Source organism: Thermobia domestica, chromosome 18 (genome assembly GCF_964235325.1).
Source record: "Thermobia domestica chromosome 18, izTheDome1.hap1.1, whole genome shotgun sequence".
Lineage (NCBI taxonomy): Eukaryota > Metazoa > Arthropoda > Insecta > Zygentoma > Lepismatidae > Thermobia > Thermobia domestica.
Genome location: NC_137471.1, coordinates 166,835,764 through 166,979,942, shown reverse-complemented (window position 1 = coordinate 166,979,942; position 144,179 = coordinate 166,835,764). Strand labels below are relative to the sequence as shown.

The window sequence follows — 144,179 nt, the reverse complement described above, 5'->3', positions numbered from 1 at the left end:
CTATAGCTTATTTACTGTAAGTAACAAAGACATGTGTGGGTCTAATTGTTTTTTTTACTCTATATGATATACTGTATTATGTGCACACGCGCATCAAAGTATGTGAGTACTGGCGTGTCGGTCTTCTGTCCCCATGGAATCGGTGTTTTGTTCCCTTACGTTTCCATTTTACATGAATCTTGTAGCTGTCATAAAAAAAATCTTGAAATCCTACCATATTTCACCGTGAACACACAGTCTTGAAAGGGTCATAGAACATTTTTTCCATCTTGCAACGAGTCGAACAGTGTCCAACTTTCTGGGACGTCTTGCTTGCTACCTGCTATCGCCCTGCCGTTGACATAAAGAAAAAAACAGTTTCGCCGCTTCCGAAACAACAGATTCTTTTGGACAGGGAGGGGGAGTGCGCCAAAATACACGTTTTTAATGAGGAGGTTAACTGTTTGTTCACTAGACTGCAGTGCTGCATGGGTGGTGATACCTTTCTTGCTTACAAGAAGTTGTAAAATCTAAACAGCAGATAGAAAGATCGGGTAGCAAGGTCTTTTATTATGACAGCTACAAGATTCATGTAAAGTGGAAACTTGGTCTTAGAATTGGCTGTTTGCCACTCCTTAGAAGTGTCCTTTCTACCTTCTTGGAACTTGTCGTCCCCTCCCTCGGAAAAGATCATATTGGCACCCCCTGTCTACGTGTGTGATTATTTTTTTAAAATTTACATCTGTTTTTATTACCTGCAAATCTAATTTAGGAAGTATAATAAAATTGGAAAATTCACAAAGAAATAAATAATAGCTGAAATTGCTTTTTACCTGAATCCACTTTCTTCTCTCTCCTCTCTGACCACCTACATCAAACATCCAAAACGGTTTTTTGCCTCCGCCGAATTTCTTCGGAATTTCAACTGTGAATTCGATCTTCTGTATACTAGTTGTGGTTCTTCGACATCGGAGAATGTCCTGAAACAGTTTTTCATTGTATTACGTTTAGCGAAGGAATTACTATGGGAAAAAGAGAAGGAAATTACTCTCTCTAGTACAGTATGCCACCAGGTTTTTACGTTCTGTTCTTTGGTATTACGAAAGCATCAGTTTTAAAATTGGTTTGGTTAAAGGATTTCCTTAGATATAATAGAGGGTCATTCGGGTTTTCGAACTACTTTTTTTTACTCGAAGTCTCTTTTTTATTTTTTAAATAAAGTGTATAGCAACCATTATTTTCAAATTTAAGCACAAATTCCTGGAATATTCTAGTTGAATAGAATTAGGTGAACCCTTTAATTTCTTTCTTTTTTTTTAAAAAAAAAATGCCGTATTTAAGAGTGTAGATAAAACTTTTTCAGTTAAGGGTAAATTATTTACTGTTACAAAGAATGTACGCTGTAAATGTGAGAAAGTGTATAATGCAAATATACTTTTTTTTTTTTTTTTGATGCTACACATTACTAATTCGCATACTGATCTCTGTTTCTTCCACATATAGAAAATACTTTGACAAGGTCTTTCTCCTTTAGAGTTTGGTGACTGATTCCTAGAACTAAGCTAAATTACTTTGTGATTACACATCACTCTTGTGCAGCAATACGTATACGCAGTGGCGTATTTACGATTTTGTTTCGGGAGGGACTTTGCTAACTTTATTCTGGAAGTGTGAAAATTCTTCAAGACATTTCATAATATTTTAAAAGAGTAAATAAAATTTCGGGGGGCTTAAGCCCAAAAGCCCCCTCCTTAAATACGGCACTGTGTATACGTATGTAATATACGGAAGAATGTTAGATGTCACCTCCTGTAACGACATGATGTAGCATCTAAGTAGGAGAAAGGGCAGTGCGTATGTATCATATGGATAATGTATGCTCTGTACAGATTTCCGTTGTAAACATACGGATTCTGTATATTCGTACAATATACCGTTGTCCGAATCACAGATTTTTCTCAGTGTACTAAACATTTACACCAAGAATCATTGCGATTAATTCTTTCTTCTATTCTTCGCGATTGATTACCAGCAATTTGAAACTTTTTTGAATTACACTTTCGGTTATTTGAACAATAACTAAAATTCAACGTTATGGATTGTTTTAAATTTCGTTACAAAAAAAAATCACACATCTATTCTTCTTGCTTCAAAAGATATTAAGAGAGGATTAAAGTCTATGTTGCCTGACTTCTCGTACAAACTGTGGAAAGGCTCTGAGAAATGGGTCTCATCAACTGTTTTTGTCAACACAAGAGTCAAAATTTCTTTTATAAAAATTAAATGTACTCCTTTTCATTCAGCACAGGTATGGCTTCATATTTATTGAAATTCTGTACAGACAGGAAATTCAGCGATACATTCAGCATACACTCTGGTCACCTTTATTCCACAAGTACCATTTTCAGAGAATCGCTAAACATCTATATCAAGAATGAAATGAGAAATATTTTCCGCCTGTATCGGAGATCGAACCTGGACCGAGTGGTTGATAGGTAGAGGCGTTACCGACCATCCCACGCAGCTCAAAATAAATTTAAAGTAGTAAATTTAATTCAGAACAATGTGCTAATTGAAATACACCATAGAAACACGGAAGAATAGTCTGGGCCTCAGAAACGCAGAACGCTTCGCCAATGTGTTTTTCGCTTTAGCATAGAGTCAAAGGTTTCGGAAGCGCTACAAGCTTTCTCTTATTCTACCAGAGGCGCTAGTAAAACAAATAATTATAAAATAATAGCATCTACTAGTCGAAAGGAATATTATGTTAGCTAATTAAGAAAACTTACAAGATACATTCGTGAAGTGTTCCTCGGGATTCGTGAAAGATTGATTCGAAAGCAAACTTCTCCGCGGCAAATGTGTATTGTCCAAATGTATTCTCCAAATGTGTATTGTACTAATTTTAGTGGCCCATACCGGTAATGTACATATTTATGGGCCTTCCTATATCCGGAATTCAATCATACACTACAATAACGCTCGGACAGAAAATTACTTTTAGTTTCTTTAGAAGTAAGTGGACATGAATATCGTCATATGCAAAACAAATTAGATTAGGTACTACTTCTATGACACATTTTACCCACCCCAGCCGTCATCTTAAATTCGCCATATTGGATTAAACTTTTGGTTTTTCAAATTAACATAGGTGCAAGTGATACATCAAATTCATGTACCACTTTCTTGTGAATTCATTTGTGTAGTGAATTTTATCGTAGGTTGTAACGTTTGGAAGATATTACATATTAAATCCTTCCAGGCACTTCGCGAAAGATATTAAATAGTTGCAGACATAGTTGCAGAGTAAATCAGTCACGCTTACATTTTTTATGTTTACAAATCAAACAATTTCTAACTGGAAAAATACTGTAGGTATAAACAAACTCTTTACAACATTAATGTCATAATCTTATTACATTTCTGTGAGTGATTATCATTACTTCAATGTTATACTATTGCAAGGAAGTATTGTATTACAGTCAAAATGCCTAATGTAAATCCAGATAGACCAGATTGGGTGAAGACCTACCATTTCCGTATTGACGTTTGTGTGTCTGTATGTACGTTCAGAGAATATTTCGTCTACGATAAATCACGTAAAAGATTATACGTATATACACACGGGGCAGTGCAAAACTTACTGTTTGGTTCAATATTCGTGAAGTGTCTGATATTCAACATGCAATACATTGCAAACTGTATAAGCTACGGTAAAACTCACTACACGAATGAATTTCCGAGTAAACTGTACAAGAATTTGATGTATCACTCGCACCCATTCCCATTTGAAAAACGACAGTTGAATCCAAGATGGCAGCGGGGTGGGTCACATGTGCCAGAAAAGCAGCACTTAATCCAATTTGTTCTGCGTATGCCGGCATTTATGTTCAGTTACATTTAAAGGAACTAAAAGCGATTTTGTGTCCGAATATTATAGTAATGTATGATTGAATTCTGGATATATGAAGGGCCACAAATATGCAAATTACCGGTATGGGTCTCTAAAATTAGTACAATACACACTTGCTTTAGAATCAATTTTACATGAATCCCGAGGGGATACTTCGCGAATGTACCTTGTTAGACATAAGGAACCTTAAGCTTATATTGAAAACTAACCTGATCTGAGGGCACGTAGTTAGGCTTTCGGATTTCATCCAGTCTGTCTAGGAAGCTGGAAAGACAACAAAATATACACGTTAAATAGAATCTCCTTACACATTTCTCCTTATACAGTAATATGTAAAAATATATCTGAAATACACAGAGGCGAACTGGGTATATTAGGGCCTAGGCGGCTGTTACCATGGAGGACCTTCAGACTATAACACCAATTCCTAAAATAGCGTACAACCAGTTTCGCAACCAGCAATGAGCTCGGGCGGCCCAGGCCCTTCCCAAAACAAACCTGGCCTATTTTATACAGCAGCGTTGCGGACAAATTTTGGTGAAATTTCAAAACAGACAGGGGTGTAGCCAGCAGGTTTGTGTAGGGGGGCCCGTCGTTTTTTAGGGGGGGGGGGCAGCTACAATGTACAAAGTAAAAAAAAAGTGTTGCTGTTAATGTTTTGGGGGCCTGAAAGAAAGGAAAATTTTGGTTTTCTTCTGGAAAACTATAAACACTATTTTAGCTTCTTCTTCTTCTTCTTCTTCTTATTATTATTATTATTATTATTATTATTATTATTATTATTATTATTAGTAGTAGTAGTAGTAGTAGTAGTAGTAGTAGTAGTACTATTATCCATAAATTATATTCAAGATAGTTTTTATTATGCATAATCAAGAACTACTGCCCGGGACCAAACGCTATACTTTTGTGCATAACTATAAAGGTAACCAAGAAAGTTCTGTCCCTTTTCGTGGAGGTCTGTGTTCAATTGGACCTCACACCTTGAGTTGAATGTGAGTGGAGATAAGCCGAACGTCAGTTGTTGGTGTGGGTATATCCAACATACTACCTGGTTGTGGCAATTCAGACACACCATGAACTTGCGTAAAGACAGAGGGAACATGGGACATCCACAGAGCGTCATAAGAGCATGTATGCTGAACGAGTTCAAATGGTGGTCAAACGCTGCTGTAGCGGGACAGAAGATATGCCAGGCCTTTGGTGAGGGTGTCGTGAGGACGCGGACATTGCAGCGATGGTTTAACAAGTTTAAGGACGATGACGAAACTCCCGAAAACACCACGTGCCAGAAGACCAACACATGTACAGAGAGGAACTGGGGCTACAATTCAGTATGTGGTGAAACCATTCGGCAGCACATCCATCAACTTGTGAAGCACTGCAAGTTGGGTCGATGGGTCTCACATATTTTGACTCCGGGACAGAAGGCAACGCGGCAGCCGACTGTCTTTATTTACTGTTTCGGAGCCATTTCTGGACAGGGCGTTGACATGTGATAAAAAGTGTGTCTTATTCGAAGCTCCACAGCGCCGTCATCATTGGTTAGCATCCCATGAACCGATTTCAAAACAGCCGAAACCAGCACTGTACCAGAATAAGGCCCTTCTGTCTGTTTGGTGTATCGTGCATCGGGAACTGCTACCAGCTGGTCAGAGTATCAATGCAACTGTGTAGTGTCAGCAGTTGAGCTGTGCTCAACAAAAACTCAAAACTCTGGAGCCATCACTTCTGAATTGCAAATGTGTCCTCGTTTACAGGACAACGCTAAGTACCACGTGGCTAGGATGACTCAGGACACCATTCTTCGCCTTGGATGGGAAACAATATTGCAACCACTATATTCACCGGGGATTGCACCGTCCGATTATTACCTGTTCCATTCTTTGGACAATCACCTTAGAGGACGCCAGTTCAAATCCCTAGTAAAAGTCCAAAATGCATCTGATACTTTCTTCGTTTCACGGCCCACCAAGTTCTACCGCGATGGATTCTATGGTCTTCCAGAATGTTTTCAGAAGGTCGTCAATACTGATGGGGACTATTTTTAAACTTCCAGGTTAGGTGACATATGATGTTCAAAGGTGGTGGGTGAAAAAAGCAACAAAACTTTTCTTGGTTACTTTTATATATAAATTTTAAGACCTTGTATACAGAACCTATCTACATCAGATTGATTTTCTTTGAAATTTCACTTAATTTCTTTACGGTTTCCTGACAAAAATATTTATTTATTATTCGTGACTAAGAAAAACATAATTATTTTATTACACTGAGTAGAAATAAAAGAGAGAGCAAATGAAATTCAAATTGAATAAAATCATTGTTTCTCACCAAATTTTCCATCCTCTATGTCTTTTAAAACACTTGTTAAAGCATATAAAAATAGTACCTTTGTTTTATGGTTGTATTTGTAGTACCTTGTTAAAATGTTTGTCTTCAAACTGTCAAATATAAATCGCAGTAAATTGTATAATCTGCTGTCACAAAAAAGTATCCTATTTTTCGATCGGTATAAGGAAGAAATACTATACTATTTTTCGATGGGTATGGAAAAAGCAATATTTCTCCATACTATTTTACCATAAATTATTAATTGTCAATAAACTTCGTTACTTTTAAATGAATGAAGCGAGATAATTTTACTGTGATGTTTTAAAAGCTGGTCATTTGGAGGGCCAGGAAACCATTTGGGGGGCCTGGCCCCGATGGGCCCTTCCTTGGCTACACCCCTGAAAACAGATGAATACATAAATGAATATTGAATTAAGTTAAAGCACTGTACAAAAGGAGAAATAGTCAGTGGAAACTCTACATTAATATCTTAGAGTAATAAATGTTAGTAAAGAGTACGCCATTTTATGCAAAAAATAAAGATGTACAAAATAATAATTATAGTGCAAGTTTTAAAACTTGTATCCGTTAATAATTGAGAATTTGTCAATTTGAATTTTCATTTTAAGGTCTTTTAGGATGTTAATAATAAGGATAACTAAATTGCTTGCGATGAGGAAAATTCAAACTTTCAATTTTGTTCATAATAGATGGTGCAGCACGTCGTTTGCAGACTACTGTACTAGGTATTCTTGTCCCCTCCCGAAATAAAATCCTGGTTACGCCACTGCGTACAATGAACATCTGCGACGAGCCATCGCGTTATGCAGTTGTAAATTCGTTGTTACTTGATGTTTTTGCAAGCTATGAGTTATCATTGGTCATTGGAAATTTGATGTCACAGCAAGTTTTAATCAAACGGCAAATCACAGGATTTCCAGAAACAAACTCTAGTAGTTTACAGTTATTATTGTACTCCCATACGAGGTGATTCAAAAGTTCCCTAACATCAGAATTACAACAAAATGTAAGAGAAGAGACCGTCTCCGAATATGTTTTTTTAATGAGGAATTTTTTAAAATTAGGCCAGCCATTTGGCCTGTACACTCTTTATGTACCCAATGTTAAACGAAAATGCAATGTTGCCATTTACCTAGAGCCAGAGCGTAAGTGAATGAAGTTACTGTCTTTTATGGTAACATGTCGATGGCCAGCCCCCATTTCAAAGAGTAACTTCAATCATTTATGCTGTGGGTCCAGGTAAATGGCAACGTTGCATTTTCATGTAACATTGGGCGCATAAAGAGTGTACAACCCAAACGACTTGTCCGATTTGAAAAATTCTTCCACTTTAGATTGAAAACATCATATTTGGAGACGGTTTCCCTTCTTACGTTTTGTTGTAACTCTGATAATAAGAGAGTTACCCTATGTCATGGAACTTTTGAGACGTTCCGTATAGTAGCTGAAACACTAAACAAATAATAGTCAATAACTTTTTACTATGGAATGAACAGGACAGCTTACTGAAAATGGAAACACTAACCAACTAATAATAACTTTTGACTGGAATGAACACGACAATTTTACAAAAAAAAAAAAAAAAAAAAAAAAAAAAAATGGATAACACTGCTGAAACACTAAACAACTAATAATATTTTAAAAAGTTAAGATTCTTTGCACTTCAGATGATGAATTGCAGAGTTCCTGAATAACTTTGTCCACGGACATTAAATATAACATGTCTCTTTCCATACTCATTAGTAAAAATGTGTCCAAAATGTCTTCACACTAACTAGCTCTGAGATTTGTTTACTCTCTAACTTTAACTTTGAGAAGCACCTTCCACATGTTACTTGTGTGCATGGTAGAGACAACGCATGTTTGTATACAATGTATAAATTATTAAAACAACTAGACTGACAGAAATTGGTACAAAATTTTCCCTGCACATGACAAACAATTTTTACACAAGGTGTTCGCAGTATCATTATCACTCTTGCCGTGAATCCCGTCCAAAGATGTTCCATCCAGCATAGCATGCTCAGATGCATCTTCTACGGATTCAGGGGCATCATTCCCTTTAGGATCATCAAAAAGCATAACGTTTTGTGACAGAGTGTCATTCACAACAGAGAACTGCTAGAGCTCTTGGCATATTTCCTCCTGTTTTATATTTAGCTTTTTCGCAAGAACTCTGAGAGATCCTGCAGACACACCATTCTTCTTGATTTCCGAAAAGTGCTTGGGATCCAGCATTTGAAGTTCTTTTGGCTGCTGAAATCTATCACTGAAACATGTAGCAGCTGTATTCAGAATTTCGTTGAAGTTTTTTATTCTGAATAAATCATTTTCATTAGCATTTCACTTCTTGCGGCAAACTCTCCTGACATTTTCTTCTTTAAGATTCTTCTGGGTTGAAAGTCTTTTTTTTTTTTTTTTTTCCATTTCTATCTTCTCTACACCAGATTACGCAAGCTGTTGATTTTTTTCACAAAATGTTTTTGTATTTTCATAAAGTATTAAACATTCATCTTTTGCCTTTATTTTCTTCTGAAGCTGGTGCTGCAAATTATCTACAAGTCTCCAGGTTGTAAGATAGTCCAATCCGTGAGACTGCAGGTATTTTGAAACAGGTTCCGTTTCTGTAAACAAGTCCTGAAACATAGAAGTCCTCGCTACAGTGTTAAATTCTGTCCATTTATTCAGCAAATTCTCTGCCTGAAATTCTGATTTCTCCATTATAATACCTTTCCTGTACAACATCATTGAGGAACAATAAAAATGAAAAAAGTCTTGATGATGATGGACAGTCGTTCTCGTCTTGGCTTCCTGTTTCGTAGCGAAACTCAGTGTCGATTACTGCATTCAGTGCCTTGTTTTTGCTTCACCATCGTGCTGCACCAACTTGTTGAATTTTTCAGTCTATCATGTCCCTCGTGCCTTGCATCTATCATTTTCTTCAAAATATCTTTTCTTTTGCAGGATTCAGACAGAACACAGCACTGGTTTGAACCACACTAAATAACTTTGCAGCTTTAGGGATATGCTCAGTCAAATTTATCATAACCAAATTAAGAGCATGAGCCATGCATTGGGTGTAACTGATTTCAGGGTTATCCTTCTCCAGCAATGCTTTAACTCCTTTGTATCATCACTCAAGTTAGCAGTTCCATCAAAAGGGCAGCTTACAATATCAAACATCAAAACACTGTTGGCACAAAGTACTCTTTTGATTTCATTATCAGTTCCTTGTTCTCTAATGTCACTGTTTACAACAACTGCTAACAGCCTCTCAAATACTTGACCATTTATAACGTAGCGAATTACTATAGCCAGCTGATTGAGCACTGAAACGTATTGGTAGAATAAACCATTACGTTGAAAATGCCTGCTTTTTTGACGGCTTCCATTATTTTCTTCTGCAATTTTATAAACGTTTTTGATAGAAAATATTTTTTTTAAAATGCGCTGTTTTTTCATTTTTGAGCTATCAAATATAGACTTACAACCTGAATTAACATCCATAAATGACCAATCAGCCTGTGGTTAAATATGGGCCCAGCTACAAACCAGGCCCCAGTCTTCAATGATGAAAGGGTCCCAACTGCCCAACATAATGAAAGACTGCCCAACGTAATGAAAAACTGTCCAACATAATGATAAAAGGGCCCAGATCCCAACTGCCCAACATGATGAAAAGGGCCCAGGGCTCCAACTGCTCAGTGTTATGAAATAAGGGCCCCAACTGGCCAATATATTAAATGAAGGGCCCAAGGCCCCAGGCACAAACTAAATCACAGTTTATAATAATAAAAGACCATAGTGAAAGATGGACCTAGCCACAAATCCAGTAACAAAAGGGCCCTATTGAAAAGATTAACTTACTGATTGAAGGTTGAAAGAGTGGTGTATGTTAGCAGCATAATAACAGTGATCTACCTAATTATTTAGCTTTCTTCTGTTTTAGCTTTTCTCCCTTTGTCTTTCTTTCTTTATTGTTTTATTAATAAAGGCGCCCCTGGAAATACAATGGCGTTCGCAGAATATTATTATCTGCAAATCCGGGACGGGGAGATAATCTCATTTGTTTATCTAACATATGTTTATGACTTGTGTTTCACAAAATCAATACTTCTCCAAATATCACTCCAATCTAGCCTCATGTTCATGATCAAAGATCATAAAATTCTCTCTCGAACAGAATTTTAAAAAAGATGGATAATAAAGAGCGTTTATTCCCATTGTATTCCATTATCCTGTACATCTCTTACCGAGTCGAAGATGTAACCCTTGAGAGGGCCAGCGTACGCTGGCACAAAAATGCCCTTTCAGTAGCAGCTAATGCATCCACCCCCTGCAATGGGTAAGGCGAACCCCCGCAACGATGAGTCATGCTAAAGAAAACCATAAATATAAAACACGTCATTTTGCCACAATAACGTCAGTATGCTGTGATCCGACGTCAATTTTGTAATCTGTATGCTGTGCCACAATAACGTCAATTTTGTAATCAGTATGCTGTGATCCGACAATAGAAACTGGAAGGAGAGTCCATAGCGGAAGGGGAAGACGATGATGAAATAGTAACAGCAGGACAATAACCAGAGAAGATGAAACTCACCAAGGAGAAGGAAGACACTTCAGGAGAAATCGCCCTCCCGGATCTAGCAGCTAAGAAGGTCCCGCCTATCTTCATATCTGGTATTAAGAACACACATGTACAAACGTTGGTAGCCACCTATACCAAACTTCCTGGTATGTTTCTCAACCACGAGCTAGTCAAAATTCATTGGGCCAATATGCAGGACCAACGGTGCCGACTTTCCAAAATTTATGTGGGTACATATCAATGACGGGACGTGTTAGCCTATATGTTTTCAGGGAAGTCTCGATATTTGATTGATTTATTTTTAGTTAAAAATCTGTTATGAACACTGTCATAAAGGCTGTGCTGTGATAAAGTAAAATATACCGTTACTATAAGGATAAGTTAGGGCTGCCCTAGCCTAGTCGGTAACACGGCTGAGTTAAACTCAAAAGAAAGTTTCAAACCCGACTCCAAATTAAAAGTCTTGTGGGTGCAGCGCACTCACAAGATTATTTGTGTGGGTGCTGGAGCCCCGGAGCACTCACGTAGTCGGCGCGTATGTACAGGACAACCAGAGAATTGAAGCTTACTGCATTCAAACCCAAGCTTCGTATTAATTGGATCTCCCCAATTAAGCCCGACCCTTAAAAGTGGTGAGTAAACATTTACTAAGTGTTACAGTAGCAAAATATATCCACAAAGCGCTGGAAAAGCTGAAACACACTCAATCAGCGTAATCACAGCTCAAAGGTCGTCCAGACGGAAAGGGAACAAGACTAGACTTCCCCTGTCTTTTATGTCACTCTTTCAAAAACAACAAACTAGCAGACTTACAATCTTCGTCTTCTGCTGCACTTCAAGGTCGAGATTGAACCATGTAAAGGCGTAGACATTCGTACAATGTTACAGGTGCCAGAGGACAGGACATTTCCAACTGGCCTGCTAGTTCAGTACTTAGCGTGTAGAGTAACGGGCATCATTAGAATCACCGTTAGCTTTTAAAATGTTAACGAATTGACTACATTAACGAACTCAGCCGAGATAATCATTTTTGCTATCTACTGCAGAAAAAAAAATAATTTGAAAGTTCGCTTTGGTTCAAGAGTTATTGTGTGGAGTAAACGGACGGGCTTAAATCAATGTTACCCATTAAACGGTTAAGGGATTAATTCACACATAGCACACGAACATTCACGGGACGTCCGAAACTGATCCGGAATGGACAGCGGGACATCCCGGGATAATCCGAATTTGCCCCGGGACATCCATAGGACCTCCGCGGAATATCCAGATGTTCGCTAATATTCCGGAAAACGGGATATTCAACGGGACCTCAAAGGGATGTCCACTGGTAAATCATGGGATAATGTGGTCCTAGGTATGTTCGGCGTGGGATTTTGCCTGGGATCTCCTGTTAATCCGGAACGTCCCATGGACATCCTACGTAGGAATCCTTTAGGACGTTCCATGCAGGACGTCCATTGGATGTCTACTCATTTTCTTGATAATCCCGGGAACTATATGAGATAATTTGGATCAAAATGAGACATCCTGAAAACATCGTGTGTTGTGTGGGTTCTGTTAAGGACTGCCAATATAGTAGATCTAATTATCTGGTGCAAAAAATAAAAAATAAAATAGATAAAATAAAAAGCAAAAAATTGCTTCCGTTCTAGTTATAGTGTGGAGTAACGTAGTACGTAAACATTACAATATTAAATGTCCTACTTGCGTATTCGTAAAAATAAGTAAACAGAAATCCCCATCCATATGTTGCATAATTCTTATCTGTTAGCGAACAAAGCACAGACACGTTGCAAGACAAAAGAAAATAAATTTGCATTTTTTAAGTCTTCATACTGCATACTATAATATATGAAGTGCATATAATGTTGGTACATTTGGTATGATTACATAATTGTTATGTAGATAGTAAATTATTAAAGGAAGGACAGTAAATACTTACTATTTTGCACTGTCAATCAGTTGAAACTCATTCGACTTTTTAAAACAATTTCGAACACCCTCGTCAGCCCATAATTGTTTGGCGTGCACGTAGAACTCCTGAAACAATTTATATTTAAATTAAATTAAATTAAAACAACTTCCTGTCTAGCAATAAAGTAGCCTACGTATATTTTATCTCAAGAATTATATCTGTTTAGTGTCATGTCATAAAAAGTATATACTGTATACGTATGTATATAAAAACAACTATGAAATTCTTTACGAATCAAATATTAATAAAGAAGAAATCGTTTGACATATTCTGCAGTACCACCACATTAACACTGTTGCCAACACAACATGTAAATTTTTATTTCACTGTTTCAGACAAGTATATATTTCAAAATCTATATGCTCAACGAAAATTTACATTACCAAATTTATTATTCTATTTTGGAGGCCTACGACATTATACTACGCCATTCTGGAGACCTACAACATTATCCTACGCGACTCTGGAGGCATACGGCACTATTCTACGCTATTCTGGAGATCTACGACATTATTCTACGCTATTTTGGAGACCTTTATTATTCTACGCTATTTCCGGGACTCACGACATTATACCATGCTATTCTGAAGGCCTACAACATTATCCTACGCTATTCTGGATACCTACGATACTATCCTATGGTATTCTGGAGGTCTACGTTATTATTCTGTACTATTTTGGAGGCCTACGACATTATCGTACGCTATTTTGAGGGCCTACGACATTATCCTACGCTTTCTGGAGACCTACAACATTATCCTACGCTATTCTGAGGGTCTAGGACATTATTTTACGCTATTCTGGAGACCTACGACATTATCCTATGCTATTCTGGAGGCCTACAACATTATCCTGCGCTATTCTGGAGGCATCTACAATAGTAATAAACTCCTGTAACGACCATAGAGAAGTCCACGTGGAATATTTGCATATATGAGATACGGATAGACACCGTTATCCGTTAAGAAGTTCGATTTACTTCATTACGGAACTCGGCGGAGATAATCGTTCTAGCTATCTGATGCAAGAAACAGAATTCAAAAATTCGCTTGCATGTACGGAATATGCGATAGAGGTACCCACCGTTACAGTCAGCGATATTCGTTAATACGTTAAAGGATTAATTCCATTAACGAACTTGAATGAGATAATTGCTCTAGCTATCTATTGCAGAAAATATAATTTAAAAAATCCGTTACAATAATTGTATATGGAGTATGGAAAGCCATCGTTGAAGTTGCCGTTATCCGTTAATCCTTTAACGGATTTGCTCCATTAACGAGCTCGGGCGAGGTAACCTCTTGAGCAATAAATGGACAAACGGAAAGATGGTCGGACGTATTAAAAACACAATAAGTCTCACTAAGTAATACTAATAAGGGAAATGAAATTGACTAGTCAACACCAATGCAAAGAACCTTCGTAGAAAATGAAATGAAATGAAATATTTATGTCCCACGAATATGCCAACCAGGCTAATGGAGAGGGTGATGAAAAATGAATGAAATGATGGAATGAAAAACTGGGAGGAAATGTGAGAATCTCGAGAAAACCCACACATATGGTGTTTGTCAACCACAAAGTTCACTTCGCGCGAGCTGGGATCGAACCAAGGATTTCATACACCAGAGGTGAATGCTGTACTACTGAGCCACCGCGGCTGCAGGAACCTTCGTGTCGAATACTTTGATCATACGATGTATCTCGAATCTATATATTAAAATGCTAGGTTTATGTGTTTATTGCCACGGAAAGTTTTCACGTTTGTGGACAATAATTTCGACAATGAAATCTCGAACAGCAGAAATGATCGAAACGTGTGGTTTTCGCTGGTCGATTTCAAATTTTCGATAGATTGTTCAGCTCTAACTGAATATTTAAAAAAAAAAATGGCCGCGCTAAATGAGGGCAAAACTTTTCAGGTAATTTCAATTGCAGATCAAGAAGACAATTACATAAAATATACACTAAATTCAGTGTGAAAAACTTTCAAAATTTTAGTTACAGAGATATTCTTATGCTAAAATATTTAAGAAGAGTGCTACTTATGAAGGCATTACCTGCGAATAGTGTCTGGGCGTTTCTATTACGTGAGAGCCTCTTTGTTGGAATGTATCGAGGGATAGAATTTGTACAGGTGGCGGCAGCGACAATATGAAATCTACACTCTTCTCATTTTCCGCTTTCTCTAACTCAATCGGTGGATTAAATTTTCTCATGTTGTTAATAATACTGTAAATAGCTTCGTGTACATTTTGCCTTATGTCAGGAATCTTCTCTATTCTTTCTCTGGAAAGAAATGCACATATAGACAGACAATAATTAGAACAGCGTAAGACAATTATACCTTCTAATGAGCAAGAAATTAGGATGTTAGATGATAAAGACTTAACCCTTGGACTACCAACGAGAGGGTACTTTGTGCCCACCACAGCATATTTTTTGTAATTACTCTTCTAATTATTTCTTTAAAATTGTAAGAAAATATGTTATTTGCTCAACATGTTTAGCTAAAGCGAATACCTTATGGTGGTTGAAATTTAACGTTAGCGTGTCTCATAAAATTTGTTATTTTAAGTTCGTGGACACAAAGTTGGTAGGAGATGTGACTGACATTTAGAAGCGTCACTCCTAGATGGCAGAACAATAAATAACTGTTAGTGTTATTCTGTATATTCTACTGTTCGCTTCAGTCACTGTAGATTTTTGTGAGAGTTTCTGATGTGTTTATTTTCCGAGATATATTTAATCTAGGGATGGGCAAAACTGATTTTTATAAAAACCGAAACCTGAAAAACCGACATTTCGGTTTTCTCTAAAACCCGGTTCGGTTTTCTCCTTTTCGAAAACACATAAAACTATTTCTGTGGAAATGAATTCGGTTTCCGGAGAACAACGAAACACCATTCTGGTCAGAAATAGAACAAATTTTGAAAAAAAAAAAAAAAAAAAAAACGGAATCGGTTTTTCCAAAAACCGAAAAACCGGTTTTTGTGCCCACCACTAATTTAGTCTTAATAGGTGAGCACAATATGACCTCCCTTGATAGTTTGCGTTACGAAAAGATACCTAGGTAGTGCGAGGGTTAACGACTGTTCATATGTTAAATATTACAAAGAAACAATCGGATCATTGCCGGTGCCTTCGAAGCCCAATCAGATCTCACTCCCTTCTTAATTTTCGATATTCTTTTTACTACAATACAATGTAACGCAATATTTTAAATAAAAAATGAAATGAAATCTTTAGTTTTACGTCCCACGATTATGCCGGTTAGGCTAAAGGAGACGGTGATGATGAGAGATGAGTGAAATGGTGGAATGAAGAAAGTGGGAGGAAACACCACAAAGTTCACTTGGCGGGGGCTTGGATCGAACACGGGACCCTAGGCAGCAGAGGTGAACGCTCTACCACTGAGCCACATATTTTAAATAAGTATGTTCAGGAAGCTTAATATATAAAATAATTTACTCGGGCAAATTGACATTCTAGGAGAAAAGAAAATGTTCCTAAGTCCTTGCCACTTCCCAATCATAACAGCATCAGTGCGGCACGTAACATGTTGACGTCATTGAATTTTATTTCACAGCAACTACATAGTATATATACATTCATGAAGATCTTGTAAAGTCTCATTACCATTTCAATCAGAGCTCCGACACTTCAATGTTGTGTTAACAGTTCTTTTCTGTTTAGATTTGATGTTAATGACAACGACAGCATTATCAGGCAAAAAAAAAAAAAACCTTGTTGTGCGTGGTGCTACACCGAGATTAAGACACACATTACTGTTCAATTATAATTCCGGTAGGAATATGTGTAAGCTTCATCCTCCAAATCTGGTATAATGAGATAAACGAGTAAGTTCCAAGAGGTTGGAAGCGGTTACAACTTGGAAATGAAAAATGAAATGAAATCTTTAAGTTTTACGTCCCACGGTTATGCCGGTTAGGCTAAAGGAGACGGTGATTATGAGAGATGAGTGAAATGGTGGAATGAAGAAAGTGGGAGGAAACGGGAGAACCCCGAGAAAACCCACGAGCACGGTGTTTGTCCACCACAAAGTTCACTTGGCGGGGGCTGGGATCGAACCCGAGACCCCAAGCACCAGAGGTGAACGCTCTACCACTGAGCCACCGCGCCCCCCTCGGTTACAACTTGGGTCGAAATGGATGGTCAAATGTGAGTCAACAAAATGTGGATCGGAGAATTGTCAGAGGTGTCTCTATGATAGCTGGATGTCTATTGAATTCAGTAGGGAGCCTGGTGGACGACGTATATCTTTATATGAACTACACATTGATGTATGTGGAATGTTGGAAAACTTATCATGTAATTCTCAGCTCAAAATACCGTGACCCAAACTTTTACCGCTTTGGTTTCATAGTATTGCGTTGGTCCATAAGTCCTAGCGATTTATTTAGTGAAATTTTTGGGTGAAAAACAAAATGTTTTGCAACGCATTTTATGTTATCCGGTAGAGAATTATGTGCTCTACAAAACAGTGTGTTCAGTTCTTTTTTTTTTTTTTTTTTTTAATGTTGAAATACTTTTTTCTTTTCAGGTCATTAAAATGAGTGTCAACTCAACAAAATAGATAATTTTCGACACCTTCTGCTTTTTGCGTTTAATGAAGGTACCAAAGCCACAGAAGCAGCTCGAGAGATTTCTGAAGTGTATGGCGAAGAAGCGATGCCTCTTAGGACATCTCAAAATTGGTTTAAGCAATTCAAAGACGGCAACTTCGACCTCAAAGACATGCATCGCACCGGATTGGCATAGATAATGGAATGCTCCCACAGTATCGTAGAGCGTCACCGTCACGCGATGGGAAAAGTTGAAAAAGTGCCTGAACTTATGGGCCAATCCAATACTTCATATACTATAAACTGCTATATTGTCCTTATCTAAGATTGACTTTTTTGACACTTGTTTCGCAAATTCTGTGGAGGAAGGATTTTGAACTTTACACGTGAGGGAATTGTGCAAACGCTTCTGCCAAGCATACACAGTGTGGCAATAAAGTTCCTGATTTGTTTGTTTGTTTGTTTGTTTTACAAGCAGAGGGAGAAGCTTATCACAGGAATGACAATATGGACGCGAGCACACATGTTTACAAGGTAACTTGAACAAGTTTCAACTTAGCCGACCAGCAGAGCATGAAGTGGAGTTTACCAGTGGTACAAGCTGCACAGCAATCGTGCTTTTAGAATATAGCAGAGGGCTGGAATCAAGTTTTGTGAAGTAAAACTGGGAAAGTCAGACATGGGAACCAATTACTTTTATATAATACCTACGCAAATGAAACATTGCGTAGAACAAGCATTTTTGAGTAATATGGGTGGTCTTCACCTGCGGATACTGTTCTCAACAATCATAATTTCATTCTCCCCACACTGATACAAACTGTCTGTGGAAATTTGATTCAAGCGTATTTTATCGAGATCATTGAATTTAATTTTACTGTCATTCCTAACCCGTATGCAACTGTGTGCAGTTCTTTATGCAACTGTGATATATACCTTGCTCTGGATTTAACCCTCCCAAATTTCTCTGTCCTTAATAAAGGAACCATAGTAATGCTCGTGGCACAAGTCAAGATAAAGCTCTCACCTTTCACTAAAGCCCTGGATATGTAGTATCTTCATTTGCTTCAATATTGTGGTCTTCCCAGCTTCTCCCGCTCCTGAAAAAATCAATTTGCTTTTTAAAATCTGATTTATTAGTTCTAATGTTTAAAAATTAAATAAATAAAGAGTGAAATATTATTTTTTGTTTGGATCACAATATCTAGTAGTAGACCACAAAAATGAAAAGATAATATCAGCACTAAAGAATAAATACGTAGTTATTCTCAAAATGCTTTGATGGAAGATATCATATTTAAGAACTTCCGCAAGAGTTCATGGATCTGGACCAAAGTCAGTAGGCTATAAGAAGATGCACGTAGGTAGTAGTAATCCCAACATGGCGCCTGTGAGATATCTCAGACTTATTACAAAGACTGTTCAGAAACGCAAAGTACTCACTTCAGCAGAACGTCTAAGAACCTTGAGCGGGCACCAAAGCAGCTTTTCAGGTAGGAAATGTTTATATGGATGTTATATGAATAGCCTGTCGTTTTTGTAGATCCTGGCGCAGGTGGGCACTAGTTCTCAGCCGGTCAGGCGCTGTCCTACCATGTCCTAAGATGCTCGAAAGAACTTAAGTCTGGGCAGGGTAGAAAGCACATACTAAATAGTGAGTAAAGTGCGTTGGATTGTCCTGGTGGTATGCAGACGCGCGTTCGTGCTGTATGGCAAATGCGAACCTAAAATGACTTATTCCATTCACTTGTACGTCTACGTGCACTGTGCAGACATCACTGTGTCCAAGATGACTTCTGTTGCAAGGTAGCAACGCCCTCCACTCGCGTTGCCATTGTAGTCTCTCCAGACGCAACCCAAGATTTCTTGGTGTGTGCACTAGGGGCGTGACTAGTGATGGGCAGTGGGAATATTCCCGGTGGGAAAGAAAATAAAAAATGGGAATATTCCCGGTTTTTTTCCCTGGCATATAAATTCCCGGGAAGGAGTTTATCTCCATTTCTTTACTTTATCTTCCAAATTATAAGAACCGTATGACTAATTATTTTCATTTATCATTTACTTCAAGGTTTTAACAAATTTGAAGGTTAAAAAAATTGAAATTCACTGACTGTGCTTTATATAACTAACTAGCATAAATTACCCTCTTCGCTGTGTTAAACAAATAATTTAAATGCACACTGATATTGCTCATTTTCGATCATTATAATGTATGCCAACCCTCCTCACCTCCCAAGTGTCGGGCTGAAAATGGATTTAAACAACATCAGAAGTGTCACTGTTCATCTCGGCGACACAAGAACTATAGATTCAAAAGTAGTATCTGTCATTTTTTACCATTTATATATATACATATATTTCCCCCTCCTCCATATTGCGGGCCATGCCATCGGAAGTGTCACCGTTCATCTCAGCGACCACAAAAAATGTGAATTCAGCACGAATATCGCAAACTTTCGCTGATTTTTAAATATCTCTTCCTCCCCTTCCCGTAAGTTGCGGGTTTGAATTTAGATTTAAACGAGATCGAAAGTACCAGTCCAGTGTTCATCTAAGGGATCCAGAAAACTATAAATTCGACACTGATAGTGGTCATTTATATATATCCCCCCTCCCTGATTTTGGATTTAAACCGGATCGGAAATGTCACTGTTCATCTGAATGATCCTGAAAACTATGGATTAGACACTAATATTGGTCATTTCCGATCATTATTATATATAGCTCCCATCCTCCGTGCTGCAACACACGGCATCAGAATTGTCACTGTTAATCTCAGCTACTCCTAAAAGTATGGACTCGACGCTAATATTAGTCATTTTCCATCATTTTTAAATGTTTATCCTCTTCTGCTACGTTGTACCCTCCCTCTTCCCAACTATCAGGGCTGAACTTGGATTGAAACAGGATCAGAAGTGTCACTGTTTCTCTCATCGACCCCGAAAACTATGGATTCAACACTAATATCGGTCATTTTTGATCATTTTTTAAATTTCTCTCCCCTCCCCCTCCCCTACGTTGCATCGTCAAAGTGAATAGCCTAAAGTAATCCCTACCTCTAAACTCATGTATGTTAAAATTTGATTGAGATCGGTCTTGTGGTTCAAGAGTGATGAAGTCACAAAGGCAGTCATTTTTATTTAATTTTTTTTCATATATCTCCCCCTCTCCCCTCCCCTACGTTGACTCGTCAAAGTGAAACGATTAAAAAAAAGGCCCGACCCTCATATATGTTGAAAATTTGATCGATATTGGTTGGGTGGTTCAAAAGTTATTAGGTTTTATTAGTTTTTATTTATACGTCCCCCTCACCTCCCCCTCCCATAGGATATACCATTAAAGTGAAATTACAAAAATGTTTCCAGATTCGAACCTCATGTATCTTGAAAATTTGAGATCGGTCGGATAGTTCAAGAGTTAAGTTACAAAAATAGTCACTTTCAGTCTTATATATATTGATTTTTATATCTCCTCCTCCTTCTCCACCCTACGTTGCTCCGTCAAATTTAAATCATAAAAACGATCCCAGGTCTGAACCTCATCTATGTTGAAAATTTGATCAACATCGGTCTAGTGGTTCAGGAGTAAGTTTTATTTATTTATATTTATCCCCGTCGCAGGCTCTTCAAAAGCCATGAGGTTACGAAGGTAGCATTAATATAGATGTCGTTTTCACTATCCAAACGTGCAGAAATCCATTAGGGTGACGTGCTTTTTTTCTTTCTTTCTTTTCTTTTCTTTTTTTTTTTTTTAAAGGAATAACATGAATTCCTGTTTCCAGCTCCACGTTATGATAAGCCAGAAGGATGATTTGGAGTATGACTAGGCGCTTTCTTCATGTGAATCTGTAGTTGATTCTTGGTCCTTACGAGTGATAGACGTCTTTCAAATAGATTCGAATCATGATGGATTTTTCGAAGTAGGAAGCATTTACCTTTACGTTTTTGTCCACCTTATGTAACTCCATTATGTAGTTTCTGTCGCAATCGTATCTTGCGACAATCATAATTCTCTGTGGGAAACTCTCGGCGCTGGCGGTGAGACCAGATACATCCGTTGCGAGAAGTGTTGCTATGCGTAATTATATAAATGTTACAATTACCTTGGGGGTAAAGGTAATCCTAATATGACGACTGTTTTCGATTTTTACTGCGTCAAAATTCCTTTTGCACACTTTGGAGCAGTTTGCCTTGCGCTCAGTAATACGGCGCGGAAAAAGTTGTAAACTAGCGTCCTATTTACAAATCACAAGATGGACGCCAAGCGTATGCTAAGCTAATAATTATGATCGTGTATGTCTGTAACCAATGGTCCTATGAAGATTTTGATTGGCACTTAATTTAAAATGTTGTGGTCTTCAGTTTTGAGGAGACGAAAGATTTGTGTAAAACGCACCATTCTGTTGGAAATCTCCCTTTTTTATTGCCAAAAATTACATACGACAAATTTGATGCAAATTCCAGCATTTTCACTTATTTAAACTTTGGTAATGCTCATTCTAGCATTTTGTTAAGCAAATAACAATAACAAAGAGTAAAACTACTTATGAACTTTTAAGGATTGTGCTTGCTGTGGCTCAGTGGTAGAGGGTTCACCTCCGGGATGCATGGTATCCTTGGTTCGACTTCAGATTCCGCCAAGTGAACTTTGTGGTGGACAAACAGCGTGTGCGTGGGTTTTCTAGGGGTTGTCCTGTTTCCTCCCAGTTTCTTCATTCCACCATTTCATTCATTTCTCATCATCACCGTCTCTTTAAACCAAGCCGGTATACCCGTGGGATGTAACTTAAAGATTTCATTTTACTTTTAAGGATTACGTATACAGCGTTGAGCTGATGTGTTTATTCTTGGTCTCTGCTGTAAATTTAGAGATACTGGATGTGAAAACATGTTGATGACATTTTCTGCAGGAAAAACAAAAAGACGAGAAGTATATATCAATGTTGTAACTCATAAACTCGGATGTAGTCTGTGTGAAATTCTTCCAAGATTACATAGTCTGACCGGATGTGATACATCCCACAAAACTGGAATAAAAGAAAGTGCTCTAAAAATCATTCCAGGATCTCTAGTTAAAAAAAAAAACTTTGATATCCTTCTCTGGTCCTAACATACTGTTTAGTGAATCTATCAAGCAAGCAAATTGACAAACTCTTTCCATCAATCCTCAGAAAGAAAGGTGACTCTTGTGATGAAAGCATATACGACGAATTTGTGTGAAGGCTACATATACTGTCAAACCTATCTCAACTGCTAGGGCATCTCATTCCTTTCCACTTCATATTTTAAGATATATACCAAAGACGTACACTCAGTGGCGTATTTAGGGGGGGGGGGCTTCCGGGCTTAAGCCCCCCCGAAATCTTACTTACTATAGTAAAGTATATGAAATATCTTGCAGAATTTTCACATTTTCAGGCAAAGCCCCCCCGAAATTTAGCAAAGCCCCTCCCGAAACAAAATCGTAAATACGCCACTGCGTACACTTAAGGACAAACTATAAATCCAATTATGGACAATCTGAATCCATTCTCCTACGGCTTTTCAAAAACTGAAACGCTGCTGGTTCTCCAATTCATGACCCAAACTACAATTTAAACTTACCTGCTTCAGCCTACCAATTGCACAAAATGCATAACACCACAACTGCTCGAGTGAGTCATGTGTTGGGTAATAATCAATTAAAATCAGTCGCAATCAATCAATCAAAAGTAATTACTCTGAAAATTAATTTCAATTGACTTCAATTTGTCTTTTACAATTAATACCAATTGCCATTGAATTCAATCACAAAATTTGCAACTTATAATGGTAACCAAGAAAGTTCTGTCGCTTTTTCGACCACCACCTTCGAACATTGATACGTCACCTAAGACATACATGGAAGATCTAAAATAGTCCCCATTAGCATTGACGATTTCCTGCCAATGTTCTGGAAGGCCATGGATTCCATTGCAGCAGAACTTGGTGGGCCCTGAAGCGAAGAAAGTATCAAGTGAATTTTGCACATCTACTAGGGATTTGAACTGGCGTCCTCTAAGGCGATTGTCCAAGGAATGGAACAGGTGATAATCGGCCACGTGGAGCTTAGCGTTCTCCTGTAACAGGAGAACTCTTTTGCGATGCAGAAGTGCTTTCTCCAGAGTTTTAAGTTTTTCTTGAACACGGCTCAACTGCTGACAGTACACAGTTGCATTGATGCTCTGACCAGCTGGTAGTAGTTCCCGATACACGATGCCACGAGCAGTCCACCAGACACAGAGGAGGACCTTCTTCTGGTACAGTGCTGTTATCGGCTGTTTTGAAACCAATGATGACCAATGATGACAGCGCCGTGGAGCTTTGTACAGGACCTCCTCTCATCACATGTCAACACCCTGTCCAAAAATAGCTCCTTCCTCAGACGAGACAGAAAAGAAACACAGGTGTCTTCTCGCATTGCCTTCTGGGCCGGAGTCAAATCATGTGGGACCCATCGACCCAACTTGTAGTGCTTCCCAAGTTGATGAAGGTGCTGCCGAATGGTTTCTCCACTCACACTGAATTGTAGTACCAGTTCCTCACATGTCTGGTCACTTTTCGCTTCAATTGCTGCCTGAAGATCTTCATTTTGTACATGTGTTTGTCTTCCGGCACGTGGTGCGTCTTCTAATGTTTCGTCACAGTCTTTAAACTTGTTAAACCACCGCTGCACTGTCCGCGTGGTCACGGCAACCTCACCAAAGGCCTGGCATTTTTTCCGCTCCGCTGCAGCGGCGTTTGACTCCAGTTTGAACTCGTAAAGCATTACACGCTCCGTGGATGTCTCATGTTCACTCTGTCCTTATGCAAGTTCACGGTGTAACTGAACTGTCACAACCACGTAATATGTTGAATGTACCCACACCAACAACCAGGGGCGGATTTCGGGTGGGGCGATGGCCCCCCTTAGAAGAGGAAACTGTCTTATTTTATATATATAAATAAAACCCATCCCAAAGTTTGGAGCCTTAAGAGTAGCAGTATAACATCCCCCCCCCAGAAGTCGGTCCTGGATCCGCCCCTGCCAACAACTGACTTTCACCTTATCTCCATTCACATTCAACTGACGTTGTGAGGGCCAATTGAGCACAAACCTTCATAAAAAGCGAGAGAACTTTCTTGGTTACGTTTATAATTTAAGTGAATCGTTAATTGGTCACCAAGGAATTGAAACTTGTAATTGTTAATTGTCAATTGCAAAAGTTTAATGTTTAATTGTTAATTACAAATGAGCAATTGAAATTGTAATTGTTAATTGCAATGGAAGTTAGCAATCAAAAGTGAAGATAAGATGATCAATGGCACCCATGTTGTGGTTTCCAAGGAAGGGGGTGGGGCAAGTATAAGCGACATTTCACATATAGTTTCAAATTTTAATGTAACTATTCTAAAAATTCTATTGGGTTTTCGATATTCCGAAGTACAATTTCTTCTAGGGGGTTGGGCAGCGCCCCACCTTGCCTCCCCTGATGGGCGCCCTTGAAGATGATGTGCATATATTGTGTTGTCCACTTGTTATTACTGTTTTTATATATTTGAAATAAGGTACTTATATGAAATGTTGGATAACAATCATTCTCTCACCCATCGGAAAAAAAGGAGAGGAAGTATTTTGATAGCCTATTGTGTTTATGCCCCTGGAGAAATATCTATTTTCTTGTCATACTCACAATTTACGGATAAACATCGATTGCTAAAATCGAAACGAGTGCTGACGAAATCAAGCAGGGCTCCTTCGTGGCTAAGCGGTTAGCGTATGAGCCTTTGGCGTGGGAGACCCGGGTTCGATTCCCGGCGGGAGCTCATGTGATTCGGATTCCACGTTAATCAGTGGGTCCACGTCTCATATAGCCTCGCTGCTGAACGGGACGTAAAATTCAAAATCAATCAATCAATCAATGATTAGCAAAACACATACTATCAATAAGAGGAGTCTTAAAATTAGCGGGTAATTTAATTTCGCAGCTGAGTACCCTCAAATAGTTGTAATGTTCCCTGCCAGATGATTTGTAGTGCAAGTAACAGTTATAAATAACCAACGATTATTGAATATTCCTTATTGAAGTTTGTCAATTGTTTATTGCACCAAATTGCAAGTCTCACACCAATACTGAAACATCAGAAAGGGAGTTTCATTTCACAGTGTGAAACTACGATAAACTTCCAAAGTATACTAGAAGGATTTCAGAATCCTTATCAATAATCCGTTGCTCGTTATCTTTCGCTTTCGCTTTTTCTTTTTCTTTTTTTTTTACTCTGAATAGCTTAACGCTGAAACCGGAAGTCCTAATTAGTCTATCATCTTTTCTTACAATAAAGGAGTAAAATCAGAGGCTTAACATGTCCTTGCGGCACTGAATCCTTATCAAAAAATGCTTATTGCTATCTATTTAAGTTTTATTTGTAATGCTTTCAGTATTGTAGCCAAAGAGCCGATCTTCTTGACTTCCGGTTTTAACAGATAGGTAAAAGTCAAGACAAAACTCATTGCTGGGACGTAGAATCTGTTAAAAAAAAAAAAAAAAAAGAAAAAAAAAAACGCTTTTCGAAATCCCTTCGAAACGGCTTCGACTTATGTAAGTAAGTATTGACATCGGAAGTACTAGTAAATTTAAAGTACTTACGGTTTTCGTAGAATGATATGTTCTTTTCAGCCACTGAATCGATTGTTCAAAATCACTTGTCGAATCACATTCCACGAATCACATTGCTTGAATCATTATTACCGTTCTTGTTCTATAGCAATCAACGCTGAAACCGGAATTGACTGACTTCTATCACTTCCAATTTGAGCAAAGGTTTCATAATGGAGATGGAACCTATTCTTGGGAAGCTCAATCGAATTCAAAAAACAGCTTCTCGATGTCTTTTACTGTTATTGTTCTATGAAAATCAACATTGAAACCGGATGTACTAGCACATTTTAACAAATTCTCGTTTCCGTACATTGTTGCTGGGATATATTCTTGGGACACTGAAGCGATTAATAAAAAGGCAAAAATTGGAACGTGATGTGCATGTTGCCTATCTTCGGCCGATGAAACTTTGACCTTGAGAACTTTCTTTGAGTTTTACGTCCCACGATTATGCCGGCTAGGCTAAAGGAGACGCTGATGAGATATGAATGAATGAAATAGTGGAATGAAGAATGTGGGAAGAAGCGGGAGAACCCCGAGGAAACACACGTACACGGTGTTTGTCCACCACAAGGTTCAGTTGGTGCGGGCTGGGATCGAACCAGGGACCCCATGCACCAGAGCACCGCGGCCCCAACTTTGACCTTGAGGTAGAGTAAGCAGTTGTCCAAAAAATTTGAAATTTTGCATTCAAACTACTCTAAGCCAACGACATTCTTACCAGAACTCTAAAAGGAAAATAAAGTTAGACTGACCCGTCTATTGTACTTCACAGATCTTATTAGCTTATTAAAGTGTTGTGATCAGACAGTGTCTTAAATTTTCCACACTCGTATTTATTGATTTTCTTTCTTTTTTTTTGGGGTGGGGGGAGGAATTTTTATAGTGGCCTGGGATGGCAAAAATGTTAAAATCGACCCTGGTTTCGATGTATTATCGAAGTATTATCGTTTTCCTATTCTAGAAGTTAATAATTATTATAAATATACGAGAAATGAAGGTAATTAACTTTTTACTATTACTGTTTTTTTGTGTTCGTTTCAAATTGCACTCTTAAGAAATTATGTTAATGGGAACGATTTTTACAGACACAATTGAGAAGTGGGCACAGTGGCTTAGTGGTAGAGCGTTCATCTCTAGTGTGACCGTTCCTTGTTTGATTCCCATGTACGTGTTGTGGCGGTAGACCCAAGCCATAAACGTTGCCATAAACGTCGCCAAGAACTAGGGCCCACTTACCGGTAAATGTCGATTGTCGCTATAGCGACGCGTCGAAGGATTGCCGCTAGTGTGCCACTGGCAGCCGGGTTTCGTCCAGTCGAAACAAATATCTAAAGTTGGGGTGTTGAAGTTACCACCGCATAGCAGCGAGGACATCCGCGTTTCTCCGGTTCGTCGCGGAGAATCACGAAGGAAGCAACACGAACTATCGCCAGTCATGTGCATGCGGTTATTATTATATATTTTTTTCTCTGATGAATTGTTCCTAAAGTGAGCTCCGGGGGTCAAGAATAACCTCTGCCTCAACATCATGAAGTGAAAAATCCGTGTATAATTGTATGAATTTAGATGGCAACTGTCGCAGATCATTACAAAGTGAATATGGGAGAATTATGAAATAAAGTAATTAGATGAGCGTCATCTTGGTATAAAATTACTTGGCGAACACACTTTATCACATCCCAAACGGTTATCGTCGAATATACACGGTTAAAGGAGCACTCTGATTGGCCAAATTAAAAAGACCTCAACGATTTATCCCTCTACAAGCAATATTTTCTTCATCCCCTGTTTGGCAAAGTCGCAAGAGCATGCGCCTAGTAATCATAAGGTTGGTGGTTCGCGCCCATTTCGACCTACTTTTTTTTCAGACTCACCTTAATGTAAACAAATCACGCATATAGGCAATTTAACATATGTTGAGGGAGTAATTTTGTGGTTCATTGACGTTTTGTCGCGTCTCGGCCGCTGATGGTAAAGTTTTCAAAACGGAAGTGGGGCCAGCGCGGATCGTCCCTAAAGTGCTTCCAAAACTAGAAACAAATTGACAGCTCAAAAACACGTGCAGATTTGTTTTGAAGAAGGGAATCTACGTCACATAGTTATTGCGGTCACTCAGCGAGGGTCGAATAGTAGTAATTTTAGCAACAGTGGGTGGAGGGTTTCCTTGGCAACAGACCTTAACATTCCAGTGTTGCCGCTAGTAAACACGTCAGAAGGAAAGAAGCTATTATAGCCTTAAGTTTCTTTGTGCGTGGAAGTGATTTCACACAGCCCTCCCCATTTCCAACATGCACAAACTGGGACGACAAACATATCCTTTTATCCATCGAAACAAACCAATATTTAGAGATTTTCCTTTTCGTTGAGACTCACAGGACAGTTCCAGCTGATGACTCACCGGGATGCGCACGATGTGGCAACAGCCTACCACGTGCTTCTCCAAACGTCAATTTGTGTCTAGTTTTGAAATGACTATAGTTACCCATCGGTCCACCGACGTTTACGGCATGGGATCGTGTATAGACGGGTGGGTTCTCCTGTTTCCTTCATACATTCTCATTCCCTAATCCTTTCAACATTTACATTCGTTGATTCATCCATCACCTTTAGTCCAAAGAGCAGACAGTTGAACGTAAAACCAGAAATTTAAGTTTTTACAGAATCCATTGATAAAATTGAAGTGAAAAAAAATTGATACTGCTGGCACACGTCAATTATGTTTCACTTCTTGAATAGGTTGAACTATTTGTACTAAGTAAAGTGTTCCAAACAAAGTTAAATAATTCTGTATGTAAGACATCCGTCTATCTTCTATATAAATAAAAATGAAATTGACTATCTTTGTGACTTAATAACTCTTGAACCAACCGGCTGATCTCGATCAAATTTTCAATATACATGAGGTTCGGGCCTGGGATGCTTTTTATACTTCACTTTGACGGTGCAACTTAAAGGAGAAGGAATGGGAGATATATAAAAATGATCGAAAATGACCGATATTAAGTATCGAATCTATAGTTTTCTGGTCGCTGAGATGAACAGTGACACTTCCGATGCCGTTTAAATCCAAATTCAGCCCCGCAACTTGGGGTAGAGGGCGAAACAGATATATATATAATAATGACCGAAAATGACCGATATTAGTGTCGAATCCATAGTTTTCGAGGTCCCTGAGACGAACGGTGACACTTCCGATGCCCTTTAAATCCAAATTCAGCCCCATTGCCCTTTATATCCAAAATGATACGTATTCTCCTCGTGCTAAGAAGGCAATCTGCTAGTAATGATATAAATTATAATTTTTGTAATACTATAAGCTTCTGTGAAGTAGTGAGAATGTCCCTATTAGTATATTCATGATATATGATCTTTATATTCTAAACGTTCGCGACACACCACATGGGACACAGGCTGCAAACCTCTGCTCTAAACTAACAGGAGATAACCAAAGCTGAAAATGTTAAATTATGTATATTTTATTTTACGTAGGATTGTAAGCAATACCTGGACGCTTACTTTACTGAGAATATTTTTGCACTCTAATATAAAGTTGTTTAATTTTGAAGTTGTGTGTGAAAGACTTATCGTATCTTCGTTAGCCCCAGCGGAAGTCAGCTAACGTCTTGTGATACCCTTCATCCCTTTGTTTCTTTGCTTCAATACGGTCTGATGGAATATCTCCTTAAGTTCATCTAATTCTGCACGTACGATTTGGGGAAAAACGTCAAAGTGATTGTGAAGGAAATTAAAATTTTGTGACACATTTCTAGCCCACGGCTTCAGACTTCAGTGTGTATGTAATTGTAAGATTTCATCTTTCTCAAGAAGTTTCTTATCAATCTTCCCGTACGACCCACGCTCTTTTCTCTGTTTCATTCTGAGTTGCACGGAATTTAAGATTTTTCATTTCTTGCCTTGACCTTCACACACATTGGCTTTATTATCTTTTGATTTGAAATGTAAGGAGGTTGTTTCTTTAGATAATAATAATCAGCAGTTTTTTTCTCTCACTAGAGCCTTCACGAAAAGTTCCTTAAATAAATGAAATAAAATATTTCAGTTTAACATCCCATGTTTATGCCTTTTAGGCTAAGGTAGATGATGATAAAGGCAAGTGAATCATTGGTGGGATGAGAAAGTGGGTGGAAACGGGAATACCTCGAGAAAATTGATGGATACGATGTTATCCAAAGCAAACTTACTTGATCGAAAATCGAACCAGGAACCCCACACACCTAAGGTAAGCGCTCTACTTTCGAACCACCGTACACCCAACGAAAAGTCTCGTCAACACTAACTTAACACTTGATCATGCAAGGAAATTTAGATTAATAAGAGAACGGTTACTGCCAAGCTAAGGACGTTGTTGCAGTCCAGTGTTGAATATAAAAGTGCATTTCTTTAATTCCTTCTGCTATCTCCATTCAAAGAACTTTAAAGTCGCCACAGAAATGCCACAGATGTTCGTAATACTGCCAAGTAAAAATCTTCATATTAGTAACTGATTTACAAAAGATGAAAATCCACGTCCTCTAAAGTTTGCCTACTCTAAATTACCAAATTAAGATTGGAAGCTTCAAACAGCGCAGGAGAGGGATTATAGTGGCTTAATCATGATATAGTTCTAATATCTGTTGCGAGACGTTACTGGTTCGATCTTGGGTCATCTGATTTTTTGGTGGACAATATCCTGTCCTGGGGGGCGCGGTGGTTCAGTGGTAGAGCGTTCACCTCTGGTGCTTGGGGTCCCGGGTTCGATCCCAGCCCAGCCAAGTGAACTTTGTGGTGGACAAACATCGTGCTCGTGGGTTTTCTCAGGGTTCTCCCGTTTCCTCCCACTTTCTTCATTCCACCATTTCACTCATCTCTCTCATCATCACCTTCTCCATTAGCCTAACCGGCATAACCGTGGGACGTAAAACTCAAAGATTTCATTTCATTTCAATATCCTGCCCGTGGTTTTCCTCGGGTTTTCCTGTTTTACTCCCACATTCTCATTCCAATCAGTCATTTCTTTCAGCCTATAGGGCACAAGCGTGGAACATAAAACTGAAATTTCATTTCACGCCGTACCGTGAAGGAATGGGGGCGAACACATACTCTTCTAAACTTCGAGTTACTTCCTTCAAAGTTTGCAAATCGTTACGACTCTATTAAGTTATAACTCTTCTTAAACATAGAGCAGTCCTCGGGGGGAGTGCGAGGTCGAAATCAATTTTGTTGACCAAACTTGGCAACCAAGTGAGGATATCAAGAAACCAGCGTAAGCAAAATTTAAAATGCTTCTGTCCATAAAGACGGGCAACGTAATAAAAAATATGATTGATCAGAATAAGCCGGAGCAATGTGTAGGTGACTTTTTAAAATACGATACACACGTCAAAAATACTCAACCTGAGTGCCTTTTGTAATTCGGCATACATCAATCCGATACTCTAATTCTTTTCACACTATTTCCAACATCTGAGTTAATAGATGTAACTGATTCTTGAATGCATACTCGAAATTCAGGTGAATTGTTAGATAAGGGAAGGCGATACACTTGTTTTTTTCAACATAACCACACAAAAAAGTCACATGGGGTGGTATCTTGCGACAGGGAAAAGAAAGGGGCAAGGAAGTAGAACATCCTCAGGACAACCTGGCCGTATCAGGTAATTTGGAAACCTTCTGTTGATTCCCTCCAGATATCCCGGTGGCAATGTGAAAGTGCTTCATCCTGGTGGAAAACAAAATTTTCCATGTCCTCTTTCAACAGCGGGAAAAGCCATGTCTGCAGCATGTGAAGGTAGAAAGATCCGTTCACAGTGTCTTCCTCGAAAAACATAGGGTGATACACTTGTTTATGCGTAACTGCACAAAACACGTTCGTCTTGGGAAATCACGATTATGTTCTTCATAACCATGGTGATCTTCCAAAGCCCAGATCCTCACACTTTATTCGTTTACTTTCCCCAAAAGGTAGATTCATAACTAAACACAGTTGACACCATAGAGTTACTACTTTTAACACCATGTTAAAAGTAGTAACTCTATGGTTGACGCAATGAAACCATTTTTTTTCCATAAGGTTTTGCATCAGAATGCAGAATTCAAGTCTTGCGAGTAGGTTTAAGCGCCTGCAAAAATTTTAATTGGTATAGGTTAAATTAAATTGTAAATGTTTTTGCAGAATTTTCCATATTGTTGTCTGCTTCAAGTTTAATTCTCTGCAAGAACCGTTGACTTTTGTCGACTTCTGGCGAAAGTTGAACGCACATAATCAACTGTTTCCTCATAAAGTCCTATCCGGTCTGCTGATTTTCTCTTGCAGACACACCCTCTTTCCTTAAATAGTCTGTACCACTTTGGAATTGAGTATTTGCTTGGTGGATCTAACCCGAATTTCATCCTGAAACTTCGTTGGACGCTAACTATGGACTTCTTTACACAAGGGTAAAAGTAGATCTGAAAAGGTAGGGGGACCATGAAGTCACATTGTCCCCCGTGCCTATCTTTGCCCATTGTAATTTTTAGGAAGTAAAGGGACATCATAGATACTTTTGAAAGTGGGGGAACGGCATCCCCTTGCGTTTCCCCTCACTTTTACCCTGGCTTTACATGAAATTCGAGAACACAATATGCTCCTCTCTGTTCATTTCCTACCATCTTGATTTACTGTCACCCTAGCGGCAGGATGCGTAACTAAACATCAGTTTTGCCAGTTACAAAATCTTTCAGAGGCTTTCTTTCATTTAGCATAAGTGACATGTCATTGTGAATGAACAAACGTTAGTTAATAAATTTTGAAATCGGAAAAATCATTTACAATAGCCTTGTATATAAATTTAACATTATTTAAATTACATTTATATATTGAAAAATAAAATTGGATAAAAAGAATATTTAATTCTGAAGACGCAAGGGATATTTAAAGATGAAATCGGTAAGTCTAAACCATTAGCATATCAGTTCACTTCAAATAAAACAGATAAATAATTCCCCATATAAAGCAATACCGTAAGACGGGGTTACTTCGCACAAGATTTAAGCACTTTTAAAGAAAATCGCATGTGACATACAAATGTAATGATTTAGAACACTGTATTTTAAACATATAATAGGTAGATATATAAGGAAAACATTAGTGCAAGTTCATTTGTAAACATTCAGTACGACCATAGTTATTGAAATATAAACTTTGGTGCAAAGTAACTCCATAGCTGGGGTTAATTTGCACAACATACGAAAAAAATATGTTCAACATAACATATGTTCAGGAACATAACGTTTCTGTGCAATCTTTTTCTTTCAGAATTTATACATTTCACTTCCTGCACAAGACTGCATGCAGTCAACAAACATTGATGTTAGAATGATGGTACCGGTATCAGTACTTAGTTTGAATTATCGATATTTGTAGAGAAAACTATGTATTTTCTGGTACCGGCACAAGAATTACATTCTAATAGTTTAGCATGTCTCACAAAAGTGCCAACTCAGGAACAGAAAAAAAAACAAATCCCCGTGAACTGATTTGCCTTGGTTATTTCTTATGTCCAAGAATATCATCCCAACCGTAATCAGTGGAAGATTTACGTGGTTTGGGAATTTCAGGCTGAAGCCCACACAAATTACATATATTTTTTTAAAAAAATCTAAAGTTAGTCATTCAAATGTGTATAAGCTGCAAGCCCTCCCAAAGTATAGTGATTTCTACAAGAAACGAAGCATTTTTGAGTGAAGCCTCTTTAAAACTACTTTTCACGATCCGCCATTCTTTATAATTTATTTTCCAACAAGAAATTCATTCCGGCACCTACTAAGTAGAAAATTTACCTAAATTTAGAATACAGAAGGTTTCAAATAATAATTTCCTACCTAAATGGTATTTTGGGCCTGTGCAAAGTAACCCCGAGTAGAGGCTGAAACCATCGTCTCCCAGTTTTACTGTTTTATGACTTTAAAACGTTTCGCATTTCAATTTCAACTATTGCATCAAAGTCCCATTATACACAGTAGTATTCTACGAAACTGACTTTGAGGGAAGTTCTTGTACGGGATAGCATTCAAATATTGGCAGCCTTTACATTGACTGTTTTCCATGCCTCTACAACAACAAACCCTTCGGGTAATTAGAATTGATGTTAACCGCCAACATTATAGGCAAAATACAATTAGATATCTATCTTAGAGTGACAGTTGAAATTTCCTCTTTACTATTCATGGTTTTGCCGACAGAGGACTGTGGAACTCTTTTCATATTTTGTGCAAAGTAACCCCGTCTTACGGTACGATAAGGAACGAAGGTGGTGCAGGTATTCAAACATGTTCACCACAGCAAAATTAAACTACCGCAAATTTGAGTTTTTCTGCAATATCTTCAAAACAAATAAAAATAGTCGAAAAGGTCGCACGTAGTGCAGTAGACAATGTGATTTTTCATGTGATACCTTTAGCACAACTTAGGCCTACCTATCTACTTTCGGTGTGCCGCTATTTACAGAACCCCCCCCCCCAAAAAAAAAACTCTAGCGACTGTTGCAAATCGAAAACAGATAGATGAGTTGTGAGAATGGTATCACATGCAAAATAATATTGTTTAGTGAACTACGTCTTGCTTTTAGAATATTTTTATTATTTCTTTTGAAGATATTACAGAAAAACTCTAAAATCAACGGTAGTTTAATTTCGCTGTGGTGAAGATCCTTAAATAAATCCAATGAAAATTTTAGTTCCTTTCAGAGGATGCAATTATTTAGATTTACTCCCCGGATTTGTACTTGAGTTTATAAAAACATAACAAGGCTGCATAACGTTTCATATAATTTCCAGTTCTAAGTTTATTAAAAAAATGTTATGTAATTAAGTACTCAATTGCGAAATGAAAAAAAAAGTAAATGAAAGTTATTGTTTTAGTTTCCACGGTAAGGTTAAGGCAAGGTTTCTGAACCTGGGGTCGTGAGAGGGTTTACGGAGGTCGCAAAGACAAGCGGAAGATGGATGAACTAGACAAATTTGGTTTTAATCCATTCGCTTTTAGGGAAATTATTCTATCCACTGTTAGTTTCAAATATCTAGGATCAATATTAACAGAGGAAAATCATATTCACGAAGAAATTAAATGTCGACTAAAAGCAGGGAATTCGTGTTATTATTCGCTTCAAAATCTCTTGTCGTCGCGAATTATGTCGAGGAATTTGAAGCTTAAAATATACAAAACGATAATCATGCTTGTTGTTCTGTATGGTTGCGAAACATGGTCACTTACTCTGAGGGAAGAACATAGACTGAAAGTATTTGAGAACAAGATCCTAAGACGAATATTCGGACCCAAGACGAACGGGAATGGGGAATGGCGGAAACTTCATAACGAGGAACTACGTAAGTTATGTGGTTTTCCCAACATTGTTAGGGTCGTCAAGTCTAGGAGGCTTAGGTGGGCGGGTCATGTAGCTAGAATGGAAGAAAGTAGAAACGCTTTCAAAGTCTTGACTGGAAGATCAATCGAAAAACGACCATTAGGAAGACCTAGGCGCAGATGGGAGGACAATATTAAGATGGATCTCGCAGAAGTAGGAATACAAAGTAGAGACTGGATCCAGTTGGGTAAGGATAGAAGTCAGTGGAGAGCTTTTGTGAACGCGGCATTGAACCTCCGGGTTCCATAGGCCATAGAGTTAGAGAGTAGTTCTGTATCCACTGTATACAAGAGATGGGTTCTACTATTATAGAAATAGATGGATATCGTGAGATCTCCGCAAAACGTATATTAAAAATCCCATCCAAGCTTATTACAAACCAGAAACTATAAGGGGGTCGCTGACAAGAGGATGTGATAAATTGGGGGTCGTGATAGAAATTAGGTTGAGAACCACTGGGCCAAAGCAAACGGATGATTAATGAAATGGAATGATGATGAAATACTTGGGGGAATTAGAATGGAAACAGGAAAAGGGAAAACCCTAAGAAAACTTCACGGACAGGATATTGTCCACCACAAACTTATATGGAATGGAATTGTACGAAGGACACCTAGTACTACAGGTTAGATCTCTTCCACTGAGCCTCCGTCACCCTTTAACTAAGTTGGAAAAAGTTGTTTCAGCAATAGTTATCCGAATTATTATTAGTTGAGATTATTTTCGAATCATACGAATATTGTTTCGATATCTAACCGAATGTTATTCTTATTTTAAAGGGCGCTACTTAGCATTTATAAGACTTATATCGGCCAAGGTTTCCTCTAGTTCACTATTATATATACACACAGGGCGTTTCAAAACAAAGGCGATAACGTTTGGGAGGCGGTTATTCGTGACACCAACATAAAAAAAGTATAGACTAACCTGGGTGCACAAATGCTTCCTTTGGGAGTTATAGCCTCCCGAAAACATGAAAAAATGAACTTTAAAGGTCCATAGCTCCGAAACTATGTTACCTACTGTAGTCAGGTCAGGACTTCACTGAGGAATTAATACATCCGCTATCCACAAATACAGGTTTCAGAATCCTAAGGTACTCATGCAACAACTTTTATAGAGGAAAATTAGCCATGGGCATATAACTATCTCTATAAAAAATTGTGGAAGTATCGCAGGATTCTGAAACTTGGATATTTGGATAGGGCACGTACTAGTTCCTGAGTGAAGTCTTGACCCGACTACGGTAGATTCCATAGTTTTCGATCTATGGACCTTTAAAGTTCATATTTTCATGTTTTCGACAGCCTATAACTCCGAAAGGAAGCATTTGTGCACCCAAGTTGGTCTATACTTTTTGTCTCATCTTGGTGTCAGGAATCACTTCCCAAACGTTGTCGGTTTTGTTTCGAAACACCCTGTATATATTAGAACGTACGCAATGTATGCTATTGTATATAAACCATAGGCTAATTGGTTTTTAAACTTCATGGTTTCAAGGACATATTTGATATTATGAGCATTTTATGGGACCTCTCTCACCATTTCTTCAATACAAGGTAAGAAGATATTTTATTATAATAGGCCTACTTATATGTTCTATTTGTTTTTCATTATACAAATTGTTACATTCCCAAGTTTAACATTACAAAGACTGCCAACCAGCTTCATTAATTTACTTCTTTATACTTATTTGTAGGCAATACCGCCATGTATGGCCTTAAGTCCATCACATATGAGGGATGACGTCTCTCGACGAACAAAGGAAGGAAGGAAGGAGTTTGGGATCTGTATGTTAGATACCGTACAAGCCCGGCATTTGCCTGATGTGAATGAGGAAAGCTCAAGAAAAAATTCACTTAGTATGGTTAACTTGAAAAAGCTGTTATACCTTTCTGACCGAGTGCCCTTGTAGAACATAACTATTAGACGCAACTCTTTCAGGATGAAGGTACACTCATGTCCAAAATTATTGTTGCATGTCTATAAATATGTTGTTGTAGGAATATAATTTAATAACGAATTCGCCCGGTATTTCTTATAATGTTAGTATGTGTATAATCGGCAAAGACGTGTATGTGGAAAATTTCATGTCAAAAGAGCAGTAAATAAGAACAATAAAACGAAAATAAAATTTTCTTGTCCATTTAACAACATTTTGTTTTACTCATTCTAATTTTCGTATTTATAATTATTTTCCTATGAAATTTATCACAAATATACATTTCCCGATTATACACATAATATCAGTATCAGGCCCGAAACCAGCCACAGAGGTTTGGGGGGGGGGCATGAATATGTTAGGGGGGCCCTAGTCATTTACAAATATCTAAATTATGTTTTTTTGTATTAATAATAAGATTTCGTATTAAGGTCTAAAGGGGCCACGAAAAGTTTAGGGGGGCCAGGCCCCCTAGCCCTCCTCTGGTTGCAGGCCTGATCAGTATTAAAAGTACCCTGCAAAATCATTATAAAACTATATTCTTACAAGAAGACAGTTATAGATATGCGACAATCATTTTGGACATGAGGGTACATAAAATTTAGTTTGGGTTGCATCAGTGGCGTAACTAAGAGCTTGGGAACCACCCCGCAGACAATGTGGAGTGGGTCTCCATCTCTACGTCCTACTTCACGATTTGGGGGCCTCGTGATGGCTTGGGCCCCCCGCAATGCGGGGTCTGCGGGGCACTTATTTACACCCCTGGGTTGCAGATGGTCAACTATACGTGCATGTTATTAAAAAAATGTTTAACAATCGCTACCATCTAAGGTATAAGGAAACCTTCGCAAATAGGCTATGTTTGTCCACTTACCTAACAACAGAATTTTAATGGCATCTTTGTATTCCTTACTAATTTGGGCGCCTAATTTGTGCAATTCTTTACTTTTTCTTCGTTCACTGTCCACCGGCCTCAGACACTCTAACTTCATTCTTCCATACATAAGCGTTGTCCCCCGGGCACCTGATTGAACAATGGTGCCAATGCCAACAAAACATCTTACACATACTTGAAAGCAAGATATTGATGGTGATTAATATTGCAATGCTGATAACTGCTCACAGATAACGTCGACAGCGACATATTCTCCAAGATTGATAACGTTTCTTTCTTGTTTGATTCTCTTTAAATACATACAAACGAGCATTCTTTTCCCTATCAAATTGACGTCATCTATTCAAACAAGCACAACATTTCTTATCAATTAGAGCGCATGTAAAATTATTTTTACCTTGTCACAGGAAAAAAAAATAATTGTCACAGCAATATGACACGAATACCTGTAGTGATACAAGGGACCTATGAAACGGTGTGACAAGGAATGCCTGTATCCGGATGACAAATATTCAGAGTAGATTTGCCAGATTTCTGAAGCTCCAAACTGGGACATTGTTAATGCCAATTGTTTATCAAAAAATTCTCGTGATAAATTCTCAACTTAACAAGACACATGCACAATGAAAATTCAAGACACATTATTTTTCTAATATAAAATGTATTCTTGCACACCATTCAGAGTTCAAACAAATTTACACTGCATAAATATTAGTATGCACAAATGCAGTATTCTGTTTTGTAGTAGACCTTCCAAATAATAATAATAATAATAATAATAATAATAATAATAATAATAATAATAATAATAATAATAATAATAATAATAATAATAATAATAATAATAATAGTAATAATGCAGAAATCACTCTGAGGTTTATGTTTCAAAATTTGCTGTTCACCACTCTCTGATGTAATTTCTCAAGCAGTTCAATTTCTCTCAACATTGGTTTCTAGCAAGAAAAAATTTAAAAACTGACTAGTTTAACATTCGCAGAACGAGGAAGAAAGGAAGAATTGCTACAGATTATTCAGGCTTACACAGGGTGACTTTTTTTTTCTAAACTTGCGGATTTCATTTGGGTCTAGAATGTCTAACTGAAGTTCATTTTCATGCAGTTTGTGGCAAATGATCAAGGAAGGATGGGAGATTTATGAGACTGTGTTTACTAGTTTAAATTCATTCGTGGTAATATCGTCTACGCCTCAATATTCGTAGCAAATATTCGAAACAGCAAATATTCGTCAGTATACCTTACAATTTGAATGAGGTTATGAATTTTTGAAGCGAAATTACAGAATACAAATTAAGTGTTAGTGAGAATACAAATTAAGTGTTAGTAGTAACACTCATATATCCCATGTGGAATAGCTATAGGCCGGCTTCTTGCGAAAAACGACGAAGAGATTTCTTGGACGATCTAGAGTCGATAATTGATATCTTCCAGAACACCTGCCTGCTGAGTCCGATGCTTCCTTGTCTCACTCAGATCAGCGATCCTGTTTCTTCCAATTTATTCACTAGCGACCATATTATGTTCCTGCCTGGGGCGGAACGTGAGACAAATTTGTTTCTAAATGTTCTTTGTGTAGCAACAACAAATTCCGTTTTCCAAAAAAAAAAAAAAAAAAATTTAACGAAAAACTCATGTTGCTCCAAAGAATAGGCCTACACTATTCTCACTGTGTCCTGATCATTAGCACAGCCTAATTCTCAAATAGGCTACAACGGCCCAGTTTCCTTTTTCTTATTGACCTTGGCGAGGTTGCCATCTAACGAAGAAAACTCAAATCTCCACACCGCACCGCACTTTGTTCCAATTGTAAGGTACACTGGCGAATATTTGCTGTTTTTCTTGAGGCGTAGCCGATATTACACCGGGTTAATTTAAACAAGTAAACATAGTTCCATAAATCTACCATCCTTCCTTGATCATTTGCCAGAAACAGCATGAAAACCGGACTTCAGTTAGAAATTCTAAACACAAATGAAATCTGTGAGCTTGTAAAAAAAAAAAAAAAAAAAAAAATCTCCCTGTACTTTTTACTTGAATGAACCTTTCTCAAAAAGCACTTATTGTTCTTTATTTTATCAAAGAATTCACTGAAAGTCATTTCAAAGTTCCTTTTGCAAGAACATTAGTTCTCTCACTGATGACTTTTCTATTAAACTTCACCACGTAAAAAGAGCTAGAAGTTGTTAAAAACTTTGCAATTAGAAACTAAATTTCTCCGTCTGACCGGGACCAAACACGAAACAATAGGCGGAGGACCTATGCACAAAACCGACCGGAACGCCGGAACGACTCCTCAAAACCAGGACTGTTCCGGTCAGGGAGGTCTGGCAAGTCTAACTCAGATAGTCTCCACACGAGATTCCCACACTTCGATGCTACTCATTGTTCGGATAACGTATTCCTTAGACAACGGATGCCAGGCAGTTCAGTTAAAGTGAGTTGTGAAGACATTTTTAAACTGGAAATAACTTAGCAATGAACAAAATGAAATGGAATTTCTCGTTTTACGGACAACAATTATTGCTTCTAGATGATGGATGATTAATGAAAATTTGACTATAGAACGGTTGGTGGAATGAGAATGTGGGAGAATCAAACTAAATTCATGGACATGATGTTGTTAATAACAAACTTACATGTCCTGGGATCGAACCAGGAGGTCTAGCAACAGAGGCGAGACCTTCATCACTGAGTCATTGTGGCCTCAACATTGTACTATAAGAAAAAAGTTGATCAACTGTTACATTTAAAAACACTATTTTAGGATTCTTTGAAAGATTCAAACCCTGTCTCTTGCAAAACATTCACGTAGATTGTTCGGAAAGCGGATATAAGGTATTCGGATAATTTTTCGATTTATAATCTGAACTCCAATTGGAAACGATTGTTTGTCAGAAAATGAAAGCTATCCGTTAATGAGAGGTTCCCAAATTGAGATTGCTCATACCTATCTCAAGTACTAACTGTATGCACAATAGAGTAAATATATTTAGTTGCAATGCATCGCTTTGCGGCCATTACAAGTATGCATTTTATGTAATTGTATCGACCTTCTGTTCACGTTAATTTTCGGAATTCGCCATTTTGTTGTTGCTGCATTATTGTCATTTTGTTTAAATGCTCTTTATTTTACAATTTTGTTTAATATTTTCATGTACGATGAAATAATTTTGTTGTTACTTATTGGCGATAAATATCGCAGTCTGCACCACATTTCAGAAGAATAAAATAAATTGTATAAATGAACAAACAAGTTAAGAATATCAGATTTAAAAAAAATGCAAAAATGTATTAGCAAGAATTCAATACATCGTGATTTTATTCTAAAATTAAGATTCTTGATTACTTTCTGTACCAAACACAGCTGAATATTTGTTGGGAAAGAAATAAAAATGCGTCCAGGTGAATTTGAAACGGGAATACCCATAATTAAGGTAAAATGTAATCGTAAATACCGTAGTTCGATTGATTGTCTTTATGACGAACTAGCGAAATACCCGTTCATCGCACGGCGAAAATACGTTTCATTTTGAACATAAAGGGCTGAATTTTTATTTAAACTGCATCGGAAGTTCGTCTCAGCGACTCCGAAAACTATGTATTCGACACTAATATCGGTCACCTTTGAACATGTTTAAATACCTCCCCCTCCTCTAAGTTGCACCGTCAAAGTGAAATGATAAAACCCATCCCATGTCCGAACGTTATCTATGTTGAAAATTTGATCGCGATCGGTCGCGTGGTTCAAGAGTTAACCCACAAACATAGTCACTTTCATTTATATATACAGGTTGTTTCAAAACACCACCGACAATGTTTGGGAGGTGATACCTGGCACAAAAATAAGACAAAAAGTATAGACCAACCTGGGTGCACAAATGCTTCCTTTCGAAGTTATAGGCTGCCAAAAACATGAAAAAATGAATTTTAAAGGTCCATAGTTCCAAAACCATGGGCTCTACCGTAGTCGAGTCAGGACTTCACTTACACGGGATGTACTTGAACCTGAACCCACAAAATGGGGGTGATGATCAAAACCGGTTACCAAAATTAGGGAGGTCTCATGCATTCCGCTTGGGGGCAGGACTTTACTCATTTTATAAAAATCTTTAAGCGTGTCCGTAAAGTCCGTTCCAACCCCGAAAAATCTGAAACGGGGAGACAGATATGAAAACAGAAAAACATGTCTTTCATCATTTCAAAAGTACAATGCATCTAAGTACCATAAATTGTCCCAGAGTCCCCCGCAGGTAGTGATGAGCAAATGCAAGACCAAGACCAAGACCAGGGTGGTCTTGGTCTTGGTCTTGGTCTTGCATACCTAGTCTTGGTCTTGGTCTTGGTCTTGCACACCCAGTCTTGGTCTTGCTTGCAAGAGTCTTGCAAGTTTTGCTTTTAAGAAATCTATGATTTTCATAAGTAAATTTTACTCTGGATATAAGGGATAATAAATCCTACATTGCGTCAATAGTGAGGGAAATACAATGTATGTTTCTAAATGTAATATATTCTACCTTCGTGTAAGTGTGATGATACTGTACAACATAGGCGATGACCTTTACTTTTTTTTTTTTTTTTTCAATGGGTGATCACACTTCACTACTTATAAGATAAATCACAACATTTCGTAATATTTTTATATGTTTTAACAGATCCAATATTCCACTGGTTCCCAAACTGGGGAGGCTACCCCTGACAGTGAGACGCATGAAAGTAAACCAAGACGACACAGATTACTGAAATACCATAAATTGCAAAAATATTTTTACACTCTAAAGGCGTCAGATTTTTTCTTTCCAACCACGATTAGCTCATCTTTGTATTGAACAAACTCCCAATTAAATATTGAAATTTTGTTTTACTGATTCTAATATGTACTGTATGGGGCAGAAACAAGGACATTACGCAAAAACGATGAAACAATTATAGACTTTCGAAATGTGGGCATGGAGAAAAAAGGAGAGAATCAGCTGGGTTGAACGGAAAACGAATGAGGTGTTAGAAATAATAGCAGTCGGGGGGAAAAGAAGAATTTTAGATGTAATTAAGAGGAGGAAATTGGCTGAGGAGGAACTGTATTATGAGGGACGTGCTAGAGGGAGGGGGCGAAGGAGATTGTAGTTGAAGAAAGATATTAAGACAGAAAATTGCTACGTTAAGACGAAGAGACTAGCTGAGGACCACAGTCATCGAAGCTTCTCAGCTGCAGCAAGTGACCTGCCAATAATGGCAGAATAGCTATTATTATGACGATGAAAATAAGTTTTGCAATATTGACCAAAAAAAGAGAGAAAAAATTAAAATAATAATAATTAAACCTCTTAATATTTTAGAATATGAAATGAAATTAAATTTGTGAGTTTTACGTCCCACGATTATGCCGGCTAGGCTAAAGGAGACGGTGATGATGAAAAATGAATGAAAATGGTGGAAAGAAGAAAGTGGGAGGAAACGGGAGAACCCCAAGGAAACCCACGCACACGGTGTTTGTCCACCACAAAGTTCACTTGGCGTTGGCTGGGATCGAAAGCGGGACCCCAAACACCAGAGCTGAATGCTCTACCACTGAGCCATCGCGGCCCCAATATTTTAGAATAATTTGAGTGAAAACTGAAAACGACTCAACTGTTTATGTCTTTTGTGTAAACTCAATTTACATAAATAATTTTGACCTACTTTAGAAATCTATATATATAAAAGAGAACGTACAAAATCCTTTGTCCGCTCATCACGCTAATACGGCTGAACCAATTTCTTTCATTTTTGGGGGGTTATTAGGATTTGGACCCTAGATGGTTTTTATCATATCACTTTAATTTTTAATTACCAGTGTCTTGAGATAATTGACCATTCAAGTGTCCATAACGTACAAATCCTTTGTTATTAGTTCATCATAGGTAAAAATAAACGTATTTATATGCAACCCGCATGACCGTGTCACTCGGCGGGTTAACATAAATGACAGGCGATATACAGCGGAAAATAGCTTGAATCTTCTGTTTAAAATTTTTTAATTGATTTGCTTATTTTTACAGACACTTTTACAATATGCCAGCACCGGGATGACCGCAGCGAAGCGGGGCGGGGTTAACATAAATGACAGGCGATATAATGTTAAGATTTACTGCAATCTTCTATGGTTTTTATCATATCACTTGAAAGCGAAAAAGTAAAAATTATCTAAGTAACAAAGTTTATTGCGTTCCGGGGTGACCGCAGCGAAGCGGGGTGAACGCTGCTAGTACATAATAACGGCATCAAACTTCAAGTTATTTGAAATAAGTACGAAATCACTCTCAGTTGTGAATATAGATTATTTATTGTTGTATAATGTTATATCGTTGAATCCTAGATATACCGTATACCTAAAGGGGCTATAAGTTATATTGATAAACAATTATTCAACGTATAAGCATCCACCTATGAAATCAAACTTGCGGTCACATGAGCCAAGCTTTTGTCAATGGCATGAAAATGTTATTTCAATATTAATTTTATAAGTACACATTAAAAATTTCCAATGGACGCTTGAACCTCAGAGCCAAGGCCATACCCATGTAGTCGGCACCTATGATGTACGGAATTGCCGATGTTCAATACTACATTTCTTTAGTTTTGGAAGAAGAACATCACTAATATGTTTTGAAATTAAATAAAATATCTACTTTAACGTCCCACGATTATTACACTGAGGCTAAGGGAAACAGTGATGATGAGAAATGGTGGAATGAAGAAAGTACGAGGAAAAGGGAAAACCCACGCACAGGGTGTTTGTTCACCAAAGAAGCTCACATAGCGCAGGCTGCGATCGAACCGCTGCGATCTGCTACTGAGCTACTGAGCTACTGAGCTACCGTGTCCATAACATGCTCTAGTTTATTTTTGCTTATCCACTTCTTATGGACATAACTATTCTTCGTATGATTTCCCAAAATCCAATCATGGGCCGACGTGAATGATCAAATGATGACCAAAGTAAATCAGACAATGAAGTTATTATAGCTTGTAACAATTCATAGAATTATGCTGTCGGTCGTCTCGTGAACAACCGATTCAAAAAACGACATACTGTAGCTATATGTTACAGGAGAAGATCGACTCACATGGATTGCATAAACTACTGGGAACACATTCAATCCGGCGGTATTTTTACTGAAGCCTAGAAGTTCACGTGAAAGATGTAATGATTTTTCCCCTTCCTTTTTACATTCTACAAAAAATCAAGTAGTACCATACTTGTGCAAGACTCTTGCGCAAGAGTCTTGGTCTTGGTCTTGGTCTTGCACGTATGGTCTTGGTCTTGGTCTTGGTCTTGCACCCCTTGGTCTTGGTCTTGGTCTTGCATCGGGATTCCTGGTCTTGGTCTTGGTCTTGGTCTTGGTCTTGCACGCAAGACTCTTGCAAAAACTACAAGACCAAGACTCTTGCGCTCATCACTACCCGCAGGGTCCCAGACGGGGTCCAACTCAAAGTTTTTAAATGGAAAGAGGGGGGGGGGTCAACTTCCATATCGTATGAAAGTTGGTTTTAAATGAAAGAAGATAAATCAAGTCTCGACTGTTTACGATAAGCCTGTGCAAAATAGCGGTGGGGCAAAATATCAACACAATCTTCATTGGAATGTCTATGGCCACTCGTATGAATCGGAAACGGTGGGATAGGTGTAAACACAAAAACACGGATATGTCATTACTTCAAAAATATAATGATTCAAAGTAAAAAAAAATGTTCCAGGGTCTCAGACGGGGTCCAACTCAAAATGTTGAAATGGGAAAAGGGTTCAAGTTGAGTATTTTTTTTTTTTCTAGAGAGTCTGTTGGAGCGACCTCAACAGGTACCGTATTAGTTGCGGCAGGAAATTGAACTTCTCATGGTTAGCAGGGAGGAGTCTGCGCGATTTCTTCCCAATTTCTCAGGCATTTCCAATTAGCACAGTCACGACTTTTTCAATAAGTTTTGTCTTTCCAATTTCTACATAAACAACATTCAGCCGGGGCCTTTTTTCTCTCATAACCAAGCCTTGTCGTAGCGAGAGGACGTAACCCTTTGTTGGCATGGGCGCCCGAAGGGAAGGAAGGGGTGAGGCCTGAGCCTCTCCCTCTGGCTCACGAAAATGTATTAAATTTCTAAGGATTTTCTTAATAAAAATAAAAAAAAATACCAAACGTAATATAGCAAACTGAGATTTGAGCGCCCCTCTAGAAAATTTTCTTCGGGCGCCCATGTTTCTTGGGGTTACTAATCAGTACATGTTTATGCAATGACAATATGGTTGACATATTAACAAAATAACTATTCAAGTTCAGTCCGTTGGCACCCGTTGTCCGTTTGTGTAGATCTAAGTTGCGGTATCCATCTTTGATAGAGTAAGTTATAAAAGATAGTAAACAAACGATAGAACCAAATATCTTATTTGTTTCATTAATTACGTAAACATGCGTACGAAATTAATAGTGAAAGAACGAACTAATCGAGTTTATGACCTTTCACCAAAAAAGAAAACAATGTGGTATGAAATGAATACTACAAATTAACACTAGAAGTGAACATGAAGCTGTATGAAAGAAACATAAAATTCAGGACAAATTTTAAATAATGCAAGTAAAAATATCGTAACTTAACTAGAGTATAATAGCAGGGGTGCCCACAAAGGGGGGCTATGACGCAAACTGCGTCATTGAAATATTTGGTGGGTTAAAAATCTATGTAAATATGTTTGAGGGGCTGAAAAAATTAATCGAAAAGATTTTTTTTTTCATGGAAGAACACCTACGGATAGACGATTGACGGGGGTGCGTCATGGACATGAGGAGAGGTGGGCACCACTGATAATAGTATTCGTTTAAGTAAACATGAATATAACTTAAACGAGTACAGTTAATAGCACCTTCATACAATACTGAAAATTATTGAACCACGTTCATAAAGTAATTGGCAAGAAACAGTCCTGAAGTTAAAATTACAAAAAGAAAGAAACTCGTTTTCGTTTGAAACCGCCCTAGTGGTCGACCCGTCGAGGTACAAGTACAATTGGTGTTTGTTAGACATAAGAGTAGGTCCTTTGCACAGAGATGTTAATGATTTAGGATTTAGGATTTAGATTTCTGGGCTTTCTGCATCTATGGCTATTTAGCCCGTCATGTATTGAGGGATGACGTCCCTCGGCGATCACACTATCCAATGAAAGGGAAGGAAGGAAGCGGTCTGGGATCTATAAGTTATGTACCACCCCGACATTTGCCTGGTGGGAATGAGGAAAATCTCATTCAGGATGCCTAACCTGAAAAAGCACTTTACACTTTTAGACCGAGTACCCCCCAGAGAGATTTTAAGTCTGCGTATTTGTCTTGGGCGACTTTCAGCTTTCACAGGTGAAGTTTCCCGACCTTAAAATCTTTTACATTCTTTCTGAGTCGCTTAACTTGGAGTTCCTTGTAGTATAATTATAGGTGGCTAGTTTTGTAGAAAATAGTTGTCGGCAGTGACGTAACTGGGAGGTGGAACGGGGGCTTGTGCCACGGACGCCGGATTGGAAGGGCACAAAACTGGGCAAATAAATATTTATTTCCACTATAAGGCATTGGAAGAAGTTTTAGCAAACTAAAGATCATAAAAAATACCTTAGAAATTTAACAGGACAAGAACCAATTTTAGGATCATATCCATAGAGCATAAGTTAGCTTCAAAGCGAAGTTTTGAAGACATTATAAAAACCTTTGCAGCCAAAACAGCCCGCAAAGTTAAATTTTAGTTGCAGTTTTTTTTTCTCTTTACATTTAACTTACATTGATTCAAGAGATTTGTAAAATGTCCGAGTGTAATACTCGAGACAACAGCTTGACTGTTTGTCATAATTAAATATTCTACTTTAAAGCAACAGACTGTTGATTCATTCTACACATATGCACATCCCGATATAATTCCAAAAACATTGCGGTTTGCAGTTATTATGATAAAACTATGAGAATATGTCAAGCATGCTACTCTCAGATTATTTGGCAATCAAATATTAATTAGTTTGCTGTTTTATCTTGTACTATAAATTAAATTATGCACTGCAATTTTGAAATCAAGCGTTACCATTTGAAGAAAAAACGGAATAGGAGAAATACTGTGTGAATCCAATATCAAGTGTAGTCGAGAGGCGTTTTGGTTTAGTTGGTCAGGAGGGAGCGAGTTCTTTCTCCGGGCCAAAACTAGCCTAGTTGCGTCGCTGGTTGCTGATAACCTCTTCAAAACTTAGGTCCATCATGTTCTTCCAGTTTACGTCTTTTACATTACTTCCCCCTGATTCTCAAATTTGTAGAATTCTAAGTTATTTGGAGAGCTGCTTGAAGTTGAGGAAGACACTATGCTGTAGTTCCAATAACTCAAAAGGTTGCTTTCTACGAGCCAGCCTGATCACAAGGACCAGTTGTGAAGGAACATTAATATTTCCTGTTTGCTTAAAATAACTTACGCATTAAGGTGAACACACACATACACACACACAAACAAAAAATAGGAAGTCGTTTGAGATACGACTTTATGTGAACAATAGAAATTTACGTTAATTTTTCTTGCAAAGTGTCGTATCTTGAGATACAGCAGCTCGAGAGAAATTTAATTCAATACAATTCAGATACGACGAACATCAAACTAATTATTCCACAGTTATATTTGGGAATTTAGATACTGCTAATAAAGAGAATTATATATGGGAATTTAGATAACTGCTAATAAAGAGAATTATAGAGCTTCTAAAGAGGAATTCGGGCCTGGTCTTAACTCAAAAATCGATTTTTTGATTCACATCTTGCAAAGAAAGGAACGAATACTCCATTGTTCCATTCTGAAAAGTCACTTACAGCAAAGGAAAATTTGTTTCGGAAAAATATACATATATTACTCATCCGATATGTAACGCAAAAAAAGTAACGCAAACTAGGTGCGTTACTTAAAAAAATTGTAATGCGTTACCGTTAAAGTTACTTCGCAAAAAATGTAACGCGATACTAGGAAACATTGCTTCCATTACGTTACTTCCTAAGACTGTATAAATCCAATAGCGAGGGAGCGGGCTTACCAAAACTTAAAATCCTAAAGTCACCCCTTGTAAGCTGACAGCCCCGTCAACGTGATTTGTGTATCAAAATGTAAATATAGTAATTTATATATACATATTAATATAACTTAAAAGCCAAATTAAGTAATATTTTTAATTGTATTAGGATTAATTCAGACATATAAATATATATTAATGGAAGTACTTAAATTCAAAACTGGTATTCATATTAGAGTCCAAACGTATTACTAAAAAAATCTGTCTAAGAAGCACTCATCTTCACAAAATCTCAACTTTCGCATCACACAACGGGAAAATTCGAGAAGCCAAGAGTTCAATAACCTTTGAGCTAACCTAGTTGCTAACTTAAAGTAGGGGGCAAGTCCAAAAAGAAGCAGGTTTATAACGTATATTCTATAAGGAACGGAAATCAGGGAAATGAAATTAAGTTAGAAGCATTGACCAGCAACTATTGTTACTTCCAAACTCAACTCTATTGTTTGCGGGTAGGCTACACACTTTAATGCTTAATTTTTGTGACAATAGGTGTGAGAAATCCAATCTGACCTGTATTTTCACACCTCTGAGAAGAACCGTTAAGTAAAGTTTGGCTGGTAAGCGAGTCTGACAGAAGAAAAACAAAGAAAACATAGTTTATGTCAGCAGTATCAGATTTAAAGGGTATATTATTAATAAGTAATATTTAATATTAAAATGTTCTTGGAAATTCCGATAACAGTTAAGAAAAATGTATTACGCGGCTCCGCATCGATATTTCGTTTCCAACATGCTTTCCGTTCAGTCAAAAAGATTTTTCTCAGCCACTTCTGCGACTGAGGCAGGTGGTTTGTCTGAAGGAGGGAACAGGCAGACAACTCAGCACCAAGACGGATTTTTTGTTTATCTAGCATCTGAAAGGATGACAGCTCCAAATATTTTTAAAAAATACGTAAACCAGTTATGTATCATGTTGTTGCTATTTAGGCTTATTGTTTGTCCTACGTAAATGTTTGATCTCAATTTATTCATATGTTGATGATATAAACAATAGTCCAGACGAATTCTTTCGCAACCCGCCACCTGAGTGTAGTTTAGAATTCGGCCACCAGAGGCGGTACCCATCAGGGGTAAAAATGTTCTGCTTCTGCTTTTCCTAACGGTATCTATGCTCTATACTACAAATAAACAAGTTGTAAAAACTATGATTTGGGGTAATTAAAATGGAGTTTAGGAAAAGTTGAGTTGAGTTGATTTTGAGTTTAACGTCCTGGTCAGCAGCGAGGCTATATGAGACGTTGAGACGGACTGATTTTCCGCCTCAGTTAATTATATATTATTGTTCTCTGTACGGAAGAATGCTTAAATATTTCAGTAACTTTTACACTGAAATTTCCGAAGCTTGGAAATTCCATTGCAAATATTGCTATTTGCGTTATTCAGAATTTGCGAAAGCATACCCGGCGCGAGGCTACCTTGCGTTAGTCAGATCTTGCGAAAGCGCACCCGGCGCGAGGCTAGCTCTCAAAAATATATCAGGGAAGACGTAACAATATGAGTATTTGTTGAGATATTACTCACAAAAATATGCAGAATTAGTGTGCAGTGACAGCGGCATAGCGAAGAATGGAAAAACATAATAACATTTGAAGCAGTTTCGATTAGAACTATCACATTGTGTGCTACGTGTAACAAGATTTATTGACTCCTTGTTATTATAAAACTGTGGAGTGAAGTAAAACGTAAATCACAGACAATACATTCGCCTAGTGTAGAGTGTAGTGATCAACGTTACTAGAACATTCCTGAACTATTAAACTAGGATTATTGCACCAGATAGGTGAGATCGTTTTTAATTCTTTCAAGTGTGTAAATACTATTTCATTCAGGTGTTTTGTAAATATCTCTCTTTATTATCAATTTTCAACTTCAGTAGCTACAAAATAACGTATATAATGTGTAACATAAACCTCGATTGTATGCATGTTCTAGCACATGGAATTTAAAGGCGCCATGATGGAATCTTCCAACTCAGAGACTTTAGATGTATAAAAAACTTCAGATTGTTCCAGAATGGAAGTAGAATCTACAAATACAAATACTGGTAATCCTAAGGAGAAAGATACTTTACATACTAGCATGATTTCTTTGCCAGTAACCCAGTCATTAACCGATAATGACAAACATATAACAAGTCCCCACACTAATGCTACGCAAGTAGGAGTAAATAAATATAAGGATCATCACTTAACTCCTTATATTGTTTCCATTCGTTCCAATTTTGAAGAATTGGGTAAAAAACATATAATGTCAATAAGTAGACAAATTTACTATGCAGAAATACCGGGTATAGAAGTAATAGACAAAATAGGATGCAACTTAATCAAAGTCAAGTTTCGATCTGGTGCCGAAGCAAATAATTTCCTCACTCATCCTATACTAACTACAAACAAATGGGAAACATTTATACCCAATCACTTACTATATTCAACAGGGGTAATTTTTGGCATAGATACTGACATCTCTACGGATGATTTACTAAATGATATACAAAGTGACATTCCTGTAACTTCAGTAAGACGTATCCATAGAAAGGATAATCACGATGTCTTACAACCTACTTCTACCATCATCCTAACGTTCGACTCCCAGCACCTTCCAAACGAAGTCAAGCTGTATTATTTAAAAAGAGATGTTCACCTTTATATTCCCACCACCAAACAATGCATCATGGGATGTTACAGGTACGGACATAGAAGGACCAAATGTCATTCCAAAAAAATAACTTGTGTAAAATGTGGCCAATCACATTCTCCAGACACTTGTACAAATCCAACAAAATGCGTTAACTGTGGTAATAATCATAGAGCGGACTACAATCAATGTCCAGAAAGACTACGACAACAACAAATTATGACTTTAATGGCGAAGGAGAAACTATCGTTCAACTAAGCTAATTTGATAATAAAACCACCGCCACCTTTGACTCAAAATTTCCCACAAGTATTGCCATCCCAAAATCTCCCCGGACATTCAAATAAGTCTTTTAAAACATCAGTAGATTCTGGTACCAATTTTTATACATATTCAACTGTTGTCTCTAGGAACTTTTCGAAATCGTCAGATAAATCCAGGGAGGACATTACAAGTAGTCCACCAGAGAAGAAACGGAAAAATTTAAATGAAAATACTTATTCCAACAGGGTCATAAGGTTTTTTTTTTCAAAAAAACCCACAGTTAGGAAACAGCCAATAAAAACAGAATTAAATACAGTTACGGAACAAGCTTGTTCTTCTAAATCTTGGTTGCAAAAATCACTTCCTATTAGAAAAGAAAGAAGCTTATTTTCATCCACAAGCAAGGAACCAGATTCGTTGTCAACAAGAAGACTATTCAGTCGTAAGTCTAATCCAAAACAGGAATTAGCTAGCACTATTAATTTTAATAAGGAAACAACTCAACTCTTCTCATTTAGTAACAGTGCACATAACAAATCAAAACGTTCTACTTCGATAGACGACACACAACATTCTGAAGAAGACGAGAGTTAAAGGAATTTTTACGAACTAATTCAGCACAACTAAATGTTGTCATGCAACGTTTCCCAACGATATTCCAGACATTACTCCAGAATAAGTATGATTCTAAACTCGACAACACAGAACTCATTGCATTCATGAAAGAAATTTCTTCTCTCAGTTAAAAAAAGCTTGTCATTACGTAGGATTTTTCCAAAAAAAATATATAAAAAATAGTTATTGTCTAAGCATTTTCGCTTAAATACTTATCATTATCTTCATGAAAATGGCGAATGTTAGACAGCTAACCATTTTACAATAGAATCCACAAAGCATTTATGGAAAAAATCATCATTTAAAATTTTTGATTAATGTGTTCCATCCTGATCTAATTCTTCTTCAAGAAACTTTGTGTAACCCGCGAATTCCGTTACAAATTACCGGTTATAAATGTCTGAATCACATCAGACAAGACTCTCATGGAGGGATCACTATTGGTATTAAAAATCACTTGTCTTATCAACTATTTAATTTATCTTTACCTCCTCATCAGTCACATCCAGTATATGGGAATACAACTTAATGATATAAAACTGGTTAATATATATATATATATATATATATATATATATATATATATATATATATATATATATATATATATCCCTCCAAAAGTTAAAGTAGATGTATCTTTCTGGGAATCCTTACTCCTCAATCACCCTCAAATAGATTACATTGGAGGAGATTTTAATATATCTCATACAATTTGGGAAGCAAATAGAACTGATTCGGCTGGTCGTCGCTTTCTTAACATATTAAATAAATCTCCTTTTGCTTTCTTAAACAATGGCTCTCCCACTAGAGTTCAGTATAATTCGTTCAGCGCACCTGACTTAACTTTGTCAAGAGTTACTCACTACATAGAGACAGAATCGACCACATATCATCACCCATGTCATAGCGATCATTTTCCGATAATTTTCAGAACTCATAAAACTAGGTATTGTACTTCTTCCACTTACAGATAATACGTTAACTTTTAACTCCAAGTTACAGCATGTATCACAAGCGATTAACTGGACTGTCTATAATAAAATAATTCAGGATAATTGTCTCAACCTCAGGACGGATTCGGAAATATTCAAGTTAATAAAGAAATCTGCAACATCAGCAACTCTAGTAGAAAAGCATACAAATAAAAATAAACTTCAAGATAATAAAAAGACTAATCATCGTCAACATCCTTTGAAGCCTGTGTGGTGGAGTGTAGAGTGTCAAAAATATTAATAAATGCATTTCGTACTTCAAAAATTTCATCAATACTAAATCCTTAGATAATTTTAGAAAATATCAAGGACAAAAAGCGTATTCCAAATTAATAATAAATAACACCAAACGCCAGCATTGGCAAGAGTTTTGTAATTCAGTGACTGACAGAACTAATTCATATAAGATTTGGAAATTTTGGAAACAATTTAAGTACAATCAAACTGAAGCCAACAATTTATTATCAGTTTTTGACAGATTATGGTATGAAAAATTTCATATGAAACTTACTCCATGTACTGTTAATAATGATAGATTACAACTTACGAACTATTTATTTGCTAACACTAATTCCATGTTAGATAAAGACTTTTCCTTACAGGAATTACAGTTAGTAGTCAACAATATAAAGAAAAACACAACGCCAGGAATTGATGGAATAAGTTTTAACCATTATAGACACCTACCTACTTCAGGCTTACAGATTCTATTGAATTATTATAACAACATCTGGAACTCTGGAGCAATACCGTCACAATGGAAGAAAATTCTAGTAATTCCTATTCCGAAACCCAACCCTACGGAACATTCTAACAACTTTCGACCAATCGCACTATTAACGTGCTCTTTGAAAATTTTTAAGAATCTAATCCTGAATCGACTTTTATGGTGTTTAGAACATAATCAAATCTTTCCGCCCAACATAACAGGATTCAGAAAGAATTATTTAACATTTGATGCTCTGTCTCTTTTCATCGCAGATATCTACAAATCTTTTTATTCAAGACAACATCTCTTAGCAGTTTCTTTAGATATACAAGGTGCATACGATAATGTGAATTTAGACATATTAATACAGAAGTTACACCACATAAAGATCTTTGGAAAAATGATCAGGATTATTCATAACTCACTAATTAATAGGAAAATATTTATTAAAGTTTACAAAAATAAACACCTACTCCCCTCCTCAAGAAACGTCTCTGGGACTACTTCAAGGTAGCAAGCTTAGTCCCATTTTATTTAATATTTACATTTTAGATTTAATGGTTAAAGATTGGTCACCTTGCCAAATAATAAGTTTTGCAGACGACATACTAGTAACCTTGCAATCCAAGAACATAAACGAAAGCATACCTATGTTGGAACAACACTTATCACTAATAAATACTTGGATGACCCAAAATGGTTTTGATCTCAATTGGAATAAAACTAAATTCATAATATTCAATAGAAAGAGAAGTTACAACCAATATAATTTACAAATTCACCAAACGAGAATTATTTCAGTAAACTCCCTTAAATACCTTGGCATAATTTTGGACAAAAAACTAGCTTCGAAAACCCATATTACATATCTACAAGAATAAGCTATGAAATATTATAAATTGTTGAGATGTTTATCATCCAAAAAATGGGGAATAAACCCTTCTTCTCTGGTAACAATTTTAAAACAAGGATTCCTAGCAAAGATGTTTTATGGCATTATCTTCATGACGCTTAATCAATCTCAGTTAAACAAAATGGAACAAAATATTTACTCTTTGGCAAAGTTGATATTTGCGCAACCTTCATTTTGCCCAAAACAGGCCTTCCTATGCGAAATTGGTAGTACACCATTGCTTTTACGTATAAGGAAAAATCACTTCACTTTGTTTTAAATGCAATGGCAAATCATGGTCATCAATAATTGCAAAACTACACGACTTAGATATTCTTCCGAGCAAAAGAAATACACCTTACAAAAAAAATCCATCCTGGTTTTTTCAAGCATACTGTAATTTAAAAACCATAGGCAGGCACAATCAAAAGGTACCAACAATCAGTTGTTATGTTTGGAATTATCAGACCAACTTAACTTTAATAACAGCCAAAATTCCTAACTTCTTAAAAATTCATCATCCAGACTTAAGAAAATCTATATACAAAAATGTTTGGGAAAATACTTTTAACTCCTTAGATAAAGAAACCATATTAGTTTACACGGACGCATCAAAATATCCGAGGAGCGGCATTCTACATTCCTGAACAAAAAATCTTGGAAAAATTTAAATTACCAATGTTCACATCCATATACGAAGGTGAAGCATTCGCAGTATGTCAAGCGTTACTTTACATAAAAAGAAATAATATAATAAACTCGGCCATATGCACAGATTCTCTAAGTGTGTTACAACCTCTACAGGCCACCCATTGGAATAAACATACATCGTGGTCAATTTTAAACATCAAATACTTATATTCAAGAATGGTTACAAATAAATACAAGATAATATTCATCTTCAGCAAGGCCCACGAAGACATAGATAACAACCTTAATATTATTGACTCAGCTGCAAAACTAGCTTGTAAAGAAGAAAAGATATCAAATATCAAATTAGCACCAACTACTCTCAAATATCTGATAACTAAATACATCACAGAAGAATCTAATAAGTGGCTAACTAATACTGACTTAAAAGCTGGAAAATTATACTGGGAAATTAGAAGGCTTAATAATTTTGATAACTTAAAAAATCTAAAATTATGGTCAAGAAGTGAAGTAATAATTTATTACCGAGTCTTATTTAGTACAGCTTTGATTCCTACTAAATTATACCAAATTAGGAAAAAGTTGACATATCATTGTTGGTGTGACAAGGGGATTGGTACCTTAAACCACATACTATTCGAATGTGAATCCTATCAGAGTATTAGACCAACTCTACTGCATCAATTATATCTTCATCTGGGTTACTCCCCTTTCTCATATAAATATATTCTCGGATCTAATAATTGGAAGGTTATCCAAGCAATGATTCAATTCTTACAGCATACAGGAATTAACTTATAAAAAAAATAAAAAAGTTAAAAAAATTAAGTCATTCATTCCAAACAAAATAATAATTAACATCAAGCAGTAAGCACATTTGTTGCACAAAATTTCATGGGTGCATCTAGATCTTCAGAATAATTAACACCAGTTATGGTGAAGAAGACAAGACAATGGCATCAAGTAGCGGGAACTTCTGAGGTAAGGGTAAAGTGTCAACAATTTTTCGTTTGTAACCTACATAACGTATGTACAAGGCACAAAGTTCTTTAACCGTTAGCAGTGTTGCCGATGTTAGCGACAAGTCGCTAAATTTAGTGAATTTAAGGAGGCAGTTAGGGACAAAATTTTAACAAAAGCGACTAACGACTTTTTCAGTGACTTTTGAAGTATCCTGGCGATAAAACTGACGACTTCTTTGTGCTTTGCTTTCTCAACATTTTGATATTACTTAATGAGCAATTATCAAGAGATTGCTGAACAAAACGAACGCAAATCATTATGTGAGTTTTGCGATGGGCACGAGTCGAGCTAAAACTTAACTTGACTCGAAACTCTACTCTAATTCTACACGAGTTTCGAGTCGAGTCAAAGGTGATTTTCTCTTGTCGAGTTCCGAACCGAGTCGCTGTTTTGAGGTCGAGTTTAATAAATGGCTCGCTCGTTTAAACTCGTTTTGAAATCATGGCCTCATTAGACGAAATCGAAAACAATGATAAATATAACCAGTAATGTGGAATACTTTTAGTGTTGGTTACGACAGGGGTGCATCTCGCCTCGTACTTTTAGTGCATCTTGTGGGATACTTGTAGTGTGACTCGTCTCGATATCGAGACAAGTGTAGATTTTTACAATGAGACAGTCTCAAATGTCGTGAGCACCAATATAAGTGTATAGTACTGTAGTTCTTACCATCAAGACTGTTACCTTCGCGATAGAATTTTTGAGTCCAAACAGAAGCCCAACCCGGGTAGTGATGTCAACGGCTCGGCTCGGTTTAATTGAACGAACAGCTCGAGCCGGCTTAGGACAAGCCATCGACTTGGCTTAATTGAGCCGATGGATACAACCGGCTCGGTTGGGATGAGCCACCGACTCGGCTCATGTTAGCCATTGGCTCGCGCCAGCTCCATCCATCGGCTCGGCTCGACTCAGCTCAACTGAGCCGATGGCTCGGTTGGGGTGAGCAATCAGCTCGGTTCGGCTCGGGTGAACCATCGGTTTGAGCCAGTTCGATTGAAGTGAGCAATCAGTTCGGTTCGGTTCGGGTGAGTCATGAGTTTGAGCCAGTTCGGTTGGGTGAGCTGTTGGCTCGGCTCACTTTTCGGTTCGGCTCGATAGCGAATGAGCTTTGAGCCGAGCTGCTCGAGCTATTGACAACACTAAAACCGGACCGAGTGGTTTTGATCATGTTTGGATGGTGCCCTCTTACTTTTAACAATTTTTGGCTCGAGCGCGAATACTTGCTCGTACGGAACACAAACCCAGAACCTTGTGACCGATGTACTTTCCTCTTGAAGGCTTGTCGACGACCGAAATCTACAGTCAACTAGATTTTATTATTCAAATACAAACCGCCTACCTTTCATTGCTATACACGGTGTTATAATAATAATAATAATAATAATAATAATAATAATAATAATAATAATAATAATAATAATAATAATAATATATGTAGTAGTAGTAGCAGTATCATTGATAATTATATTATCTATGTAGGATACTTGAAGAGAGTACTTGGAACTACATACAGGGCTTAGTTCGAATTGCCTCGTTTTGGCTCGACTCGACTTGAAACTCGACCTGAATTCGAGTCGAGTTGAAGGAAAGGAAAGGAACCGAGTTCTCGAGTCGAGCTCAAAGATGTCTGTTTCGAGTCGAGTCGAGTTTCGGAGAAAACTCGCTCGAACTCGCTTGTGTCCATCCCTATGTGTGTTCCACTGGTCACAATTCGGGAATAACCTGTATAAGTTCATAACATCGCCACCTGAATACACAATGTGCGATACAATTGAGACTTCCCTGTGGCTTGTTACAACTGACAAAGTAAAAAAAAGTACTATAACAGTGATGGGCAAACTTTCCTAGAAGAGGGCCAAAGAAGAAAAGAAAAATCTTAGGTGGGCCAATATAATTTATGAAAGTAAGATGGTACATTCGACAAATTTTGTAATATTATTCCCAATTAAGAATTAATTTCTTGACTGGTTCGAGCTAGCCTACAGTGACTCCCAGAAATAAAGTTAGTTCTCATCTCTTGCTCAGGGACGCAAATAACCATTCGCCCACTCGCCCGAGGCGAGTGGTTCATCGGTGCGGGCCAGTATTTAATATCATACCGAAGGTAAGTAATTAAATAATTTCTATTCTGGGATGTGGGCTAGTAGATTTTTTTCTTGGGCTGGTAAAATTTTGTTGTTTATTTGCATCCCTGTTCTAATACAACTCTTTCGAAGAAATCCCATTCTTCATCTCATTGTTAGATTAGATAACATGTCGCGGGACGGATGGTCTTTCAGGGGATCGCATCTGGCCCGCGGGACGTAGTTCGCTCATCAATGAACTAGGGTATTTCGAATTTTTTTTAATTATACTACTATGTAGTGCAGTAGTGTACTATGTAGTGCAGTGAGGTGTAATTGATAAATTAAGGGGACTAAAGTGTGCGATCTGTTTTTCTGTTTTTTTTTTACTCCTCCTTAGAAGTGCCGTATTTTTTTTTTTAACTAAGCACAGTAAATCCTGAGGAGAAGAAGTATAGAGGAGGAGATAGTGTTTTTTTGCGAATATATAACTATTTTACATGGTTTCTATTTTAGAATTAAAGCTTGAAGGGATCTCAACCTAATGAGCTTCCGCCGGAAATCTAACCTCCATGTGTCACTCCAAAGGCGCGTACAATAACCGCTTTGCCACGAGGGAGCTCTGCTTATGTTTACGTACGGTTTACTTTATGTTGTTTCGCAAAGAGAAAATAAAGAAAAATGAGAATAAATAAAGAAACTATTTTCAATCTCAAACCCGACAAATACCAGTTTTTAGCTACTTTCGGAACTGAATTTAGCGACATTTTGCTGATAAGTGTTGGCAACAGTGATCATTAGTGTTTTAGGAGAAGAAATAAAGAAAATATGCCAACGTGAATTGATAAATATTTAAGAATCAGGTTAGTGTTTCATGCAAAGATATCGTAATGGTTATTTTGATTGTCCTCCAAAATATTTTTCGGTGAGCCACATAGCAACATCGTACTTCGTGTAGATGAAACTCATAGCATTCACTAGAAATAGTTTTTTAAACGTCTTACACAATTTTCGGTTTAAGAAATATATTGGTTTAAAATCTACCGTAATAGTTTACTTTTAGCGCACCACTTTTTCATTTCATTTCATTTCATTTATTTGCCTGTTTCATTAGCTTACAAAGCATGAGAAATTCTCATGTAAGCATTACAGTTGTCAGAAAAAAAAAACATACAATATTGTCAAGTACCAGAAGTATACATCATGTAATCTTTCTAAAAATACAAAACCACATAATTAGGTAACTGTTTCTACCACACCAGGCATGTACTCACGGGTAAGTATCTGTAACCAACTCTTCAGTTAATGAGTCATTTAAATATTCTTTAATTGTGTAATAGCACTTTTCAGTGAGTAGATTATATAAAGTCTTACCAAGAATGGAAACATTGGTCATATTTTTCAAGTACAGAGGAAGTTTATTATACAATCTGACACAATTCATGTACACGGTTTTGCTTATATTAGCATATTTTTGATGCGTCACAAATATGTCACTACCTTGTCTTGTATTATGGCTATGAACATTTTTATTAAAGATAAAAAGATGCTTGTTTTTCACAGTAAAAAGAATAGATTTATAGATGTATAAGCTGGGGAGTGTTAAAATTTTTGCTTCTATGAAAACCTTTTTACATGACGATTTTGTGGGTAACCCAAAAATTATTCTAATCGCTTTCTTTTGCAATCGGAAAGTGCTTAAACTATTTTCAGCAGATCCCCAGTGTATTATGCCGAAGTTAATTAATGAATTAAACTTGGCGTAGTAAAAGCTAAGAAGTGCTTCTCTCGATACAGTACCTTGAAGTTTGTATAAGGCAAAACACACGCTACTTAGTTTCTTGTTTAAAGTGGAGATATGAGCAGACCATGAAAGATCATCACTTATGATTACACCTAAAAGCTTTGTTATGCAAGAATATTGGAGTAAGTTAGAAGATATTTTTATTCTAGGTGATATACGCGGTTTTCCTGGAAAATGAAAATGTAAGAGAATCGATTTATCATGATTTATAATTAACCTATTCGCTGTTATCCATTTTACTAATTTGTCCGTAAAAATGTCAGATTTCCTCTCAACTTCTTCTATTGATTTTCCTGATATTATCATACTGATGTCATCAGCATATAGAATACATTTCGCTGGATGCATAAATTCTAACAAGTCATTTATATATATCAGGAAGAGAATAGGACCCAAAATGGAACCTTGAGGAACACCTCTGACTACAGTTGACAAAGACGAACAAGTTGTTTGAAACCCATCTGCAGCTAATTTTGATATTTGTACCGCTTGTTGCCTACTGGATAAATAAGAGAGAAACCAGTTGTAAGCTACTCCTCTAATACCATAAGCATACAACTTGCTTAAAAGAATAGCATGATCAATTGTATCAAAAGCTTTGGATAAGTCGATGAATAGGCCAACAACATATTTACTGTTTTTTAATTCAAGAGCTATATTGGACATGTAATCAAACAAGGCTGTTTCAATACTTTTCTTATTTTGGAAGCCATGTTGTGATGGTGATAGTAAGTTACATGACTTCAAAAAATTGCAGAGTCGTGACTTCATTACATATTCAAAAATTTTTGAAAACGTGGAAAGAATGGAGACTGGGCGATAATTTCTTACATCATGCATACTCCCCTTTTTATGGAGAGGAATTACTTTTGCCACTTTTAACACTGATGGAAAACATCCATTCTCAAGAGATAGGTTAATTAAATAACAGAGATGATTTACAATGAAAGGAAAACAAAATTTAATAACAGTCACTGGAACTTCATCAAAACCTGAAGATCCCGAATTAGACATCTTACTCAATATTTTCCATAACTCCTCTACTGTTGCTGGAATTAAAAAGATCGTATGTGAATGCATTGGAAATTTCATCGAGTCGTCATAACTCGCTTGTATGGGGTCAGGTAATGGTACACTGTCTAGAAAATAATCATTGAAGACATCTGCAATCCGCTTAGGTTCTTTAATAATTTCGTCCCCAACTTTAACATACTCAAAGTCGCTCTTTTTGTTGTTTGTTCTACCATTTAAGATTTTCCACATAGTTTTAGCTTTATTAGTAGAATTAAGTATTGTGGAGCTATTTGATAGTAATTTAGCTGTTTTAATTACTCTTCTGTATATTTTCCTGTACTTAAAAATATAATTTCGAAAGCTGTGAGGAAGTGATGTATTTATTTTGAGTAATCTATTATATCTAAATAGGTTACTTTTAGAAATTTTAATGCCTTTAGTTAACCACGATTTAGTGGACGACGTCCGGATTTTACGAGTAACTTTTGGAAACGCCATATTGAAGTAATGTAAGAAAGTTTCAAAGAAGTATTTAAACTTATATTCAGTGTTAGACGTATTGTATATGCCATTCCAAGACTCGTGAGAAAGCAAGAAATTTAGATATTCCATATTATGACTGGAGAAAATTCTCTTTGTAACTGTGTATACTTTAGAGTTAAGAACAGTGGTATTGTTTAAAGTGATTTTTAAAATAATCGCATCATGATCAGAGAAACCGGGATCAAATACTTCAAGGTTATAGGCAAATTGATTTTTACTAATGATGAACTGATCTAGCGCACTTTTATTATGACGTGTCGGTACATCCACTAGCGCTTGGAGATTGTACACATTCAGCAGATCTCGTAGATCGGATTTCTTTTTTGCTTCCACTATCCAATTTACATTAATATCACCACAGATGATCATTTTTTCAAAGTCTTTTCGTATGAAGTCCAAAAGACTTTCGAGTTTCTTTAAGAAAACAGTAAATATGCCGGATGGCGACCTATAAATGCATATAATACAAATGTTAACACTTGGTAATTTAATGGCTACAGCTTCAAAGTCAAATTCACAGGTAAATTTTGTAATATCTATTTCAGAAGCTTTTAAACTGTTGTGAACAAAGATGCATACACCTCCACGTTCGTGTGAAACACGAGAGAATTTAGTGATAAGATTAAAGTTTTCAAAATTGAGCTCCTTAATAAGTGTATCATTTAGCCAGTGTTCACTAGAAAGGATTGTTGAAAAATTGTAATTCTCTCCTTCTTATTTTCTCTTGAAAGGTTTACGATGGGCAAAATGAAAGTTTCTGGCTTGGCGTAGATTCAAGGAGGCCACAGAAGTAATTGGTTGAAAATTGCAGTTCTTTTACGATTTGCGTATAAAAACTGCTTTTAAATGTATGCATAAAAAGTACACTGCACGAAACACAAACCAACTTGTGCTAGGTGACAACTAAAAAGCAACTTCGTTTTTACATAAGCGATATATATTAAGATGAATATGAATATATTCATATTTATTTGTCTGTTCGGGGCAGCGGTGGTTCAGTGGTAGAGCGTACGCCTCTGGTACATGGGATCCCTAGTTCGATCCCAGCTCGAGCCAAGTAAACTTTGTGGTGGACAAACACCGTGTGCGTGAGTTTCCCGGGGTTCTCCCGTTTCTTCCCACTCTTCATTCCACCATTTCATTCATTTCTCATTATCATCGTCTACTTAGGCTAGCCGACATAATCATTTCACTTCATTTATTTGCCAGTTCATAGCTTATTATATGAGGATATTCCCTAATTAAGCTTTACAGTTGTCAAATATAAATAAATTCTCTATATGTTATCAGTAAGGTAAATTTCAGCAGAGTACCGGTAACTTTTTTCTAACAGTAATTGTAACAGAGTATTTATGAATTCCCGTTTTTCTTTAATGTCCTTATACCTTGTCGGTAATTAGTTATACAATTCTGTACTGTTCATATGGACAATGGATAATTTTGCTAAAATGTGGATAGTTCTGGTGGATGATATACATATTACAATTCTGCATAGTATTGTGTGAGTGAATCGTATTTGTTAATGTAAACAGACCCTTGTGTTCGTTTACATACATAATTGTGATATATATGTATATATATAAACTACGTAATGTCAATTTATATTTTTTAAAAACATTTTTACATGAGTATCATTTAGCCATATTAAACGTTATTCTAATATTTTTTCTGTATTCGGAATGTACTAGCACTTATTCTTGAATTCCCCCAAAATATAACACCATAGTTTATTATTAAAAAAAAAAAAAAAATCTACTACAGTATAAGAACATGACAGCTTCCATGCAGTCTACGGAATACAAAACACAGTAATCCCCCACAGTATTAAAGTATTCAACATGTATATTACATGCTAAATCTTCATCAACATATACCTCAAGTAATTTAACAGATTTTGATTGACATAATTCTGCTGAGTCTGTAGTTAGTGGTATAAGTTCATTTCTTTGGCCCGGGAATCAAAATTTGACAATTCTACTTTACCCCAAATTCATAGTAAGTTTATTTATGTTTGGCCAACTAATAATTTCGTTAACGTCTTTGTAGTGAGCCTTCCTGCCTTGTCTACTGAGTCTCCACAGACAAGAACATTTATATCGTTAGCATATAATGTTGATTTGATAGCCTAAATTGTTAACTAAATCATTAATGTATATAAAAAACAAAAGAGGACCTAGTATTGACCCTTAAGGTAGTCCTTTAGTCACTTTCAGTGTAGATGATTGAATATTTCTCTTCTGCAATAATAGTGGAAACACGAAACGAAAGGATTCTGAACATGATGGCCCTTTTTCCTAGGCTGATGTGTAGTTGATGGGCGTCAGCATTTTTTGTAGAATCGAAAAAATATTAACATTTCGCTATTTTCTTTTAATATTAGGTTAGGTTAAATGCTAAATATTTGTTCCCCTTCATGTAAACAGAAAACTTTTCCTATATCAAAACAGAAATGCAAAAATTATGTATCATATCGTCGCCTGAGAACCAGAGGAACGTCACTCCATTTTCGTAGGTTTACAGGCAAGAGGACAAAAATATTACTTTCTTAGAGAGATGTGTTTTTAATTAGATGGTAAATGAGCTACATTACAACAGATGATCGACAAGGAGAACAGATGGCGTTACGTTCCATATACACCAAGTTTCAAAATTATGTCCAAACATGAAGAAAACGAAAACTGCATTTTTGGAGTTAAATTCCTCTGGTTGTCATGCGGCGATATATCACTGGAAAGTTCGATGTTTCCCCTTTGTTTTGGCGTATACTACTTTACATTCGAAAAATATGGTAATATTAGAAACTCATTGCGTATTGTATAAAATTCGCGAAAATTTAAAGCTTAACGAGACATACATGCAGAAAGGAAGCACTTGCACTATAGTTTACTTACTGTATTTATTTATAATAGTTTTTTCAAAAACATTGTCATCGTATTCACTACTCTGTATCGATTTATGATGAAAACTCTTTTCATAAATAAAAAAATAATAGAAGCTAGTTTCTCTACATAGTGCGACTTTTGTGATGGAATTTTGTGCATAAAGCTCTAATTACATCTTTATTTTAATTTTTTCAATCTAATATCATACTCATGGGTTGAAGTTTCAAAGTTGGTCGTCCGTATCTAGCAAAATTTTGAAAATTTTCCGGGAAGAAATGAATCTTCTTTCTGTGCTTGATAATGTATAAGGAGAGTGAAAGTTGTGTTTATTTTCTTATATAAGCGGTTCTAAACATGGAGCTATTTGGCAAGCGGAGGGAACTACTTGGCGCAAGGTTACTGCATGTTAGGATTGTAGGAATATAAGGAGCATTTGTTTTGTAAGCATGGCTAGACACGCAGCCTTGAATATGAGGTAACATTATTACATTTTGTGAAACAATAAGGTAATAATCAGGAAAATCTGTTAAAAGTGAGTAAAAATCATGGCTTAATAAGTCTAAAAGTAAATTGTAGAAAATGTGCTAAGCGAATAATTAAAGAAACGTGGAGAAAGTTACTTTTCAATGTAACGGTAACATAACTAATATGGCAGCAAGGTTCTAGAACACAGATCCCCCTTCCCATTTAGCTAAAATGAAGACAGAAAACAACGTGCCCTGCGGGGCTCTAACCCGTCTTCACTCGCTTACGCTCGCTCGACAATACTATATGAATTAAATATTAAACATTGATGCAGAAAAGAACCAATTATTACGCTCTTAGCCAAAAACTTCGGAATAAATGCCCACTCATGCAAGTGTCACTGATTATTCTAGAGATATTAACCTCAAAAGTCTTATAAGTATTTGGCTTTGAACTAAAAGTAAATATAAAGTGCAATGTATAGAATAAACACCGATTTTAACACCAAAGTCGTAAATTTGAAATGTAGATGTAAGGCAGACATCCGTCATGGACATGGATAAATTCGCCGCCAGTAATGGACACTTCTGCGGAAATTTGTAAAAAAATAAGACATTCACTAATGCAAGGAAGTGTGCATTGTGTTGAAAATTATCTACGTGATATACTGATTACACTCAAGATCGTTAGGGTCTCGTGTGCTAGATCTACGGATGCTGCGGTTGTGGTAAAGTCGTGGTCTCGATTGCACGCGCTTGTTTTCACATTCTGTTAAGATGTTGAATAAGGATAGACATCACTTGGCAGCTCTGCTATAGTAAAGCTATGAACAAATTGAAGGTTGTTTGTTCTTCTACGCACTGGTATTGGTATAGGAAAGGCATAAGTGTGGAAAAATGTATATTAATAAACTTGAACCGTCAATATTAGGGATGTTCATGACTGGTAAGATAAAGGTGCTATTTTCCTATGTTGGATACCCTCCGTCCATTACTGGTAGAATTGGAAAATGTCTCAATAACACAAATGTCCACTGAAAAAGTACCATGAAAGCTATATGAACAAAGTGGCACAAGTGATAGTTTGTGACGATTACCAGTAATGGACAGGGGGGTGTATTACTGGTGTAGTTTAGCAGCTTTGGTCCAATTATTGACACTTTCCACACATTCCAGTTAGTATATACGGGGTGATTCAAAATAACTACTATAACGCTTGGTAGGTGATTCTAGAAGTCCAAAGAGGACAAAAATGTATCTGGTATTGATTCTTATGGGACAACGTTCCGTTGGTAGGGCCCCTGAAAGAGTCCAAATGTGAATGATATGTTTGGCTTTTCGGCAACTTTGGCTGAACGTAAGACAATGAAATGAAAAGGTGTAGGATATTGCAAGAAGTTATATAGGACCTATTCGTAAGATAACATCCCGGCTTTTGGCCGTTGGAATTCAGAAACAGACATTCAAACAAACGAACCAATTAGATATCACAGTTTGGAATTGAGTCACTTATTTCCATGTCTGAGTTCCAACGGACAAGTGCCGGGATATTATTTTACGAATAGATCCTATACAACTTTTTGCCAATATCTCACACATTTTCGTTCCTCATGTTTAGCTACAGTTGCCAAAAAGTCGAAAATACAATTAAAGTGTGAATTCCTGAAGGGGTTGTACCAACGGCACGAGGCCCCAAAGGAAAATATGTCAAATAAATGTTTGTCTCATGTCGAATAAATGGTATTTCAACGATCGACTTGAGAACAGCTGTAAGTTATTGAGTCTCAACTTTCACGAGAAAAACTGTTACTATTTAAACGTTGTTTGGAGGAGTTGCAACTATGAAATGGACCCAACGAGGATACATCTCTGTTTTATCTTTGGAACTAATTAAAATAACGAAGCTTCAACGAGTCAGTGCAAACCGAAGATGTATCTCATATGAATGATGTTAAATTTATCCAAGAAATTCCTGCACCTTTCCACGACAATATTTTGCCAAATCCAACACAAGCAGATTTGGATGAATCTTCCGTGATTTGGGCCCTAGTGAGACCGTAAATCCCGCAGCAGATGACGTGTCGAACAGCCTTTTTCTATTCACTGAAACAATGTCAATGCCTGTTCAACATTTTTCTGCATTTACAGAAACAATCAGATATGCAGACGTCTGTATGGCAGCTTCCTCGATAATAGAATTTCACACAAAGGACACCTCTTCAGAAACCACAGAAGCCAACAATTCAGGACGAACAGTAATTACTTCCTCATCAGCTACATCCCACAATTTAGTATGGTGTGATCCTGATGTTCCAGCTCCTTTTTGGCCCGAGGACAAACTGAAGTTGTCCAAAAGAAAGAAGAAGGAACGGATTCCTGCAGTTCTTACATCTGAACAATACAGATTGTATAGTGAATCAAAACGTAAAGAAAAAGCCAGAATTTAGCAGAAGTTAGAGAGAAAACGTGTGATAGTGTTGAAGAGAAAAAAAGCGAAGAACAAATAAAAATGGAACGTAAAAAGTAGAACTCCAGACACAGGCAGAAAAAAGCAATCCTTAAAGAACTTTTCTTTTGCATTTGTATCGAAAAATGGTACCGTATCTTTCAGTAGCCGTTTGCTTTATTGCTTATTTTTTTTCAATAATAAAAGTGGTATTTATTTTCAATTGTTCCCAAACATTAATTTCTTATCAACAGTGGCCTGTTTTTATTTTGTTTTCACACAAATATTGGTTTTGTTTAACGTTTTTCAAGTGCAAAATAAATAAAAATCCTACGCACAAGTACTGGTTACGTACTAAATTACACCTCAGCATGTTAGACATCAAAATTTGCTGATTTTTCTTGTATGTACTTTTTTGAATGTGTATCACTGGTTAGAAAAGTAGGGTTACAGTTACAACTCAAATAGTACATTCTACTCGTTTTATATAGCAATAATGATTACGATTTAATAGACGCACGTGTAAACCATGCCTACCACTAGGAAACAAAATTACTACAATTCTCTTCCATCTACAACATATTTTGTCTAAATTTCTTTTAATAGTGTCCATGACTGGGGTGTTTCCCTTATAACAATTTCTAATTATTTAATCATATCATCATGTTTAATAAAGAAATAAAAATTATCTGAGGCTTAGTTTCGAACGCTCGATCTTCAGCTTTCACAGGTTCTTCACGTTGACTCAGTGCCTCATCACGCTCGGCTGTCGTCGGCACAATCACTGGAACTAGTGTCGATATAAAGAACGGAGGGAAATGCAAATCTCTCTTCACAGATCAATGGGGAAAATAGTGATGAATTTAGGTTCACTTTTTTGGACTTAGTCTTCGAAAGGCTTTTTTGGTTGTGAGCATAAGTGTTCAATCAGTCGCTTGCAAATAGTTTTCTTAAGTTCAAAGGGAATCCTTTGCTGCTTGTAGTTTTGTCGTATCGTATGCAAAAATGGATCAAAGTCACTGAAACCTGTGAAATATCTCTGCATCAAAAAGATTTTCGGCACTTTTCCTAAATTCTTCAAATTAAGAGGTATAACATCGGCAGACATATTTTCTCATTATTTTCCCAATAATGCAACATGCACACCCTATCGGATGAGAGCAACAAGAGGGCAGTAAGGAGCTTCTCCGCATCATTTAGTAAATAAATTACGATCTATGAAATGAAGGGTATAATCCACGACTGCTAACTTCGTGCAAATATGAAGGAAGGCATTTATTTGATCGCAGTCTCGGTATGTTCAGCCACTCCTATATATACGTGATTTGTACTCACAGTTTTAATATCATTTGAGTAATTAACTGTAGCATTGATGAATTCAGAAGACTTCTTCCTGAGAGTGAAAGAAATACTGTGAAGGTACTGGTAACCGTACTTGAGTCCTATCGGTAAAATCCAGAAAATTTCGTAGTTCCCGGAGGTGGCTTTCACTGTTGTAGAAGAAATTCCTTTGACGGCTTAGGAGGAGATTGTCTGACAACTATGATATTAATTACAAAAGTCAGGTATGACTCAAACCAATATTTATAAAAGAGGAGGAATATACTACTATTTATTTGGAAGGAAGAAAAAAATAACTGTTTTCTACACCTAAATAAGAAAGATAACCGTTATAGAAATATTACTTTTTCTCATAGTAGACACACCTTTTTAGTTTAATTTTCAAAAGAAATGGAATGTATCATAAGCATATATGCTAATAGGACTCTTCGCTGTTAAGATTTGGAAATAGTGATTTTGGTGTTTTAAATATCGAAAAACATCAGTAAGTCGCAAAACAAAAATGCCATGTAAGTGGATATCTTTTTATGAAATGTTTCAGTTTAGTAAAATATACCCTATACCTACGCTCGTAATACGTTTGTTCTTTCGTTACTTTAAGGTACGTATGCTCTGGATTGTAAAGAGATTAAGTGGGCATATGCCCCATTACATCCCTATATAAGAGCTTTCTAAATGCTATGTGGTTAGCTTCTGCGCCTACTGCGCGAAAGACCGGTCTATTTCTGGTAAGAACCCATTTTGTTAGGATCCAACATTAACCAGTAGGTCCATATTTCATATAACGTTGATAGAGCCTTTCTATCTCATCTGTGCCCTTTCTGGCGCTGCTATCGATATGTGATTTCCCGTACCTCCCTTGAAAGAGGAGTAAGAAGTTGCGCGGCCTAGATTTTTCAATTGTTAAATACGGAAGCGTAGCCACAATGGATTATTTCACGGATTTCGGTGTGCTCTGCCGTATTAGCCACTCTAAGTAGCCTACGATTTTCACTTGTGAAGATCAAATGACTGAATGACAATTGGCAACATAGCTGAGGTCATCCATTTCTTTTCCCTAACCAAAGGGAGGGTTCATCCTCCAAAGGGTTTGCGAGGTGGGACTGAAGTATAATTCGCATAGTTTCCGAGGACACAGGTGGAATAGACAGGCTCTAGTAAAATGAACGCTAAATACCAGTACAATAAATCAGTCAAGAAATACCGTAAGTTATTAGCAAAACATCCAATGCAAATTAAATACTGGGAAACCGAAAAGGAAGCAAGACCAGCAAACTAAAATATTTAACAACGACGACTAAAGAAATTTTCCTCGAAATATCTAGCTCAACATGTATTTGAATAAAGACAAAAGGCTGGAGAGAACAAGTAATTCTGTCTTTAAAATATTACAGTACTTCTTGAAAATGTTAATCACTATTAAGTGGGAAATTTGCATAACTATGCGTTTCATATTTAAGAAATGTAAGTTACTAATGTAAGAAAAAATTTTAGTTTTGGTGTTTTCTGTTCTCATGCAACGCTGATCGTACATTGAGAATTTTTAGTATTTAAAACGAAAGAGAGAGAAAAAAGCAAGAATCCTACTTCGACCAAATGTACTTGCGTATAGCTCCTGTTACCATGTCATGGCGCGTAAGTTGCGGATCGTGAAGGCCTCTAGATATAGAGGTTAGCTGCGAATATTTTGAATAAAGGTCGACAAGGAGTGGTCCTCCAGTCTGGGTGTTTAGCGTGACTCTAACTACGTCATCCTGTACAAAAAAGTCGCTTGTTCAGAAACATTCATAGAATTCTCGAACCAGGACTGATAACTTGGCACGACTTCATCAAAGTAAAATGAACATGGAATATTAGAAGTCTTTATCACGCAGGCGCTATAAAATCTATAACGAATAATTTAGAGAAATATAGGATGGATATAATGGAGTTTAGGAAGATAGGTTGGAAAGAAAGGGATCAGTGAAGTCGTCAAATTTTACGTTCTTTTACGGTGAAGGATATAATAATTACCAACTTGCAGGGTTCAATAGCGAGTCACTTTTTTAACTAGAAGTTACTTTTTTTCAAGTTGGTCACTTAGAGTTACTTTTTTTTTTCAAATTTGTCACTAAAAGTTACTTTTTTGGGAGGTAAAGTGACTTTTGCATAGGCAGTTTTCTAAGAAAAATATTACAGAAAGAAATGGAAAAAGGCAAAAACTTGTTACTTATTACTAGAGCAACCCACATTATGCTTTACTTTTTGCGTAATTATACTTCTTTTTAAAAAAATTATGCTTTATTGTTAATTTCAATCATTGTTTTACATCAATCGTGTATAATATATAATATTTACTATATATGTGAAATATTCGAAGTATCTTGATCTATTTATTAATATTTTATGTAATCAGTTTCTTTTGTATTTAATGAACTTTCTCCTTAATGCAGATATGCTTTACTCGAGTCAGTATTTTCTGTCAGTTGTATGCGTCTTAGAAGTGCATATATACAGAAAGGGAAAGTAAAAGATTCCACCAAAAACATACAGAAACTTCTCAAGAGGTACACATAACAACATAGTGTGAAGTTCTTGTGCACTATTTGTACATTTGGAATCATCATTCATAACTGCGCAGTTGTACTTAGAAGAAAACTATTGTTTATTCATTAATGGCGTGAAGTTTTTCTTTTTCCTCTTTTCTTTTCTCCATTTCAAAGGATTACACAGAAAAATTTGCAGAAATAAAAATAAGTTTTTCATTGTTGCATTGGTATGTACTCAAAGATTCTGCACTGTAAATGCTGGTTTTAAAAACTATTAATACAGTATGTGAAACTTGCAGTTAAACAGAATTTTCCAAGAATTGTTCCAATAGAATTTTCCAAAAATTGTGCTAAATATTTTAAATTATGCTTTATTTTCTAAAATTATGCTTTATGATACTTTTAAAAATAGTTTCTTCTGGACCCTTAGACAACCACAACCATGTTCAAGGTACCAACCGTATGTGTAAATTGCAGTTATACTTTTTATGCTTTGAGCTCCTCCGTGGCTAAGCGGTTAGCGTACGCGCCTTTGGCGTGGGAGATCCGGGTTCGATACCCGGCGGGAGCTCATGTGGTTCGGATTCCACGTTAATCAGTAGGTCCACGTCTCATATAGCCTCGCTGCTGAAAGGGACGCTAAACTAAAATCAAATCAACAACTTTTGATGCTTTTGGGTTGCCCTACTCATTACTCTTCTGAAAGCTTCAGTACTTGCTGCCACATGCGAAACAGTCAGCTTTTATTCTTTCTAAAGCACAGTGGATGCTTAAGCTCTCAGGGTGGGGTTGAGAACCCTTCTGTGTCTATTCTTTCTTCTATTATAATAGTCTTTTAGTTTAGTAATAGTTAACGCTCCGCTCAACGTTGTGTGTGTGTGTGTTTCTGTGGTTCATCATGTGCGTCTTGTGTGTTCTTCTTAAGAGTAGGTGAAGAATTTGAATATTTCATGGCTTTGAGAACTCTTCTCAGTGCTAAGTTAAATATAATGTCTGGGATGAAGTTCGGAAGTAGGCCAGAACTGGTCCTACTTACTCAGAAGCTTCTTACATCTGTTAAGTCTGCTTACCATAACTACAAAGCATACTTAGAAAACCTAAGAAAGGAGGAAGCTCAAAAAGAAGAAGTAAAGCAGAAAAGATGAAACAAAACAACAAAGAGAGAGGTGATGGAGAAATGTACAAAGGAAAAGGGCATGATGAGATTTTGGTCACTTTTTCATGTGCTTTTGGTCACTTTTCAACTATTGACAAGAGACCAGACCACTATGAGCCCTGAACTAGGAACAGAGTTTTTCATCCAGAAACGAACAATATCAGCAATTAAACGCTTTGAATTTGTTAACGATTGATTTTCCTTTATTAAACATATATGACCCACCAGAAGATAAGGAAGACGGTACAAAGGACAGTTTTTACGAAGAAGTAGAGCGGATATTTGAACAACTCCCGCGATACCATATACAATTTCTATTAGGAGATTTCAATGCGAAGGTATGATGGTAGCATATATTCATACTGATTTTAAGGGAATGAAAGTCTGCAAAAGAAAACTAATAACACCGGTGTTAGACTCGTGAACTTTGCAATATCCAAAAACCTTATCGTGACGAGTACAAAATTCCCACAGCGCAAGGTTCGTAACTACACACGGACTTCACCAGATGGAAAACATAATCGAATTGGTCACAATTTAGTATATAGAACAAGACAGTTTAGCATAAGTAATGTTGGGTCCTTCAGACGAGGTGACTGTGACACTGATCACATTACTGGTAGCAGCGATAATAAGAGAGAGACTATCGTTGAAGAAATGAAATATTTAACATCTGAACACGGAGAGGTTTAATTTAAAGAAATTAGAGGAGAACCAGGCTAGAGGGGAATACAAGACTTAACTGTCGAATAGATTCTCGGTTTTAGAAGGTTTTGGGAACACCAGTGTGAAATTTAAAATTAGGGATAGCATTAAAATTTCAGCAAAAGAAGACACGCGGAAATACTTACGAACAAACCATGCTTCGACCGGGAATGGACCGAACTAGTGCGGCAGAAAAAACAGGCGAAACTGCGTTAGCTACCAAATCCTAACGATATAACTACACAAAACTTCGTTGACAATAGATGGGAAATTTTCAAAATGTTTAGCACGAAAAACACGATATTTTGAAAGCTAAAATTAATGAACTTGAAGACAATAGTAAAAACAAAAATATTCGAAACATGTATAAAAGGATCAACGGCAGCTTCCAGGAGCGTAAGCAGCCTCTCGTTTATATATTAAAGAGATAAGATGGATTCTCACTGCTACATATAGCATCTTGAATAAATGCAAAGATTACTTTGACGATTCGCTTAATACGCAAGCAAAAACTAGTGTTCGTAGGTAAAGAGAAATTCACACAGCAGAACCGTATATTCCAGAACCTAACCGAACAAAAGTAGAAATCGCTATAAAGAAATCAAGGCAACACACATGTCCGGGTGTAGACGTAATTTCGCCTCAATTTAGCTGAAAATGGAAAATTGTAAAACAAAATTCACGTTCTCCTTACCTGAGACAAAGAGGAATTACCACAAGAGTGGAAAAGAATCGATCAGTGTTCCAATTCACAAGGTAGGTAACAAAGCGGACTGTAATGATTATCGAGGCATCTTTCTTCTGTCAGCTTCCTATAAAACCCTCCCATGCGAGGGGCGTTCAATATCGATTTACACATTTTTTTTACATTTATAAGAACCTTATGCCTCAGCAGATACATCCACTTTCTCAACATATATTAAGAACTACACACTTGCGCCACCGATGTGGCAACTTCTCTAAGCTTTCTGCGAATACTTTTTCGGAGTCTCTCGTACCCACAACCGGACAGCGTCTTGCAGTTCCTAGAAGTCGGCGAATTTATCTCCATGCAGCGGTTTCTTCAGTGACCCGAATAGATGGTATCACAAGGGGTCAAATCAGGAGAATAAGATGGGTGTGGCAGCACCTGGAATCCCATCTCATTAATGGCAGTCGTGGTTGCCCGACTCGTGTGGAGCGAGCGTTATCGTGTTGCAGGAGCACACCTTTTGCCCATTTTCCTGGTCGTTTCTTCTGAATTGCATGACGCGAACTCCGAAGTATGACTCGCTTTTAATGCTAGTCCCGGATTCCAGCTGTCAATGAGAATGATTACATTCTTGTCCCAGAAGACGGTGGCTATGCGTTTGCCTATGGAGGGCTGTGTACTTAACTTCTTTGGCGTGGGGCTACCTTTATGCTTCCGCTGCATTGATTGGGCTTTCGTCTCTGGCTCATGGTAGTGCAGCCAAGTCTCGTCGTTAGTAACGAGTTTAGACATGAAACCTAAATCCTGGCTGTAGCGTTGTAGATCACAGCTCACGTCCTTGCGCTGTTGTCTTTGTGCTGCATTTTGGAATTTTGGAACACACCTGACAGACATCTCACCCATCTTAAGGTGTTTGAGCACTATGCGGTGCAGAGTGATTCTGGCAAGTCTTGTGTCCGCCTCCAGTTCCGTGAACGTGATGCACCTGTTGTCCTGAATAAGCTACTCCACTCTCGAAATGCTCACTGTGTTGTTACAGTCACTTCCCTTCCAGATCTGGTTCCCTTCTCTGTTGATGTGCGGCCACTTTTCCAGCCGTCCACCCAGTTGTATACGGTTTTGCGTGACGGAGCGCGCTCTCTACACACTGCTACCAATCTCCTGTGAATTCCCGCAGTCCGTACTCTTTTTCCATAGAAACCACGTTGTCCAGCGCTGTCCTTGCCAATCACCTTCCATGTTGTCCGCTGACTTATTTACACCTATTAGTGAAGTGTGCTGTAGTTTCCAGGGATTACACTTCTCTGTATTGTTCTTCCACCTGAAAGTAGACCTAAGTACTACTTCCTTCCAACTGTAATGACGAGCTCAATGGTCGACCCTGAAAGAAGAAGAAAAGAAAAGTGCAAATCAATATGGAACGTCCCTCGTACATTCTATTTGCAAGATTGATCCCATATGCAGTTGAAATTATTGAAGATTATCAGTGCAGATTTAGCGAAATTGATCAACTTTCGACCAGATATTTACCATTCGACAAATATTCCAAAAGAAATGGGAATACAACACACCGTTGCATCAATTATTTGTTGATTTTAGAAAGGCTCACGCCTCTATTTGAAAGAAAACACTGTACAACATTTTCGCGGAATTCGGTATTCCGAGCAACCTATCCAGATTAATGTGCTTGAATGAATCCCAGAGTAAAGTTGCTCCACGAGCTTCGACGTTGAGAATGGCCTGAAATACTCAGGCGTTGTCGCCATAATTGTTAAACTTTTTTCCGGAGTAAACTATAAGGAAAAAAGTAGCAACCAGGGCCTAGAGATGAATGGTATTCATCAAGTTATGACATATGCTGATGATATAGAGATGGTGATCATAAAAATGGAAACATCTAGTTGGCAACACGTCAGATGTATGGGTTGGCAGTGATGTCGTGGCGCCCGCAGTGCCGGACCGCTGGTGGTGGTGTGTTAGGTCGGTCTCCATACTACGTCAGGCGCAGTGGAACAGCAGTGTCCAGTGGCTGCAGCAGACAAAGGTAGTGTAAAATGGGAGACCTCTCAGATTTTCAAAGAGGGCACATTGTTGGTGCGCGGTTATGTGGAGTGAGTGTGACGGCAGTGGCTACTGTGTTAGGTGTGTCGCGTGGGACAGTGTCGAAGGTGATGATGGCCTACACAACACACGGGAAAACCACATCGGGAAAGCGGAACAGTGGGCGGAAGAAAATCATAACTGACAGGTCACGCTGGGTATTAAAGCGCATTGTCACGCAGAACCGTCGTGCCACTGCGGAGCAAGTGACGGAGGAACTCAATCAGCACCTGCCCCACCCTGTTTCGACAATCACAGTCCGCCGCGAATTACACGACATGAACTTACGGGGTCATGTTGCACGGGCCAAACCGCTCATCAGGGACCATAACGCTTTCGCACGCCGCAAATGGTGCCGCGACCATGCAACTTGGACCGTTGAGGACTGGAAACGTGTGATATGGTCGGATGAGTCATCCTTCACCCTATTCCCAACCACGAGCCGTGTTTATGTGTGGAGAACGCCCAAAGAAGCTTATGATCTGCAGTGTCTCCGCCCAACTGTGAAACATGGAGGCGGCTCGGTGATGCTGTGGGCTGCAATATCATGGTTTTCATTGGGTCCTGTGGTCAGACTTAGCGGACGAATCACTGCCAACGATTATGTCGCAATTTTAGGAGACCACTTGCATCCTATGGTCCGGATGTTGTTCCCGGACAATGACGCCATCTTCCAGGATGATAATGCACCCATTCACACAGCTGGTGTTGTTGCAGCGTGGTTTGAAGAACATCGGGATGAAGTTCAACACCTCCCCTGGCCCGCCCAATCCCCAGATCTCAACATAATTGAACATCTGTAGTCCGTCTTGGAAACACGACTCCGGCGACGATTTCCACCTCCATCCTCTCTCACAGAACTGACCGATGCCCTGCACGAGGAATGGTGTAAAATTCCACTTGCTACCATTCACGACCTCTATGCCTCCATCCCACGTCGCATCAAGGCTGTTCTGAAGGCGAAAGATGGCCCGACACCATATTTATCTGGTAAGTTGCAATTTCGTTCAAGTGTTTCCATTTTTCTGATCACCATCTGTATATCTGATAGGGGATGAAAGGAGAACAATACAAAAAATGCAGAGGCCTTATTAAACTTGCAGGGATATGAGTTTAGTAGTAAACGCAGAAAAAAAACTAAATATCTGGAATTTCGCAGGGATTGTAATACTGCAAATTATGGATGCGTGAAAGTATCAAATAGTACTTTTGGATAAAGTGGATACTTTGAAATGTCTAGCATCAATATTAACAGCCCAAAATTAAATGTTGACTGAAATAGGTAATTCTTGTTATTCTGTTCAAAATGTGTTGTCTTCGCAAACTCTGACGTGGAATTTGAAGCGTAAAATATATAAAATCATAATCAAACTTGTTGTGCTGTTCCAAACACGGTCCTTTACTTTCAAGGGAGAACGCAGACTAAAAGTATTTGAAAACAAGATCCTGAGACGAATATTCGGATCCGAGATTAACATAAATGGGGAATGGCGGAAACTTCGTAACGAGTAACTACATAATTTTTACTGTTTACCAATCGTCGTTGGGGTAACGCAGTCTACGATGCTCAGGTGGGCAGGTCATATACCGAGAATGAAATAAAGTAGGCACGCTTTCAAAGTTTTGACTCGAAATCCAATCGGAAAATCCCTATTAGGAAGATCCAGGCGCAGATGGGAGGACAATTTTGTATGGATCTCGCAGAAATAGGAATCCAAAGTAAAAACTGGATTTAGTTGACTAAGGACAAAGTCAGTGGAGAGATTATGTGAGTGCGGAACAAAACGTCCGTGTTCCGCAAGCCATAGAGTTAGTTAATACTTATTATGTATAGCAAAAACAGTAATATTGGATAATTTAAGGAAGATAATTTAGGCCTGTAATATTACTCGTATGTATAATATAAGAAAAGATATTTTAGGTTTTGCTTTAACAAGTGAGAAAATGAAAAATATTCATATGTTGATCAGCATTTCGATATTTTGGTTTGGTTCTGTATTTTCTGTATGTAGGTATATCGATATTTTAGTACCAGTAGTAACAAAATTTCAGTTACTTAATCTGCTAATTTCAATATGTTTTACATCTCTATGTGATCCAAAACCATTCCACTCGATAGCTTGATTTCACCTGAAATGGCACTTGGCATTGGCTTTTCCTGGTCCTTTCATAAATTTTGTTAAAACGAATAATGTTTTTCTTCTTGCTTTCAGGGTTTGATTGCTTTTCTTGAACTGAAGGTTCCAAATCTCGAACGTAAAGAGCTTTTTATGAGCGAAATGTCTTTCCATTATTTCAACTTTGCTGGCAATAAAGTTGAAATGAAAACGGAAAACTTTCCTATTAAAGTTGAAATGAAAATCGAAAAGAAGTCATTTGAAGATTGTAAATATAAACTATGTACTGGTAACACCAATGATCATAAAGATACTCGTGCAATAGGATTAGCATGTAAGGAACGAGAAAGTGCAACGGAAGGAGAGAACATGGCTTCAGAAAGTAATGAGGATAAAATAAGATCAGATTGGAAACTAAGTTCGAAAGCGATATGTTTGATCAAGCGTTTACAAACAGCCAATGTACTTGTAAAGGCCAAACCTTTTCAAAATAACTTCAGACCAAAATTTTCCGATTTTACACACATCATTGAAGAGTCAAGCAGTCATATATCGGCTACTATTGGAAATAAGAACAATTTCGAAGAGGACGTTAAAGAAAATGATAATCGAGAAGCAGGTAGCAATGCTCAGGCCCTCAGGTACGTTTAAATTCGTTTATTTGACCAGAGTTATGTTTTGTATAAATATTTCTTTTCAACACTTGTAATGCTTCGTTAAATATTCTTTCTTTTGTTTTCCTTAAACTGAGTTAAAGAAATTGCAAACATTTTAACACATAAATGAACACAACCTTGATTAACTTGGTCAGAGATGATATATCTTGGCAGGAAAATAAATAACCAAACGTAATGGTAAATTGCTATAAATCCCCTCGTTACACCTCAGTAATATTTTAAACAAGATATATGTAACATGCTGTCAAGTCTCAAGACTACTTAATAGGAGTTTTGTGGGCTCGACACTAGATGAATAGTAACTATATTTATTTTATAGGCAGAAAATTCAGTAATATGTTTTGTGTTTTAGGGAACTGTACATCGGTGGCATATATATAACTTTCCACTCTCACTCAAGATATTTCCATTCATTTATTTTTCGATTCTGAAACTATAACATTGTTCTATATACAGAAACCCTAGTAAATATGAATACCAAATACGGATGACACGAAAAGCTGTATTATCATTTTTTAAAAGTTGTTAACGTTACGGAACACTTTCACTTATTGTGATTGTGTTTATATTGATACATGTCGTATCACGAATGGACTTCTACTAGGTCAATCAGAAATTGAGCTTTCGTAAAGGGTTTATTTTAATACATGGCTTACTTAATTTTACCAGTAAAGGTTTGTCTTACATCATATTACCTTGTACCGTGGATAAAACTTATAGATAAAGGGGCTTTACTTGCTATATTTGTATGACATTTGCTACAAAATAATATTTTTCTTAGAGAACGATTTCTTTTGTTCTTACAACACTAATGTTACAGGGGCCACGGTAGCTTACTGTTAGATTTATCACCTCTGGGACAGGGCCGTTGTTCGATCCCAAATCCCCACAAGTGAGCTTTGTTATGACGAACATAGTTTGCTTTTTCTCGGAGTTCTATGATACCTTCCAAATTCCTCATTTGATCTTTGTCATGCATCTCATCCTCATCTACTCCCTTAGCCTGGGTACAATTTCAACTTAAAAATGATGATGTTACAAATAGGAGTCGACAAGCAATCTGCTCAAGAAAAGATGGTCTAAGACCTTTAAAATTTGATTAGAATCGATATGACCCGATAGCGTTAAAAGGAAAAGAAAGTTGTGAATCATGTATTTATTCTGATGCTTCAATTTTTGCAAACGGATACATTGCTTCGTTATTTCGTTTTACTCAGGTCAAGTCAGCAATACGTGGTGTCAGTGGTGCTATTCTAGTTTTTTAACAACCAGTTTTCTCTCTCTCTCTCTCTCTCTCTCTCTCTCTCTCTCTCTCTCTATATATATATATATATATATATATATATATATATATATATATATATATATATATGGTTATTATAAATGATTCATCGGGTTTTGTATGAATGTATTTCACAAATTATTACATACAAAATAATGATTGACAGATCATTTGAAAAAGTACATTTTCAAGTTTTTTGCACTCATTACAAACGTTGTGTGTGCGCTCCTCATGTTACACGACATAGGTCTGTCCTATAGTCAAGCTCAGCCCATACACGTTCGAGCATGTCCCTGTCAATGTTCGCTAGCGCAGCAGTGATACGATCCTTGAGTTCAGCCAGTGTTGTCGGCAAAGGTAGTACGTACACATTGCCTTTCACATATCCCCACAGAACAAATCACAAACTGTAAGATTAAAGACCTTGCAGACGGTGATGACGGATTCTGTCTTCACATATTGCATGAAACAAAATGCTGTTGATTATTCGTTATTTTGCAAAGTGTTATTTCCCTGCCACCTGATGAGTCACAACGGAACCTGCTATGACAAACAAAACTTTAAAGTATTCTATTTAGTTACACTAGTTAACAAAGGTTTTGTTACATAAAAGGAAATACCTGTTCTTAAAGGAACTTTTTGCGCTGAATTCGAATATGTACTCGGTTTTTCTCCATCACGTACGATTTTCCCGTAACAGAGGGATTTTCGGGAAAATCCCTCAAAAATTTCCCTTTTCGTTTATTTTACACCCCAAGATCTTGTCCCCTTGCATATACTAACATAGAAATTATACCTAAGTATACTTTGATTCATATTTAACAAACCCTCCAAGTTTCGTAATAATCGCTTTATTCTTTCTAGAGAAATAAATATGTTTGTATGTATACTGTGTGTACTGTTTATTGCACCTTATAGTAATGCTTTCAGATCTCTTAAGTTGAGGTAAAACGTTTTGCTTTATTACCACAAACACATATATAAAATATAATACAATATAATTTACAAGTGTGACAATTTACAATAAACAATAATACAAATGTACCAAAAGGTCATGAAAAGACAATCAAAACTATCACAATGTATGAAACTTCCGTTGGGTTACAAAAACGTACACTACTTCCTTCTTTTGTAAGTAATGTTGCATTCTTTAACAAGACCCCAACAATAGTCCCCCATCATTGAAGGATCCCATCGTCCCTGGTACCTTTTCTCCATTGCCATTATATCTTGGTGGAATCTTTCCCCTGTTCGTCGCTGAGAGCACCTAGGTTAGCAGGAAAGAAGCTGAGGTGGGAGTGCAAAAAGTGGATTTTTAAAGACATCCTACAACCCAACTCTTTGTATTTCTGTATCATGTCCTGTACGATTTCTGTGTAACTCTCAGCTTTGTTATTGCCCAGAAAGTTGCGCACAACACACTTAAATGCTGTCCAGGCAGCTAGCTCAGCACTGTTTAACTTGCTGTCAAAGCTATCATCAAGCATTAATTTCCTAATTTGGGGACCAATAAACACTCCCGCTGAAATCTTTGCATCACTCAGGTTAGGGAACTTATCTCCCAAATACTTGAAACCTTCACCAGATGTGTCCATGGCTTTGACAAAGTTTTTCATAAGTCCTAACTTGATATGAAGTGGCGGTAGTAATATCTTATTAGGATCTACCAAAGGAGCGTATTTGACGTTGCATTCTCCAGGTACGTAATTCACTCTAGGTTCCCATTCCTTCACTTCATAATGTTTGTCATCAGCTCGGCTATCCCATAAACATAAAAAACATTGGTACTTCGTGTAACCGCACTGCAATCCTAATAAAATACCAACTACCTTGAGATCACAACATATTTGCCAACAATGGTCCTTGTAATTTATAAGATTTAGCAAAGTTGACATGGTGTCATAGGATTCCTTAATCTTCACTGAGTACGCAAGTGATATAGAAGGTTTTTTTATTTCCATTATGTAAAAGGACAGCTTTAAGGCTGACCTTTGACGCGTCGATAAATAACCTCCATTCTTCTGGAACGTAAGGAATTCCTAGCTCCGCAATCAACCCATTTATATCCGTACATACGCACACATTATCTTGCATTGAGAAATAGCTTGAAAATTGAACATGCCTTTTCCTGTACACTGATATGTTCGTTTCTGCATCCAATAAGTTCCACTGCTGGAGCCTTGATCCCAGAAGTTCCGCCTCTTGTTTTGTCAGGTGCAAATCACGGACTAGGTCATTAAGTTCACATTGCCGGATGAAATGTGGCTCGCGAACACAGTCAGGGATGAACGTTGGATCCTTGGATGTACATGTTGATGTCGATGTTTCATCAAGGTCATGATCATCATCAGAGTCTTTTGGCCATATCTCTTCCCAGTTGGTTGGGGGCTCCGGAAGTGGAAGTTCATCCCCGTGCGGAATAGGTCTAATTGCGGATTTAACGTTGGGATAACTTATTGTGTATTTGCTATTTTTAGAATGTCCCTTAACTACTGTGAGACAAAAATAATCATCCAGATGGTTGGTGGGTTCTCTCCACACCTTTGGTACAGCAAATTTCATGAACCTCCGTTTCCCTTTGGCCCATGCAAGTAAAGTGACGTAGCACGACGCACAAATTATGTTGGGTGCCCAAGTTTTGTCCTGATCTCCCACACGACATCCGATATATATATAATATGCTAGTTTCACCGATGGCGTAATGGATCTACACTGTCCTTTAACTACAAACTGGCCACACACATAACAAAAACTATTTGGTGAGTTAACAAACGAACGCCGTCCTCTTTTACCCCAACTCAGGAGATCTGAAAGCATTAGTATCAGGTGCAATAAACAGTGCACACAGTATACATACAAATATATTTATTTCTCTAGAAAGAACAAAGCGATTTTTACGAAACTTTTAGGGTTTATTAAATATAAATAAAGGCATACTTAGGTATAATTTCTATGTTACTATATGTAAGGGGACAGGAGCTAGGGGAATAAAATATCTGAAAAAGGGAAATTTTTGAGGGAATTTCCAGAAAATCCCTCTGTTACGGGAAAACTGTACGGGATGGAGAGAAACCGAGTGCATATTCGAATTCAGCGCAAAAAGTTCCTTTAAGATCAGGTGATTTTTCTCATGTAACAAACAAAAAGTTTAAATTTGTTAACTAGTGTTATTAGTACAAATAGGTGGGCATTAAATATTTGAAGTGAAAATACTTTAAAAGCTGATGAATCATTTATAATAATCCTGCAGACCCGTCGAGAGCCAACTCGGGCCCCGGGGTTGAATTATCATCGAGCCCGGTATAAAAAACTGGCAAACTATATCTCATATACTAATTATATTATACTAATTACATTACTAGAGTTACACTTCATAATTTACAAAACCGCCTTTCTCGCGTACCTGCTAGCAAACGGGATAAAGTAGACTCCATTATAAGAGTTCCCAAGCCGGTTAATTTTTGTTGCGTCATCGAAGGACATTCTTTACTCTTGCAAGTGCACTAAACGATCTTTCAGCCTCCTCCTCAGACACTGGTACAGTACAAAAATACGAAGAGCAATAGAAACATTGGAAATATGTTGACTATATTTTGGCCAAGAACTGTCTTGAGCAACTGAAATCGTGTCAGAACAGCACTGAAGTTGGGCAGATTGAATCGCTTGTAGATGAACCATTTCATTAATGATATCTGATACATTATCGCTGAATAGTTCTAACCACATTCTTAATTTTTCCTCGAGTTCATCATTGCTTAACGTTGGATACTTCAACAAGAAATCGAATTTTGTGTTTAGATCATGTATTGCCTTATAGCGCATTTAAGGTTGACTGTAACAGAATTTAGAATAACAAATAATAATAATAATGTAAAAAAACTGACTGAAAATTTCTTCTTTGTCCTCTCTTTCTTGTTCTGTCTGCTAAATGTTACTTGATTATGCGCTTTTCTGAAAAATCTGAAGCCGTTCCTAGATTTCTGGTCACAAGTTTATATTCATGCAAAATATTTTCAAATTTACTGCGTAGTAGTATTAGATCTATCAAAATTGTCAACTTTACATCCAAAGTAATTTCTCTTTCTTGCTTAAGAAATATATATAGTAATTTTCTCTTTAGCACAAGGGATATAATATTTTCTGGATTCGCCGGGCCCAGGGGGAAAAGCTCCGGCTCCCCCACCCTCTCGTCGGGCCTGTATATATCTCTCTCTCCATATATATATATATATATATATATATATATATATATATATATATATATGTATGTATATATAGTGTTAATTTATTACGTAGCCAAAATTCACTGGTGGAATCCTCACACCTAAACAATAAAAAAGCCCATATGAACATACGAAAAACGAGTTCTTTCAAATTTACAGGATGCCGAAATCGAAAAAAAATGTAACTTTGAGGCTGCCTAGCTCGAAAATTATTAGATATGAAAGGCGGTTAAACAAATATTAGAGAAATTAGTACACTGTCTATCTAAATAACTATGTTTTAGAGTTGAACTTTATCGGCGCATATGATTTTAGAGAGAGGAGAGGAAGAGCGGAACCTATACCGCTGCTCCTTGTATAAAATCCGTTGCGCCGATACGTCTCAACTCTGAAACATGGTTATTTAGGTAGACAGTGTACTAATTTCTCTAATATTTGTTTAACCGCCTTTCATGTCTAATAATTTTCGAGCTAGGCAGCCTCAAAGTTACAATTTTCTTCGATTTCGGCATCCTGTAACTTTGAAACAACGCGCTTTTCCCGTATGTTCTTATAGAATTATTTAACGTTTAGGTGTGAGGATTTCAACAGTGGGTTTGGCTATATAATAAATGAAAACCTTTATATATATATATATATATATATATATATATATATATATATTTAGATAGATAGATAGATAGATAAAGGGTGATTCAATAAGAACGTACCAGGCCTATATCGCAGCTAATACTGCACGTAGAGCCTTCAAACAAAAAATTGCATTACCATATCGTATGTGTAGAATGTAGTAAATACAGTAGTAGCGAGACCACTGGTGTCTCGTGAATACCTCCAACGGGGGACAACTTCAAAATTTGAAGTGGAAAGAGGTATAACTGTTGGAATCATTCGAAAGGACATTAAATGTCATTCAACTTTTAGAGGACAAACTTTGTCATATACTTTCTCATTTAGCCGCTAGAGGCGTTGTTGCAGACTTGTATCTGACTACCCGTAGCAGGTCTTTATCTCAGCTAATAATGCGCATAGAGCCGTCAAACAATTGAACTACCAAATCGTATGTGTAGAATGCAATAAAAATAGTAGTGACACCAGTGGAGTATCGTGAATATCTCCAACGGGGGCCATCTGCAAAATTTGACATGGAAACGGGTTGGTTGTGCCTCCATTGAAACAAGCGCACAATAAGAGAAACGTCGAGAGGAAACACGTTTGCATATTTCTTCCTCTGTGGCATTACGAGGTCAAAGTCAGATGGTGCGAGGGTTTCTGCATGCGGAACCAAAGAGAAGAGTGAATACTGGTCTGAAACGAACGGGACGTACAATTGTACATATGCGGAATCACACCGTGTAAGTGACGACAACAATGGCTTCAGCAAGAGACCATGACGGGGGGAGGCTACATAGTGTAACAGTAAGCAGAGTTACATTTTTCTGCTGTTGGCTGATGTAAATAGGAAACCAATGACATGTGAACAATGTGCTTGACTCCTAGACTTCACGACTATCGAGGTTGGTAATCAACTAGTTTTGTAGCATTCAAATACAAACCGCCCATCTTTCATTTTTATATACAGTGTTGTTATAATTAATTAATTAATAATAATATAAGTTGTAGTAGTAGTTGGATGGGGAGAACTATGATGAGGAACAATGTACGATGCTATAAGAAAACGGAAGAAGAAACTATTGGTTGCAACGAAAAAAGACGAACCGAATGTGCTGTTGCCAAAAGATGGAACAAAACATGGGGACAGAAAGCTGAGGCGTGGCAATCAAGCCATTGGAGAAAAATGAGCAAAAAGCTAAAAAATCAGCTTACCTTCTGCGGAGTGTAGTCGACGCCCCCTGGCTTTCACAAATGTTCAAAGTGATGTCCCCGCACAGCAATACAGCGATTTATTGGCTGTACGTAACTGTGAGCAACAGCTTCCAACTCGGCCACGTTGATGGTACGGAATGCGGATGTAATGCGATCTTGCATGTTGCGAATTGTAATTGGACGGTTGACATACACAAGATCCTTAATTCGACCCCAGAAAAAATAGTCCATACAAGTAAGGTCGAGCGACCGCGGAGAAAACTGTGGATTGGAACCTCTTCCGATCCAGCATTGCGGAAATAGAACACACAGCTCTTCCCTACAAATGGCAGCATTATGGGCTAGATAGCCATCTAATTGAAACCACAGCATCTTACGTATATGGAGTGGTACGTTTTCTAATAGCGGCTGTAGATGTTGTCGCAAGGAATCACGAAATATTGCACCTGATAATGACCAGCAAAAAACCATGGCCCAATGACTTGAGTCCCTACAATGCCACCCCACACATTAATACGCCATCTTTATTGCCGATTGACTTCTCTCATCCAGTGAGGGTTCTCCGCTGCCCAGTAGATTCTCGTTGCCATCACTGCAGAATGTCGCTTCAATAGTCCATAAAATAAAGTGAATGAAATTCGGATGTTCTCTCACGCGATTGACCATCCAGTTGCAGAACAGAAGCCGTAAATTACAGTCCGCGTCACTTAGTTCTTGATGCAGAGAGAGGTGGTATTCCACAGAATACGCAGGACACTACCTTGACTGATACCACGATCTCGTGCGATCTGCCGCGAAGATACATTACATGAGGATTTACAGCAATAGCGCAAGTACATCAATGGCAACGTTTTCATTTTGTACGACTCTTCTCCGGACACCATAGTGTCCACGCATGTTGCCTGTCTGCCGCTATCGTGCTGCTAATCTCCGCAGCAGATTGTGGGAAATAGCTTATCGCTGTGAGTAGCGTTCAGCGTATAATCGAGCTGCAGCCCTATAATTTTCCAGGCATTCCCCTAAAATCACGAGCATTTGGAATGGCTCCAAATTCGTATACCGCATGAATGTTATTTACTACCGACACTTATTACTACAATCACTCAAACATCAACACAATCAAAGAGGTTTCACTGCTTGTGGAAGTTTCGTATTCGTCCCGTTACGAGCTTGTAATGCACAGGGGTAGTAGAACCAATCCATGACACCTTGTCCAGTACACGGACCACTTTAACACACTGCAGAGAATTACTCTCGGACTCTACACGATTGTGTTACCTGTTTTGGCTACAGTATCGCTCCTTCTGCCCTCTGTCTGACAGCAATCGCCTTTTCGAGGCCGCATAGACTATGGCCGTGTCCAAAAGATACAAATGTGCATTCGAAGTACGCTTATTTCCGAAACTGACGTCACCTAGTGTGCGTCAAAAGGTCCAAGTTCACAAGTATGCGAGGGCATAGTACGTAGTGTGCGAGGATGTACACTACGATAGCACACTTGCGTACTTAAGATGGGAGTTCTTCGTCGTAGGAACAACAATAATGTCAAAGTGACTTAATAAAATTTTAAAAGACATATATTTAATATTTTTGTTGAGGTGAATATATTTGTGGGCTGATCTAATAATAGTTTACTTGACAAATATACAAATTAGTGATTTTACAAGTGGAATATAAAAATGTTACGCAAATAACAAATGTATTTACGTTGTTCTATGAGTATGCAATGGAATTTAAAATAGTATAGGGAAAGCAACCAAATAGTTTCTTTAATAATGCTATAAATTCATTTGCGTTTAAATATTACATGGTTTATGTAGCTTAATTGAAATAATTATACTATCGGTAATGGAGCTATTTGCACGTAAATGACAAATTTTAATGGCGTATGAATTAAAATGTTAAGCTCTATCGTAGAATAATGAATACCTAGATTATTTATTTCTCTATATTTACAGCTACAGCTGCAAATATTAATTCGTAGCTAGATAGGCTTAATTTTCTAGTTTTGATTCTAAACAAATTCCTTTCAAAGCTACCATATTTCCTTGCACTTAAGAGACTGTAATATACCAATTACCATACATTTTGCATTTTTGACAGCTGCCAAAAAGTGAAATAGAGATCAAAATTTTCTTTCTCTACACTTATCAAAGATTTCACAAATTCCTCTTGGTAAGTCTTTACTTTGTCCTTTTTTTTTTTTTTGATTCTTCGATTCAGCGATTTGATCTTTCGGTTCCGGTTTTGAGAACTTGTCTGTTAGCTCATATATATATATATATATATATATATATATAAAGTTACTAACTGGGTTCCTTTCTATACCAAAGTTTAATATTTAATATACATATTATTGCCGAGCGAGCGTTAGCGAGTGAAGGCAGGTTAGAGGCTCGCAGGGATGTTCTTTTCAGTCTTGGTTACGAATCGGTTCATTGAACGATTCATTGAATAAAATGGCCAAAGTTAAGACTTGCCTTCCTTTTAATTTATATAATCCCATTACGGTGCCCATTATGAATTGATTGTGAACAAATAATTCCTTCCGTATAGTTGAACAATGAGAGCCACTACATTGCATACCGTATTTTTTCATAAAAACGTCTCTTAATTTTCATAAAATTCTTATTAGATTAATAGTAGCTTTTTAGGATTATATTTGGACGAGGCGATTTGTTTCGTTACTGAGTAACTATTTTCGTAGTGGGAAGCATGTAGGAGAGACAGCGGCTATATTTGAAGAAATATGTAGGGCGCCGAAAGCATAGTGAAGTGCACGCAAATGTTGAAGTGTATACAATGTACAGAACTCATTCAAGCGGGCTTACAAGATAGTAATCTTTTATTTTTTAACATATTATTTTAATTAGGGTTATCCACCTTGAGTGCACGTGATCCTTATAAATTGGTATTTCATAGTAACATAATAGCTTTTTTCTGTAAATTTTGGTCCTCAACTTCTTTCCTTGTCATCCTTATAAGTGTTAACTTTTGGTGTAGATTAAGAATATGGAGGCACTGTTTTGAAGATTTACGGGTAAAATCTATATGTTCACAAAGAAAGGGTAACATATAAGGAACTTCAACATTAGCACAATATAGTAGAAATAGTCTAATCAGTATGCCTGTAACTGAAGCAATACAGTATAACGACGACAATTATAGTGTCGTTGTTGCGTATCTACCGTACATAAAGGAATTATACTCAATATGAACTCTCTCCCAAAGTAGTTATGAGCCACATTATTGTAACTTATAACTGCTAGCGCTCCCCTCAGTACCTTCGGTGTCCTAACGCTCTTGCAAATTGCCTACTTTCACCTGCAATAAAATTCCTAAGCTACTTCGCATCAGTGTCATCAGCGCCCTAACCATCAGTGCTACTTTTCTTCCGGGGGATTAATAAATATTCCCTCGCGCAAGCATGGCTAATAAAATAGAACATTGCCAATAGTTAATGGTTTTTATGCTGATAAATATTTGCAGATACGAGGTGCATTTCGCCAGCCCCCCCACCTTGGAGTTTCGAAACAAAACCTATGCCAATCGTTTGAGCTACGTTTGTGCCGGAAGGTACCGCAAAAATTTTCGTTTGTACCACTTCCGGTACGAAGTTATAAGGGTTTTAAAGTGGGGGGGCTGGGGAAACGGCAGCCCCCCACCTAGGAATTTCAAAACAAAACCTATGGCAATCGTTTGTGCTACGTTTGTGCCGGAATGTACCGCAAAAATTTTCGTTTGTACCACTTCCGGTACGAAGTTATAAGGGTTTTAAAGTGGGGGGGCTGGGGAAACGGCAGCCCCCCACCTAGGAATTTCAAAACAAAACCTATGGCAATCGTTTGTGCTACGTTTGTGCCGGAATGTACCGCAAAAATTTTCGTTTGTACCACTTCCGGTACGAAGTTATAAGGGTTTTAAAGTGGGGGGGCTGGGGAAACGGCAGCCCCCCACCTAGGAATTTCAAAACAAAACCTATGGCAATCGTTTGCGCTACGTTTGTGCCGGAATGTACCGCAAAAATTTTCGTTTGTACCACTTCCGGTACGAAGTTATAAGGGTTTCAAAGTGGGGGGGGGCTGGAGAAACGGAAGCCTCAAAACTTGGAATTTCGAAACAAAACCTATGCCAATCGTTTGTGCTACGTTTGTGCCGGAATGTACCGCAAAAATTTTCGTTTGTACCACTTCCGGTACGAAGTTATAAGGGTTTTAAAGTGGGGGGGCTGGGGAAACGGCAGCCCCCCACCTAGGAATTTCAAAACAAAACCTATGGCAATCGTTTGCGCTACGTTTGTGCCGGAATGTACCGCAAAAATTTTCGTTTGTACCACTTCCGGTACGAAGTTATAAGGGTTTCAAAGTGGGGGGGGGGCTGGAGAAACGGAAGCCTCAAAACTTGGAATTTCGAAACAAAACCTATGCCAATCGTTTGTGCTACGTTTGTGCCGGAATGTACCGCAAAAATTTTCGTTTGTACCACTTCCGGTACGAAGTTATAAGGGTTTTAAAGTGGGGGGCTGGGGAAACGGCACCCCCCACCTAGGAATTTCAAAACAAAACCTATGGCAATCGTTTGCGCTACGTTTGTGCCGGATGTACCGCAAAAATTTTCGTTTGTACCACTTCCGGTACGAAGTTATAAGGGTTTCAAAGTGGGGGGGTGCTGGAGAAACGGAAGCCTCAAAACTTGGAATTTCAAAACAAAAGGTATGCCAATCGTTTGTGCTACGTTTGTGCCGGAATGTACCGCAAAAATTTTCGTTTGTACCACTTCCGGTACGAAGTTATAAGGGTTTTAAAGTGGGGGGGCTGGGGAAACGGCAGCCTCCAAACTTGGAGTTTCGAAACAAAACCTATGGCAATCGTTTCCGCTACGTTTGTGCCGGAATGTACCGCAAAAATTTTCGTTTGTACCACTTCCGGTACGAAGTTATAAGGGTTTCAAAGTGGGGGGGGGGGCTGGAGAAACGGAAGCCTCAAAACTTGGAATTTCGAAACAAAAGGTATGCCAATCGTTTGTGCTACGTTTGTGCCGGAATGTACCGCAAAAATTATCGTTTGTACCACTTCCAATATGAAGTTATAAGGTTTTAAAGTGGGGGGCTACAGAAACGGCAGCCTCCAAACTTGGAATTTCAAAACAAACACTATGCCAATCGTTTGTGCTACGTTTGTGCCGGACAAAAATTTTCGTTTGTACCACTTCCGGTACGAAGTTATAAGGGTTTTAAAGTGGTGGGCTGGGGAAACGGCAGCCCCCACCTAGAAATTTCAAAACAAAACCTATGCCAATCGTTTGTGCTACATTTGTGCCTGAATGTACCGCAAAAATTTTTATTTGTACCACTTCCGGTACGAAGTTATAAGGGTTTTAAAGTGGGGGACTGGAGAAACGGCAGCATCCAAACTTGGAATTTCGAAACAAAATCTATGCCAATCGTTTGTGCCAAAATGTACCGCAAAAATTTTCGTTTGTACCACTTCCGGTACGAAGTTATAAGGGTTCTAAATTGGGTGCCTGGAGAAACGGCAGCCTCCAAACTTGGAATTTCGAAACAAAACCTATGGCAATCGTTTGTGCTACGTGTGCTGGAATGTAGCGCAAAAATTTTCGTTTGTACCACTTCCGGTACGAAGTTATAAGGGTTTTAAAGTGGGGGACTGGAGAAACGGCCACCCCCTACTTTGGAATTTCGAAACAAAAACTATGCTAATCGTTTGTGCTACGTTTGTGTCGGATTGTACCGCAAAAATTTTCGTTTGTACCACTTCCGGTATGAAGTTATAAGGTTTTAAAATGGGGGGGGCTGGAGAAGCGGCAGCCTCCAAACTTGGAATTTCGAAACAAAACATATGGCAATCGTTTGTGCCGGAATGTACCGCAAAAATTTTTGTTTGTACCACTTCCGGTACGCAGTTATAAGGGTTTTGAAGTGGGGGGCTGGGGAAACGGCAGCTCCCCACCTAAAAATTTCAAAACAAAACCTATGCCAATCGTTTGTGCTACGTTTGTGCCGGAATGTAACGCAAAAATTTTCGTTTGTGCCACTTCCGGTACGAAGTTATAAGGGTTTTGAAGTGGGGGCTGAGGAAACGGCAGCCCCCCACCTAAAAATTTCAAAACAAAACCTATGGCAATCGTTTGTGCTACGTTTGTGCCGGAATGTACCACAAAAATTTTCGTTTGTACCACTTCTGGTATGAAGTTATAAGGTTTTGAACTGGAGGGGCTGCAGAAACGGAAGCCTGCAACCTTGGAATTTCGAAACATAAACTATGCTAATCGTTTGTGCTACGTTTGTGCCGGAATGTACCGCAAAAATTTTCGGTTGTACCACTTCTGGTACGAAATTGTAAGGGTTTTGAATTGGCGGGCTGGGGAAACGGCGGCCCCCCCACCTAGGAATTTCAAAGCAAAATTTATGTCAATCGTTTGTGCTAGGTTTGTGCCTGAATGTACCGCAAAAATTTTCGTTTGTACCACTTCCGGTACGAAGTTATAAGGGTTTAAAAGTGGGGGCCGGGGAAACGGCAGCCCCCCACCTAAAAATTTCAAAACAAAACCTATGGCAATCGTTTGTGCTACGTTTGTGCCGGAATGTACCGCAAAAATTTTCGTTTATACCACTTCCGGTACGAAGTTATAAGGGTTTTAAAGTGGGGGACTGGAGAAATGGCAGACTCGAACCTTGGAATTTCGAAACAAAACCTATGCCAATCGTTTGTGCTACGTTTGTGCCGGAATGTACCGCAAAATTTCGTTTGTACCACTTCCGGTACGAAGTTATAAGCGTTTTAATGTGGGGGGCTGGAGAAACGGCAGCCTCCAAACTTGGAATTTCGAAACAAAACCTATGGCAATCGTTTGTACTACGTTTGTGCCGGAATGTACAGCAAAAATTTTCGTTTGTACCACTTCCGGTACGAAGTTATAAGGGTTTTAAATTGGGTGCCTGGAGAAACGGCAGCCTCCAAACTTGGAATTTCGAAACAAAACCTATGGCAATCGTTTGTGCTACGTTTGTGCTGGAATGTACCGCAAAAATTTTCGTTTGTACCACTTCCGGTACGAAGTTATGTTTTTTAAAGTGGGGGACTGGGGAAACGGCAGCCCCCCATCTAAAAATTTCAAAACAAAACCTATGCCAATCGTTTGTGCTACGTTTGTGCCGGAATGTACCGCAAAAATTTTCGTTTATACCACTTCCGGTACGAAGTTATAAGGGTTTTAAAGTGGGGGACTGGAGAAACGGCAGCCTCCAAACTTGGAATTTCGAAACAAAACCTATGGCAATCGTTTGTACTACGTTTGTGCTGGAATGTACAGCAAAAATTTTCGTTTGTACCACTTCCGGTACGAAGTTATAAGGGTTTTAAATTGGGTGCCTGGAGAAACGGCAGCCTCCAAACTTGGAATTTCGATACAAAACCTATGGCAATCGTTTGTGCTACGTTTGTGCCGGAATGTACCGCAAAAATTTTCGTTTGTACCACTTCCGGTATGAAGTTATAAGGTTTTAAAATTGGGGGGGGGGCTGGAGAAGCGGCAGCCTCCAAACTTGGAATTTCGAAACAAAACATATGGCAATAGTTTGTGCGACGTTTGTGCCGGAATGTACCGCAAAAATTTTTGTTTGTACCACTTCCGGTACGCAGTTATAAGGGTTTTGAAGTGGGGGGCTGGGGAAACGGCAGCCCCCCACCTAAAAATTTCAAAACAAAACCTATGGCAATCGTTTGTGCCGGAATGTACCGCAAAAATTTTCGTTTGTGCCACTTCCGGTACGAAGTTATAAGGGTTTTGAAGTGGGGGCTGAGGAAACGGCAGCCCCCCACCTAAAAATTTCAAAACAAAACCTATGGCAATCGTTTGTGCTACGTTTGTGCCGGAATGTACCACAAAAATTTTCGTTTGTACCACTTCTGGTATGAAGTTATAAGGTTTTGAACTGGAGGGGCTGCAGAAACGGAAGCCTGCAACCTTGGAATTTCGAAACATAAACTATGCTAATCGTTTGTGCTACTTTTGTGCCGGAATGTACCGCAAAAATTTTCGGTTGTACCACTTCTGGTACGAAATTGTAAGGGTTTTGAATTGGCGGGCTGGGGAAACGGCAGCCCCCCACCTAAAAATTTCAAAACAAAACCTATGCTTATCGTTTGTGCTACGTTTGTGCCGGAATGTAGCGCAAAAATTTTCGTTTGTACCACTTCCGGTACGAAGTTTTAGGAGTTTTAATGTGGGGGCTGGGGAAACGGCAACCCCCTACCTTGGAATTTCGAAACAAAACCTATGCCAATCGTTTGTGCTACGTTTGTGCCGGAATTTACCGCAAAAAGTTTCGTTTGTACCACTTCCGGTACGAAGTTATAAGCGTTTTAATGTGGGGGGCTGGAGAAACGGCAGCCTCCAAACTTAGAATTTCGAAACAAAACCTATGGCAATCGTTTGTACTACGTTTGTGCCGGAATGTACAGCAAAAATTTTCGTTTGTACCACTTCCGGTACGAAGTTATAAGGGTTTTAAATTGGGTGCCTGGAGAAACGGCAGCCTCCAAACTGGGAATTTCGAAACAAAACCTATGGCAATCGTTTGTGCTACGTTTGTGCTACGTTTGTGCTGGAATGTACCGCAAAAATTTTCGTTTGTACCACTTCCGGTACGAAGTTATAAGTGTTTTAAAGTGGGGGGCTGGAGAAACGGCAACCCCCTACCTTGGAATTTCGAAACAAAACCTATGGCAATCGTTTGTGCTACGTTTGTGCCAAAATGTACCGCAAAAATTTTTGTTTGTACCACTTCCGGTACGCAGTTATAAGGGTTTTGAAGTGGGGGGCTGGGGAAACGGCAGCCCCCCATCTAAAAATTTCAAAACAAAACCTATGCCAATCGTTTGTGCTACGTTTTTGCCGGAATGTACCGCAAAAATTTTCGTTTATACCACTTCCGGTACGAAGTTATAAGGGTTTTGAAGTGGGGGCTGAGGAAACGGCAGCTCCCCACCTAAAAATTTCAAAACAAAACCTATGCCAATCGTTTGTGCCGGAATGTACCGCAAAAATTTTCGTTTGTACCACTTCCGGTATGAAGTTATAAGGTTTTGAACTGGTGGGGCTGCAGAAACGGAAGTCTGCAACCTTGGAATTTCGAAACAAAAACTATGCTAATCGTTTGTGCTACGTTTGTGCCGGAATGTACTGCAAAAATTTTCGGTTGTACCACTTCCGATACGAAATTGTAAGGGTTTTGAATTGGCGGGCTGGGGAAACGGCAGCCCCCCACCTAGGAATTGCAAAGCAAAATTTATGTCAATCGTTTGTGCTAGGTTTGTTCCTGAATGTACCGCAAAAATTTTCGTTTGTACTACTTCCGGTAGGAAGTTATAAGGTTTTAAAAGTTAGGGCTGGGGAAACGGCAGCCCCCCACCTATAAATTTCAAAACAAAACCTATGGCAATCGTTTGTGCTACGTTTGTGCCGGAATGTACCGCAAAAATTTTCGTTTATACCACTTCCGGTACGAAGTTATATGGGTTTTAAAGTGGGGGACTGGAGAAATGGCAGACTCGAACCTTGGAATTTCGAAACAAAACCTATGCCATTCGTTTGTGCTACGTTTTAGCCGGAATGTACCGCAAACATTTTCGTTTGTACCACTTCCGGTACGAAGTTTTAGGAGTTTTAATGTGGGGGCTGGGGAAACGGCAACCCCCTACCTTGGAATTTCGAAACAAAACCTATGCCAATCGTTTGTGCTACGTTTGTGCCGGAATTTACCGCAAAAATTTCGGTTGTACCACTTCCGGTACGAAGTTATAAGGGTTTTAATGTGGGGGGCTGGAGAAACAGCAGCCTCCAAACTTGGAATTTCGAAACAAAACCTATGGCAATCGTTTGTGCTACGTTTCGCCGGAATGTACAGCAAAAATTTTCGTTTGTACCACTTCCGGTACGAAGTTATAAGGGTTTTAAATTGGGTGCCTGGAGAAACGGCAGCTTTCAAACTTGGAATTTCGAAACAAAACCTATGGCAATCGTTTGTGCTACGTTTGTGCTGGAATGTACCCAAAATATTTTCGTTTGTACCACTTCCGGTACGAAGTTATAATAGTTTTAAAGTGGGGGCAAACTTCAGGAACATCAAATTCAATACAAATGGAGATAGAAACATTGAGTTAACGGGAATCGTTAGTGCACTTATAAACACTAAGCACTAACGTTAGTGCTATCATATTTTGGGATTTATTCAAGATTTTTGGTGTGGGGCCAACTTCAGAAATATCAAATTGTATACAAATAAAGGTAGAAACATAGTGTTAACAGCAATCATTAGTACATCATTAGTGCACTTAAACGCACTAAGCACTAACGTTAGCGCTACTATATTTTGAGATTTATTCAAAAAATTTGGTGGGGTGGTCAACTTCAGAAATATCAAATTCTATACAAATAGGGATAGAAACATGGGGTTAATGGCAAATGTTAGTGCATCGTTAGTGCACTTAAACGTACTAAGCACTATCGTTGGTGCTACCATATTTTGGAATTCATTTAAGATTTTCGGTGGGATGGGCAACTTCAGTAATTTCAAATTCTATACAAATAGAGATAGGAACATAGAGTTAACGGCAATCGTTAGTGCATCGTTAGTGCACTTAAAATACTAAACACTGACGTTAGTGCTACAATATTTTGGGATTTATTCAAGATTTTAGATGGGGGCCAACTTCAGAAATATCAAATTCTATACAAATAGAGGTAGAAACATGCAGTTAAAGACAATCGTTATTGCATCGTTAGTGCACTTAAATGCACTAAGCATTAAGGTTAGCATTACCATATTTTGGGATTTATTCAAGATTTCTGGTGGGACCAACTTAAGAAATATCAAATTTCATACAAACATTTTTTTTCAAATTTGTCACTAAAAGTTACTTTTTTGGGAGGTAAAGTGACTCTTGCATAGGCAGTTTTCTAAGAAAAATATTACAGAAAGAAATGGAAAAACGCAAAAACTTGTTACTTATTACTAGAGCAACCCACATTATGCTTTACTTTTTGCGTAATTATACTTTTTTTTTTAATTATGCTTTATTGTTAATTTCAATCATTGTTTTACATCAATCGTGTATAATATATAATATTTACTATATATATGAAATATTCGAAGTATCTTGATCTATTTATTAATATTTTATGTAATCAGTTTCTTTTGTATTTAATGAACTTTCTCCTTAATGCAGACATGCTTTACTCGAGTCAGTATTTTCTATCAGTTGTATGCGTCTTAGAAGTGCATATATACAGAAAGGGAAAGTAAAAGATTCCACCAAAAACATACAGAAAGTTCTCAAAAGGTACACATAACAACATAGTGTGAAGTTCTTGTGCACTATTTGTACATTTGGAATCATCATTCATAACTGCGCAGTTGTACTTAGAAGAAAACTATTGTTTATTCATTAATGGCGTGAAGTTTTTCTTTTTCCTCTTTTCTTTTCTCCATTTCAAAGAATTACACAGAAAAGTTTACAGAAATAAAAATAAGTTTTTCATTGTTGCATTGGTATGTACTCAAAGATTCTGCACTGTAAATGCTGGTTTTAAAAACTATTAATACAGTATGTGAAACCTGCAGTTAAACAGAATTTTCCAAGAATTGTTCCAATAGAATTTTCCAAAAATTGAGCTAAATATTTTATATTATGCTTTATTTTCTAAAATTATGCTTTATTATACTTTTAAAAATAGTTTCTTCTGGACCCTTAGACAACCACAACCATGTTCAAGGTACCAACGATATGTGTAAATTGCCGTTATACTTTTTATGCTTTTGGGTTGCCCTACTCATTACTCTTCTGAAAGCTTCAGTACTTGCTGCCGCATGCGAAACAGTCAGCTTTATTCTCACTTCAGCTTTTATTCTTTCTAAAGCACAGTGGATGGTTGGTGGATGCTTAAGCTCTCAGGGTGGGGTTGAGAACCCTTCTGTGTCTATTCTTTCTTCTATTATAATAGTCTTTTAGTTTTCTCTCGTAATAGTTAACGCTCCGCTCAACGTTGTGTGTGTGTGTGTGTGTTTCTGTGGTTCATCATGTGCGTTCTTCTTAAGAGTAGGTGAAGAATTTGAATATTTCATGTTTTTGAGAACTCTTCTCAGTGCTAAGTTAAATATAATGTCTGGGATGAAGTTCGGAAGTAGGCCAGAACTGGTTCCACTTACTCAGAAGCTTCTTACATCTGCTAAGTCTGCTTACCAAAACTACAAAGCATACTTAGAAAACCTAAGAAAGGAGGAAGCTCAAAAAGAAGAAGTAAAGCAGAAAAGATGAAACAAAACAACAAAGAGAGAGGTGATGGTGAAATTTACAAAGGAAAAGGGCATGATGAGATTTTGGTCACTTTTTCATGTGCTTTTGGTCACTTTTCAACTATTGACAAGAGACCAGACCACTATGAGCCCTGAAATAGGAACAGAGTTTTTCATCCAGAAACGAACAATATCAGCAATTAAACGCTTTGAATTTGTTAACGATTGATTTTCCTTTATTAAACATATATGACCCACCAGAAGATAAGGAAGACGGTACAAAGGACAGTTTTTACGAAGAAGTACAGCGGATATTTGAACAACTCCCGCGATACCATATACAATTTCTATTAGGAGATTTCAATGCGAAGGTATGATGGTAGCATATATTCATACTGATTTTAAGGGAATGAAAGTCTGCAAAAGAAAACTAATAACACCGGTGTTACACTCGTGAACTTTGCAATATCCAAAAACCTTATCGTGACGAGTACAAAATTCCCACAGCGCAAGGTTCGTAACTACATACGGACTTCACCAGATGGAAAACATAATCGAATTGGTCACAATTTAGTATATAGAACAAGACAGTTTAGCATAACTAATGTTGGGTCCTTCAGACGAGGTGACTGTGACACTGATCACATTACTGGTAGCAGCGATAATAAGAGAGAGACTATCGTTGAAGAAATGAAATATTTAACATCTGAACACGGAGAGGTTTAATTTAAAGAAATTAGAGGAGAACCAGGCTAGAGGGGAATACAAGACTTAACTCTCGAATAGATTCTCGGTTTTAGAAGGTTTTGGGAACACCTGTGTTGATTTAAAATTAGGGATAGCATTAAAATTTCAGCAAAAGAAGACACGCGGAAATACTTACGAACAAACCATGCCTCGACCGGGAATGGACCGAACTAGTGCGGCAGAAAAAACAGGCGAAACTGCGTTAGCTACCAAATCCTAACGATATAACTACACAACACTTCGTTGACAATAGATGGGAAATTTTCAAAATGTTTAGCACGAAAAACACAATATTTTGAATTTATTGAAATGAATATATTGAAATTCATCGTTATTGCTTCGTTAGTGCACTTAAATGCACTAAGCATTAAGGTTAGCATTACCATATTTTGGGATTTATTCAAGATTTCTGGTGGGACCAACTTAAGAAATATCAAATTTCATACAAACATTTAGTGCTTTCTAGAAGCACTAACGATACACTAATGAAAGGCATTAATTTTTTGTTAGTGCTTGAAATTGACGCAAGTTCACCGTGCCCACCAAAGATATTGTACCTGTAGCACCTACACTAATGAAGTACTAACGTTAGGGGTGGGTGCACTAAGAACCACTAACAATTGCACTAGAAGATATCATTAGTGCTTTTGAATATGGCGGAAATTTGATGCAATTAAAAATTCCCAATAAATGTCTTATAGGAGTTTAGTGACATGTAATTGTCCATAACTACACTAATATTGAAAGACAAACGAAACTGTTAGTGTTTTCTAGAAGCACTAACGATGCACTAACGATTGCACTAGAATAGATCATTAGTACTCTTGAATTTGACGGAAATTTGACGCAATGAAAAATTTTCCATAAATTTATTATGTGTTTCGTTACATGTAATTGGCCATAAGTAAACTAATATTGAAGTTCTAACTAAATTGTTAGTGTTTTCCAGAAGCACTACCAATGCACTAACGAATGGCACTAAGTTTTAGTTAGTGCTTGAAGTGGGGGCGCTAAGTTCACTCTGGCCTCAAAAGGTATTTTAATTGTAGCACATTTACTAATGAAGCACTAACCTTAGGTGTAGATGCACTAAGAAGCATTAACAATGCACTAACGATCGCTCTAGAAGAGATCATTAGTGATTTTGAATTTGGCGGAAATTTGATTCAATGAAAAATTTGCCTAAATTTCTTGTGAGTCTCGTGATATGTAATTGGCCATAACTACACTAATAGTGAAGCACTAACGAAATTGTTAGTGCTTTATAGAAGCACTAACGAATTGGACTATTCCGTTAGTGCTTAAAGTGTCGGTGCGAAATTCACGCTGACTTCTCCATAGGTTTTTTTACTTGTAACACCTACACTAATGAAGCACTAACGTTAGGTGTTTGTGCTCTAAGAAGCAATTACGATGCACTAACAATTGCACCAACAGAGGTAATTAGTGCTTTTGAATGAGATGGGAATTTGATACAATGAATAATTCCCCATGTGTTTCTTATGGGAGTTTTGAGACTTATAATTGGCCATTTCTACACTAATGGTGAAACACTAACGAAACTACTTGTATCTTCTAGAAGGTACTAACAATGCACTAACGTATAAAACTAATTTTTTCGTTAGTGCTTGTGGTGGGGGCTAAGTTCACGATAAATTCGAAAGTTTTCTTTCCTTGTAATATTAGTGCTTCCTAGTGCACCAACACCTAAGTTTCGTGCTTCATTAGTGTAGGTGCTACAAGTAAGAAACCTTGCGGGCCAGCGTGAACTTGGTTCCCACTTCAAGCAGTAACGAAAAATAAGTCCATTCGTTAATGTATCGTTAGCGCTTCTGCAAAACACTCATAGTTCCGTTAATGCTTAACTATTGATGTAGATATGGCCAATTATATGCCACAAAAATCCCATAAGAGATTCATGTGGAATTTTTCATTGCGTCAAATTTCCGCCAAAATCAAAAGCACTAATGACCTCTTCTACTGAAATCGTTAGTGTTTCTTAGTGCATTAACACCTAACGTTAGTTCTTCATTAATGTAGGTCCTACAAGTAAAAAAACCTTTGGAAGCTTTCATGAACTTGGCGCCCCACTTCAACCAATAACGAAAAAATTAGAGCTGTTTTCGTTAGTGCTTCACTATTAGTGTAGTTATGGCCAGTTACATCTCAGGAAACTCACATAAGAAATTTCAGGGAGTTTTTCACTGTGTCAAATTTCTGCCAAATTAAAAAGCACTAATGATCATTTCCAGTACAATCCTTAGTGCATCGTTAGTGCTTCTTCGTGCACCAACCCCTAACGTTAGTGCTTAATTAGTGTAGGTGCTACAAGTAAAATATCTTTGGTGGTCAGCGTGAATTTGCGCCCTCTTCAAGCACTAGCAAAGTAATTAGTGCATTCGTTACTGATTCCTGAAAATACTGACACTTTGTATGGAATTTGATATTTCTGAAGTTGCCCCCCACCAAAAATTTTGAATAAATTTCAAAATGTGGTAATACTAACGTTAGTGCTTAGTGCATTTAAGTGCACTAATCACGCTCTAACGATTGCCGTTAACTCCATGTTTCTACCTCTATTTGTATAAAATTTGATATTTTTGAAGTTGGCCCCCCACCAAAGATCTTGAATAAATCCCAAAATATGGTAGCACTAATGTTAGTGCTTATTGCGTTTAAGTGCACTAACAATGGACTAACGATTACCGTCAACCCCATGTTTCTACCTCTATTTGTATAGAATTTGATATTTCTGAAGTTGGCCCCCCCACCGAAAATCTTGAATAATCCCAAAATATGGTAGCACTTACGGTAGTGCTTAGTGTATTTAAGTGCACTAACGATGCACTAACGATGCGCTAATTTTAGTGAAAATCTGCCTGCATAAAGATGGGTGGGGGGCTAACTTCATATAAAGTACGTCCCAAACCAAAATCTTCAATATCTCGTAAACGCTGATAGCACTAACGTTAGTTCTAAATGCACTAACGATGCATTAACGATGTGCAACGTTTGGTGTGATTTGGGAGAGGTGGGGGCCAACTTCAGGCACGTAATTTTTTTTACGGTACATTCCGGTAAAAACGTACCACAAACGATTGACATAGTCTTATCTCGAAATTCCAAAGTGGGGGGTTCTGGAAACGGCAGCCCCCTAGTTAAAACTGTCATACTTTTGTACTGGAAGTGATACATACAAAAATGTTTGCGATACATTCCGACACAAATGTTGTTAAACGATTTGCATAGGTCTCGTTTCAAAATTCCGACGGGGCATCAAAACGGCAGCCCCGTAGCTTGAAACTCTCGTATCTTTGTACCGGAAGTGGTAAAGAAAAGAGTTTAGCGAAACGTTCCTGTTCAAAAGTAGTGCAAAGAGTGGGCATAGGTTTCATTTCGAAATTACTGGGTGCGGGGCTGCCGTTACCACAGCCCCTCTTGAAAACTCATATAACTTCGTACCGGAAGTGGAACAAACGAAAATTTTTGCGGTATATTCCGGCACAAACGTAGCACAAACGATTGCCATAGTTTTTGTTTCGAAATTCCAAGTTTGGAGGCTGCCGTTTCTCCAGCCCCCCACTTTAAAACCCTTATAACTTCGTACCGGAAGTGGTACAAACGTAAATTTTTGCGGTACATTCCGGCACAAACGTAGCACAAACGATTGCCATAGGTTTTGTTTCGAAATTCCAAGTTTGAAGGATGCCATTTCTCCAGCCCTCCCACTTTAAAACCCTTATAACGTCCTACCGGAAGTGGTACAAACGAAAATTTTTGCTGTTCATTCCGGCACAAACGATTGGCATGGGTTTCGTTTCGAAATTCCAAGGTGGGGGGGCTGCCGTTTCCCCAGCCCCCCACTTTAAAACTATTATAACTTCGTACCGGAAGTGGTGCAAATGAAAATTTTTCCGGCACATTCCGGCACAAACGTAGCATACACGAATGGCATAGGTTTTGTTTCGAAATTCCAAGGTTGGAGGCTGCCGTTTCTCCAGCCCCCCCACTTTGAAACCATTTTAACTTCGTACCGGAGGTGGTACAAACGAAAATTTTTGCGGTACATTCCGGCACAAACGTACCACAAACAATTGGCATAGTTTTTGTTTCGAAATTCCAAGTTTGGAGGCTGCCGTTTCTCCAGCCCCCCACTTTAAAACCTTATAACTTCATACCGGAAGTGATACAAACGAAAATGTTTGCGGTACATTCCGGCACAAACGTAGCACAAACGATTGGCATAGGTTTTGTTTTGAATTTTTAGGTGAGGGGGCTGCCGTTTCCCCAGCCCCCACTTCAAAACCCTTATAACTTCGTACCGGAAGTGGTAGAAACAAAAATTTTTGCAGTACATTCCGGCACAAACGTAGCACAAACGATTGCCATAGGTTTTGTTTCGAAATTCCAAGTTTGGAGGCTGCCGTTTCTCCAGCCCCCCACTTTAAAACCCTTATAACTTCGTACCGGAAGTGGTACAAACGAAAATTTTTGCGGTATATTCCGGCACAAACGTAGCACAAACGATTGCCATAGTTTTTGTTTCGAAATTCCAAGTTTGGAGGCTGCCGTTTCTCCAGCCCCCCACTTTAAAACCCTTATAACTTCGTACCGGAAGTGGTACAAACGTAAATTTTTGCGGTACATTCCGGCACAAACGTAGCACAAACGATTGCCATAGGTTTTGTTTCGAAATTCCAAGTTTGAAGGATGCCATTTCTCCAGCCCTCCCACTTTAAAACCCTTATAACGTCCTACCGGAAGTGGTACAAACGAAAATTTTTGCTGTTCATTCCGGCACAAACGATTGGCATGGGTTTCGTTTCGAAATTCCAAGGTGGGGGGCTGCCGTTTCCCCAGCCCCCCACTTTAAAACTATTATAACTTCGTACCGGAAGTGGTGCAAATGAAAATTTTTCCGGCACATTCCGGCACAAACGTAGCATACACGAATGGCATAGGTTTTGTTTCGAAATTCCAAGGTTGGAGGCTGCCGTTTCTCCAGCCCCCCACTTTGAAACCATTATAACTTCGTACCGGAGGTGGTACAAACGAAAATTTTTGCGGTACATTCCGGCACAAACGTACCACAAACAATTGGCATAGTTTTTGTTTCGAAATTCCAAGTTTGGAGGCTGCCGTTTCTCCAGCCCCCCACTTTAAAACCTTATTACTTCATACCGGAAGTGGTACAAACGAAAATGTTTGCGGTACATTCCGGCACAAACGTAGCACAAACGATTGGCATAGGTTTTGTTTTGAATTTTTAGGTGAGGGGGCTGCCGTTTCCCCAGCCCCCACTTCAAAACCCTTATAACTTCGTACCGGAAGTGGTACAAACAAAAATTTTTGCGGTACATTCCGGCACAAACGTAGCACAAACGATTGCCATAGTTTCTCTTTCGAAATTCCAAGTTTGGAGGCTGCCGTTTCTCCAGCCCCCCACTTTAAAACCCTTATAACTTCGTACCGGAAGTGGTACAAACGAAACTTTTTGCGGTATATTCCGGCACAAACGTAGCACAAACGATTGCCATAGTTTTTGTTTCGAAATTCCAAGTTTGGAGGCTGCCGTTTCTCCAGCCCCCCACTTTAAAACCCTTATAACTTCGTACCGGAAGTGGTACAAACGTAAATTTTTGCGGTACATTCCGGCACAAACGTAGCACAAACGATTGCCATAGGTTTTGTTTCGAAATTCCAAGTTTGAAGGATGCCATTTCTCCAGCCCTCCCACTTTAAAACCCTTATAACGTCCTACCGGAAGTGGTACAAACGAAAATTTTTGCTGTTCATTCCGGCACAAACGATTGGCATGGGTTTCGTTTCGAAATTCCAAGGTGGGGGGCTGCCGTTTCCCCAGCCCCCCACTTTAAAACTATTATAACTTCGTACCGGAAGTGGTGCAAATGAAAATTTTTCCGGCACATTCCGGCACAAACGTAGCATACACGAATGGCATAGGTTTTGTTTCGAAATTCCAAGGTTGGAGGCTGCCGTTTCTCCAGCCCCCCACTTTGAAACCATTATAACTTCGTACCGGAGGTGGTACAAACGAAAATTTTTGCGGTACATTCCGGCACAAACGTACCACAAACAATTGGCATAGTTTTTGTTTCGAAATTCCAAGTTTGGAGGCTGCCGTTTCTCCAGCCCCCCACTTTAAAACCTTATTACTTCATACCGGAAGTGGTACAAACGAAAATGTTTGCGGTACATTCCGGCACAAACGTAGCACAAACGATTGGCATAGGTTTTGTTTTGAATTTTTAGGTGAGGGGGCTGCCGTTTCCCCAGCCCCCACTTCAAAACCCTTATAACTTCGTACCGGAAGTGGTACAAACAAAAATTTTTGCGGTACATTCCGGCACAAACGTAGCACAAACGATTGCCATAGGTTTTGTTTCGAAATTCCAAGTTTGGAGGCTGCCGTTTCTCCAGCCCCCCACTTTAAAACCCTTATAACTTCGTACCGGAAGTGGTACAAACGAAAATTTTTGCGGTATATTCCGGCACAAACGTAGCACAAACGATTGCCATAGTTTTTGTTTCGAAATTCCAAGTTTGGAGGCTGCCGTTTTTCCAGCCCCCCATTTTTAAACCCTTATAACTTCGTACCGGAAGTGGTACAAACGTAAATTTTTGCGGTACATTCCGGCACAAACGTAGCACAAACGATTGCCATAGGTTTTGTTTCGAAATTCCAAGTTTGAAGGATGCCATTTCTCCAGCCCTCCCACTTTAAAACCCTTATAACGTCCTACCGGAAGTGGTACAAACGAAAATTTTTGCTGTTCATTCCGGCACAAACGTAGCACAAACGATTGGCATGGGTTTCGTTTCGAAATTCCAAGGTGGGGGGGCTGCCGTTTCCCCAGCCCCCCACTTTAAAACTATTATAACTTCGTACCGGAAGTGGTACAAACGAAAATTTTTGCGGCACATTCCGGCACAAACGTAGCACACACTATTGGCATAGGTTTTGTTTCGAAATTCCAAGGTTGGAGGCTGCCGTTTCTCCAGCCCCCCACTTTAAAACCCTTATAACTTCGTACCGGAATTGGTACAAACGAAAATTTTTGTCCGGCACAAACGTAGCACAAACGATTGGCATAGTTTTTGTTTCGAAATTCCAAGTTTGGAGGCTGCCGTTTCTCCAGCCCTCCCACTTTAAAACCTTATAACTTCATAACGGAAGTGGTACAAACGAAAATTTTTGCGGTACATTCAGGCACTAACCTAGCACAAGCGATTGGCATAAATTTTGCTTTGAAATTCCTAGGTGGGGGGCTGCCGTTTCCCCAGCCCGCCACTTCAAAACCCTTTCAATTTCGTACCGGAAGTGGTACAACCGAAAATTTTTGCGGTACATTCCGGCACAAACGTAGCACAAACGATTAGCATAGTTTCTGTTTCGAAATTCCAAGGTTGCAGGCTTACGTTTCTGCAGCCCCTCCACTTCAAAACCCTTATAACTTCGTACCGGAAGTGGTACAAACAAAAATTTTTGCGGTACATTCCGGCACAAACGTAGCACAAACGATTGGCATAGGTTTTGTTTTGAAATTCCTAGGTTGGAGGCTGTCGTTTCCCTAGCCCCCACTTCAAAACCCTTATAACTTCGTACCGGAAGTGGTACAGACAAAAATTTTTGCGGTGCATTCCGGCACAAACGTAGCACAAACGATTGCCATAGGTTTTGTTTCGAAATTCCAAGTTTGGAGGCTGCCGCTTCTCCAGCCCCCCCACTTTAAAACTCTTATATCTTCGTACCGGAAGTGGTACAAACGAAAATTTTTGCGGTACATTCCGGCACAAACGTAGCACAAACGAATGCCATAGTTTTTGTTTCGAAATTCCAAGTTTTGAGGCTGCCGTTTTTCCAGCCCCCCCATTTTAAGACCCTTATAACTTCGTACCGGAAGTGGTACAAACGAAAATGTTTGCGGTACATTCCGGCACAAACGTAGCACAAACGATTGGCATAGGTTTTGTTTCGAAATTCCAAGTTTGGAGGCTGCCGTTTCTCCAGCCCCCCACTTTAAAACCCTTTTAACTTCGTACCGAAAGTGGTACAAACGAAAATTTTTGCGGTACATTCCGGCACAAACGTAGCACAAACGATTGGCATACCTTTTGTTTCGAAATTCCAAGTTTGGAGGCTGCCGCTTCTCCAGCCCCCCACTTTAAAACTCTTATAACTTCGTACCGGAAGTGGTAGAAACGAAAATTTTTGCGGTACATTCCGGCACAAACGTAGCACAAACGAATGCCATAGTTTTTGTTTCGAAATTCCAAGTTTTGAGGCTGCCGTTTTTCCAGCCCCCCCATTTTAAAACCCTTATAACTTCGTACCGGAAGTGGTACAAACGAAAATGTTTACGGTACATTCCGGCACAAACGTAGCACAAACGATTGGCATAGGTTTTGTTTCGAAATTCCAAGTTTGGAGGCTGCCGTTTCTCCAGCCCCCCACTTTAAAACCCTTTTAACTTCGTACCCAAAGTGGTACAAACGAAAATTTTTGCGGTACATTCCGGCACAAACGTAGCACAAACGATTGGCATACCTTTTGTTTCGAAATTCCAAGTTTGGAGGCTGCCGCTTCTCCAGCCCCCCCACTTTAAAACCCTTATAACTTCGTACCGGAAGTGGTACAAATGAAAATTTTTGCGGTATATTCCGGCACAAACGTAGCACAAACGATTGCCATAGGTTTTGTTTCGAAACTCCAAGGTGGGGGGGCTGGCGAAATGCACCTGCAGATACGGCAAAGCTGAAGCTCTTGGCATACATGAAAGAAACTTATAAGTCATTTTATGGCTACCCCATATTGTCAATCTGTACGATATATTTATCTTTAATATAACTGGAAAGCCATTCATCTAAAAAAAAAAAATGTTAATTTTTTCTAGTACTCGAAATTCTCCCTTCTTTTGTTATCAATGTTCAACATTCCACCACGATGAGGCGCTGTAAAGAAGTGTGGATCAAACGGTAATTTGACGAAGTGTACACTATTTAGTGTGCACTCCATTTATAGACTTCGAGTGTGCATCCTAGAAGTGTGCACTATGCGCTTTTGGACACGGCCTATGTCTTGAGCAAAGTCATGTACGTGTTAGCTACTGGATCTACCACACAATCATTGGCAACGATAATTGAGTGTGCTGTTCGAAACAACGAGAAACAAGTCCACAACACATGCTCCCGGATTTGGGAGATATTTCATATTGTACATACGCACACAAGATACATCGTGCGTCCACGTCATTGTTGGTCTGGGCTACCCTTGGCTTAGGTACTGAGTTAATCCTGCAAAGGCGTCGGCGGTTGTTTGCCAGGGCATGGTTTGAACGTACTCTCCCGACTTTCGCCTGGTGTGACTGGGGACACCCTCGCACCATCTGACTTTCACCTAGTAATGCGACCGTGTTGCTATCACAGAGGAAGAAATATGTCAACGTGTTTCCTCTCGACGTTTCTCCCATTTTGCGTTTCAATGGAGGCACAACCAACCCGTTTCCATGTCAAATTTTGCAGATAACCCCCGTTGGAGATATTCACGATACGCCACTAGTGTCACTACCATTTTTATTGCATTCTACACATACGATTTGATAGTTCAATTGTTTGACGGCCCTATGCGCATTATTAGCTGAGATAAAGTTCTGCTACGGGTAGTCAGGTACAAGTCTGCAACAACGCCTCTAGCGGCTAAATGAGAAAGTATATGACAAAGTTTGTCCTCTAAAAGTTGCATGACATTTAATGTCCTTTCAAACAATTCCAACAGTTATACCACTTTCCATTTCATATTTTGAAGTTTCCCCCTGTTGGAGGCATTCACGAGACGCCAGTGGCCTCGCTACTGTTTTTTATTGCATTCTACACATACGATATAGTAATGCAATTTTTTGTTTGAAGGCTCTACGTGTAGTATTAGCTGCGATATAGGCCTGGCACGCTCTTATTGAATCACCCAAAATCTATATATATGTAGGATGATTCCGTTAGTCCGTACCAAGCCTTTAAATCGAAAACGGTCCGAGATATGTACAAACTGGAAAACACGTGTACCATTAGTTGCAAAGGACAACACAGCAACCTAAAAAGTTTCGTCCCTGGGTCCCCCGCAGTGTCCCAGACGGGGTCCCACTCAAAATTGTCAAATGAAAAGAGGGGTCAAGTGGTATATCGCTTGAAAGCTCTTGTAAAAAGAAAGAAGCTACAACAAGTCCCGATTCTCTACGATCACCCTATGTAAAATGACAGCGGGTCAAAATGTCATCAAAATTTCCATTGAAAACAATATGGCCACCCCTATAAATCTGAAACGGGCAGCCAGACGGAAAACTGAAAAACAAGTGTCACGTGATGTTCGAAGGACAACAGATCGAAGTAAAAAGTTTCGCCCCGGGGTCCCAGATGGGGTCCAACTCAAAATTGTCAAATGGAAAGAGGGGTCAAGTGGTATATCGCTTGAAAGCTCTTGAAAAAAGAAAGAAGGTACAACAATTCTCGATTCTCTATGATCACCCTATGCGAAATGGCGGCGGGTCAAAATGTCATCAAAATTTGCATTGAAAACAATATGGCCACCCCTATAAATCTGAAACGGGCAGCCCGACGGAAAAACTGGAAAACAAGTTTCACATGATGTTTAAAGGACAACAGATGGAAATAAAAAGTTTCGGGCTAGGGTTCCCCGCAGGGTTCCAGACGGGGTCCAACTCAAAATTGTCAAATGGAAAGAGGGCCAAGTGGTATATCGGTTGAAAGCTCTTGTAAAAGGAAATAAACTACAACAAGTCCCGATTCGCTTCGATCACCCTATGTAACATGGCGGCGAGTCAAAATGTCATCAAAAGTTGCATTGAAATGAATGAAAAATCTCATATTCCAGTGGAATTGGCGGTAAAATTGCTGGACAGTGCCCGGTAGCCCTGGAGAGTTGCGGTGTTCATCATAAAAACACATCAGCGAGTGGTGCACACAGCCGAAATATTGAGTCAATGACACTAGTTGGTCGGGAGAAAAGAACTTTTTCACTTTGCTTGTACAGAATTCTTCGAGATGTGGAACGAGGCAAGCATGCTCTACCAATGTTTCCTGCATCTGCTTTGGAAGAGGTCTGGGGCTCTTCCCAGATATTGACCTTGGTGTCCGCACAGGATGTGTGTTTGAAAGTCCTTTGTCGGTAGTTGTGATGTTGCTTCTTAGGGTGGCCTCTTCCTTCCCAGACCTCCGACACTATGGGATCAAGGAAATTGAACATTGTATCCTCCCGACTGGCTAGTGCAACGGACGAAATATTTCGGCTGTGTGTACTACGCGATGATTTGTTTCCATGATGCACACCATAACTCTCCAGGGTACAGCAATTATACGGAACATTCTCCTGGGACATGTTGTTTTGCACCATTTGCCCGCATTCAGCCCAGAACCCAAAACGGCGGTATAAATAGATCTGTATTCTAAACTTGCCGTGTGCTATCCAATGACGTATAAATCTTGCCAATCCCCGAGTGTCACATTGCGACCCTCTCCGCGTTATTGTGTTATTTCCGTTCGAGAATGCATTCCCCCCAATTACCGTCCTAGGTTTGAATGATGACACAGCCTGGTTCGTCTGTATACCTATCTTAAGCTCAATGTTCCTCAGTAACAACAGGCGAATAATGTGATTGACGCAAGGTTCCTGCCCTTTTCTTCCCTATGCGTCGTGTAAAAGTGAAATTCATGAGACATGAATGTCGTGAAACGTATAACTTCAAATGAAATACCGAAATGAATAAACATACACATCTTTGATAACGATTACTGCAACTGGATTGTGCTGTTTGCTGGTTTATGTTTGTTGTACAAAACGCCTTTCGAGAGAAACAGTCGCAGACAACCTTGAATTGAAAGGCACGAACGTGAGATACGCTGGAACACAGTTTGTTCCACAGTAAGTTGAGCAGGCTTTGCTGAAGGGTCGTTAGTACGAATTGTAGTGAAGTACTTGTGCTGTGCAAAAGTAATATACGCTACGAATTGAGTTGTGTGTGTGTGTGTGTCAGTGTAGAAGGTGGAACGTGCTACCCTAATATCGTGTGTTAGTGCAGTGTCGGCTAAAGATAGCATAGTATTGGAACAATGCCATATACGAACGGTGGAGGCATTTGACATGTTAATGGTGTTAGGGGAATGTAAGCAAAACTATAGAGCTGCAGCCCGAATTTATAGCGCAAGGTTCCCACAGCGATAATCAATTTCCCATAATGTACTTTGACGGTTAGCAAATCGTCTGAAACAAACAAGGTGCATTCCTCCTCAATATGGGGGCAGTCTTGGGAACTAACGTAACGCAAGTAACGCGTTACTTTTTAAGTAACGTTTCCTAGTAACGGTTACATTTTTTCCAAAGTAACTCTAACGGTAACGCGTTACATATTTTTAAGCAACGTATCTAGTTTGCGTTACTTTCTTCGCGTTACATTTCGGATGAGTAACTACAATATATGTATATTTTTTTCGGAAACAAATGTTTCTTTCCTGTAAGTGAATTTCTCAGAATGAAATAATCGAGCATGAACTACGCATGTCAGTGACCTACAGTCACCGACACACAGAGAAACAGATAAGTTCGTAGTGCCACTGAAATCACGTGTACTGATTGCAAACACCTGGAAGATTTTGTCGTAGATTTTCACAGCTCCAAATCAACACATTCAGCGAGTGAACTAGGAGCGCAATGAAACCAGTAGTCTATTTTACTATGATTGGTGTTGTTTTTATAAAGATGGAGAACAAAAATATTTTACCGTTCGAACATTTGAAAGAATACTTTTTTCTTAAGAGCTGAGGATGATGGTGGACAGAATTTAAAAGTAAAGTGTCTGAAGTGCCCCGGCGGAAAATATCAACAACTAGGGTGCCATAATTAACGATATACGGTAAGGGGTTAATATGAATAAACTGTTCTGATGAGCAGGCCTACTTTATTACTAGAAAATAGTTTCCTGATTGTATGTAATATTGAAGTTCTTCCAGATCAGTTTGCTTATCCTAGAGTCCCGCTGATTATAGTTTGAAACTAGCTTTAAAAAGCATATGTCGATTTTAGAGTTACTGGCAAGTTTTTATTTACCCCCAGTTCATGTGTTCTCATTTTATTAGTTGTAGTGTAATGTTTTTCTATATTCTGTAATTTAATTTTACATAACAACATTGTTATTATTATATAATTAGTTAGCAGAATAATAATAAGCAATTTTTTCTAATGCATAAGGATGAGCACGAGTGAAGATAAAACTGGAGACGACTCGAATTCAAGTGGAGTTTCGAGTCAAGTCAAAGGTAATATTCTCGAGTCGAGTTCCGAGCCGATTCAGTTTTTCGCATCGAGTTTCGAGTCCAGTCGAGTTCGATAAACGGCTAGTTCGTTTTAACTCGTCTTGAAATCATGGTCTGATTACACTGGAAAGCGAAAGCCATAAGAAATGTAAGCTAAACAGTAATATGGAATAATTTTAGTGTTGCTCACGAGAGGGGACATTGCTCGCATCTCGTCTCATCTCGATAACGAGACCACAAGAGACTTTTTTATAACAAGCTCAGCTCCGCTCGGCTCAACTGAGAAGATGGCTCGAGCCGGCTCGCTTGGGGTGAACCATCGACTCGAGCTGGTTTGGTTGGGATGAGCCATCTGCTCGGTTCGGCTCAACTGAGCCAAGGGCTGTAGCCAAGTCGGTTGGGTGAGCTGTTGGCTCGGCTCACTTCTCGGTTCGTGTCGATAGTGAATGAGCTATGAGCCGAGCTGCTCGAGTCGTTGACAATTCTAAACCCGGGCCGAGGAGTTTTGAAGATATTTGGCCAGTGCCCTATAACTTTTAACAGTGTTTGGCTCGAGCTCGAATACTCAACTTAGACCCTCAACCCAAATTCAGAATTTCATGGACATTGTCCTTGACTCCTAGACTTCACGACTACCGAGGTTGGCAATCAACTAGTATTTTAGTATTGAAATACAAACCGCCTATTTTTCATGTTTATATACAGTGTTGTTGTAATAAATAATAATAATAAGTTGTAGTAGTAGTAGTGTCATTGATAATAATTATATTCTCTATGTAATATACTTGAAGACAATACTCGAAACTATACACCGGATTTGGATCGACTCGACTCGAAACTCGACCCCAATTCGAGTCGAGTTTGAGGAAATTTTTCGAGCCGAGTTCTCGGGTCAAGCTCAAAGATGTATGTTTCTAGTCGAATCTAGTTTCAAAGAAAACTCGCTCGAACTCGCTCGTGCCCATCCCTACGCGTAACGTAGTATGGCATTTTATCAATGTTACATTATATGAAAATGTTCATATAACAAGTAGAAATTTGTCCTTGCATTTACATAAAGCGATTAAGAAGTGCAATAATAATAATAATAATAATAATAGTAATAATAATAATAATAATAATAATAATAGCGGTAGTAATAGTAGTACGGAAAATTGAAGTAATATTTTTTTTCACATATTTAAAGTTTCGGACCTAAAAGTAACGCATTAGTAACGCGTTTCTTTCGAAGTAACAGTTACTTTTTTGAGGCAAGTAACGCGTTACATTTTAAGAGAAAGTAAAGTAACTTGTAACGCGTCACATTTTTACAAGTAACTTACCCAACACTTTATTGGGGTCACAAACATGCTCCAATTGTAGATGACAACGATGTCGTTATTGATGCTTTGGCTGCTGTCGAAGTACGTCCTAATGCATCCTCAAGAGATATTGCCCGGAATCGCGGAATGTCAAACAAGTGTACTGTGTATACTGTGGAAGCATAAACGCCACCCGGATCATATCTCCTTGTGCCAGGTGCTAACAGATGCCGATAGTAATAAACTACTCCAGTTTTGTAATTGGGCCCGTCAGAAATTGAGGACAAACCCAACGTTTTTCAGTATGTACGTGCTGTGGACAGACGAAGGAATATTTACAAGTGATGGTCATGTCAACCTACACAATGCGCATTATTGGACTGCGGAGAATCCGCACTGGACACTACAGATCGACTGACAAAGACGTTGGAGCATCAATCTGTGGGGTAATATCATTGGAACACATGTAATTGGGCCCTGGTTTATTGATGGAAATTTAACGTCGGCTCTGTTCCATCAATTATTGACAGAACGTCTACCGCAACTGCTGGAAAACATCCCACTTCATGGTAGTAGTTCATAGAGGCTTGAAGTACATAGTGGGTTTAGTGGATCGTGGTGGGAAGTGATAAATGTAACACGAGTGAAGTTTATATTGACCCACGCCGTCTTGGATACACACACAACCTAAATAATCCAGAGCTCTTCATGCCGTATAAACTTACATATTTTCAAAGAAGTACCTTGCCTTACAAGAATAAACATTAAGTGTTACAAGGTTGCGTAAATATTCAAATTGATAATGTAGTGAACTGAACTTCTGTGTTCGAACAGAGCTTCGTGTGAATATTCGATACTTAATTTATATTGCAACCAAAATTAGGAATTTTTGTTTGTTCTTTAATCTTAAGTATGGAGTATGTTTGTGACAATTTTCTGGTATGTTCTTTATGTCTGACTCGTATTAAAATATTAAAGTATTCAATAGTAACGCAATACAAACTTTACACGTTCCAGGGATTATGAGTAATATTTATTGTTTGTTTATCGATATTTCAGGTGCAGATCTCAAAAATTTTTTTATTGGGATGTTTTAAGCTAATCTCTAGAAACATTGCATATTATTTACATTTTATAGATGGCACATCGGTGGATTGATTAATAGCTATTTGAACGTGGAAAACATCGAAATTTAACACAATACTAACCTTATACGTTCCAGCCGTGATGAGTAATTACTGCTAAGAGTAGATAGTAACCTTCACGACTGGAATGCATACATTTAGATATTATTATTATTATTATTATTATTATTATTTTCTGCCTTTTTGCCGGTTCCGGGGCTGATGAGGTATTCTTTTTTTTATTTTTTATTTTAGTTTTGGAACTGGAAATGTTTCTTCACGTTTCTCGATATTCAGGGTCCTGTTTTAACTCCAAATATTTTGTTATATTTTTTAAATCATCGATGTGTTACGTTCCTTCTACTCCTGTCTTTCCTTTCATCTTTCCTTTATGGGTCTATTAAGAAAACTGTTTCTTCGCAAGATGTGTCCAATCCAATTGTTCCTGTTTGGAAGGATGCTGTCTAATTGTGCTGAACTTAGAATGTGTTTTATAAGTTCAAAGTTGTTATTTTATGCACGACACAAATTGATTAAAATTAAAACTTATCATTTCTGCAATTTAGCATCCAAGACTCGCAGATTACGAAGAAATGCAGTAAATTGTTCTGCACTCTGGGTGTAATGTATATATATATTTGAACCTCAATTGTAATAATATATTTATTATTGAAGAATTATGAGTTATCAAAGGTTTAATTTCTTCTATATTAATTCTAAAGCTAATTTGTTTTTCAAATTGTGCTGTACACATTTTTCTTTATTAATCTAACTCTTTTTTCATCATTTCGTTCTTTTTAGCCGTATGCCAAATATATTAACTTAATGAATTTCTGAATATTATTATTTGTATTATTATTGTACATCGATATTTGTTATGATACTGGTCTCGACTCGTTACCATTTAATTTTGTACACGTTTGGTATGAGATCAATTTTTTATATGCTGCGAAAGGAGTGTTTGGCTTTCGTTGTTTGGTGACACTTTTAGATCCGGAGCTAGCACGAAAGTTCTCACGTCATAAGTATAAAAATTCTTGCTTTTTCAGCTGTAAGCAGATTAACGAAAGTAAAGAAAAAGCTTTTGTTTAAATAGTTAAGACAGTAAAGATAACCGTGTGATAACCTTTAACGCCAATTCTGCAAAAAAATCAGATATATATATATATATAGGTTGTTTCCGTGATGGCGTGCTAAACCGTGAGGGATGAAAGATGATGCCAAAAGAAGCAATTTAAGAATAGAAACGAGTGTCCGGAAATGCGTCGTTTAGGATATAGGGGCGGACGACGATTTGTCGCAACGGTACAAAAAATGACCATAACTCGAGAAGGAAATGTCGGATTATAGTCCGGTCAAAAGCAGTGTGCATTATTTTTACCTGAAGATTTCATTAATGTTGGAATGGGTTGAAAGCAGGGCGGCGCAAAGGTAGCTCCCAAAGAAATATAGTATATTTCGAACATCTGCAACAAACAAGCGACAAGAAGTTGGTAACTGTTCATTACAGATGATTCGGCTAGTCATGATGCCATTAGTTTAATTTTGAGCTGCACACAGTAGTATGCTGTGAAAGAAAGAGGTGTTTCTTTGCCTACAGGAAAACAGATTTAAAGAAGTTCTGGACACAACTAAACAAAAATGGATACAACGAAGAGAATATGCTCAGAAGAAACATAGCAAGAGGGAGGAAGAAAGAAGAAATTGAAATCTTTGAGTTTTACGTTCCACGGTTATGCTGGCTAGGCTAAAGGAAACGGCGATGATGAGTAATGAATAAAACGGTGGAATGAAGAAAGTGGGAGGAAACGGTAGAACCCCGAGCAAACATACGCATACGGTGTTTGTCCATCACAAAGTTCACTTGGCGGGGACTGGGATCGAACCCGGGACCTCAAGCACCAGAGGTGAATGCTCTACAATTGAGCCACCGCGGCACCACATGGAGGAAGAAAGAGGATCAAAACAAGAACTAACAATGATTTGTTGTACAAAGCCTAGGCACAGGAACAGAGAAGATAAAGGGAATGGATCGGAAAGCAGGGATTAGGTCGCACAGGAAAGGATAATAATTGAAGTAGTCAGAAAAAACAAGAGAAAAGGAATAATGGACAGATGAAATGGCAGAAATATATAGAGTAGGATGCACGGAGTGTAACAAAATTAAAGAAACAAAAAAGAAGACGGAAGAAAGGATATAACAGCACAAGGATGACGTAAGGTTGAAAAGGAACAACAATGCAATATATAGCATCAGAGACAAACCACAGGATAGGGTAGGAAGTGGCAGAGGTTATAGAAGCGGAGAACATAACATTGGTGAGAAAATAAAAAGAAGCCAGGGAAATTATGAATGCAGGAGATAAGGTGATGAATTGGAATGCAGGATTCGCAATTAATAGAGTCGGAGAAGATTCTACTTAAAGAAGAAAGAAAGAGCAAATTAATAAGGGAAAATAACAAGGATAACTAGAGGACAGAACGTATCCAGCGAAAAAGTGAACTTTTAATTGGACTCGCGTGCGGCTAAAAGTGAAAGTGAAAAACACAAGTGTTACTTTTTAATGAAAGAGTGGAGCCTAATTAAATGTTGATCTCCGGAGAGTATATAAGAGATGATCAATTCCCAAGCAACTAGAATTAGTGGAAGTCTGATGAAGACAGTTATTGTGTTGAAACTTATGTGATTGAGTTTTTTTATTTATATATTATCACATACCCTTCCTTAGTTTGTCAATGTGTTTTAGTACAATATGAAAAAAATGCCTGATAGAATAAATATAACGTATGAGTGCCTGAGAACATCTTACATTTAAGATGCAATAACAAATAGAGAACAAGTATTTTCCCATTGTTGCTGTATTTTAGCTGCAAATATTTGCATTTCTTTGGGATTTTGTAATATTTATCTCGATTTCTATTTCCTTGTTTACTATTGAATTTTTTTACAGATTCCACAAAAATACTCTTCCCAAAAAAGCGAATATTCTTGTTACACGGAAGAAAATAATTTCTGATTTAGATGAGAAATCTCGTACTTGCAAGGAGTTGTACAAAGGGTTTACTCGATCAGATTTAGCAACAGACATGCTAATAGAAACAGGTGCAAAATACGACATGCGTCAGAAGTTCGAAATGGAATCTTGTCGAAATTCAAATTTGGTGAGACACATGTTAATCCCTACAAGTGGAAAAGCATACACGTGCAGACAATGTGGAAAGGGATTTAGTCAAACTTCACGTTTGGGAAAACACATGTTAATACATACTGATGAAAAGCGTTTCAACTGTCAAAACTGCGGAAAGAGCTTTATTAAAAAATCATATTTGGCAACACACATGTTGATACATACAGGTCAAAAATCTCACCCGTGCCAGAAATGTGGTAAGCGATTTGTTCAAATTTGTCATTTGGCAAGACACATGTCAATACATACATATAAAAAACCTCACACATGTGAACAATGTGGGAAGGGATTTAGTGAAAGATCAAATTTGTTAAAGCATATAATAACACATACAGCTGAAAAGCCTCACACATGCCAAGAGTGTGGGAAGAGATTTAAACAAACTTCAAATTTGGCAGCACACACGTTATTACATAAAGGTGAAATATGTTTTAGATGCCAATATTGTGGTAAGGGGTTTTATCAACGTTCACATTTAGCAACACACATGTTAAAGCATACAGGTGAAAAATCTTACACGTGCCAAGATTGTGGAAGACGGTTTAGTGTAAAGTCGAATTTGGTAAAACATATGTATATACATACAGGTGAAAAACCTCATACCTGCCGAATGTGTGGAAAGAGATTTCACCAAAGTTCAAATTTGACAAACCACATGTTAATACATACAGGTACTAAAGACTACACGTGCCAAAAGTGTGGTAAGGGTTTTACTCAAAGTTCAAGTTTGACAAGGCACATGTTAATACATGCAGATAAAAGAGATTGTATCTGCCAAGAGTGTGGAAAGGGGTTTGTTCATAAATATCGTTTGACAAGACACATGTCGATACATACTAGTGAGAAACGTCACAAGTGTCAAAATTGTGGAAAGCAATTTAGAACAACTTCACATTTGACAATACACATGTTAACACATACAGGTGAAAAACCTCACACATGCCAAGTTTGCAAAAAAGATTTAGTCTAAATTCAACCTTGACAAGGCACATGCTAACACATGGAATTGTATAATCTTGTAAGAATAATACTGTCAGAAGGAATTTCTTGTAAAATTGTTTGAAAAGAAGATATATATATATATATATGTAAAAATTCACTTGGATAGTGTGTGGAAAATGCTTTAGTATCGATAATCTGGTTGGCTCAAACATATGTTAATTCTTAGAGATGAAAGGAATCATACGTAATAAGTGCATAAAGATAAATCCTATGAAATTACACATGCCGTCGTTACATTTAGTAGATGTTCAAATTAGCCAAGAAATGTTAACATACTGGTGGAATATATCAAATGGACCAAAGCTGTTGAAGGGGACTTAAAAACTTATAGAAGTAATCAACTCTGTATAGCGTAAAGGCCGCGGTGGCTTAGGAGTAGAGCGTTCTCCTCTGGTACATGAGGTCTCGAGTTCAAACCACGCTCCCGCAAGTGAACCTTGTGGTGGACAAACACCGTGTGCGTAGGTTTCCTCGTTTCCTCCCACTTTTTACATTCCACTATTTTTCATTACTCATCATCACCGTCTCGTTTAGGCTAGCCGGCGTAAGTGAGGGACGTAAAACTGAAAACTTTCATTTCATTTTTTGTAAAGCCTAAATATTTAAACTTATAGTTTATGCTGTTTTGACCAATCTGATTACTTTCTATTGCTTTTTGGTGGTAAACTTCTTGGTTTGTCATACATTGAATGCTATAGATGCTTGAATTCGTGATTACGTATCAGCTAATAAATAATCACAATCTTTAAGAGTTGTGTTTTATTGAGGTTATATAGAGTGATTCGAAAACGGGAAATTTTGAATATGAAATTTTCATGATAAATGTTTGAAAAAATATCCCATTTAATATAAAAAATAATGCCATGCTAGAGTACATACAATTTATTTTTTTAATATGACATCTTGCAGATGAGCTCTACAAAAACATTCCTTGCAGCCTCTTCGTTATTGCTGGTGGTTTGGCCGTAACATCTCAACGGGAACTTAGGCAATTGCTTCCCGGATTTTGGCTTTCAATTCTTCCATTGTAGTAGACTAAGAAACACTTTGCTTTTAAGATGCTCCCCACAAAAAGAAATCACAAGCTTAGAAAGCAAGGAATCTTGAAGATCATTGATGTCACCATAATTCGAAATTACACGTTCCCTAAACAATTGGCGTACAACTGCTATTGATAATCGTTTTTTGTGGGATGATGATCCATCTTGTTGCAACCAGGATGTGTCAATAATCTGTGGAAATTTCTGTGGTTGTTGAACAAGAAAGATTTAAAGCATGTCGAGGTAGGGATTCGATATGGCTAATCGTATGGCCATTCTCACCTTTAGAAAAATAAGAACAAACCACCCCTTACAATGACATAGTACATCATACAAAAACTTACTATCATATTGTCACAAACCCGCCGGAAAGAAAAAGTTTATTGTTAAAGTGCTAAGTTTAAAAACAATTTGCTGATAGCAGGTGACTGCTCAGGCCCGGCCTTAAGCCGATTGAACCGATTGTTCCCAATCAGGTCTCGCGCTAGTGCTGTCTATTTTACCCCCCAGTCTAATCTACTCTAGTGCCGTTTTAACAGCTATTGGGCCCCAGAGCAAACAAATGTAGTCCCTTGATTAAATTTTCTCCCAATACATGTAATTAATACATGCTATTCTGCTCGCAGCACCTCCGGCCAAGTGAATATGGTACCATGAAGGCGGCTCTGTTACTCTCGGTTGTTAAGTATACATAACATATCGCAACGCAGATACTGGTTTAGTAGTATTTTGAGGGAAATAGCGTTGTAGTGTCATTATAGGTAAACCATGCTCGTTTCAGTTGCTAGATGGCCATTATTACTTAACATTGTTTATGAACCACACAAGAATACCAACTGGAGCATACAATGTAAATTGCATTACATTTCGTTGGAGTGTAGCGTCGCTTTCAACACCAAGGTTATAATCAAACATGGATATACTGTTTCACGTGCAATCCGAACCACATGAAATTGCGCCGGAAATCGAATCCGGATCTCACGGGCCATAGACGCGTACGTTAACGATATAGCCACGAGATACTTCCAGAGAATGTAAAATTAACCATGTTTTTCTTTACAATGAGTATACTAGGGTCAACTTTACATCGCTTTAAATTTTAACTAGTAGGGGACTTGAAGAACAAGTGAGGGTATTACAAACTACCAACAGAAATAAACTATAAAATTATCAATAAACTTAATAGGTGATACGTGTTTGATATTTTGTCTTTCTTAGACTCCCATTCGAGATTTTTAAGTAATTAAACATTTAAGAAATATAAACAGATGAAAACATGGTGAGTGGTTTGAGGTTTGGAATCTCAAAGCTATGTGAAACGTGAAGCTACAACTTAACGTGAAATCCTAACTTCATAACTTCTTACCGGGAATCAAACTCAGCCCTCCAGCGCTTAAGAGATCTATGCTCACCATATAGCAAGTTTTATTATTATTATTATTATTATTGAGAATTTCAAGAAAGGATTTGTTTCATAATCCACTGGGAAGTGTAGACACCTGAATAGCACAGGAAGTTGGGTTATGAGCAACGATAATAGATCCGAAATCACAAGCTTTAAAACACCGCAGACAATTTTATGTTTCATTTGCTGCAGGATTGAAATCGGGTGCTAGTAGGGATGGGCACGAGTCAAGCTAAAACTCGACTCGACTAGAAGCGAATTCGAGTCGAGTCAAAGGTAACTTTTTCGACTTCAGTTCCGAGCCGAGTCACTGTTTTGAGGTCGAGTTTGATAAATGGAGCCCCCCATGCCGTAAGCGTCGGTGGACCACCGATGGAAAGCTAGCGATATCTCGCCAAAAATTGGCTGCCCCGCAGCAACGATCCGCGGTGGCCTCTCTTCCATTTTGAAAATTATATCACCAGCGTCAGAGGCGCGAGAAAACGCCAATGAACCACAAAATTATTCTCCCAAAATATGTTAAATCGCCTATATGTGTGTTTTGTTTACATTCAGGTGAGTCTAGAAAACACTTAAAAAGTACCCCGGAGGGGGCTCGAACCAGCAACCTTATGATTACTAGGCGAGTGCTCTTTCGACTTCGCCACGTAAGCAATGAAGGAAACGTCGTTTGTAAAGGGATAAATCGTTGAGATCTTTTTAATTTGGTGAATCAGAGTGCTCCTTTAACCATGTATATTAGACGTTAACAGTTTGGGGTAAGACAAAATGCGTTCGCCATGTAATTTTATAACAAAATTATGCGTGTCTATTTACTTTATTCCATAGTTCTCCCATACTCACTTTCTGATGATCGACGACAGTTGCCATCTAAATTCATACAATTATCGCACTTATCTCAAGATTTTTCACTTCATGATGTTGAGGCAGAGGTTATTCTTGATCTCGGAGCTCGCTTTAGGAACAATTCGTCAGGAAAAATAACATATAATAGCCGCATGCACATGACTGGCGATAGTTCGTGTTGATCCCTTCGCGATTCTCCGCGACGAATCGGAAAAACGCGGACCAAAACGAAGTCCTCGCTGCTACGCAGTGGTAACGTCAACATCCCGACTCGACGAAACCCTGCCGCCAGTGGGACACTAGCGGCAATCCTTCGACACGTCGCTATATCGGCGATCGACATTTACCCGCAAGTGGGCCACTAGGTGTTGGCGATGTTTACGGCATGGAGCCGCTCGTTCAACTCGTTTTAAATCGTTTCGAAATCATTGTCTGATTAGACTGGAAAGGAAAAGTCATGAGAAATGTAAGTAGTATTGTGGAATATTTCTAGTGTTGGTCGTATCTCGTCTCGTCTCGATAAACGAGAAGAAAATGAATTTTTTATAGACAGCTTCAAATGTCGTGATCACCAATATAAGTAGACAGCCTTATCATCAAGACTGAGACCTGCAAGGTCGAAGTTTTGAGCCCAAGCCGGGTAGTGATGTAAACCGGCTCAGCTCGGTTCAACTTAGCGAACAGCTCGAGCATACTCGTTTAGGATGAGCCACTACTCGGCTTAGGTGAACCATCGGCTCGAGCTAGCTCGGTTGGATGAGCTGCTCTCTCGGCTCGATAGTGAATGGACTGTGAGCCAAACCGCTCGAGCCGTTGACAACCCTAAACCCGGGCCGAACAGTTTTGAACATGTTTGGCCGGCGCCTTATAACTTTTAACAGTTTTTGGCACGAGCTCCAATACTTGCTCCTCCGGAACTCAAACCTAGAACCTCGTGAGCGATGTTCTTGCCTCCCAGCTTTCACCACTACCGAGGTCAGCAGTCAATCAGTTTTTAGTATTCGGATACAAACCACCTATCATTCATGTTTATACACTGTTTACATGTTTATAATAATAATAATAATAATAAGTTATAGTAGTAGTAGTATCATTGATAATTATATTGTCTATGTAGAATACTTGAAGAAAGCACTTGGAACTACACACAGTATTTGGCTCGTTTTGACTCGATTCGACTCGAAACTCGAGTCGATTTGAAGGAAATTATTCGAGCCGAGTTCTCGAGCAGCTCAAAGATCTGTTTCGAGTTGAGTCGAGTTTCAATGAAAACTCGCTCGTGCCTATCACTAGATGCCAGAAGCTGGAAATTTACACTGAAGATGTAGTAATTTAGATTTGATTTTCGATTTGAACTTAGCGTCCCTCTCAGCAGGAGCCTCAATGAGACTTGGAGCTACAGCTCAGCATTAGACCCAAACTGCATGAGCTTCTGCTGGGAATCGGACCCAGACCTCCTGCGCCAAACGTGCGTACGCTATTCACATATCCATGAGGAGATTATGTGTAGAAAAGAAGAGCATCTGTAAGGAACTAGCTATGTACCGGTACAAACAGCTTTCATCTGTTAATATTTATTAAGTGTTTAATTACTTAAAAATCTCGAATGGGAGTCTAAGAAAGACAAAATATCAAACATGTATCACCTATTAAGTTTATTGATAATTTTATAGTTTATTTCTGTTGGTAGTTTGTAATACCCTCACTTGTTCTTCAAGTCCCCTACTAGTTAAAATTTAAAGCGATGTAAAGTTGACCCTAGTATACTCATTGTAAAGAAAAACATGGTTAATTTTACATTGTCTGGTAGTATCTCGTAGTTATATCGATAACGTACGCGTCTACGGCCCGTGAGATCCGGATTCGATTTCCGGCGCAATTTCATGTGGTTCGAATTGCATGTGAAACAATATATCCATGTTTGATTATAACCTTGATGTTGAAATGGACGCTACACTCCAACGAAATGTAATACAATTTACATTGTATCCTTCAGTTGGTATTCTTATGTGGTTCATAAACAATGCTAACTAATAATGGCCATCTAGCTTAAGTTGGTGGGCATTTCTAGCGCAACTGAATCGAGTAAGGTTTACGTATAACGACACTACAACGCTATTTCCCTCAAAATACTTCTAAACCAGACGCACTTTGGGACGCAATTTAAGACGAACTGGAGCGAGTAATGTAAAGTTAATTTGAGAAACATTTTGAACATGGAAAATGTAACAAGACCAACCCTTTTTTTAATTTTGCATCAAGTAAGTGGAATCCAAGTTCTGTATGCAAATTTAAAATCAAAATGTGTTGTGTTCCAAAATGCACGATTTCTGTAAAAGCCAGTGTATTCATTGTGATCACCATTAGCTAATATGTGGTCTTAAAAAAATGTTAAAATTCTACAGTAATAATATTCACGCGTAGTGCGTTTTTAAAAACTTTTATTTGGAGGAAGACATTTACGATAATATATTTGTACCGCGTAAAAAGTGCATATAAATCAAGAATTATAATACAGTGTATTTCACAAGTAATTATATTGATAATCTCCATTCTCTCTGTTTAAGCACGCACACACAGAAACGAAAGCAATAAGCATAGTAGCAATTTGAACTTGAAACTTTGTGACGTCATCGGAACGGGGCCAATAAGAATGCTACTTCAGCCACGTATTGGATGAACGTTTTGGGATTGGCGACAATGCCTCCCTTCCTATTTTAAAAAAAAGTCAAGCGAGATACAAGATGGCCGACTTCAAGATGGCGGCCATAATAGCATACCTCAAATAGACGTCTACTTCCTCCCGGTGCCTGTTAATGTGTTTTTGTTTCTTATCCTTTTACCCGTTTTACAAATAAAATGAAATTTTCAAACTTGCAACACATTGTTACGGCTTATTCTGATCCAGGCCCGTATCCACGGGGGCTAGGGTGGGCCGGTCCCTCCTAAATTTTCACTGCTCCCTAAAATTTTCACGGTAGGCTAGCAAATGAACTATAATATGGTTGGGTCGGGCCCACCCTAAATTCTACCGCTTCCTACATTTTGTGCTGGCTACCGGCCTGTTCTGATTAATCAGGTTTCTGGCCACTGCGCCCGTCTTTATAGGCGGAAACACTTTAAATTTTGCTTACGCACGTTTCTTGATATTCTACAATTCTCTGTAAAGTTTGATCAAAAAACTAGAATTCGATATCGATAGAGTTACTTGTAAGAGAAGAAAGCTATGAACTACGGTACTGGTACAAAACCTTGAAAAATTGCGAGACCCAATGGTGAAATATGTATTTCAAAGCTCATTCACTGTCTGCATTTCCACTTGAGTTATTTCTCTGAAAAATTATCTGCTATAAGCAATGAATAGGATGAGGGTTTCTACCAGAACATTTTGAAGGTGAAAAAATTTATAAAGGGAAAAGGGACACACCCATGATGAGAGATTACTGTTAGTTCCTCCTGAAAGAGGACTCCAGAACATAGAAACGGGAGAATGTTTCGAAACTGTCTTTGCCGTTAATCATTTTTCTTAATCAAGCTTATACGTAAACATGCAGAATTTTCCGGGATATATAAATTGACAAACTTATCATATGCGTTCAGGATCTCAATGCAAGAAAATTTTTTTCTGTGACTTTGGTCGGAAATGCTTAGTTACGGAGAGAAAGCTAATTAAAAGTAATTACTCGAATTGGTCATTCCTCTTACCCTTTTGTTAACCCTATCTCCGTAATTAAGAGTTTTCGATCAAAGTTGCAGATTTTTTTTCTTGTATTGATTTTGTGAACACACATGCGAAGTTTGTCGTCTTTTACCGAAACACCCTGTATACGAATACGTAATAACGATATACACACGAGTGCGAATGATATGTTAGTAATGTTTAGTATCACATACATGTATTTCTTTCACTAAACCTTATAACCTTAGAATTTCACTACCCTTTTATTTTATATCTCAAATTACATTTACTACTGTCAGCATTCAATCATCAGAAAATCTGAGGGTAATACGAAAAAACTGACTGCATTTGTAGGTATGTCTTACCAGTGCTACAAAATTTATTTCTTAAACTATGTATATAAAAAATAAATAAGTAAATAGACATATAAGTAAATTTAATTAATGGCTGATCGATAGTTTTAAATTAAGGTGCAATAGATTTCGCCCTTCATTATTGCTTCTTCACTAATCTTACTAATAAACAACAATAATCGAAAGAGGGCGCTAGTGTAACCTATGTGCGGGAGGATACTGAAGTGCACCCGTCGCGTCGAAAGATTTACGTTTGTTTCTGTCACAGAATAAAAGAGGGCGTGACTTGTGTGCGTTTTCGTGCTGTGAACACAGTTGACTGGGATTTACGAATGATCAATATATAAACAATATATCTCAAATATGAAGTCACTGATTTTTGAAAGAATAGCATTCGTAGAAAGGCCAGTAGGAAATGTCAATAATATATATATATATATATATATATATATATATATATATATATATATATATATAGGGGTAGTTTATATATAGTAGAGGCACGTTTTCTAAAATCTGGTAAAAATATGAAAACAGTTCCTCCAAATTTGAAGAGTGTGGATATAGTGCCATTCCTCTGGTAAAGTGGTTTCAACTAATATGAAGAGTATAAAAGAATACCCCTATGCAAAAAATGAGTCCATGTTTTAGCATGCGATCAACTTTCGTAGATCTTCAAGCATTTGGCTATCCTGACATAATTGTCACAGAAGCACCTGGGGAAAACATTGTACGGTTAAGAGATGCTTAGGTACTTATAAAAACTGAATGTCCTGTATTATGCTTGTCAGTATATGTAGAATTGAAGTGTCCCGTATTCACCCCACATTTTTGTACAGTGGGGTAAGTGGGAACAAATTTTATACCTGTAGAGTAAGTGGGAACCCGGACACAGATGCAGATATTTCCGATAATACATCGAAGATGAGGACAGTGCAATGCTTGACTTAGAGCACGTGGAAGAAAATGAGCAGCTGATTACGTGAAAAATTGGCAGTTTTGGCAGTCATAAGCCAGTTAGCACAAATGTGTATGAAATGAAGTTCCTTGAACGAATTGGCATGCAATTTCGTTTTCCTTTTCGAGAAGCTATAGAAAAAGGGCTATTTTCTATGGCCCTGTTAAGTTTGGCCGTGTGATACCTTTCGTAATTAAGTCTTCTATTGTAGCTCATATTGATAAACACTGTCGTTTCTTTAAGGCGAAACTGTAGACTACCAATCTAGTTCATGCGCTCAATGTTTTGTGTAGACCCTATTTGTATCCTATAAACTATAAGTAGATTTGTATTAGATGCCTTACAATGCTCAGTAATAGTCATAACTTTTTAAGTCAACGCTCTATGACTACATATGCTTCATGGTGTAGCCTACATTTATTCTTTTGTCCATTTTTAGAACTGTCATTCAGCAGTACATTTGTTAGTATTCAGTTATCATAATCTAGAGACGTACCTCATAAGGAGCTCTTTTTTTATGTACAACACTAAACCTTAAAGCTTATTTTGTTTGTCTCCACTTTTCCCGTACCAAATATCAAGCCTCAGGGCAAACTGTAATAACATATTTTTCATTATTTCAATATCTGTGGGATAAGTAAATGATATCCACCAATATTACTAATCAGGGTTGGCAAAAACCATGATTTTTATTGAAAAAATAAACGTTTTTTTTTGTTTAAACCAGGTTTATTGGTTTAAATAATTTGCTGTATGTATTTATATCACATATGAACAGAAATAAATTTGTTTCGCCTTGGTGTTATTTTGCAACAACCGGGTTATGCTCGAAGGGGTCACCTAAGCTTAAAGAGGATCGTTTCTCGACTTACATCCGAAAGAAATTGTCCTCAATTTGAACTCGAAACCGAGACTAATTGGCCACAAATGCGATACGTCTGCCGACTCACTCACAAAGGACTCCTGATAAAAATGCATTGTACTGATCTTTACATACTTTTAATATAATTGTGTAATTGTCAAGAGTCATTTGAGAAGGACAAAAAGATAAACAGTTGCACAAGTGAAACCATTATACAGAATTACATATGGACAATTTCAAAATACTGCGGAGTGCAGAACTAATTAGGTCCAAGTTAAAGAAATACAATGACTTAATTTGCATAGCAGTAAGAAAAGTGAATAAAGATAAAAATTATTTGAGTCCACTTTGGCTTTGATTCGTTTATACATAAATAGATACCGAAGATACTTCTGATTTCAGTAAATGCCTCTCGTGGGGTTTGTATGACACCCCCCCAGAAGTATTTCGATGTACTTTATCAATAGTAAACACTATTAAAACGAAATAATAGAATTTTTCTTTGATTGCAATTGCATAACAATAATTACAAAGTATAAAAAATAACAAAAGAAATCTTCATAAAATTTTTTAAAAGTTGTTTTTGTAGTATAATCTATTTGAGTAATGAATGGGGAATTTAGGTCTGAATATAATACGAATAATATACGGGAGTGACACGCGATAACCCAAAAATCTGTGTTCATCAAGATTTTACGAACACTTACACTTTTCCAATTATTTTTCGTTTTTTGGTTTAAACTTTTTTTTTTAGCAAACCAGCTGATTTAAACCAGCCAACCCTGTTTCTAATAGAGTTTTCTGAACAAAATAAAACATTTTTGAAATATTGACATTACTTGTTTTTTCTATTGTCAAAATGTTGTTCTCGTATCTCTGGCTAGAACTGCAGCAGAAATATGAAACTTGGAGCTATCAGCAGTAGACAACAGGTACTCTGCCCCACTTTCCCTTCTTTATTGTCCGTGTTAACATGGGAGGAAATAGTGTTGTCCCCACTTACACCAAAAATCGGCATAAGTGGGGACAGTAACTGATTTTAAATAAATATTTTTTGTGAAAGAAGTATTTACATTCCTTAAAAATGGACCCTATGCTTATCAAGTGTACAAACCAAAGTTAATATGACCATACTTTCAGTTTCATAATCCGAAAACTATTACTGGTACAGTAGTTGAAACTTGAACGTTGCAAAACGTGTCCCCACTTACCCCAACTACCCCTATATATATATATATATATATATATATATATATATATATATATATATATATAGAGAGAGAGAGAGAGAGAGAGAGGTTCTACAGACCTTGGTGCAATTAGTTGTAAACCTGGAGCCCCGCAAAATGTTCCCAATCGGATCCCGCACCATGTATGGCCGACCCCTTGACTCTGCTAATCAAAATGAGTTTATACCCTCCAGACTGTTTCAAAATAGCATTAAAGTAAATGAACGTATTAACAACAATAACAAAAAGAAAAGGAACGAAACCGAATGTAACGAACAATGGTAAGACAAATTGTGACTCCGCATGCTATGATAGCACCCATCTTTGGTAATTAACCATTAAAATAAACTTTGAAAATGAAGATAAATTTAAGTTTAGGATAAACTTTTTAAATAAATAAGATAAACGAAAACAGCGTGTTCATCTTGCTCTACAACACCTCCCCAAACGTTCTCTGGGACTACTGACTCAGTTCTCCCAGGAGGAATGGTGTTGGGACTGGAAGTTTTATTCACTCTATAAGCAGGTGCTATATTCTCTGGGACTACTGACTCAGTTTTCCCAGGAGGATGGTGAGGGGACTGGAAGTTTTATTTGCTCTATAAACTGGTCCCATGAAGTCTCTACGGCACCAACTGGGGTCTCAACACCAGGCTTATTCTCCATACGTACAAGGTTTTTGTCCGCCCTGCCCTTACACATCGTCATATTGCCTGGTTGTCAGCTTCACAGCACTTCTACGACAAATAACAAGTCCTGGAACGTCATGCTTTGCGGCTTGCATACTCATTACCGCCACATACCCCTACTCAAGAGGTCTATCGCCGCACCACTATACCCACGCTCTTACTGCATCCGTATCGCCTCCGCACTCGTTATATTCAGCGCCGTATAGCGAAAGCACATCCTATCCTTGGTGAATTAGTAGATCAGACTCCTGCATGACCACGGCATGCCTATCCTCCAGTTGACCATCTACTCGCTTTACACGACCTTGAACAGGCCACTGTTACCTATAACCCACGTCGTCGAATATATCATTGCCATCCACGCTCATGCACTTCTTCTATTCACCTATAGATATAATAATGAATATACAACTACACTTTTAATAGCTTCCTGAACACCATCTATAAACAAAAGATTCCAACAACTCCGTTTTCACTGGCCCCACAGAAGGCATTACCTTCTGTGGCCCGCCCAGTTTTGACTGGGAATGAAATTGCAGGTTTAAAAAATTGCTGTTATAGATGGTGTTACTGCGTAAGGCACCAAATATATAAACTCTTTTTTTCGTTGCATCTAGAATATGCTTTTACATCACCTACGAGGAAATCACCTGTGTCCTACATGTAAGTCATCTGGGTACTGCGTGTAAATCATCTCTGTCCTACATGTAGAACACCTGGGTACTGCGTGTCAATCACCTATGTGCTACGTGTAAATCACCTGTGTGTTACGTGTAAATCATCTCTGTCCATGTAAATCACCTGTGTGCTACGTGGAAATCACCGCTGTCCTACATGTGAATCACCTGTGCACTACATGTAAATCGAATACGTGCTACTTGTAAATCACCTGCGCGGTAGGTGTAAATCACTTGTGCAGGACGTGTATGTGTGCATTGAACATGACCTGTGCATGTGAAGATGTTCAATAGGACTTGTGACGTATATGTGCATCACACGTACAGGTGTGCATTTATACAGATGATGCACATGCTGCATCCGTGCAATTGTACATGTACTATACGGGCACTGTACGTGCATTGTGCTGTCTGGATAAAGTTTTAGGTGCTTGTTACACCTAATTGATATTTGCGACTATGTACCACAACCATAGCATTTATATACCTGGCTGTTTCGTACTGTGATAGTCATTTGTTTGTATGTCGTCACTTGGGACATGCATCTTTCATGTTCCAGGTACTTACCTTAGGTGAATACTTTTTCAGATACTTACACAACATAGTTGATATCTGCAGAGACGCACGAATGACAGTCAGCTGTTTGCATTTCCTCATGCGCAGTAACGTGCAACGGTTTCTCGCGCTTTCTGCTCCACTTTCTGTCCTTCTAGTACAAAATCACTTAGAAATAAGAAGCAACAAATGCATCAAATTTGGGAGATGAATTTAGAAGAAAGAAATGACATAACTGATGAACAAAAATTAAGATAAATCTTTCATACATATATGAACAGTTAATTATCACGAGATAAAAAAAAATATGTAGTTAGGGATAAAAATTGTATTCTTTAGATGCCGACTGTTGCCAATCATTTGAAAGTGAATATGGAAGAACCATGAAATAAAGTAAAGAGACGCGCGTCATTTTGTTATAAAATTACATAGCGAGCGGTTTTTATGTGATCCCAAACGGTTATAGTCGAATATACACGGTTACAAGAAAACTCTGATTAGCCAAATTAAAAAGACCCCAAGGATTTATCCCATTACAAGCGACATTTTCTGCATCGCCTCGGTGGCCAAGTCGGAAGACCACGCACCTAGTATCGTAATTGTGGGCTACTTGGACCCATACCAAAAACTCGTTTAAAGTCCCATATGCAATACAATAATGAGTGAGTTCAGAGTTAGATCCGTTAGATGGGATCATAATGCAGGCGTACACACATTGAAACTGCAGTGCCCGAGAATTATCCTGGCAGTGACGTGGACACCGCTATTGCTCAAATGCCATCCCACTGGTTAAAGCAGACGCTTCGTTCAATTCAACGTCCAATCCCAGGAAAGAGAAAATGCGCGAACACAAATACCAACTTAAAAGCAAACTCCGTTCTCTACAACAGGAAAGCGAAAGGAAATGAATCGAATATGGGAGATTCGTTTCTAATAAATATACTTGTCATCTTTGTATAACGATAACTGGAGTTCGAGTAGGCATAATGCTACATTTTTTGCTATTATATTTATATAACTTTCATGAAGAATATGGTTATTTTATATTTGAAATTTATATTATAAGTGTGTGGAAAATAATTTTAAATGATAGCCATTTATGTTTATTTTGTTCTAACAACATTCAAATTTCAACATGCTACAAACTTTCGTTCTGTTGAAGATAGACACAAATATGCAGTGGACGAAATGGGAAGGAAAGTCCAAAGTTTATTTTAAAGAAACCCCCATGTCTTTACCTATCACAGTTTTTGAGTTAGACGATGATATGTGAACGTGTTTCCTGGTTGCGGAAACAGAGCGTGGGGGTTAGTGAATAGCTTCGAAGAGTAACATTTACCGATAGGACACAAGAACACCGCTTCCAGGAAACACACACACACGCACAAACGAAAAAACAAAAGCGAAATGAAATGAACTGAAAAGCGCATCTCTTCTTTGTATAGGGCTATACAGTGTGTGGTGACTTGTGAGAGTTGTCAATCCTTTGTTTGGTTCTCGTTCTCGAAATTTTGTGTATAAGAATGGGTGATAGTACCATAAAGAATGACAAGCCGTTGCATAGTGATGCAAGAGACATTCTTTTTAATGTTTACAACTTATTTGCAGCAAACAATAATAAATCTGACAGTCTTCGTAAAACCTCCCGAGTAACATGTGTTAGTGAGAGATCCGTGTAGCGAATTGTGAGAGAGAAGAAATCTAAATACAGGAGAACCCGTCGTAACACCCGGTAAAGCAAGACCAAATATACAAAAATGACAAAGAAATGTAGATTCTAGACCTTTCTAGACTGGCCAGCTGAAATTAGGGGGAGCGCAATCCAAGCATATTATATTTCATTTGCAAGCCTATCGTGAAAAATTTAGGGAGGCGGCAAAAATTTAGGGGCGGCCCCCTAGACCCCTCTGGATACGAGCCTGGGAAGGCTATTGAAAACTCGTGTAAATTGGAACAGTTTTACTGGGAAAAGGACTGTCTTATGGACGGAGAGGTTCACAATTTAATTGTGAGTATTGGAAGCCATTCACAACCCGATAGTTCTTTAACAGATAGTGATCGGGAAGACGGACCTGGAACTTATAGCGACTATTCAGACGATCTCGGGTGCTCACCAATCATAGACTAAAGTTGAGAGTAAAATATTTCTACGTTTATTGTTATAATTTCTTGTGTACATTTTAAAATACTCTAATAATTATTAGCGTAATCTTATTTTTTTCTTTCTTTGTCATAACAATACGCGCATATACTAGTATTATATAAATACAAATACATTGTTATCTAAACTCTCCCTAGTTTGCTACCAGTATTATTTTAAACTGCAGTTACGACGTGACGTGTGAAGCGTTCAGTGTGCCATCTAAGCACTATTTATGAATAGCGTAAGTTGGTAGGCTTGCAACTGAGAACGCTGACGTCACTGCCAAGATAGTTCTCGCCGGCTGTAGTTCTGTGGTAGGCTACGATTGAGCAACATTGGTGAGAAAGGTCGTTGACGAAAAGAGTGTATTTATTGATCGCCAAACTTTTATATGTGGACACTATTTGCAAGGAAGTGGAACCATTGCTAAGTAAACACATAAGTAATTACATATAGGTTAATGAAACTGACATGGTAAACTTTCTCATATACAATAAGATGTGTGGGTAATTGCATTATTTATTAAGTGTGTACATATGACCTGGAAAACATGGATATTTTGTCCCACCACGTCTTTTGTTATCTTTATCCCACCCCATCCTTTGTTATCTTTATCAATGAAAAATAAAGGTCTGTTGTCACATGTCACACAAGTAAGTACTTTTCATTGTTTCCTTAAGGATACCGGTACAAAATGGTACATCAATATAAAAGATTGCCTCCAGGTCGAAAATATGCTAATTTTTCATAATAGCTTGAAGAATGTTTATCAGCAGTTCAGTCGGGGAAAATGTCGCAAAAAGAAACTGAAGCTCATTTCAAGATAAGTCGTTCCACCATAGAAAGAAGATTAAAGAACAGGTCAACGCAGAATCCGGGCCATCTGAAAGTGTTCACTAAAGAAGAAGAATTAGCCTTCGCTAGTCATTTTGATAAAGTTTGTGATTTCGGGTTTCTCGTTAATTAACTTGATTTCATATTTATTGTGAAGTCCTATTTAGCCATGCATGGGAGAACTGCCATTGCTTTCTAAGACAATCTTCTCCGTCGAGATTGGGTGAAGTTAAAACTGCATCTCCAGTCAACGACTAGATTCGCTGCTAATATAGATAGGGCTCGTGCAGCTGTAGAAAAAAACGTAATCAGCTATTACAGTCATTACATTTGATAGTATCTCTTAACATGTTCTCTTTGTGGTTTGCAGTAAATAAAAAGTGTTGTTCTTGGAACACCTACGTCCTATTTAGTCTCAGAGCAATTTCAATGGTTTTCTGCAGGAAAATATGGGGGTGGGTTCAAGTAGCCCAAACGCGAGTCTTACTTGGACCCATTTTTTTTTACAATAATCGCCTGTCCTTTGTTTTCAATATATGTAACTAAAACTGTTCTCGATATGTACAATAAAGCCTGTAGTTCCACTTAATATGGGTTATGACAATAACTTTCGAGTTTTTGTGGATGAAAACAGGCCGAAAGAACGATTTTATTGCAAAATTGGGTTCAAGTAGCCCGCATCTACGGTAATCAAAGGGTTGGTGGTTTGCGCCCAATCCCGGTTCTTTTTTTTTTAATTTTTTAAATACTTTTTAAAAATTGCTTTAGACTCACCTTAATGTAAATAAATTACGCATAAAGGTGATTTAACATAGTTTGGGGGAGTAATTTCCGCTTACGGTATGGGGAAGACCATACCTAGAACATATTAGGTAAGTTCCCCAGGTACACCTTGTCTCAAAAAGGTTGAGCGCATTCTTTATTGGTGTTTTGAGGCAAAAAAAATTCTAAGTCCAGCTTCGGGTATCTTCGGAAAAAAGTAAACCAGGTTCGAACCTCCAAGCCAGCCTTTGGAATCGGGAAAAAGTTTGCAGATGTGTTTTTCTTCTTTTAAATATAATAAGACTTGTTACCAAGTGTAGAAAAAAAGCAACATTGATTGAAATACTTAATGATACAATATTTTGAAACCTTGTATTAATGTCAGCACATTCTTGTTTGTCATTTAGCTCTCCATACGTAATTGAACAATTAGATACGTTAAAGAATCTTTCCATATGTAAAAGAATGCTCAAAGTTAAGACATAGAACATAATTATCGCCTGAGTACTAAAATAAAAGTCAAAGTAGAACAAAAACAGCGTTTGTACTGGATATGAATGTCATAATTATCTTGAGAAACGTTATACATGTTTCGCTAGAAGCATGTTTCCGTAAATCCTTGTGTTAGCTCACTGGTAAGGTGTCGGATTTTAAATCTTAAGGTTAAGAGTTCGATTCCCATCTGGGTCAGTGATCTTTTTTATGAAATTGTATTTTCCGCAATGCATGAAAAATTATATAAAATAATTACATTAAAATACCTCAGTTGTATATATATCACATAATCATTGCAGAACATAGTAATTATTATGTTTAAAATATAACATCTGAGATAGGTAGGTGTTCACAGTAGGTCGGTATTATATATGAGAATGTTAAATACAAGTTAGGAAAATCGTTCAATAGCAATAAATAAATTGTGTAGTGTATTTATTTGCAGCTATTTGTCATACAGATGTAACTTCTCAATATTCTCATTACAGCATGTTTTTACATTCGTGAAATACAGTATATTCCTACGGATATAGAAAGTGTATAAACAGAGTATCCAAAGTCGGATTCTGCTTGAAGACACATAATTTTTCCCGATCCCCTTAACGTCACGGGAAGAAACACAAATTCTCTTTAGAACGGAATGTCGTTACTTAGAGTCTCATTCGAGTACGTTGAATATGCTGTTGTATATTCATCTCTCTCTCTCTCTCGCTTTGTTTATGTGTGTGTGTGTGTGTTGCGGAATATCCCAAGTTGAATACACCATTTGCAAAGTATATGAGCATCATTGTCATCGAATACTAGAAATTCAAAATCGTGTCTGGGTTGCGTGTTCATGTTAGCTCACTGGTAGAGTACGGGCTTGGTAATGAAGAGGTCTTGAGTTCAAAGCCTGCAGCGATTTATCGTTTTTTCTTTTTTGTTAGTAGAATTGCACTGAAATCGGATACAAGGAGTGATTTACTTCTAGAAATATTTTCAGAAGCGTTTAGGTAGCCCTGAAAAGGGCTGTTTTCGGGAGTTAAGGCGGGGATATCAATATTGTGTCCAAGACCCTTCTGAATTTATTACACGCTCCATTCTTCTGGGCATGGAATCTATTAAATGGGTGACAAATCTATCTCCTTCCCCTACCTCCAGCCATGCTCCGGAAACAAGATGCCACAGGTCATCCTGAGTTCTTGGTGGATCTGCCTCAGGCCAACTGTCCCTTATAAGTAGACCTCACCACTTCGCCGTTGCGTTAGCAAAAGGAAACAACTACTGTCCTAATGTAGGGTTAAATATAAGATACTGACAAAAATTTTAGCTGCTAATGAGCACTAGAAACATGGGAAGACGAAATAGAAACATGAATGTGGGAAAGGCATGTATAACAGAATTTGATAGTTGCAAGACCGATTTTTTCCGAAATAGATGGAGGAACAATAGTTATGACTTCAACTATGTAAAACGAGTTAGGAGGGATGTTTCTATGACATTCCGGATCATGACCGGCATCTTGAAATCCGCCATATTGGATCGAAGTCAACTTTTTCAAATGGAAAGAGGGTCATGTGGGGTATCAATGTAATTTTTTCTACCCAATCTCATGCAATAATTAGTTTGTCCATATCTAAAACGGTTTACAACTTACAGTTCTTTGAATGTTGAAAGTTCGTTGTTTGTATCAGATAACAGATAACTAGTGGCAATGAACATAGCTCCAGAGACAGCATTCTTACAGAACAAAATTACGGCAATGCAAGAAATGCAAGTCCTCAGCATTCATAAAGTGGTTTTGACCTCGCCACTTCGTATGTGCGTTTGTGCATTCAACTGAAACTATAAGCAGTAGTGGCAGCACGATGAAGAGAATAGAAATTCTGGCTGCCAATGGCATTCCTAGTCGTAGCAGCTACGGTAGAAGGCAGGAGCTTACGTGCATCACGTACCATTCTACAGCGCCAAAATTTTTTGTAAGGAGAGAAGTGCAGAAAATATTTATTTTCACTGTCAGTTCTACTCGTGAACTCGGAATTGTTTGAGAAATACTTATTTCGTTTATTGTATTGTGTTTGTAATACTGTGAAGTGCGTGCGTGTGTGTGTTAGGAAGTGTGTGTGCAGGCAACAAATATAGACTAAAAAACGACACACCATGACGTTAAATAAGGCAAACATTGCCATGTACCTTTTGCAGCAGTTGCAGACATTACGGTTCAAGCACAAAGCAACAAATATATCAGAAGAGGAAAGAGCAATCGCAGATGACATAATTGGATTCCTAGCGGATGAAGAACTGGAATTTGAAATGGAATACACTCTAGATGTTCTAGAGGAGGTACATCATGAGATAAACAATCAAGAAGCTAGTATGGAAGCGGAAGAGGGTAATCATTCAACAGATTCCGAAGATGGCGACAGAACACCAAGTGTCCAAGAAAGTACTTCAGACGCATCACTTCCATCACCAGCTAAACGCAAGAAAGGCGCTTCACTCTCGGTTGAGAAGACGAAACAAATTATTAACTACATGAAACAACACAAACCACAGTAAAAAGACAATATGTAACCGATTTCGCATTAGCGAGTGGACCTACGATCGTGTTGTTAAGAAAAATAATAAAGGACTATTACGCGAAGACAAAAGTTCCCTTTTACGGGAGGCATTGTACATGCAGTTTATACACGCACGTGAAGTACTTTTGCAAACGGTATCAGACAGTGATCTTCAGCGAATGGCATGCCACGTTGCACGTGATATTGGGTATGAACAATTTAAAGCCTCGGAGGCCTGGCTACTGAACTTCAAACGACATTATAATATCGGGCTACGGAAAGTGACAACCTTTAAAACAAGACTTCATCATTAGCGCCAGCCACACCTAATGCAGACTGCTAGAGCCTACGTTCACAGTATCAAACAGACGTTGCCTTATTTTGAGTTTAAATATGTCTGTAATGCTGACCAAAGTGGCTTTCAATTTGAAATGCATCGCCCGAGAACTTTAGATATAAAAGGGAAAAGGAAAATTGAGGCCCTTGCAATAAATGTAAATGCCATGACACACTCCTACACAATCATGCCCATAATTAATTTAAAGGGAGAGTTAGTTGGTAAGCTGTTCATTGTTCTCCAGGAAAAGAACGGAATAGTGCCTGTAACATTGCAGACTGGATTTAATAGGTTAGTGCAGAAACTTGGCAATATACGTTACAGCATCAACATCTGGCAAAATGGGATTACATGAACTGCGAGAATGGTATGTGAATTGCTATTGGCCGAATGCAGGTAGCAAGAATTTACTTATGGTGGATAGCTGGGCATCATTTAATAATGAAGACGTGCGACGTACAACAGCTCCACCTGGGAAATCAGTGGAAGTGTGACAAATTCCAAAAGGTACCACCGGCATAATTCAACCTTTGGATGTATTTTTTTAGACAATACAAAACATATTGGCGTACCATATGTGATTATGCAATAAAGGACGAACATTTCCATTCAAAAGTGCATGACAGAGATACTATTGTCACTCTGCATTCTTTTGTGTACAATCAATTTCAGTCTCCTCGCTTCACAGGAATGATTCAATATGAATTTTGTAAATCAGGATTTATTGATGATCCGATCGAATGGTTCGAGGTGCAGAAGAAGTACGCTTTCAATATTCCCGGCATTAACTTTTGTGACATTTGTGACGCTTCATTTTTTATTAGGTGCTCATGGTGCTCTGCAAAATTCTGTTTTGACCATTTTATGAATGCTGAGGACTTGCATTTCTCTCATTGCCGTAACTTTGTCCTGTAACAATGCTATCTCTAGAGCTATGTTCATTGTCACTATAGTATTCTGTTATCTGATACAAACAACGAACTTTCAACATTCAAAGAACTGTAAGTTGTAAATCGTTCTAGATATGGACAAACTAATTATTGCATGAGATTGGGTAGAAAAAATCATTGTTCTTTGGTACCCCACATGACCCTCTTTCAATTTGAAAAAGTTGACTTTGATCCAATATGGCGGATTTCAAGATGGCGGTAATGATCCAGAATGTCATAAAAACATCCCTCCTAACTCGATTTACATAGTTGAAGTCATAACTATTGTTTCTCCACCTATTTCGAAAAAAAATCGGTCTTGAAACTATCAAATTATATTGTACATGGCTTTCCCACATCCATGTTTCTACTTCGTTTTCTCATATTTCTAGTGCTGATTAGCAGCTAAAATTTTCGTCAGTGTCTTATATTCAGCCCTACATTAAGACAGTAGTTGTTTCCTTTTGCTAACGCAACGGCGAAGTGATGAGGTCTACTTGTTAGAGTACGCTTCACTTCTGCCCACATATTTTCTATGGGATTGAGGTCTGCTCCACGAGGCGGCCAGTCAATTAAATCAATCACAGGCTGCCCTGCGAACCATTCCTGAACCACACGGGAAGTATGTATTGGCGACTGGTCTTGCTGGAACTGAATTACACCATCAGGCTGAAATACTCGTACAGATGGCACCATGATATTACTCATAATGTCTAAGTACTGAGCACTGTCCAGATGTCCTTCAATTCTGTGAAGCTGTCCTGCTCCGCGACTGGAAATCCATCCTCAACATGAAATAGATACATGGCCACTGCGATTGCAAGCAGCCACATATCCAGGGTCATATCGGGTGTCTCTCGGACGATACACAAAACGGCGTCCCTCGTTTGATGTTGTGAATATGGATTCATCTGAGAAAACTACGTTTTCCCAATTGCGACCCACATTCGCCTGTGCAAACGCGAGACGGTAAATTTTGTGGTCGCCTGAGAGTTTTTCCTTCACGGCAGCAACACAGCCACGTAACCCAGCATGACGAAGCCTTCGCAGAGCTGTATGCTTACTACCAGGAAAAAGAGAAGCTTCCCTTAGCTGTCTAGACGTCCTTAGTGGGTCTAACCGGGCTTCGTTTACTAATCTCGCATCTTCGGCTTCGGTTGACACATGCGGACGACCAGGAGATCGTAAATTACCAGTCTGACCTGTAGCACCATATTTCCGAATCCATCGCCTTCCTGTAGAGGCCGGGACACCTCGCCTGCTAGCTGCAGTTGAAGAATAGCATTCCAACTCCCATAAGGCAATTACTGCTGTACGTCTATCCATAGTTACCAATGTTCTGAGCTGTGAGCAGGAAGCAATAGGTAAAAGCTAGTACCTGACGTGTGATTGGTTACTTGCACGACACGCCTATTGTGGGGAACGACTTGGTCAACGACTCGCAAAAGAAATCTGAAAATGGTGCGCCGTAATAATAATATTAAAAACAGTTTTTATAAAGGAATATTAATACATACGAAAAGCTGTTTAAAGAATAATTTGTTATACTAACTTTATACGTATAAAAACATATACCATATACCAAACAGATTGAGCGATATGATGATAGCTGTTTTGAGACGAACACTTTCGAAGTCCAACTTCGAGTATCTTCGGAAAACAGTAAACTAAAGCTGCTGGTTCGAACCTCCAAGCCAACCTTAGCAATCGGGAAAAAATGTAGAGATATGTTTTTCCTTCTGTTAAATATAATAAGACATGTTGAAATGGTATTAAGTGTAGAAAAAAAGAACATTGATTGAAATGCTTAATGATACAATATTTCGAAACTATGTATTCACACTCTTTTTTCGTCATTGTGATTTCCATACGGAAAAGAGCATTTACGTATGAGCTCAGTTATATTTCAGAAGCAGATTCCGAAAAGCGGTAATGTTACCTCAGTGGTACACCCCGAGCGTTTAAATCGTGAGTTCGATACCCGTTCAGGTGAGATTCTTTTATGATATTCTACTTTCCTCAATGCATGAAAATTATGTAAAATAGTTACATTACAATTCATCAGTTGTATATACATATATATATATATATATATATATATATATATATATATATATATATATATATATATATATATATATATATATATCAGTTGAATATATATATTCATATCATTTCACGACATAATTAATACTGATCTTTAAAATATAACATCTGAGGTATTGACAGAACGTCGGTATGTTATATGTGAATATTAAATACAAATTAAGAAAATCGTGTAATAGCAATAAATAAGTTATGTAATGTATTTACTTGCAGCTATTTTCATACGCAGGTAACTTCTCAATATTCGCATTACAGCATTTAGGTAGAGCATATCGAAAATCGGATCGTGGTTCAAGACAAAAAACTAGCTAGCCCCAAACTGTCACGTAAGAAATTTACGAATCGCAAAAGTAAAGTGAAGAGATTAAGAGCGGTAATACCTTAATCGCTCTCTCTCTCAACCCTCTCTTATCTGTATTTATACATATAAAAGTGTATGTATGTATGTTCCAACATAACTCATGTAGGCCTAGAGCAGGGTTTCTCAACCTGGGAGTCGCGGCCCCTAGGGAGTCGCGAAGATAAGCGGAAGAGATAAATATAGTTAGAATCTAATACCGGAAATTATTTTTAAATATTATTTTGAATTTTGTTCTGATAGGCATACTTTTATTTTTATACATAGGCCTACCGTAAAGCACAATAAAAAATAAGTCTACTGAACATTTTCAAAGGGTGCAGAGTTGTTTAAAAATGAATTTAACCATAGCCGTCTTTAGGAAGGCCCCGGCCTTCGGTGTGGCAACGCTGCTCCCCACACCACTCGACGTCCATCGCCAAGGTTGCTTGGTCCATCGCGAGCAATACCAGGACAAATCTTTTTCTGCAGGTTGTTTTTCTTTCTTTTTTTTTCATTTCCTTTTGTCAACTTTTTGTGGTTGTTTTGCCCAAGAAACAAATGGAATATTCTTGTTGAACGTAATAAGGAAGAGACTAATATAGCGAAGGCTACCTAAGTTAGTAATAAGTAATCAAACAGTGATTGACTAATACAATATAATTAGTAAGATACGTTTAAAGTAGAAGGATCATGACAACAAATTGATTAAAATAATATAAAATCCATTCATAAAATAAGATTACAAAATATATTGAAAGATGTAAGTCAAAGCAAGAAAGGGTAAACGAACAGTAGGAAAGGCTTATATAACTAAATTGACAATTAAATTGAAGTTTAGCGTCCTTTTCAGCACTGAGGCTATCTGTATGAGTGACGATGATATATACATAAATTCCTACTCTAGTTTTACGTTTATATAAGTATTCATAAAATATAGGCGCACGAAGGTGGGGGCAGGGAGCCCGGTGCCCCCTGGTTCACGAAAATTTGTATTATAAAACAACTTAAATTTCTTAAGGGGCCGCGATGGTTCAGTGGTTGAGCGTTCGTCTCTGGTGTTTGGGGTTCCAGGTTCGATCTCAGCTCGCATCAAGTGAACTTTGTGATGGACAAACACCGTGTGCATGGGTTTCCTCGGGGTTCTCCCGTTTCCTCCTATTTTCTTCATTTCACTCATTTCAAATCATCACCGTTTCCTTTAGCCTAACCGGCATTACCGTGGGACGTAAAACTCAAAAGATTTCATTTTAAATTTCTTAAGGTTTTCTTAATATAAATAAAAGAACATCCCAAACGTAATATAGCAACCAGGAAGATGTCC

The 144,179-nt window shown here is 38.0% G+C and overlaps 2 protein-coding genes across 4 annotated transcripts in view; one reads left to right on the top strand and one right to left on the bottom strand.

Moving 5' to 3' along the window:
• The window catches only part of Galphaf (G protein alpha subunit f), a 64,446-nt gene extending 25,861 nt beyond the window's left edge, over positions 1 to 38,585 (bottom strand). Inside the window, exons 1-6 of the mRNA XM_081746699.1 lie at positions 38,279 to 38,585; positions 18,430 to 18,502; positions 14,877 to 15,105; positions 12,784 to 12,881; positions 4,102 to 4,156; positions 813 to 959 (exon numbers count right to left, since the gene is read on the bottom strand). Of these exons, the coding sequence (XP_081602825.1) occupies positions 813 to 959; positions 4,102 to 4,156; positions 12,784 to 12,881; positions 14,877 to 15,105; positions 18,430 to 18,502; positions 38,279 to 38,408 (732 nt within the window). The 5' untranslated portion in view covers positions 38,409 to 38,585. The remainder of the gene's footprint in view (positions 1 to 812; positions 960 to 4,101; positions 4,157 to 12,783; positions 12,882 to 14,876; positions 15,106 to 18,429; positions 18,503 to 38,278) is intronic.
• Positions 38,586 to 60,060: 21,475 nt separating this feature from the next.
• On the top strand, positions 60,061 to 120,828 carry LOC145676064 (uncharacterized). Of its 3 annotated transcripts, none has more exons than XM_081746928.1 (3): positions 60,061 to 60,123; positions 79,148 to 79,692; positions 118,841 to 120,828. In XM_081746928.1, exons 2-3 carry the CDS (start codon positions 79,205 to 79,207, stop codon positions 120,045 to 120,047), a joined length of 1,695 nt encoding a protein of 564 aa, XP_081603054.1. In that variant the 5' UTR covers positions 60,061 to 60,123; positions 79,148 to 79,204; the 3' UTR covers positions 120,048 to 120,828. The 3 variants fall into 3 exon arrangements, with proteins under 3 accessions (XP_081603054.1, XP_081603055.1, XP_081603053.1); XM_081746929.1 differs by lacking the exons at positions 60,061 to 60,123; positions 118,841 to 120,828 and adding exons at positions 60,199 to 60,536; positions 116,145 to 118,829; XM_081746927.1 differs by lacking the exon at positions 60,061 to 60,123 and adding an exon at positions 60,206 to 60,536.
• The last annotated feature ends 23,351 nt before the right edge of the window (positions 120,829 to 144,179 follow it).

Excerpts from the sequence above, each read along its gene's own strand:
- LOC145676064 (XM_081746927.1), top strand. Across the intron at positions 79,693-118,840 it reads AGCAATGCTCAGGCCCTCAG|ATTCCACAAAAATACTCTTC; the intron begins GTACGTTTAAAT and ends ATTTTTTTACAG.